General features: G+C 40.1%; 1 long non-coding RNA gene across 1 annotated transcript; it reads left to right on the top strand.

The window, feature by feature from the left end:
- The first annotated feature begins 59737 nt into the window (after window positions 1-59737).
- LOC142064418 (uncharacterized) lies at window positions 59738-142248 on the top strand. Its single transcript, XR_012663098.1, has 4 exons — window positions 59738-59814; window positions 114873-114969; window positions 133200-133370; window positions 142165-142248. It is a non-coding gene; the product is annotated as an uncharacterized LOC142064418 (long non-coding RNA).
- The last annotated feature ends 1931 nt before the right edge of the window (window positions 142249-144179 follow it).

Below are 144179 nucleotides of genomic sequence, written 5' to 3'. Positions count from 1 at the left end.
GGAGCTGAGCGAGAACTGCCTGGCTGTGCAGTGTTGTTGAGCCATTTCATGAGTGAATATTTGGATCTTTTACGTTGTCGCTCTGACTTTCAAGTTATGCTCCTACCCGTGTGCTTGGACCCCTGGCACGAGCATCTTCCTGTAAGCTTTTTCCTCCCTGTCCTGCAGCATTTAATGCATTGAGCAGAACAAAATCTGTCACATGGTGAATAAACTGTTTAAGAATGAGAAGAAAACAAACTCTCCAAGTGCATAACCTTAAAGAAATCTTAATTAATGTCAGCAGGGAAATCTCTGGGGGGTGGGGTGGGAATGGAACTGTAAAATGTTTGTTCTGGTTTCACAAAGTCTTTCTGCCTCTCCCCTCCCCCGCTGGTTTCCTCTACAGATAAAAACCACGGTCTCCAAATGTAGAGAGATTAAATATTGGCAGCTCGCAGGTTTGCTTTTTCATCTCATGCCTGATGGGAAAATGCCAGTCATTTTTCAAGCTTTTTCCAAGTGAGCCTTTAGGGGCTTATTCACCACACTTTGAATTTCTGGTAAACTGTTTCCTGCAGCTTCGGTCGTGAGGCACAAAATCCATTTGTATACCATTTTCAGTTTTTGATTTGCTGCCTAAATTTATCAAGAGTAGTTTCTTAGAGGTGTGGTGGTTTTTTTGTTTGGGTTTGGTTTGGTTTGTTTTAACTCTCCTGAGCTTTACTCGCATTGTTGTAGGCAGCCTTTGAAAGGCATGCCCTCTAACATGGCTTTAGTTACCGACAAACCTTATATTTTTGTTCCCATAACGTTTCCATTAAAATATGCATGAAGGTTTCTAAGATGTTTGCTGATGAGGGGTGACTTTTGCTGTATTTTATGGACAATGCAAAATTACTCCAGTGAATCACCATTGCTGCTGGGCCAAAAAGGTGCATTACTTATCGCTGGTATGACTATAAAAGAGGACAGGTGGAAGGATACTGTACAAACAAACCGGAGAAAGACCCCAAATGTGAAGAAATTTCAGCTGATGTTTGATGTGTTTGTTTATAGCAACAAATTTAGGTAATCTGAGTGGTGTTAGTTTTCCAGAGAGCCACATATGCATACTGTGTCTAAAGTAGGGCCCAGAAGAGAGCTGTTTCCATGGTAGGGACAGTTGAAACATTTAATAAAAAGAAAAATACAACTTAAGGAAATTAAGTTGCATCTGCCTGATTTGACTGCACCACACATACCATATTTAAATGAGTCTGTGGTAAGAACCATGCTGCTTTTTCAACTTATTAACTTTTTTTTTTTCTTTTCCTCAAGGGAAGCCTTTTTCCTTCTATCATATTTATTTAATTTGGGGGTTTTCCATCTATGTAATTCAGTGGGACAAAGTGCAGGCACGCAAATAAGAGGCTGGAGTGAGTTGGTACCTGAGTGTTGGTCACGTATTTGCCCTTAACCCAAGGTAATTGAAGGAATTTGAGTTTAACTCTGCTTTACTACTGATTAATCTAGTGTGGTTGGCTTTACTTTAGCTAAGAGCACTCACACAGACAGTTGCTGTTCACAAGCATATGCATGGAGACTCGGGTAACTTGTCCCCGTCAGAGCTCTGGGTTATATGGGCTGTGTTTTACCAGAGAAGAAAGATAATGGTGATTTTTTAAAATACTGATGTAATTCCAGGTGCTTTAGAGTCTTCCTCATTGATACTTTGTGGTGTTTTCTTTAATTCTAACAACTGTTTTGTAGTCAGATGTGACAAGGGTGTCTTTCTTATTAAATTTTTTCATTGTAATTTAGGTCCCTAGTCCTAGGAAAGAATAAGTCTCTTCATATAAGAATATTAGATAAGAAAGATCTGTTCGTTTTAAGTGGGGATTATTTTTTTCCATTTAAGATTTTGATTATGCATAATATTATTAATGTAGTACTATGAACTACTCCTCTACAGTAACAGAACAAAAATAATAATGAATATTTATGTTCATGTCAGAATGAAGACACTTCGTTAATATAAGCACAGGATTATTAATTGTGTATCACAGTCCTGTGGACTCTTAGAAAGCCGGTGCTGTAAATAGGGCTGATGCTGTGTACTTGATGGGAAACAACTGGATGTGAGCACACAAGACCAGCACACAGTGCTGCAGTCCTGTTTGCTCGTAATTTTCCCTTTTTACTCCTTCCCTTTTTTCCCTTTTTGCTCGTAATTTTCCTCTTGCCCTTTTATTTTAATAGGTGTTTTCAGCAGGTGACAGAGTTGGAGCTAATTCCTAAATGTGTGCAAGAATGTGAAGAGCCATTAATCTAATCCCTCTCTTCTTCGTAGTGTCAGATCATGATTTCCTTGCTCCTGTTAGGCAGAAAAACCCAATGAATGACAGCATCAAGCAGATGCAGGAACAAAACTGCGTCTTTACTTACAAATTACTCTCCTTCAGGGAATAATGTCCTAGTGTGGTGGTACAGGAAGATCCTCCAATGCTGCTTAGATCCTGTTGCCTTATATTAGATTGATCTAAAGCCCTTTATCCAGGCCACTAGCGTGTACTATATGGTACTTCCAATTTAATTCTCATCACAATTTTAATTAAATTTAATTTAAATGACCTAAATTTAATTATTTAAATGCCATAAGTTTAAAATGGCATGGCTGTAGGCCTGCCAGAGGGCTGATTTTGTACTCTGAAATCGAGGGTATATGTCTTATGCCTCAGGGCACGAGGCTGTGAAGTGCCCAAGGCTGAAGGGATGCACGTGGGGGACTGTATAGGTTAGAAAAAAGGGAAATCTGGTGCAATCTGACCCATGCTTTCTGTTGGGAGCAGTTCTGCACTGAATTAGCCTTCAGGGGAACAGGTATTATTCTCCATGAGGTAGTGGGAATTTTTGTGAGCAGGCAGGTATTAGAAGAAATATTATTTCTGAGCTTAGTGACTAAGTGGAAACTTTGCTAGTCCTCACGAAAGGTTCTTTTATCCATTGTTACAAGTCTGTGCTGATATTTAGGATTAAATATTTTGCAGGAACCCGAGTATCTTCACTTCTGCAAATCTGTTTTTGTCGTATTAAAAATGCTGTAGGGATGAGGTGCGTTAGAGAGAACCTTGCAACACTGTACAAGAAGAGAGTGGAGGCACCGGCGTCAGAGCAGTGAATGCTGCACATCATGATTTACAGTTTTGCAGTATGGTTAATACCAACAGGCGTTGATGTGGTGCTACAGAGGTTGGAAAATATATCACTAGGTAGCTATATGATTTCCTAAGACAGATAATACCTTATCACACTTTTTAAGAAACTATCTTTTCTCTTATACCTGTGCTTTTGCCCTTTGATCAGAGGGGATTCGAATTGCTTGAGAACATCGTAATCTTGTTGTCCCGCTAATTTGGCTTGAATACGTGTTTCAGTTTTCTATCTTCTATACATCTCCCAAAGATATCCTCATAAAATGGCTGACTATACTTTAGTGGGGCTGAAAGATAACTGTTTTCATTGGATGGTAACTCCATCTAAGAAGGTGTATTCTTTGAAATAATTTAATGGGAACAATCATGGATTAACAGAACTTAAACTGATAAAGACAACTCAATACCTAATTAGTCTCTTGTCTTTGTTGCACGTTTTGAAGCTTAAGGTTCATCAATGAACCTCAATTACTTTCAATGAAAGTAATTAAGTGAACCAGTATTTTGTCACCAAGAGCGTTCTGAGAGAAAGGGACACGCTGGCAGTGAAAGGACGGGACAAAGGCATGAGTGGATCAATAACATGCAGGTCTGCCTTTTCTAATGACAACTATTGTCCTTCTGATTATAATTGCTTTGATAGCACCCAGGGAATCTAAGTCGAAGTGTGCAGAGATAAGTTTAGATGCAGGGCTTACGCAATAATCTTGTAAAGGTGACCGCTGTACTTTGCCGTTTTTTTTTTTGTTGCTTAGAGAACTTATTAATCAGTCATGTAACTTATTAGAGCTTGTCCAAAGGACAAGACTGAATAGGCTCTGCTTAGCAACTCATAATATAGTTCTGATTTTCTTTTGACAGCCAAGGTTAAGTTGCAAATTTGTACTGCAACTCATTACTGTCTGCAGAGGATTAGCCTTTGTATTGTCATTCTCGCTTCATTATATGAAAGGTCATTTGCCAATTGGCAGCCTTACAAAATGAAGATGATCTACACTTTCCTTAAAAAAAAAAAAAAATTGTTCAACAAAATATGCTGATAAAGACAAAATATTTGCCAAAGGCTAATAGTAAGATATTGTACTGACTTCTGTTGCATTTGCTAGTCAAAACACTTAGTAGGTAGAATTGAAGTAAGCAAAAGTATTTTGATATACGTTACGTTTTGAACATGGAACAGCTATTAGAATTCTAGATTTCATAGACGTGAAAACAAAGGAGGAGTCTCTTGGGCAGATCCATATGATGAGACTCAAACTTAATATTTTGTGCCCACTGCAGCTTGGCTCGTGCAGGAAGACCAGGAAATTTACAGTATATTAGATGAGGAAATACAAAAAGTGTGCTTTAATTTTCCAGGACCTATTACATAGAAACTCAACTCCCAAATAGCACCTGTAACTTATGTCCTAACAGAAGGATGAATGTTCATTGGACGGATGGTGGAAATAAATGAGGCTGCACACTGTTGCCTTACTGTTAATGTATGCATTGAAAGTGGATGACAATTTCTCTTGAAGGTCTGATTGTAAATGTCCACGTAGGAACTGAAGAGCAGGGAACATTTCTGAAAAATTCTGATCCTTGTTTAGATACCCATTAGCATCAAAATGTACTTGGGGAAAGTGGTTGTTTTTAGTCTAACAATCGATGTTTGAAGCTGTGACTTCTCCTCAGATCCATTTAGAGAAGAGAATAGAAGACCAAAAAGAATAAAGACAGTAGTTTCATGGGACAGGAGCTGTGGAGCTCAACTCAGGAGAGAAAATAATGAGAAAAGGGGATACTTTCAGAATCCAGACATAACTGGGATATAATTTGCAAATGGGAGATAAACACTTGAGTCATTCCCAGCAAGCTGGAAACTCCCTGTGGTAGCATGACTCAGAAATCAAGGCATTTGTATTTCCATGGCAATATGCTCCTCCGCAAATTTTATTCGTATCTTGCAGCAGTGCAGAGCGTTCCTCAGAAAGGCAGAGGCTGTGGCAAAGAACAGGTAGCTTTGTCAGCCCTGTTACTAATGTCTGCAATAAGAGAAGCATTGGGTGTGAAAGACCTTTATTTTTTTTCTCCTTTTTTTGGGGGGTACAGGCTCCAGGCTCTTGACTAAGTTGGTAGAAAGCCCTGGGCTTGGAAGCAAGGTGACCTTTCAAATACTAGTTATAATGGCATTTTTTAAAAAGCTGGGGGAAGAGTTAGGAAGGGGATGTAAATAATTGGCAAGTCGAGAAGAGCAAATGATTATCAAGTTCATCTCTCACAGCTGGCATAGACTCCTGCCTGTTTCGGACCATGAATGAGTGGCGTATCGGAGGAAGGCCTAGGATGGAAGGAAAAGAAATAAAACGAGACAAGCTTATGGCAAAAATAAAGATGTTGCAGCAATGTGAGAGTTATAGCTCATAGATCCTTAAACTCTTTTTGACACTCCAGTGGCATATTGATTCAGAAAGTTGTTATGTGGGAAGGAAGATGCATAGACCTACAGAATAGTTGGTAAATTATTGAATAAAATAATTATCGGCGTTCATGGGCTTTTGAGGACTTCCAGCTATGTTGTAAAATGAGATTATTTTATCAGAAAATTCTTGTTAAAAGTTCTAGTTGCTATTGCCAAAACCTCTGGTACGTCACAGCAATTAGAAGCCTGTATAACAGTACTGGTAGCTGATTGTTGAACTGGACCCTTGTTATCCTAGACTTGAAAACACCTGACACGCCTGTGCTATCTGGGAGAAAACAGGACTAAAGCGAAGACGTGCAAAGGGGTTTTGAAACCATTCCAGTAGGTGTACTGTTGTGTGTGCTGTCTCGGCAGCAGAGAATATTCTGAGTCATTCTTACACTAATGATGTAATTGAGAAACTAAATGTGCCTTTCTTTACCTCCCTTTACCAGGCAATTCATCACTAGGTGAAAAAGAGGTGTTTTCTCTTGTTCTGAAAAATTTTGGTGTCTCTGAGAGCAGGGAGGTCTCTGAAGTCTCGTGAGCCATGAAGAATATAAGCGAGGAACAGAAATGCTTGTAGCACATAGACCTCTCTACAGCCTGGGGTTTGCAAAGGAAAGGAAAAAAGGAACCAGCGTAGCTCTGCAGAACCCGGTGTGGGGATGAACGGGGGGTGCTAAGCTCAGGTCTGGCGTGATTCTGTGAAGTTACTCTGACAAATCTAGCCCAGGTTGTCTCAGATGGTCTCTTCAGAAGCCATTCCACAGTTCACACGTGGGACTTTTTAAAACATTCCGGCTGTACCTTACGCCAGAAGCGTGGTTGGGTATATACGGGTGATAGCGAGTGATGGTTTACTGCTTGGGGTGACGCGCTCTGCGCCGGCTGTGAGCTGCCTCCAGAAAGGCTCCTGCAATTCCTGGCTGCACGCTCTCTGTAAGCTGTTTGGGGCTTCAGGGAAAAGGTAAACAGGGAATTCATAGTAATTATAGTGACAAGAAACCCATTCGTGCTAACTGTAGCTACAAATACTAGCGGTTATGGCCAGTGCTTGATCTGGAGGAAGTTAGCCTGCGTTTAGCTAGTGCCACGTGCTTCAGTGGCAGTAAATTGGGTGTTATAGAGGTAAAATATTAGAAATATTAAAACATATTTCTTAGTACACCAGCAGCCAGGTGAAGACTAGATACATGTAAATTATATATACACAGATTATATATCTATATAACACGTGTGCTAAAATTTAACTTAGTTAAATAGTTGACAATATTGTAATTTTAACAATATCATCATAAAAGAAGGTGCATGCAGGCAACCAACAGCGTAAGACAGTTAAACGGATGTAGATTAGAAACGTACAATTTGGATATATTAGGGAAGAGTATGTTGAAATGATAGAGGGAGGAGGGGCAGCTGGTTCTCTAAGACATTTCATGCATGTTAGAAAATTTCATTTGTTTTCTGTTATGTTCTCTTCGGGAATTCCTAATATATTTGACTTCTAAAATTTAAAGTTTTCTTTATATTCTTTCTGACATTTGGCTCCACCTTTGTAGTCCTGCACATATTTAAATGTGCACTTCTTAATCTACCTGCAGCCTGTGAAAGGTTGAAAATCACACATTTAAACCCAGGAATCTTTGGTAGATAGTTGCATGTAGCAACCAAACATCCTTTGCTAAAATATTATAGAATTATTTCTAAGTATGTTATAATTATTTTATTTAATGGCTATGAAAGAGAATATGGATTTGACCTTTTGTAAACACTTTCCCGCCACTCCAAACTAATGAGTACTTGATATGCAAAATCTCTTTATAGAAGGAATTGTGGATAATTTTCTTATAAAATCTTGCTGCATGTTGAGAAAGTCTTAGCCTTTTTCAATTCCCAGGATAGGTTATTTCAGTGCAATAACTTGTTATATTTTGTCTGCCAGTTGAGCCTTTTAATTTAATTGCAATGCAGCAGAATAGTATCAGGGGAAACAAAAATAAAATAAGCAACAGGTTTCTTGGATAAATAAGAACAAATCCACTCCGTTTCTATTTTAGCACCCAATCAACTTCTCTAAATCCGCCGCTGGGGCAGAAAGTGCAGAGGTGCAGTAATCTAATAGCTTGCAAGCTTGCAATGCTCCTTGCCCATAACTTTTTTGTTTAAAAGCTTGTTTAATTTTTGAATAAAAGGAGGAAAAAAGTATGGCTGTGCAGTTACAATGGCAACAATGTGATTCCCCCAGACGATGCCCTGTGTCTCTTAGTTAACCTCACTTTCACTTCTGTTCACCATCTTACAAAATGGTGATAAGTTCTCTTCCATAAAACCTACTGTGAGAATACAGACAGTTTTTAGAAGTCTGAGAAGTTCTCACAAACATTTGCCAAAAGGTGCTTCAGTAGCTTAGATGTAGCTTAACACAGAATAAAATACGGATTCTTGCAAAAAAATTGTAAGTGAAACTGTGAGATTTTGTAATATGATAATAATTAGCTATTGGTAGAGCAATTTAGTCACTGCAAAGGGAAACGGTTTCATATAAGAAATTGAGGTTTGGTGTTTTGTTCTTTGTGTCTGCACTGTCACAGTGCCTGAATAAAATATAGAACTCATAGTAAGAAGAACTGAGTCCCAGATTTATAATATCTTTTTAGTGCACATACATAAGTTTCCTGTGATGACTCAGGAGCTTATTAAACAAAAGAATATATCAACAGTATTAAAAAAAAAAATTAGCAGAATTATTTTCACGGCCACCCCAGATGGTACCTGTATTTTCAAAAGGGAAAATTAGTTTGCATTTGATAATAACTGCTCACCCGAATAGACAGAAACACATTTACTTGAATGTAATTTTTTGTATCAAGAGCTGCAGGTTAGAAAATACAGCTCATCTAAAGGATGCTGAAAAGGAAAAAGGGTCTCACAAGCCCTTTGGCTTCAGGAAGCTTTGGATTAAGCCTGTGGGTAAGTGCAAAGGAAAGGTGTATGCTGAGACAGTCCATGATGAATTAGGTAGCTGAAGACCATCACGCGTCTGGATGACAGACGTGTTACGGTGCTTAGCAAAAGACGACACCTTTTTGAAATGAACTTATGTGACCTGAGAAATTTATTTACGGGTAGAACAAATGAATGTGAAGAATGAGGTAATTCTGATGCTGTCAGGGAAGCTAGAGCAGCCATGAACCTGAAAGTAATGATGGACATAACTCAGAAGGTTTTGTACCGATAAGCATTCAACTGACTAGAAACCAATAAGAGCAGAGGTGCGCTGAAATATAACGGAACCTATTTCAAAGTTCAGAAATGCATTCAGGTTGTGCCAGAGTTGCTAGGGTTCAAGTCTGGTTACTATGAAAGAGTTGTTTCATCCTTCCCTATAAAGATGACATCCAATTCTGAATGCAAAGCCACTCTACAAACTTGGAGGACTTAACTATGTGTTTAGATCTAACAGAAATAAAGCACGTATGCTTAAGTGCTCTGTTGAATACAATATAGTGCAGCAGGAGGGTATCGATGAGCCCCTACAGCTATACTGACCTACCATACTCGTACAAATATCCCTACCCTGTGCAGTTCGCCACAGGGAATTCGCTAATATTTGCCTCTTTTGAGTGTTGCGGTCCAACTTACGGATTCTTTGCTCCCCAGTTTGAACCCCTAACCATGCACCAGCTGATTAAAACTGGACAGGATAAATGCAAGAGTTAATTAGTTGAGGCAATCTTTACACTTAATTAGATCTTGTGCTTTATCTGGAGGAAAGAATAGGCTGGTCACCACGTTCTGTATACTCTAATAAGAGGAATTTGCAGTAAGCATTTGTGCTGTTGTCTTGGTTACTGTCATGCTCTCGCCACAAATCGCAGAGCTAGCATGATCTCATCTGCCCATGTGCATTGTGATCTGAAAAGCTCTGAAGGACCCTTCTTTATTCTTATTATTGCAGTTTTAGATTGTACTGTGAACTTTGCATAGCCAAATTTCAGTGTTAACACTGGAAAGTCGATGCTCTGTCATTTTGTTCTCTCTAGGCAGACTTACGCCCTTTAGTAAATGATTAAATCCATCTTATAGTTCAAAGGGAAATTAATTATTTTTGTATTTAGTTAATATTCTCATTAATAGATCCTGCTATTAGGGAAGGTATTATTTTCTGTTCAGGCAAATGTCTCTGTCTAAGGCAATTATCTGGTATCTGAGCAGCCCGTATCATTACTGCAGTTATCTCCTGCATGCTTATGTTGTTTGCCTTTTCCCTGAGTCACAGAAAAAAGTATCATCTATGGCAGCGGCAGGGTGTTGACTCCAGAGCCCCAGAATGCCAGTGAGTGACTCTAATTAGATCTTTCCCTCTTTAGAAAACTGACAATAAAACACTTGGTCATCCTTGCCCATATCCTTTTCTGAATGGAGCTTGTAGCCAGGGTGGGAGATGAAGTGATTATTTCTAATTAATGTTATTGGTGCACCCTGATGTTTTGGTTTTTTTTCCTATACCCTCTGCTACAGAAGTAAAGGCATTAATTCAGACCTGGAGGAGACCTGCACGAAGGTCCAATGACAGTAACATAACTGAAGGTGCTGAATGAACGGCAAACTCTTTTGTACAAGTGTACTTTTGTCCTCTATACCTTTACTGATGAACTAATCAGATAGGGCAGGCTCCGAATTCCCAGAACAGACAAAGAAACTTTGAAAGGAATGAAGCACTGGCTGTGAGCTCAGAGGAATGCACACCGATTAAATCAGGTTAAGACAAAGGCTTCTGCACAGCCATTTCATCTGTTCCCAATTATGGTAGGTACTTGGAACAAGTGGATCTACCAGAACTTGCAAAGAAAACTTGCTTATAGGTCCTATGCACTTCTTTTTCATCCCCTTCCTCTTGTCTTGTGTTTCCTTGAACAAATAGTTTTTGTTCTGAAGAGTCACTTCATATTTCAATAGAAATCAATAAGAGAGATCAAAGTCCAGTTACTTACTGAGATAACAGAGGTGATAATTGGATGGTTGTGACCTAGGGCCCCATTTATATATGGGGTCGTGAATAGACGTATGACGGTTGTGCTATTAGTTTCACATGCAGAAGTGTTCAGAGTTTCCCGAGAGAGATGATTTCTACTTGGCAGCTGAAAGTACTGAAAATTTCTTGGGGAACCATTCCTATACCTCCAAGCCAATATTGTGAACTCAGGGTTCTGAAGTGTGCTTTAAGTAGTCAAACCAACTCTTACTTTACTAAGTCAGTCCTTTTCCATAATAAAATATTATTATGCTCATTGATCTATTAATTAAAATAAACTTACTTTTTCTAGCAGTGGGGCATTTCTCCCCAGAGAGGTACTAGTTGCTCACTCAAGAAAGCATCCTACACTGTTAAAGATTTGTTCATCATCCTTTCATCTGAAGATTCCTCTTGCTTTTGATTTGCTACATTATAGTCTTTATACAACGAATAGAGGTGAAATAAGCAGTAAAATAAAAAACAACAGTCATGGTCATTTGTCCTTCGCTGTGGCTGTGTCCAAACACATAGAATCACAGTATCACAGAATCATTAAGGTTGGAAAAGACCTCTAGGATCATCAAGTCCAACCCCCAACCCAACACCGCCATGTCTCCTAAACCGTGTCCTGAAGTGCCTCACTTTGGTGTCGTTGCATAGTGAAGAATGTGCATAGTTAACTAATTATGTTAAATGCAGTTACTTTCTATGGATTGCCTGTGTGTTCCATGTCTTTAGAGAGAAAGTGTTGTCTCTTTGTAAGCACATCCTTTTTGATGATATCCATTGAGGGTGTTGAAGATAAAGTTCTGTAATGAAGAAACATTTATTAATCTTAATCTTCAAGGAGATATACTGATAATGAGGATAATATTTTCTCTAGAGCATGCAGAGAAGATATGCCTTGACTTTTGTAAGAACAAAAAAAAAGTTTGGCCAGTATATTGCACTTTTGTCAAGTCTGTGTGCTGCTGTATGGAGTCATCCTCTTCAAAATACTTTACATTTAATTTGGTGGTCATAAAAATGCTTGACTGAAAGTTGTTGATAAGGTATCTTGTGTGCTCCTAGAGCTAAGGGAGGAGTATTAGAGAGGTATTTCCTTTGAATATTCATTTACATTTTTAAATGAGGTTGCTTTGGTAAAGGACGTACCCCTCTGAGGTTTGTTTAGCACAAACGTTTGTGCAATGAAGGATAAATGTTTGTGCTTTTGCTTATAACTTTTTAAAGTGTTCTTATTGGCAATGTTACAGCAAAGTGTTGGAATTCAGTGAGTAAAAGATGAGTGAAAATAAATGCACCTTCATGAATATTCCAGTGCACTACAGTTGGTTATAAGATATCTAAATATTAACTAGACCAACAATGTGTATATGTGGGAATGACCTGTAGTTACTTGTCTCTACAAATGCACGTTCTAGTTTATATTTGTGTCTGTTCCTGTAACTCTCATTAAGTCTATTTTCCTAAAATTATTTATTATTAATATTAGAGTATCTCTACATATTGGAGAACTTTGGGAGTGTGCTATACACTAGCCTCTGGATGCTATCCAACTTTTAATTACCGTGGCATCTGGGCTGACTATGAAGCAGTTTAGACAACATGGTACTTAAGAACATCTGCAAGCATATGGTGTTCTTCATAGCTCAGCATTCCCAATACTGCCCTTTCTGGTGGAGTACCGGGTGAGGTAAGCACTGGTGGGAAATTACAGGGCTTGGCATAGGTTAGGAAGCAATTGGCAGAAAAAAGTGATCAAGGACAGCCTAAAAACCAGATGTGGCTTTGCTTGGGGAAGTATCCAATTTAGGCGAAACTGGGTAAGAAGAAAGAGGTAACCAAACTGCAGTCAAAGCAGGGCGCTGTCTGATCTAAGGCTCTTGACCTGTACTTGTGAAATTGTTCAGCGACTTGGATAACGAGGAGATGCCAATTATTGATTCATTATCTTCTCAAATTACAATTTCCTTGACTATGGCAAGGAAATGTTTTTCTGCTTCTTACTTAATGCTGAGGCAACTTTTTTACCCTAGCTATGTTGGAAGCGAGATAGGGTGAAAGTGCAGTAAGGTACAGTTGCGGGCAGAAGCAGGTAAATTAGGGAACTGAATAAAAGGGTGACTCCTTCGTGGGTTAGCTTTTTGGGATAGCACACGTTGCTGGCAGCATGGCACCTGATTCACTTCGCTGAATTTAATCGTGGCTAGATTCAAGTGCTACTGCAAGTTTTAGAGCCCTGGATTCATGGCAGCCTTTTCCAACATCATAAATAACATCTGTTTGTGCTTTGCAGAACAGTAAATATGCAGGTGTCAAGCCTCGGGTGTGCAAAATCTGTTGTAGGCCCTTTGTTTGGTTTTGGATTGAAAAATATAAATTTACTACTTATCTGTAAATGTATCTTCTTTACGTATTTTTTCCATGTACAATTAACAGTATGCAGATGCATTTTTAATGAAGTGTTATAAGACTGAAACCCCTGAAAAACATAAAGGAAATAATTCCTTGTCAAGTATATCTTGTTGGAACACACTGCCTACGCTGAAATGTAGAGCTCAACATGTACGAACAAGATTTTTTACTTATTTGACAGCTATAAAATAGGAGATCACGCTTCTGTGGAAAGACATTAAAATTGCAGTAATGAGAAGCTGGCAGTGGCCTGGCATCAAATTACTCTTTACTAGTCAATACTGGAACACTTGGAGAAAAGCTGGGCGTAACACCTCTCTGTCAAAGGACTGTTTGTGCATCTTGAGCTGTACATTCTGGTCTTGCCAACGACAGTTTAGTATCTGCACAAAGATGTTGCCTTTATTATTAGGCATTGGCTAAGATAAAACCCTACCTATTAACACACCTGAAATATTCTAGGCTTTACAGACCAGTTCTATCACTAATAAAATAACTTCAAAGAAAAGAAAGTTCAGCCAAGGAATTGGTATTTTTCCTTGTTTAAGTGAAAATAAAAAAGTTTATAGGTGGTGTGTGTGCTCTCCGGGGTCTTCTCTCAGGCTGGACATCTACATTTTCTTTGTCCTTTGTCTATTACGTACAGCTGCTCACAGGGCCACTGGCAAGGAGGAGGATGGCCACAAGATAGTATTATCGTTATTTCTGTTGCATGACCTTGCAAATGAAAAGCTTCTGTACGGTGCAGTCATGCCTGCCATTAGTTGAGTGTAAATTTTTTCCCTCTAATGCTACTTGGGTGGATTTGTTTAATGATGCTGTATCTCTTTATGGTTGTCCACAAGGACAGCGACGGGTGGTATGCAAAGCAGATCTTTAAGCTGTTTTTCCTACTTTTGAACAACTTTATTTTGGCTGGAAAACAACAGCTAAGTATTTTAATGATTTGCAAATAGAGCTGGCTGGATAAAGTCAAAGATTGTTGTAATAAACTATCCAGCAGGCAATAGAAAAAAAAATAATAATTTTGAAACCAATACCTAAGCTTAGTTGTCACATACTATGCCCAGACTTAGGCGAGTTAATGAAACTATATGAAAAATGGAGTATTCTGAGAAGCTAAATTTCTGTCATTGATTAATTTAATAGGCGTTTCTTGCAGACTAGAGGAATGTACCTATATGCTTTTCACCTGGCTTTAGTTCATGAGAGGCTCTTCTGTGGCCAGCCCTCTGAGAAACCACGTGCCTTAATGGGTTTGGTTTCGAAGTCTAAGTAAAGCATTTGATGGAAAACTACCCTGTATTATAATACCAGTCAGCTCCTTATTGGAGATGGGAGCACAGATGTGAGTCATTAGAGAAAGGTATGTGGTTCTGCTAGGCTTTAATGAAAATGGGTATCAGTTGAGAATTTGTTTGTAGAAGTATAGTTTATACTTTTTAATAGGAATTTTTTGTATATTTCCATTTGCATCTTTTTCATTATACTTCTAATAATTCAAGATGATGTCTAGTGCTAGAATGTACACTGGATGATTGAAAACAAAGGAGGAGTAAATGCCACATACTATTTTTAAAGGTAAAATACAGAATTTTTCTATCACTAATGAAAAACTAACACTGGGAGAAAGATTCTGCACAGCAAAAGAAAAACAGTTCTTGGAACACAGATCATATATACAAAATTTCCAAGCAATAGTAGGAAAGAGCCAAGGTGGTGCCACCCACGTGATTGGCATTTTTAAAAAGTAAAGCAGTGGTTTAGACCAAACTGCTGTGATAAGCTGTTAATGTTTGAAACCCAGAACAGATTTCACAGATTTCTAATTCCAACCTTGACTTTGCAACCTTCTGCAGTTAAGTCGCTCATGCTATGCATTCATGTTGGTTTCTTGGCCGCAGAGCTTATATATTCGTGTGTGTGTGAAGGATCCGATCGCTTTGCACAACCGTGCAATATAGGGATGTTTGGTATCAGAAACACGTGTCCTGAGAAGATGTTTTCCGACGTGCTTATTGGACAACAGGGTTATGTGTTCAGAAAACCAGTACTGTTTTTGCCACCAGCCTAATACATCTTCAATGAATGAACGTTTCTTAGACAATTTTGTGTTTGAAAATCTTGTATGCACTGGTAGTATTGCTTTTGGATTGAATGTGAGCGCAAAAGGGAAATGATAGGCTGTTATCCGTATTTCTTTATCTTACGCCGCATACAGCTGAACAATAAAAATGGTGGATGTGACCTCAAAAAATAAAATATTTCTGTACCAGTAGCAGGAGTTTGGCTTCTCTTCTTACAAATAATTTTTTCTACTTGTTCACTAAGGCCAGGATGGAGGGTGCGACAGGTGTTCGAAATGTGGGCAGCCAATTCAATGTCCCTTTCCTTCTCAATTGCCACATCCTGTATCAGTGCATTTCAGGGTCTAGATGTGTTAAATGAAATACCTCTTTTTATTTCATTTTAACCCACTACCTAACAATTTCATCTGATGCACTCTGCTTGTGTTTTCACATAGAGAACAGCACTAGTGACCTTATCCTTCCTGTTGCTCGTGGTTTTATAGACTCCTGTAAAATCATCCCTCGATCATACCATATATCTCTAAGCCAGATGGTGCAGTCTTAGGCTACTTAGTTTTCCTTATATAAGAGATATTCTCTACCTTCTACTGGTTCCAAAAAAATGTTTGGAGAAATATATATATGTATCATTTTCCTTACGAATTTAATGCTTGTAAGACTGCTGTCAAAGCAGAGGTGCTAGTTTGTACGTAAAATAGTGATCCGGGGTTATGTCAATGCCAGTATTCTTGCATTCTGCCCTGCCCTTTTGGTCACTTATGAAGTGCCAGTTCACAAGGTGTGGAAAAACATTAGTGTTATGTATTTTTTCCGTACCATCTCCTAAATCGGTCTCTCTCACACACATACGCACAGAAATTTGGCAGTCCTTTATATAGAAGCCTCAATGCACAAACAAAATAATATTGCTGGCAACAATTTTATTTTATTAAATGGTTTGTTCAGTATTGAGGGGACTAGCTACTTGTCTGTTAGACTTTTGTTTCATTCATCATCAGTTCTTTATCTGCTTGATTGTTATTTAGGTTCCTACTGTAACTTTTGTCTGGGTCCCATTGCACGCCATTACATTTCCAGAAAGGGGAATATTTTTGTCACTTGTGATGATGGATTTTAATTGGATATTATAAATAAACCTTTTGACCTAAATTATTCCTTCCTCTGTATGTTGACCTTCTGTGATTTGTTTTGCTGATAGATTTAGTGCGGAAGGATGGAAAAAATAAATCCGTGCTTTTCAGAAACTAGTCTTTCCTCTTGATTCTTTTGTTGCTAAGATCAAAAGATTTATTACTACGGATCGTACTATAATAAATTATCACTGCATGTTTGAAAAAGGTTCTCTGCAGAATCATACTTATCATTTAAGTACAGCTATTTCATTAGAAGTTAGTGAATCTTTTAATAAGGTCAAGTATGCATTTTTAATGCTATTCAAATAATGCTTATATTTTTATTCTCCTCCTTCTCTCTGTTGTTATGCCATCTTTTATTAGTGCCTTGGTTTTTCCTACTGTGTACTCCCCAGTCGTCTTCACATTTTTTTTTTTGCTCTGCTGCTTCATTCTCAAACAATATCCACACTCTAAATTTCCCCTGTAAACTTCTCTATAGGAGATAACTTTGTATCAACTGGGATTTTAACCTTATTGTGATAATGAAACCATCCTTTCTGATTGTGTGTGGTGTTAGATGTTTTACTGCAGTAGGTGTGCATTAGTGTTTATGCACATCTTTTACATGTTCATGTTGTCCTGGGTCGAGTATATTTACCACTTTCTAGGCTGAAATGATTTACTATGGGCTATCTGTTTTATTTATTATTTATTTTTAGCGAACTGCATGTGAATTGATTCAAATGCATGGTGTAGGTAAGGAGGGTGCAGTGAGCTAGGTTGTGAAGTTGTGTAATGAAGAGTGAGTGAATGAATGGCATGTAGGTAATATCTAACAGCACGTACTTCTAGAGTTGGGGATTTATTTTAGGAAAATACTTATGGAGTCATAAGAGATTTTCAGCTTACCCTTGTTGCTACAGAGAGGCTGATATATATTAGCTGTAGAATTACAAGGGGAAATTTTGAACTGTTCCTTTCATAAACAGGTGTCCAAGAAGTAAACACTTTAGAGCGAGATTTGCCTTTACAAATTCATGATATATTCCTGTTACTTGTTTGCGGTTTTCACAGCTCTCATTGAGTTTGCTTCCTAGTGAGAACTGATACTGTACAAAGAGTTTAGTAGTGGTATTATCTGTGAAACCTTAGGGGCACAGAACCACGTGCAAATACTAATGCAGCAACCTGAGCTAAGCAAAGTTGTATGATAGAATTAGGACGCAGCACAAACGCAGAAGAGGAAAGAATGAGAAATTTTAATGCACGTCTTGACCTCTGGGAATCAAGAAGAGCTAATGTACAAAGATCTTTAAGTCCACCAGCGATAAGTTGTTACGAATGGGGTGTAAAACACAGCATCTGTTTAACATAGCAGAACACTGCCAAACTGTTGAGGACAAATAACTTCCTTTGCTCTAGTCTGGAATATATTGAACAGCTTGAGCCAAAGAACAATCAGCTTATTGGCAGGGGGTGGAAAAATGTACTTGGCTTTCCCCCCGTATAAATAAATAGCTAAGGGGAACACAGTGACATGGATAAAGAAAAACAAACAAAAAAACCCCTGTATTAAAAGATGCATTGATTTATATCCATTTGGATTGAGAGTAGTTTAATCCAACATCTAACACTGTTGAAAAATGAGACAGACCATGAATATGTAAAGAGGAAAAATACTCTTGAAATAGGTTAGTTTAGTTGCAGTTGCTACCCATACTTGGATGCGATGAAGAAATGGGAAATGTACGCATGGCCATCCAGTGAAGATGCTAGGAAGCTGCCAACTCTGACATCAAGTGAGAGGAAGATGGTGATTAACACCACATGTCATACTAAAAGGGTATTTTTGCATTCAGGATGAATCACACGACAATAATGTGCAACTTGCCTTTTACCCACTGAGTTAGAGAGATGAAAGGAGTAAGAGAAAGAGAAGACAAGAGCTGGTGAATATTGCAAGGACAGAGAATAACTACTAAACTTTTGAGGAGTGAAAAGGACAAAGTTTTCTTAGTTTTTACTCCGTGATGGCACAGGGTGAAGGCTTCTATTGTTCATTTAGTTTAGTCTTGCAACTTGTCAATTTTCCCTGAAATAAATAATTTAAATAAACATTGCTTTCTTGAGAAGGAAGTAAAAACGGTCTTGGTAATATATTAATCATAAACGCTCTTCTTTGTAATGAGGTTATTGTGCTGGGGCAATTTTGATGAGAGAGTATTGTCATTTTATTTTTTAATTCACATTTCCTCTCCAAATAGAAACATTTATACATTGCAAAAGCAAAGTTAATGTGTCTCCCTATGCATTAGGTAGACTTACATGTAAAACCCTCCTCTCCCTTTTATACATGCTTTCTTCCTTTTGACTGAATTATTCATTGATCTTTCCTATGCATAGAATGTTTTCCTGTAAATATCTCTGGGTTATTTTTGGCAGATCCCAGGATCATAGGATAACTCGCCTTGGAAGGGACCTCAGAAGGTCTCTAGTTCAATCTCCTGCTCAACACAGGGTCAGCTGTGAGATCAAACCAGGTGGCTCAGAGCTTTGTCTGGTCTAGAAAGCATCCAAGGATAGCGATTGCAAAATGTTTCTGTTCCACTGCTTGGCTGTCTTCATGACAAAAAAACTTTATATCCAGTCTGAACCTTCCCCCCCACCCCAGCTTATACCCATTGTCTCCCCTCAAGTACCCCTGTAAAGAGCCTGGCCTCCATCCTCTTGATAAACTTCTCAAGGAATATTCCTTATCTTGTTTGTTCTCCTCCAGATTAAAAAAAAAAACACACCAGCAATTAGGGCTCTTCTGACCTACCCCTAAGTTAGAGCTGTTACACAGACTCACAGAATGTTAGGGGTTGGCAGGGCCCTCCGGAGCTCACCCCGTCCCACCCCCTGCGTGAGCAGGCACCCCCAGAGCAGGGGCACAGGGCCGCGTCCAGGCGGGGGGTGAATGTCTCCAGGGAAGGGACCCCACAGCCTCCCTGGGCAGCCTGTGCCCCTGCTCTGGCACCCGCACAGGGAAGGGGTTTGTCCTCATGTTCAGGGGGAACTTCCCGTGTTCCAGCTTGTGCCCGTGGCCCCTTGGCCTGGCGTTGGGCACCGCTGAAAAGAGTCCAGTCCCATCCTCTTGACACCTGCCTTTCAGGTATTTATATTTATATTTATACCTCCCTCCTGCGTGGAGTAATTGACTTTTCAACTGTGTGTCACTTTCAGTAAGCATAAGTCTTAACACCCATCAGCTTTACTGACTTATGTTTCCTCCTTTTAATCTTTTGTTGAAGGATCTGGCACTTTACAGTCACCACAAAAAATCCAAAACATTGCAGCCTGAACAAAGGTGTTGCAATAATTTCTAGCCTGCTCTTCTACCTGCGCTGTCTTCCTTTCTGACTGGTGACTGTAGCTGGTAACAATGATGCTTGTTCAGTGGCGCCTGATTTTAGCTTAAAGCTTAAAGAGCCTTTGAATGCATGTCAGGCCTAACCCAGGCATATTTTCAATTGGGCAGTTACTATTATTTACTTTTGTGCTACCTGATGAACCTACCCTAAGCTTGTGAAGAACTTTGTGTAATAGTAGGGCAAACAAGCTCTGGACAAAAAGAGCATTAACTGATAGTGAGGACATTTATGTTTGCTATGTTTCCACACAAATGAGAGGAATAGTCATGGAAATGTCTTGCCCAAGGTCAAGGGAATTGAACCTAGCTCTTCAGACAAGGATGCAAATACTGCAGCCGTCCCATGTTGCCCCTGTACCCTTCCCCACTCCTCCTCCCCCTGGCCCCCAAATTCAGGCTGCTTCTTGCTGTTGAGCATCAGAATGTTAATGTTTTTCAGGGTGTCACCCTCAGCAGAGTTCTGTCTGTGTGCTTGTGTGAGAGAGACAGAGACTGGTGGGGTGGTGTAGTGGCCTCTCCTTTCAACTTCCACTTCTGAATCTTCCCAAATTACTGTGACATTTCGCGGCTTCCTGAAGGGTCTTAGAATCACTGTTTAGAAACCCCGGAAAGGAACCATCAGAGGAATACCTGTCATATGAAATATGAGCTGGTATGACAAAGAATCTAATATTTCTTTTTTCTCTCTGTTGTTGAATTATTGCTGTCCTCTTCAAAAGGTCTCGTATTCTGTGCATGTTGAGATAGCAGGAAGTCATGCAGTATGGGTGGTGATTTCCTTTTTCTTAGCATAGAAATTAAGAATAGTATAAATCAGGCAGTAGCAATATTCAAACGAGGTAACGTTTTTTTAAACATTACCAGCAGCAATCCATAGCAGTAAAGGATAGGGCTATGCATGGCTCAAGAACATGCTGCTTTCCGCATATATATTATGACTGAAATCAAGAAACTATGAAACTGGAAGCCAGGATATCTCTTAGGGGGTGTCTGTTAAAATAATGAAACAAAAGGGTGGCTCAGGAGATTAGTAATGGCATAAAGGATTTTTTTTTTTCTCTGGTTATTATGACAAAAATTTGTTACTATCTGACAGCTGTTTGGCTCTTCGTGTTCCATAAGCTGACGGCTCTGGCTGGTGGCTTGCGGGCAGCCGTCCACACCATGCCGCTGGCACTCCCTGACAGTCATTCAGAAAGGCCACGTTTTGGATGGGTATAGATGTGCAGTGCTACCCTTATGCTTAAATCTGTCCCCTCGTGGCCCTGATTAATGTAATTTGGCTGTCAGAGCGGTGGAGGCAGCTTGCACTGCTACTACCCGTGCTGTACTTGTCTCTGCTTTAATGGAGTGCTTCAATTTCCGTGGCTGTATTAGTCTGGCATCTTTCTCAAGCACAATAAAAATTCCTTGAAGATGCCACGTGTGCACTTTTCCTTAATTATCAGCACAGTATTTCTCAATTTAAAAAAACTATTATATTAACTGACTTCTTGTGTAGAGTGTGATTTGACACAGTGGGCAGGCAATTAGTAATTAGTCACAAAAGTCAAAGGCGCCTTTTTTGTTCGTTGGTGGGTTTTGGGGCTTGGGTTTGGTGTTTTTTGTTGGTTGGTTGGTTTTTTTACCTGAAATCTGCCAAAGCCACCTAGTGCACTAAATATTTGGGTCATAATGTAGTGTTATGCAGAGGTGCCTATACTTGCTTTGCCATTTTGGCAAGGTGCTTCTCAAAAGGATTAATGAACCTGCACGGAGGGGTACGTTACACAGGTCTGTTACTTCAGTGGCTGCCATGCTGGTTTGGGTATGTCTGCAGAGCGCTACGTTATGTGGCACTGGCAGAGCATGATACATCTGAAGAATAAATTTTTGTCAGACCAGACTCTTGGTTGTCTTGGGGTTTGGCTTGCTGAGGGATCCGAGTTGCTCAGTGTATGATAATCTGCGTGACCTTTGGAAATCTGAACGTTTAGGTCTTGCTTGCAACTCTGGCATCAGATTTTCTGCACGTGACCAGCCAAGTATGGAGGACTGGGCAGCTGCAGGAAGCCCTTTTTCTTGCATATGTTGAATGTGTTGCATATGTTCTTGCATGTGTTAAACGCAAGGGCCTCCCTGCCCTTGCAAGCTTTGATTTTGGACATTATTGTTACAATTCCAATATGTCTAGTGTAAATAGAAGGAAAAACCTCCAGCTATACCACCCCAAAATTATCTCAGCCCTTCCCCAAACAAGCCTATGTAGCATCTAGAACTCCTCCTAGGAAACCCTGGGAAAGCTTTTGCATGTGGCGCACGCCACTGTTAAACCTGAACCAAGCAGAAGATAGGCACTGGCAATAAACATCTCTCACTTGTCATCTTATAAAAAGAACTTTCCTGAAAACAGGAATTGTACTTTTAAAAAATAGTTCTTAAACTTTTGAAATAGGGACTTGCCTATCCCACAGAGATACCCTGGGCTAGTAAATGTTGTGGAGCCTTTTCTGTTTTAAAACACAACGTTTATTCTCGACTGGAAAAAAATCTCAACCTTTTCCAATTAAATGTCTTACCAAAACTGACAATTTCTTTAAACAAAGAAAAGAAAATCTTATAGTAATGCTGGTGAAGAATGCTAGCCTGTGAAAGCTACTGTTAATAAGATGTAAAATCAATACTGCATAAGCTAATGGACATTGAAGATCCATTTGATAGTTTTTAAACCCTTGGTGGTTTTGAATCCTAGAGTTGGAATATCACCCCATCCTATGCAGTCATAGCATAGTATATATCTACCTAAATTTTCCCTGAAGTGTTAAGTGAATATATTTTTTCCCTTCACAGCATTCCTGAAAATGTCTATTTGTGATAGTGTTTAGAGCTGTCAAACAGCTGTGCGGTCTGCCTGGGGTAGGTGAAGTGAATCCACTCCCTGGTATATAAGGCTTGTGAGCTATTTTTAAAATGGAAGCTGTTCTATAAATGTTTTAGGCATAATTAGACTGTATTGGGAGAGAACTCCCTACGGAAAGAAGCACGGAGCCTGGCTGGCTGGTGCAGGCTCTCCAAGGTGCTACCTGCCACAGACATAGAAAAAGGTATAAAGAGCTCAGTCAGCTTTAAAGGTAGGTGAAATAAGCACCGGCTTATCGTAGGAAGGTGATATGACTTGCAAAGAAAGGAAGTTTGCCCTGGTGGCGCACTTGGTATTTGCTGGCAATGAATACTTGCTGCTAAAATTGCCAGAAAGTTAAAGCTAATCTTTCTAACCCTTTACAGAGATTTGGGAAGCTGATAGGGAAGGGAAGGACAAAACACTTAGAAATAAGTCTTCCTAGCAGCGCCTGTTTCACCTTGGTTTTGCAGTGTTTGTGGACAAAGGAGAAGAGTGGGCTTAAACAGTTGAATGCAAGTTGATCCATGGCTTGTTAATTTTATCACACCAAGCAGATATGGATGAAAGATGCCAAATGGAAACAGGATTTATTGCCGAGGTAAAATGAAATTGTGGGTAGAGAGAGTAGTGCCTTACCCTCTCCCCAGATAATAGCAGTCCATTTTAGCTAAACAGAAGGCACATTTGTTTGATACAAATAAGGAGAAACAGAAGTTAAAGGATTTAATCTAATTTACCTGCTGTACGAATCTTCTGCACAATCTTATCTCAGGACTTTAGTACCTCCCTCAGGTAGGAATGGACAGTGGAGTGGAAACACCACTGTACGTGGCTTTTGTAACGATCTAAAATGTTGGCTGCCGGCTGTCATGAGAGTGCATTTCTGCTGAGCAGTTTTTGACATGGTGCTAGTTAAGAGTTTGGAAGAAAGCCATTTTTTGAGCTAATATAATACCTGTGTGAAGTGGAAAGCAAATTTAGTGCAGGAGGTAAGTCACTGCTTTGGCAAAGGAGATGAGAGATGAGATGAATTAAAAATTATTCTTCAGCTGGCTGAGTTTGTGGGTTTTGTTTGTGGTTTGGTTTTTTTTTAAGCAAGTGTCTGTACACATCCACTGTGTTTGTATTTAAATAGATCCATACATTCTTTGCTTATTAAATGACATTGTTTGGGAAACTTCATCTGTCTTATTCGATGGATAGAAAGCTGAGTAAACATTTAGGTGTCGAGAATAGTTAATCACCTCTTCACGCTAACCATGATCTATGGCTTATCATACCCCAGACTTTTCCTGTCCCTTTGCAAGGGGATCTTAGTTTCTTTATCTTTAAAATGCGGCCATATTTCAAATTAATAGTTTTCCCTAATATTTGAAGTGCTTTGAAGTATGAAGATGGAAGGGACTAGAAAAGTACAAACTGTTATTGCTATTATACTTCAGCTAAAATTAAATTTTGCTCTCTCTAGAAGGAAAATCTGCCAAAGTTAATATTTAATTCAGTGGACTGTCAGTAATTTATTCAAGAAATACATATGAACCACAAAAACCATGAAATGGAAATGTTCAGGTGTTGAAGTCTGCGTAATTTAGCCTTTATAAATCTGTAAAGATTTTAAAGGAACCAACAGATTCATCATTAATTTTTGGATGATGCACAGAACATCCTCTCCCCCTTTCCATCTGTCTCAGAAGATTATCTTTTTCCTTGCCTTTTTTTCCCCCCATTCAGAGCAAAAATGCTAAGTAATCCTGAAGACAGGAACTGTATTTATAGTTCCCCAGTTAGCTCATGGAGAAAAGCATTAAGGCAAATCAGTTTATGCCTTTCAAAGAATGCTGCAATCATGTGATGCCTTCCTCAGATACCAACGATAATGTACATCAAATTTAGAGGCTCTTGATATAGGTATATCCTCTTAAACAAAAACCTTTGCTGTTATGAAATGGCAAGTATGCAATAAGGAAAAGCAAAAGTGATGGATTTATGTTAGCTAATAAGCATGCATTTTAGGGAGGGAGAAAAAAGCTCATAAAAACCAGTTAGTCTATCCCCAAGTCCTGATAATCACATCATTCGTGTAAAGTCTATGCTGCTATTTGTTAATATAGTTGCTATGGCAACTGAAAACCTACATCCATTCAAGGTAAAATCAGAAGTGCGGTGACTGTGAAAATGCAAGAACCGACTTCGCACATACACAAATGCATGTTTTGTCTTTTCACAATAGATAATAACTAAAGCTTTTATCTTCATTTTCTTTTCCGTTCTGGCACCTGGGAGGGTAATTGTGAGTACTGAGTGGTAAAATGTGAAACCCACTGGGGGACTGAGAGACTAATACCTGCTGGACTGCCAGGATTTCTTGAACAGATGGTATCAGGTCTCAAAAGAGTCTAATTGGCTTATCACAGCCAATGCATGTGTTACAAGTGCTTAGATAAAGCCAGCAAATACACATTAGCTTGATGACTTGATTCTGTAGCTGTACTTTTAAAGAAAAATATAGGCATGACAGAACGACCCCATTTGAAAGCACTGGATTTGACCCTCTCTAAGCCTGCGATCCTTTACAGCAGTCCTAGTACAACTTAGTAAAAAAAAAAACAACAAACCCTATGGTCAGTCTTACAGGCCGACCCAACCTTTGCATTGGAAACTCTGTGCCGTCCCTCCTGCGCGCGTTAGGCTGCTGCGTCACTGGTAAACTGCTGAAGTCCAGGTGACTTCACAGGAGTGGTGTCAAAAGATCCCTCTGAGCTAAATAGATCTTTTATGGGTATTTCTAAAGAGCACCCATTTGAAGACCTTGGTGTATGTAACGTTTAAGTACAGCTCCTCTGGTTCTCTGACTGGCATGTGCACAAGGGAAGACTAGACTGCTGAGCTGGCTAAGGAGGTGGCAGGTGAAAAGCAGCTTCTAGCAAGGTCTGGACTGGGGAATCGATGGGATCAGCTTCCTCTAGTTCTGCAGGGAATTTAGCTCCATGTATCAGAATTTAAAAAAAAAATCTGATTGAAAATATAGGATTTGTTTTGCTCCTATCCAGTTGTTTCCCGTTTCAAAAGATGTTCTGAAGTTAAGCATCTGTGAGGACTCTCAGGGGTTGTTCTGAGGGTCAAAGGACCTCAGAATTCCAAAGGACAGACTGTGGCTGATCTGAAGCTGGTTTTGGCCAGGGCATTTTGCAGATGTACCAAGGATGTAAGAGATGAAGCCATCCTACAGTTCCAGTCCACTGTACCAACAGGCACAGCCAAATTATTCATTGCACATAAGGACTTTTGGTGTTTATTTTTATTGCCTTTAAAAAAATATATTGGCTACTGTGCCATCATGAAGCTTCCTGAGGTCCACAGTGTTGCCTTCAAGAATAAGAACAGAGCTATTGGATCCTCAGGCTGATACGTGCTAGATGCTGCCTTTGTTATCGGTCTGAGCGAGGTCACTAAGGAGATGCTGGTAGATGGCCCATCGGTGTGAACACAAAATGGGACCTATATAAGGAAGGCTGGCATGTCACGTTGCTTCATCATCCTTCCTCACCAGATAAACATATGAAATAGGCTAGTTAATATTCAGTCACTTGGACTTTTTTTTTTAAATAAATTCAAACATTGTCTCGTGGAAGTTGCCAGGGAAGATCAGCTAATGTTTCTAAAACATTGTCATGATCTGTAAAGCATTAATGATTCATATACATACATATGAAGTATTACTTCCTTACGGAAAGTCATAGAATTTGGGAAATTGTAATTTTGTGGGAGGCCGTATAGCCTCATTAACGAGCTATATCTGTCAGTTTTAATGAGCACGAGGACTTTTCCCTGTTTCTTTCTACAGGACTCATCAACGAAATAAGTCTGTTGCTGTTGGTAGGGTTTTCTGAGTTTTTCAGTTTTATTGCAAGGCTGCTATTGAATATCCAGTGTTAAGGAAAATAACTAAAACTGTCTGTGGTTAAAGTGTGGTTTTACCTTTTTCCTTTTTGTTTGTTTTGTCCGTTTTCTCATGGTTCTCTAGATAGCAGAGGTGGTTCTCGACGTGCTAGATGAAGCCGTTCAGTGTCTGTGAAACAGCACTGACTTCGCAGCTTCTCAGTGCTTGTCAGTACTCCTTTTGGACCTTCCACCCACTATGACTTGCCAGAAGGTGATTCTGGCAAATTTGTCATGCAGCTGCTTAGTTAAGCTGGTTAGCAAAGCCTGCCTTAGCCATAAAAATAAGCGTTGGTTTGTGTTGTGTAGTCTCCACGCTTTCAAAAATCTTCAATGTCCTGGATTGAAACTGCTTTTTTCTACTTCAGAAGCTCCAGAATGTGTGTGTCCTCAGTGGGCAGCCTAACTTAAAAACACTAACAAAAACAAACACACACACCCGCCCCCTCGGAGAAGCTAACTGCCTCTGTCTTTGATGTATAACATGCCGTCCGGGAAAAAGTAGCAAACATTAAAACACAAACAAGCCCCAGCCCCAGCTTGTCAGTTTTTTACAGATTTGTAAATGCAAGAGGATAAAACCCTGAATTTAAAAGAATCTATGGGCTTGTCATGTGCAGACCATATAGGGAGAATAATTCTGAATTTAAAAACAGAATTAAAATAACTTTTTCCCAGTGCAGTTACTGCAAGATTTGGAGGCCAGACACCTTCAGACGAGCCTGGGCACAGAAATGCTGCATCAGATGGCAAAAGGAAATTATCCTGTGGAGAATGTCTTGCAGAGATTCACGGGATTCACGTAGTTACTGTTAGCATACTGCGAACAAAGGCACAGAAGCTGCTTTTGTTGACTTTCACAATGAGATTACAGAAGAACGGAGATTACAGAAAGGGAGCAGACCCAGGAACCCACAGAGTGTTCTTTGTTGAACATGATACTGAAACAGAGCCACCTACAAATCCTTATTCAGTTCCACGGTTCCTTGGAGGGTTTAGGCACAGATTCGTGTCTCCTTTGTGACATGTGCCGACCGCTTGCGGGACAGGATTGTTTGTGACTCTCCAGGACCTGGTCAGCAGTCCATGTGACGAGTAATAGCTGATTTTTGCCATGCTTGGATTTTGTGTTATGTTTCAGTTTGCAAGTTGTTTTCAATTTGAACTTTGTTTTTCCAGCTGCTATCATGTTAGAAAGTTACAAAAATATGAGTAAATGTCAATTAGCTCCACCATTCTTAAATTATGTCTTGTATGAAACCATGAGGCTTGCGGTTAAAAACATGTGTAGGTCCAATCTTCTGGAATGAAACAGGTATGCCAGAAGGTTTCTCTGAACTATTTATGTATAGGGAGAGCAAGCAATCTACGGAAACCAATAAAGCGGCACCCTGTGTCTCCAAATTAGCAAGCAACTAGTGTTTGATTAAAATTGGTATTGGATTCAGCTAGTCAGGGGGTTCTTACCTAGCACAATCTATAAAATTAATCAGCCACAAAACACCACATGCAGATTGGCAAGCCCTTCATCCAAGAAGTTTTAGAAAATAAGCACAACTGGCACTTCAGATCCCCAGCATGTATGGGAACAATATGCTTCGCAGCAGTTTGTCACCAGACAGCATGCATATTAGCAATTCATCACTCATTAAGACTGCCACATGTGCAATAAATGTATGTACATATGATGCTCTTCCTGGGAGTGCTGCTTCATTGTATGGATCGGTTATGGTGTCCCTTGTCACTTGGAGTCCCTTTCCTCTATAAGTAAATGCTTGGTTTTGGTTTTACAGACGCTATCTGGAGCACAGCAGGGTAGAAGCCTGCACACGAAGGTTGTTGCGGTAGCTCAAAGGCATCAGCATTGCAAGTGCCTATTGTACCGCCACTGGAGAGCCCTAAGGAAATGTGATTATTCATTTGGCTTTTAAGTTGTATGGTAAAACATCAAAAGCTATGGCAGGACAGGCTGGACGAGTTCCTCCATAACTCTGCATCCCGGCAGAGACCTGGCTGGGAACAAAGTTCCTAGCCAGTGATCGTATGAAAGAAGGTGCGTGTTTCTCTAGTTGCAAAAAGCCAGACCTCTTCAAAGCGCAGTTCTTAGGTATCGCATTAGTGCCTCCCACACGGGTGATCATAAACCTTCTTCTGATGTGCTGCACAAGCTCCGCAGAGTGAAGGAGTAGGACTCTCTGCAATTTTCAGTTCCAGCTAAACAGTCCTCACAATAGTATTAAAAATCTCCATCCCACGATGCTCCAGGCCAGTGGCTGCTTATTTCCCAACCTCTCCTTTATTAACCATGAACCTGTATCAATGTTAGATGGCCTGGGGGAGATGATTTATAGACTTTTATTCTGGATAGGGCTTTCTGTTGCCACACCGTGAGGCTGAAGGAACGGGACAATATTTTTGTCCAGGTCTGTGGTAGGTTCAGGCTGGATTATTTTATGCTGAGCTTCTGGCATAACTATGTCTGCAAACCAACGAAGTCCTAGGTTGCACTAATTAGCCTACTCCCCAGGTACACAGGGAAACTCTGTCCCAGAGTTGTCCAAATCTGTTCTATAAAGTTCTTGGCAGTTCCCAGCATCCTTACACATTGCTGCAATCCCCAAAAGGGCTTTCCTGTGCTGTTTGTGCAGTCGATGCTTCTCGGGACGTCTTTTTGCGTGGCTGCCTATGCTGGCTGCGGTCAGCAGGGTCTCCCTCCGTCAGTCCACACACCCAGCTCTCTGGAGAGGGATCCACAGGGGAGGTGACCACTGTAGGGTCGATAGCTATACAGTTTACCTCAATTTAGAATGATACTTACTGTTGTTCAAACAAGTTTATAAGAAAATATTTCAAAATAGTCCCAAAAAACTGAGAAGGTAGTAATGAGAGTTGGTTTTTGTGGAGCCTGCTTTCTCACTGCTCGGCCTAGTCCTTTTGCTCAGATGATTCTCTAAGTAAAGGTCAGTTCATTCATTACTAGAAAGCACCATTTCCTTCTCCCCAGAGTGTGGTTTCTAAGCCTCGGAGATACTGCATTGACCATAGACGGTCAGAATTGATTTTAGAAAACTATTGTTCAAGATCATTGTTTAGTATGTTCCCAGGTTGCTACATCATACTTTTTTTTATAATTGCAGTCTCCACCAATGTAATTTGAATGTTTAGATGGTTTGAATTGTGAAGTAGGTTTTGGGTTTGTGTGTTGTTTTTTTTCCTTTTCTTTTTCCTCCCCACAACCAAAAATTTCATCTAGCAATTTAATCAAGAAATTAATTATAGTAGATAACTAAGTCTTATACTGAATGCCCTTTAAGTATAAAGTGTAATCATTTGTCTAAATAGTGCTGCATGTTTTGAATTCCAACAATTTGGCTCTCATAGTTAATTTACAAGTTCTCATTTGTGCTCTGGCTTCCAATGAGTGTTAGTAGATGTTGGCAAGAGGAAGGAGCTAACCACTGTGCGAGTCTGTGTCCCGTACTTGGAGACTTCCAGCAAGATGTATCATTACCCTCAAAAATTCTTGATTAAAAATCATTCCTCCTCTTTTCGGTTCGGTCAGCAGAACACTGAATCTAATTTTATACCAGTGCTGACCTAATTTTAGGAAACTAAGCTCCTGTGGGGCCTGTATTACTCCCTAGCCTATTTTCTGTGAGCCCCCTCTTACAAGGGAATATCTGAGGCTTGCCTTGGTGTCTAAAAACCAACTCTTACAGCTATTTTCATGTAGGCTTCTCTTACTTGCATGAGGTGTATCCTGCTGTATCCTTTCCTTTAAGGTTTTGTTTAGGCAGCGGTTATCATGGTTTATTGCTGCTTGTGGTCACAGCAAGGGATGGAGCACACGGGGAAATCAAAATATCTGAATTCCTTTCAATCAAATACATTTCCCAATCATGCCTATTTTGAATGCTAGTATTCACGCCCGCTTGAGTATCTCTCGTTACAATGTGAAAGTTTAGGCCTAAAAATAAGAAGTTAAATACATCTTAACGAACTAAATAGTTTCTGGGAAAGGCAAGCGACTTCATTCACTTGCATCCTTATTTATTGCCCAAACATTTATACAAGAAGGGGGCGGGGGAGGGATTTATCTTCAACCATTTTTCTTGGATCACAGACAACCCCTTCTTTTTTTAAAACAATGATGATTCTCGCAGCAACAGCTGGAGAAGAGAGTGAGCTGAAAGAAAGCGAGTGCTCCTTTCAGGGGAGCTAAGCACAACACCATGCCTGCTTCCCTTTGACGCAGCGAAAGGCCATTGTTTGCCTCTTGCCTACACACTTTTCCTGTTCTAATATACCCGAGTTGTCGCTGTTGAATAGTAGCCATTGTGCATCATAGGCTGTGAATGGGGGATGATGAAGTGGTGGCTTCCTGGAAAGGAGCAGAATTAATCTTCAGAAGTCCCCATCCCTTATAAAAGACCTTATAAAAGGTTTCTGACAATCCGAAAACTGACAAGTGTGAGCATTGTTAAAATTCATGTGGCTCAGAAAAAAAGCCCCGTTGGATTGTCTATTTAAGCACATAGTTTTGGCTGGAAGCTTTTACTAGTAGTTACAGGTATATTGATTTTTTTAAAAAAGAAATTATTGACCTTTAAAACCCTGGAGTCAGCTGCTGCCTGGCTTATTGGAGATGTTTGGTTATTTATATTCAGAGAGGCCTAGGAAAGAGCTGGTTGTTTTCAGAGTCAGACCCTAAACAATGATCAGAAGCAAGGGGTGGGTGATGAAAACACTGTATTTACATGAAATATAATTAGACAGGACTGAGTGCAGAAGGCTGAGATTCCACTTGCAGGACATCAGTCTGCATACCAGAGCAGGGAACCTTAAACTTTGTTTCCTCACTTTTTTCACCCCTTCTCTGGGACAATTCTCACACCATCTGCAATTTGAAAAAGTTGGTTTATTATTCCCTTCCCTTCTATGCCTGTCCCCTGTGTGCTGCCTTAACAGTTAGTAATAACTTTTAAAAGCAACATTAGGCCCTATCCTCTAAGCAGTTTAATACTCAGAAATTTGTGTGACTGTGGGTTTCCGGAAGAAGGCTGAATCTATGTACCCCTAATAGTCGTATTTACCAGAGGAGGACTGGGCTATTTCTGCTGTGTCTTTTTATATTTACATTTTCACCTCAGAAAATAAATTCTTTCCTAAGTTCAGGCAAAGGAACAATTTTCTGGCTGTCAAAACATATCAAGAAGCGGGATATGAATGAGATATTAGTTGCTGTGAGTTAACACTACAGATGTGAAGGTAAAAACAATGCTGTTATTTAACAACTATAGATTGATGATAGGTTAAATAATACATATTGGGCTGTTTTTCTATTGACTTCTCTTGTGGTTTTCCTTACTTGAAATGCTCGGTTAGTATCACAGAATATCCCATCCCCAGCAGGTTAACTGGTGTAGAAGGCTTGGCTCTTGCACATTTAAGATGTTCAGGGAAAAGAGGTGGTCATGATTTAGCATGGCTCTGAGTCACAACAGGTGAAAATCAAATCCCTATTTAGTTCTACAGGTTTCAACTTTTATACTAGAGATATATTAGGACCCACGTTTCTTCCCTTCATTATTAAGATGTTCGCACCATGTTCTTTGTATTTCAGTGGTTGTTCCTGGGTCCGTCCTTTCTTTTGTGCATCACAAAACCCACTGTCCCATGCCTCCACAATCTATAAAACTCTGCTCCTTCTGGAAGCCCACCCTCGTGTCTTGGCAGCGGGAGGCAAAAGGCAGCATGGATTCAGCTGACTTGACAACTTTATGGATATTGAAGGGCCCATGAGAAGGTTCAGAAATCATGTTCCTTATCCCACTGCCGCAGAGAAAATCCATTTGCCCTGCAGTGCCTTCAGAACGATGACTGACAAGACTAAGAAAGATGCTGAATTGATTTTGTAATGTACTATAAACTACTGTCATCATGACAGCCCTCTTCTGCTGTGGTATCTGCTCCCTAACACCAGCAAGCCCCGTGCCCGCACCCCCGCCCCAGCAGCCATTGCACAAGGGCTGTGAGCTGAGGGTGCGGGTGTCTTGCTGGAAGGTTTGGATCTCTGAAGACATTTGTTCTATTTCCCGCCCACAGCATGGACTGTAGGACAGCCCTGGGTTTAGGGGAGATGACATCTGTAACACCACCTATATATTCTATTTGCCACTTTATTTAACTCCATTTGTATTTGTTTTCTTTTTCTTTTCTATCCGTTTGTGTCTTAATCCTGGTTTCTTTGCTGATACTTCTCTAAATGCACTATAATGGTGGGAAATGTTGAGAGTAAAGGAGGGGAGCAAATACTTTTCTTTTCCGCTTTCCTTCCCTCTCATTCCTTTCCTTCATTTTCCAGCACACTCTCTCTCCCCCTTTCTCCTTCAGCTGTGTTCATTTCAGTCGTTAGCAGAAGCAATGCTGCAAACAGGTTTTCCTGTCGGCAGTAAGGAGCGCAGAGAATGGCTGAGGGAACTGTCAGTAACTCCTACCATAACGCTGCACCAGGGGTATTAGTCTCTCCTGGTCCTGTTTTCTCCTACTGCCTAAAAGCAGTCCTTTCATTTTTTGAATCCTTTATGGTATGTATGCATTTGGCGCCAGAGAACTCTATACACTCCCATTGCAAGGAAGTGCACAATGAGAGTTAACACTTACGTTTAACTTCTGAGGTGCAGCACTGATAAACTGTTGATTAATGTTAAACTAAGCATATTTTCCTCTTTTCTCATTGTGGTATCTAGGAACAGTATGCTGAAGAAAAAGTGAATTATTCAGGCAGGGGAAAAAAATTAATAGTGTGGTGATGTGGTAATTCTCTTGAGACTTCTGGAATTATTAATAACTTTTTTTTAATAGCAAGTGGTAGAAGTGCCTGTCATCTGCACTGATTCCAAGCTCATGTTCTCTAATCACCTTCCCCTTCCTTTTTAAGTTTCTCTTAGCTTTCTGCGAGCGATGCATTTTGAGATTAAATTGCCTTGCCTAGACAGGGTGAATGTGTTGCAAGGCGGGGGCTTTAGGGTAGCTGTTTTGAGCTTTGTGCAGGGGGCAGAAGGGAACGATTCCACTCTGCTGTGATCAGCAGCTGTAAGGTCCTGGACTTGCAGCCTGTATTACCATTTTCAAGATCTGAATGTATTTTTATAACAATGAACTTACCTATACAAGGTGCTAGGCTTGACACAGGTAAAATAGGATGAAATTACAGGGTTACTGAGAGATGCTGGAAGTCAGACTCAATTATTCAGTGGTCCCATCTGGCTTTAATATTTATTGAATTTTCTTTTAGTTTTTTCTTTTTTCATCAAATATCAAACTACGTTGCAAGCACAAATAACGAACTTAATTATTTTCAACTCCTGAGGTTTTAAACCCATTAAACAGCAGAGAGGCTCAGTAATTGTTTTATTACTAATACTGGAAGTGTAATAATACTAGTGGCAACAGAGGACAGTGAGTAAAGCAATGAGAAAAAAATGTAAAGGCATAAATAGCATCGTTAAAGCTGTTTCACAAAAAATAAACAGGACTGTCGGGTTAATATTTCAGACCTCAGATAACAGTTTTAATTAACTCTTTCCTCCATGTCCCTGGTGAAGAAACTAGCTGTAGAATTATCTGGCTTTCTTAGAAGTGCATGGCTTTCTGTACTGTTTCCTTTCAAATCAGTTACCAGCTATAGTGAAGTTAACTACTATAATGTAGTAGATGCTTCCTGCAGTTCCTGGTAACTAGAGGTTGCCTTTTGGTTTTTTGCCTAGTACGTTTGTCAGTTCCCAGTTCTGTTCTGTCCCGGCCTCCAAGGGCAGTAGGTGGGGTATGCTCGGTCCCTGGTGCCTCCCAGCGGGATCTGGCATCGCTGTGCTGCAGGCCACAGCAGTGGTGTCCCCGGGAAGTAAACCTGAACTGTGCCCTGGCAAGGCGGGGTCTTATGTGCTTTATGACCCTAACTGTGTCCTGGAGTTTTATGGGATAATCTCTAGTTAACTGTACGCTCAGTATAGTCGACATGATATAGCAGTGGTGGTAAAGTTGTGAGGACGTGCTTGTAAGCAAGGCAGAGTTTGTAGGTGCTTTAGGAGCTGAAGAAAGGCTAGTCTGCTCAAAGCTTCCATGTTCTTTTTTATTTATGTGAGGATGTCTACTTAAATTTATTTTTTCTGCCTACAATCTTGCTTCAAAGATGATCAGATGCTTATTTGTGAAGCTGCAGTTTTATTTCTGGTTTGGGAGTGGTTTTTTTTCTTCTTTAGCATCTGGAACAATTATGGTGTCATACATGCACATGTATGTACACAGCACACAGGTTCATATGATTTTTGAGGGGTTTATCTTTTTAAATTTCATTATAGGACTTTTAATGTTTAGGAACTAGAAAAAACTTGAGTCTTTTCATTGTAAAAGGTAGAAAGAAGTCTGTAACAGAGGTATGTATCTCATTTGGTGTTTCCACCATGCACTTTGTGCCTTTGTATGTCTTGATGCACTGGTCTTGTCCTGTAAAATTCCAGTGTCTCTGCAGCATGCCAATTCACCCTTTGCTATATGGTTTCAAGTAGTGTGTGGCTACAAGCTTCCTTATAAATCAACAATCTTGGTAATTGTATTAGTAAAACCTGCTCCTGGATGGCTTTTGCTCTGGTTGCTTCACCCTGTGGTCATTGGTGTTGTCCTCTGTGTAACCTATGAATCACTTGGATGACACACACCTCATTAAACTTCAGCCAATGTTGCTGGAGCCCTCAGGAATAAGAACATTTTTCTCAAACACACACCATTAACATGACAAGGTTGGGAAAGGCGCAAGGAGATAGAGGAAGGAAAAGCTGCATGGAGCTTATTGAGTATAGCCAAAAATTCAGATTATGTCTAAGATCAATTTCAGATGTGTCAGCCACTGCAACTCCTCTAGGGAACGTACTCTCTGCTCTCAGAAATGTTCCCCTCTGAACTGTTGGTTGGTAGTTTACTCTTTAACGCAGCATTCCTGAACTAGCCAATATCTCGCCTCAAAAACTAAGAATACATGCCTAGCGTACATAATTTCCTCATGGCTTTGGAAATTTGAATTACAATCAAAGGAAAACAAACAAGCAAGATGATATTGAGTAAAAAGGCTTTTCACGTGTTAATGAAATGAATGAGGAGTAATTTTTCTGTTGTTTCATTAGTTGAAAGACATCAGTTTTCACAAGTCCAAATTATATGACAAAACTCAAAAGTATGGGAGAAGCTACACTGTAGTGAACACAATATTGTTTTTATTTTGCTTGAGCGAGAAAGAACTAAAATGGTGCCTTGGAAACTGCACCATCTGTGTTTTATCTGGGAGAAAATACGGAACACTGTTTGGAATAAATAAATAACTAATAGTTATTTTAAAGGAAAAGGAATTAGTCCTAACAAAATAATTAAGTAGAAACTGCAAGTTGCTGGATTTATTTTAAAGAAGAGTCTGTTAAAACTCGGTTGTGATTGAAACGGATGTGTTACCTTGTAGTTATACTAGGTTCTGACACTACTTTCACACCTGTGTCCTAAGATACACCACACATTGCTTATGTAATCCTTTATGGTTCAGTTGGTTGCACTCTTCACTGTTGTAGGTGGTCAAAGGTTCAAATTCTATTGGACTGAAAATGCTAAGAAAGCGTGGCCAAATTTGTTGAGCAATAAAAAAAGTGAAGGCAAAGAAAGCAATAGTACCTCTCCAACAGATGGGTTCATCCCTAATCTACAGGGTGTCTGAAACCAAGCTTTCTTTACTCTGAGGAAAGAAAAATGGTCTCATCAAAAGGTAATGTCTGATCCTAAGGGCTGGATGCCCATTTTGCATAACGTGCATGCCTTACTTCCGTCCCTATGAACATCCTCGGTCTTAGACTAAGATTAGATTTGATCTTAGCTGGTGAGACTATGTTACAAGAAATTCCTGGAAAGCAATATATCAAGGGTGCAAAACGTCCCCTGCTCTAAAACTAGTGCCCGTGTACAGTTCAACTTAAAATACCATTTTAATGATGATTAATATAACTGTTCAAAATCTTACCTGTGGGTACTGTTTGTTTACCTTGTAACAAAGTACTGTGCAATGAGGAGGTGGTTATCTGGACTCTCTTCAGTGTGCAATGAATAGAGCTACAGCTGCCTGAGCTACAGTGAAGTTAATAGTGAACCGTGGAAGTGGCTTAGTGTGCTTGTTCCGATGGGGAACGAAATTTTACCCATCTTTGCATGCCTAGGTGGAGGGCACTATGGCTTATCGAGTAGTTGGGAAGCATTTGATACCTTTCTAGAGGGTCTTATCAAGAGCTGGTATGTTCTTGATGTGTTAAACCTTGTTGATTTGATTAGAGCTCTTCGTCTTTGGATGGGGTTTTACTTTCAAATTAAATCTACAGAAATAAGTGAGAACTGAAGTGAAAAAATTTCTGTTTAAGCTGATTTTTTGAGCTGAAGGACTTGGCTGGACCTTCATCTTTTCTGAATGAAATCAGTTATAAGACTAAATCCACTTAACTAATCACAGCAAAACTTCTGCCTCTCCTGACTTCAGTTTGTGGAGGTGAACTGCCAAGAGGGACGTGAAATCAGAGCTGAGGGAATCCCCGGCCACACGTCAAAGCAGCTGCCTGACTCCAGTTAGCTGGTTTGTGGCTGGTTTAATCTTTTTAGACTCAATCAGAGCTCTAGAGGTGAGCATCTCTGTTTTCTTAGGGATGTTTCCTACTGCTTCCTGCGTGGCAGCTATGCGTTGTCTTATGCCCCTTGAGCATGTAGTTACATTGACAGTGGATTCTCTGTTTGGACTAAGATAGGTAGGACAGTAGCTAGAACTGTGCTAGCTGCTCTCTAGCAGCGAGGCTAATTTACCTCCTGCTGTCTTCCCAGCTCACCAGTAAAGGAATGAATGACCCAAGAGCCTGATCATAGCCGAATAGCATCGGAACTGCTTGTTTATTTTAGTGAAAATATTAGACCAGAAATGAAGCTTCACAGAAAGGCCAGTGATAACCTCATACAAACCCATACAAGTCTGATCACCTGGACCGTAGCCAGACCATTTTTTTCGATGGTGATACTAAATGCCGTACTTTTCCTTAATAATCCATGTTGCAACAAAGAAGCTTCACATTAAAGCATGTGTTTCTGCGTTACAAACAGCTCCTTGCACATGTGCTGACTTTGCAGCTGCTTACTGCAGTATTTGACTTCTGTATTTAGGACAGCCGGAGAGCCCAGCTAATGATATTAAACTCACTGGTCCACAAGTCTAGAATGTAATTTATCTCAAAGGTGTAATTTGCTGAGTATGGGGAAGCACAATACATGGTTTGCATGTGTGATGGATGTAACTCGACTTTTTTTTAGCTCTTGTTGCCAAGTTACAACAAACTTATCACAGTAGATCGTCTGCATTTAAATGGATGAAGATTCCGTCTGAAAAGAGCCATACTGATGAAAACTGATAATATACTGATGTTTCCGAAGAGAGGAAAACAAAACAGAAAAACTCAACTTGTGAACAGGATAATTTTGTATTCTAGACGTTAGCCAGACAGGCTGAAAAATAGCTGTTCAGACCCCAGAGACTGTGACACATGCTACAGTAGCAAGTGACTAAGAGCTTGCTTACAATAAATAGCTAGTAATTTAAAAATAAGTAGCACGAATATTATCAAGTGCTTAAAGACAGAATCACAATGAGCTGTTGTCTGAATTGCACTTTAGAGTTAGTTTCCCTGGAAATAATCTGATAACCTTGCAGTCAGGTATCATATCTAAATGCTAAGAAAAAAGGTAAATCAGAAAAAAAATGTACCAATTTCTTTGCAGTTTTCCAAATGATTAGGAATAATCTTAAAGCATAATGCTGGTAAATGCTTTCCTTGTTTATCAAATGGAAAAATGTAGCATATTGCAATGGACAATGAGGTAGAATCGTGCTGACATGTCAAGCCGTTGTCCTACCTCTGCCTGAAGTTCCGTACCAAAGCCCTTTAGGTCCTCTGAAATAAGAATGTTTTCCCCTAATCTATTTAAAAGATTGCATGGAGGGACAGTAACTAAGGGGAGTGTCTGTTACTGCTATCTTTGAGTTAATTCCAAAAATGTTCATGCTAGGTCAACAGACTGGGTCTAGGGGACTAGCTGGAAGCCGAATGGTGCTCGGTGTTAACTGCTGATACCTGTTTGGTCATCTCCGTCGATGAGATCCGTGTGGGGACCTGTCGTGGTCTTTGAATATAGCAATAATGTCAGGGCAGTGCTTTGTGTGTTTAGAAGTCAACTCTTAAAAAACTGATTGCCAGTACACAGGAGGTCTGAACATAAGGAATGTGTAAGATATTGCAGAATACTGTATAACGTATAAGAAACATAGGCACATCCAGTTAAAATTTCAACACTTTTCCCAGTACAGAGAACACGTAAACCAAACCAAATGTCTTCGCTGCGGTTAGACCATTAAAGATCCACAGGTGCGGTTGTGCAGTTCTGCAGTGAGCACGAGCTAGTCTGATACTCTGGTTACAGATTCATAAAAGCAGGATGCCGGGTTAATTTTAAAGGTGTCACCCTCTGAAGTAAGCCATTTGGTAAAAAGCATCGGATTGACAGAAATGAAGCTGTAGACGTTCAGTGAAATCTTTTCATTAAAATCACAACTAAAAACTGTCAATCAGCCCCAGCAGAAACCTGCTTGGATAACTCTCCTTGAAATACTGTACCTCCTCAGAAAATGGAAGAAGGGAGTTCTGCCAGGATTTCAGAATTGGGAGAAGCCCCTTCTCCCTTTACTTGACATTTCTGTGCTAGAGACACATACTGCCTTTGCAAAAACCCTCATGCGGCGCTGAATTTTTGGTTCACAGCAGAAAAAGCACAGAGAGGAATGGAGACAGAATGTGTAGTGCAGCGCTGTCTGTGCTTCAGCAGACTTGTCCTGGTGGTTTCAGTGAGCACTACTTTAGAAAAGCCTGAAAATGGATCACATCTATATGATGCTGCGAGAATCCCTCAGAGGGAGGGGAAATGACAGGGAAGCGTTTCTGTGGACTGTGGAATTTCAACTCATTAAAGTGATGAAACAACTGCCGTGGGAATGAATCCGCACAGAGCCCGTGACGGACGCCTGACACGCTATATTCCCAGGGGCAGAACAAAAAAGCGTGCCTGATCATTTAGCAATATTGAGAGGCTTCTTGTATTCCCAGGAGCAGGTGGTAGTGCTGCCCTAAAAGTTGCATTAAGGGGAGAAAATGCAGTCACTAGGCTATATTTTGACCTGCCGTCTCTCCCCCCGGGGCGTAGCTGGGTGGCACGCACGGGGTTAACAGCAGATAGGCACACTGGTGGCATGTAATGCCAGGTGTTCAGACACCCACCGAATTAGTTCCAGTGCCAGCTTTTGTACACAGCTTGGCACCATCAAAGCGTCGGGTGGCTTTAGGGTAAAAGAAAAAAAAAAAAAAAGACTTGTAAATCTCTTACCTTGCTCTAGTCCAGTGTAGCTTTTTGGTTGTTCTCCGTCCACTACCAGAAAAAGAGAAATTAATGCCAGATTCCAGTGAGTCATCCTAAATGACAGAGTAGGCTCACTCTTTGCACCGGCTGCTGGCTGCCTCCGCTGTGTGACAGCTGCCGGCTGGCTGGGGAACAAGCGTGTCCCATTCTGCAGCCTGCGGCAGGGGGAGAGGGGAAGGCAGCGCTGGGAGAGGAGGTGGGAGAGAAAGCCGGAGAGAGGGACCAAAGGAGAGAGGAGAGAGGCAGAGGCAGGAATATACCATGTGGCTGCGTGCTCCCCTTCTCTGCCTGGTGCTCAGCCTCGCAACGCGCTGCCGAAAAGTTACTTTTTAATATGTGATGCGCTCTCTGATTTCAGAGCCTCCCTGCTCCTGCCCGCTTTCCGGTTTATGCCCAGAGCAACTTCGCAGCATTTCGGCGATTACATTATCACCTCTCTGGTTTGGAGGCTGGCGTGGATGCTGTGCACAGAATATGTTGAGCAAAGGAAGTCTGTCTGTCTGGCTTGTGTGAAAAGCAGCACTTTTGGTTTCTTGCAGCAATTTTATAGGCTGTTTATCTGAGAGTGGGAAACCAAGGGCAGGGCGATAATTCTGGCATCAGAGGAGAAAAAAAAATAGAAAGAAGATGCTGGGGAGCACATAATCATATACAAGGTTGTTGGGGAGGAAAACATTTCTTGGTCCCTACTAACAGAAGGGGAGGTTGGGATAATTTCTGAGCCTCTGGTTTATCATCCTTGGATGTGTCTCTGCAGATCAGAAACTGGTGCCAGAGACAGGACCCTTCTTGGGGTTTCCTGAAATAATTCTCAAGAGGAAGAAGCAAAAAGCAAGCTGTTGTAGGTAACATTACCCTAAATGGCAGAAATTTCTCTGGGAAAACATGGCTAGTTTCTAATCACCCAGAGTCTCCAAAGCACAGTTTAATCATTTCATTACACTCACACCCCTGGTAGGCCTATGTTTGTTTATACACATATTGTTTTAGCAAACTGGTACAGGTCAGCTTCCAAAAGTTGGTGATTGCTGTAAATACTTCAGTGTCACTGGGAAAGAGGAAGAACTGGTTAGGTTCCCACTGTTTGCTAACTAGTTCTTAGTCTCTATCAAAGGGTGAGTCAGGAAGGCTTTTGTGGGCTTTTGAAGGCTTTTATTAAAATATTGATAGCAAGATCTTAAGAAAATTGAAAGTGCTACTGTCTCTGTGTCAAGCTATGTTCAGATGCTCTGAATATTTGTCAAGTCATCTGAGTCTAAAAAGGGTGGTGTTTCATATTTTATGTTCCTGCAGTATGAATGTGAGTGGATGGTCTTAATCCTGGTTAATTGGCACAAAATTCCCAAAGAAAACTAGGGAAAGAAATAAGAAATAACAGCATTAAGGTGGAAAAGCTAAAATATTTATGCATTCTTGATTAGAAAACTGAATGTGTGATAGTTTCACATCTATTCCAAATGATTGTGCCGGTTAAATATCCATTAGGCGTTCTGCCTGTTTCCCTGTGCAGAGTGTGGAATGATGTTTTCTTCTTTTCTGGTGTTATTGGCTAGGGATGGCCCTGTGAGAATGTGATATGAGCGCTTCAGATCTTTTTTTAACGTTTCATTTAATTATATATATAATTCTGACTTTGCTAAAGGTACTAGGGATTTACCAGACGTGTAATTCATAAAGAAGCAGAACAGCAGCTCATATTTAAGAGCTTATGAAACGTTTCCTTAGGCAGATTGGAGGCAAAAATCATACTTTGTGTTTGGTTGCGCCCCCCGCCCCCCAAAATTTGAACCATTACAGAAGCTTTTTTTTTTACCCTTAAATTTCCACATCTGACATGGTGTAGTGTCATGAATGGCACATACATGTGAGCCATGGGCTGCTGTAGAGCATAAGGAGCTTTCTCCTTCAGCCTATGAATGAACAGCATGAAGAATATCTACAGAAGTGTTTAATTTGAACTCCCTGTGGACGTGTGGTAGCAACCATGGAGAAGTGCATCATCAGGGGAAATCATCTGTGGGGAAGATGTCTCTCCAGAGTTCCTCCAGGTCTCTTAGAAGTCAACCAGAATTGTACATGCATTCAGGATTAGCTGTGTAGTAGACCTTGACTGAATGAAAAATGGTTGGGTAGGAGAAGAAAAGGACTCTGCCATGGAGTGCATCTGCTGTAACATGGACTCTGCTTCAGACACCCTATATGGTACTGGAGTTGCCTCTTAAGATTCTGTACTGGTGGGAAGAGTTAGTGTGGAGAGGTAAGGTAGGGACAGGTCTCAACGACAGAGGGTGTCATGAAATAAATATGCTTGTCTGAAGTGATAGACAGCAGTGGATGAAGCTGGAGATGTCCAAAGGTGTCTGAAGCCAGGTCTGAAGGTGTGCTGGGAGCCTGGGATGTTGACACCTAACTGCAAACGGGCTGAGGAACAGCAGTGTGGTAGAACGATGCTTGTCCTTGGATACAAGACTAAAGTTGGGTTAATTAGCTGCTGTTATAGGCTACTATTTTGTAAGAGTATCCTCCTAAACTTTAATAATTCCTTTAGCAAAATCGGTCTAATTTCTTCCACGCTGGTTGTTTCCCTTCTGTCTACCTGGGATTGTGTAGAGGATGCTGGGTAACCACGTGAACCCTGTCTGCAGGTGTGACCCTGAGCCGTGTGTTTTGAAGAGACCTTTAGTTAATTGAACTAATTTGTTGTTGATGCCAGAATCACCTGGCAGAACGATACCAAATACATATATGTTTCTGCCCACATAACTGATGCTTCTGTAGTCAGAAGTTGGCTGCTTACCCAGACCGTTACTGATGGAGAAGAAATGAAGCAGGTGGGTATAATCAATTGTTGCCTTTTTCAGAGCAATTAAAGTGACAGTAATTGACATTCACGCACGTCCAGAGAGCCACAGACTCAGTAGATTATTCTGTAGTACAGTTCATTTTACCTTTCACGTTGCTAGAAAAGTCACTATATTGCCAACTCATGTTCCTATCAACAAGGCATGAATATTGATGTCAAAATGAACATGAAAAATGTTTTAAAAGTAGGAAGGACCCACTTAAAATCTTTCTTTCTTTCTATAGCCTTGTCCTTTAAATTCCTGAGGTGATTAGGTCTTTGCAAATTCTTTTCTCTGCCGAAATTTGACCCAATGTGAGATCTAAAGGAAGAACAGACTCAGTTTGTCCCCAGCTCAGCGGGGGAGGATGGCTGCGATTGCTTTGGCAGTGAGCGTTTGTATCAGAGTAGCAATGTGGAGTAAGTTCTCATTCCGGTTGCGCTTGTACAGCTTGGTATTGCAAGAGCTGCATGAGTAAGACTCTTTCTCAGACATCTCTTTTGTAGAACTACTAGCTGATGACAGGAATGTTATTTTCTGGAGAGGTTGGTTGACATCCATCTTGGGAGCTGATAGTTAGGGTTTGGATATGCCAGAATAGTCCTTAGGAAACCAATTGCCAAAGTAATTGGAAGTCTTTGCTCCACAGATAACGAGCAGGTCAAAAATTAAATTACATTGTAAGCCAGAATTTAGTAAGGTTGCGTACAAAATAGCGCGAGCGCATTTGTCTGTAGCTGCCACAGAGCCCAGGCTGCCCGGGGAAGCGGTGACACCTGTATCATTGCAGTATTCAAAACCAGTTCACGCAAACGCAAGAACACAAGAGGGCATCCAGAAAAGAGAACCTACTTCTACTCTGAGTGTGGCTGCTGTGATTTCCTTTCTTTCCCATGTGCAAAACAGTCACTGAATGTGTGACTGGAATGAGGTCAGAGCCAGTACTTTTCCTTGACTTATCATTGAATGCAACAAAATCACTTAATTGTAGAGTCACGTTTTGGACTGTTTAGTTTTAGCTTTGAAGTAGCTGGGCACCTTCCAAGAAATTACCGAAATCTCTGGAAACCACTTTTTTCCTGAGTTCTTCTGAAGTTATGTATGCCATGTACTTACTTCTTACTCTTCCTCATCCAAGTTATTATTGCTTCTCAGTTCCATCCCTTCACACCTCTTTGTCTTCACCTGCAGAGAAAGAGAGAACAAAGCGTTCTTGTTTTTTTTTTTTTTACTTTGCCTTTTTCTTCCACAGGCATACACTTTTGTGTTCGGTTGCAGTTAAGACTCCAGCTGAAGTTACACTTAAGTAAAAATTTTGCACTTCAATGTGGATGGTGAAAAAAATTGTTATTTTAAACTCCAGTAACAAATTCCAAGCATTGGTCCTGCTATATCTCCTCTCACAAGATTTACTTTGAGGTTGAAGTAATGGGGTTTGAGTTCTGGAAAGTAATATAGACTCAAGAGAAACTTTAATCTTGACCGTTAAGGGCAAAACTACTCCAGTGATGATCTGCTGGATACAGAAATCGTTGATTTACTAAGTACAATTCCAGAGTGCAAAACCACTAAAAAAGTTGCTTTTGATCTTTTTTGGTTTTTCTTTTTTTTTCTTTTCTTTTTTTTTTTTTTTTTGGTCAATACTGAATTTGCAGCCTGTAGTATTACATTTGATGTTAGAAATGTATTTATATTCAAGAATCTGAACTTACTCTAACACTGGTGTATTGTTTTTGAATTGCAGCTATTATGTCCATAAAGTCATTCATATGAAAAACGATGATATTAAAACAAGTGAAATAAATGGTAGGAAGGAATGCTTCACCTGAAAAGGTGCCTGTGCACAGCTGCCATTGGCTGTAGGTAGAGCTCTCTTTCTGCTTACTTTAAATATGAGGAATGACACTGAGGGAGAATGCAAGTGGGCCATGTAAAAAAGAGAAGGGATGTTTTTTCTGCAGATAAATAATCTGTGACATTAACTGGTGAGAATATCTCATGATTGCTGGAGCTGACTGAAAACCTGAAATTTTTATTTCTTAGGAAACTGGTAAGATAAAAAAAAATCTCCATGTTGTGAAAAGATGGAAATTCTTTAAAATCACAACTTAGAAAAAAGGCACTGCGTCGGACCTATTTCGTTCCTATACCACAATGCCACTAAACCGATGCCGTTTTTGGTTTTGGCTGCACTGGCTCTGACTACTCCAATGGCATGGCGTTCTCAGTTGCCCTGGCAACCTATTCCAGTAATTCATTATTTTTGTTGTTAGAAAAATTGGGGTTTTTTCCCCCCAATATATCACCACAATACATTGACCGTCGCTTTTTTGTCCTAATCATGAAGAAGGGGAGATGACTAGTCCCTTCCTTTCTCTGCAACAGCTTTTTAAGCAATTGTGTCTGCCCACATCTCATGTTCATGAGGTGAGCAACCCATCTCTGAAAACATTTGCCTCTCACTATATTGTCATATGAGAGGATACTTTAGAAAATGGATGGATGGTCTTCCCGCGGAGTATTCAAGTGAACTCAGTTCTGCAGGGCTGTACCAGCGAATCAATATCCCTGAGCATCAAGGAGATGATCTCAGGTTTCTAAAGCAATAACCTTGATATATAATATGCGCTACATGATTTTACATGGATGCTGAGCCCTTGAAAGCAGATTTTGTGACATAGTTGTAATAGTGTAGCTTAGTTGCAGTTTCCATTGAGAAACAGTATTTTGGTGTCCGAAAAATTCCTGAAAAAAAAAAGAAATCCCCATGGTGCAGTTGTTTTTTAAGGACTTGAGCCCGAATTTTTTGGTTTAGGTTTGTTTTGGGTTTTTTCCTCTCCTAAATTGTGACAAAAAAATTTTAGTCATTGTTGCTTTTAGAAGGCTTTTGCAGTCTAATTCATATATGGTTATAGAACCAAAACTCTCAGCTTTTACCTGTAACCAAGAAAGCTCAAAGGCTGAAAAATTTGTAACAAAACATTTTTTACACTGAAAAATGAACGCTCCATTCAAATGCTAGGCTAGCAGGACTTTTCCCCACTTCTTTCCTCTTCCTTTCCCAATGGAAACATGTCTGTTCTGGTAAAATTTCTGGAAGAGTTCATCCAGATGAATGAAAATTCACCTCAGATGTACAACAGTTTCAGATCCATCCAGTATTTGTGGTTAAGACTCTTCTCAGAAACCAGGTTCAAATTTGTGCCTTAAGCTGGGTGATGAAGAGACTCTCCCTGACCCAGGGACTTGGGAAGGCTGCCATATCAAGTGTTATTCCAGATTACTAAACTGACTTGATTACAAAACTGTTGGACTAGATGATTCCTGAGGTCCCTTCCAACCTGTGACTCTGTGATTGATTTTCGATCACCATAGAACCCAAATAAATTTGAAGTTTTTTTTAAAAAAAAACCCAAACCCCAGGAAGTTTGTAGCTGCCAAGGGAACAGATAGTTCAATAAAAGGGTATTTATGTGGGTTCAGAGAGAAATTGGATGCCTTTCCTCAACAGCACACATCAGCTTTTATTAGAGACTGGCATGAGCGGATGTCTACTTTTTATTCAAAAGCATTAAAAGTACCCCGTGGCAAGTGCACTCACACTGAGGGTACGCTCAGACTGGTATTTGGGTAGTGCTAACTGTTCCAGGAACCTGGGGTAGCTCAGATTGGGTGCTCAAAACTGGAAAACATACATCTCATTTCCTTTTTATATAACATTGATACAAACCCCCACACCAAGACCTTTCTCTAAAATCTTAGTGCTCTCCCTGAAACATTGTGGAAGCAATTCTCTCAACCCCAGGCTAGCAAGACTGACTTTGAATCTTTTTCAATTGATGCAGTGTGGGGAATGATTCAGGAGGAATAGAAGTTGCAAATTTTTTGTTTAGTTAATGAAATTAGTTTGTTTCAATGAGAGAAATATATTTTAGAATGCATTGTTCAGAACCTTGAAAGTCCAAATAATTGTATCTGCTGTTAACAAAATGCTTATGTACTTGTACCCCAGAAAAAACTCGTTAATCATCTGTCATTTGCTTATCTCCCCAGTGGGTAAAGCTTAGAAAATGCAGCTTGCTCCACCGAGCTGGCTTTTGTTGCTGGTGGAATTGGTACTTGGTGCCACGCCAGTTCACTTCTGTAGGGGAAGGGGGTAACATGGCCTTGCCTGGCAATGGAGCTATTTTGGGCTCGAGAGGTAATGAGAGGTTAACAAGTGTGAAGAAACGTTCCGGTTACCTGGTTTTGATAGCCCACGCATCCCGGAAATTTAATTACATATTAATGGCTGTTTTCTGTGCTACTACTGTTGTGAAACGGCCTGTGAGGGAGGTGGTCTCAATTAGCCCTTGCATTAACATTTTGTCATTAATGTGTGCCAGTATTGATGCTTTTAATTGCACGAGACTTGAGGAGAGCTCTGAGTAATCACACAGGGATGCCCGGTTTGACTGAAGTCTAGCCTCTGAGGTCACAGCAATAAAGAACAATTTGGTTTGGTTTTTAAAAAAAATGCAGAAATAGGGCAATCAGTGGAGATATTCTATTTTTACAACACTAGAAGTGTTTTAGAGTCAGCTATTATTTCTAAGTCAACCTTTCCTCTTTAATGGTAGAGAAACTGTCTGTGACTTATTTTTGAAATCTTGGGAAACTTCAACTTGGTTTCCTTGTCTGCCCTTCATTTCTTTTCTGTTGACTCTCTCTCTTCCAGTGGCTCAGCCTTTTAAATATTTCCTGCCTTCCTGTCGGACACCCGCTCTGCTATTCAGCACAGTGACAGCATAGCCTAGTCACCATGACATCATGCTCAAGGGTCAATATTTTTAATTCAGGTAAAATTAAAGGGAAAATTTTTAGTGCCAAGTGATTTTTATCTGCTTAAAACCTCCTGATTTAGGAAGCACAGGACTGTGAAAAGGATATGCTTGGTGTATGGGAGAGGAGGAGGCTGAGGGGGAGACCTTGTCACTCTCTACAGCTGCCTGAAAGGGGCTGTAGTGAGGTGGGGGTCGGTCTCTTCTCCCAGGTCACTAGCGATAGAATGAGAGGAAACGGCCTCAGGCTGCGTCAGGGGAGGTTTAGAATGGATATTAGGAACAATTTCTTCACTGCAAGAGCGGTCAGGCATTGGCACAGGCTGCCCAGAGAGGTGGGGGAGTCACCATCCCTTTAGGGGTTCAATAAATGTGTAGATGTGGCACTTCAGGGCATGGCTTAGGGAGACATGGGGTGTTGGGTTGGCAGTTGCACTTGATGACCCTAGAGGTCTTTTCCAACCTTAATGACAATTTAAATAAAAAAATTAATATAAAGATGTGATTTTTTTTCTTTCAACCATACTGAATAGATCTATTGAAGTCACAGCAATACAAGGTTTTTGTTTTTAGGGGAAAGTATTAGTCTGGAATGTTTCACCCTATGGAATTATGTCTCATTTACCTCTAAACCTACCTGTTTTCCCTTGAAGTTTACATATTACTGACGCTAGAATATGTAGTTTGCAGTTCCTTAACATGTTCTTTATATAATAGGGTTTATGAAGTTTTCTCTTCTCTAGCCAGGTCGTGCATCATCTGACCAGGTCGCAGATCATTTCACATAATCAGAAAACCTGGTTAATGCATTTACAATGTCACAAAATGAGTTCCTTTGCAATCTGAGCTGGAGCTCATCCAGTCTCCACTTACCCTGATGCTGCTTTTCCGAGTTTTACTTCCACATCAATGTGGATGTTTCCATTTCAGTACACAGATGCTTCAAGTTCTGTTTTATCAGTCTTGTATGGAAAAAAAGTCAAAGGATTTATTTAACTTTTCCTGGTCATCTTCCAAACGTGTGACCACTGCTATTTGTTTCAGTATAATTCAATATAATTTCCAAATTTTAACTGGCACGACTTTCAACACTTTTTACCTCTATTAGAGCAATTTTTCAAATATGTTTTAGTCATCCCTACTTCTTTTGACATACAAAGTGTACCATTTTTCCTTTTTGTCTGAGGTAACTTGCTCTTGCTCCACCCAAGAATATTTTCCAGTCTAAGACTGTTCTTCGCTAAAGCCAGTCTAACAAAAAAGGCAAAGAAATTTGTTGGCTACAACGTCGATAAATATCTGGATCATCACTGTTAACTACGTCCCCCCACACACTGGAAAATTAGTCTTCCAGAATAGCACAAATCCTCGTTCTTTCTGTCTCTCTAGTAACAATGCAATGTGCTTATATTTAATCCTGATGATATGCAATACTGTCTCAACTTTCTTCCAGAACCACCTCTCTATAATCATTCCCTAAAGGGATATTATATAACTTGACTCTGTTTTAGCCATGCTGTGGCTTTACCAGCAGAAATGCTGCCTCACTCTCAACGTACAGATCTGTTATACTCACTTAATCTTTCCTTGCACGCAGCACACGTTTGTTAACTGTATATGTGTTTGGTCCTTCAGAGGCTGACCTCAATCCTCTGCTTTTGCCTTGTTCCCTGCTCTCGCACGTGGTATTTCAGCGCGCCTTAGTCCCCTTCAGTAGCGAGCACTGATTTCTCACCTGCGTTGGTTCGGTCTCAGTTGCCACGCAGGACGTGGCTAGGCGTACGTGTCAGTGTGCCTAACGGGCCTAGGGTTGCACATTAACCCCTGAGCTCTCCAGTGCCACGTTTTAAACCATACGTCTATGAGATCTTGCTGCTCTTGTATGCGTATGTATTTCAGGAGTAGTGTTAAAAAGTAGGTATGCAGCATCACAGTTTAAGTGGGCTGAAATACATTTTGGGTTGGCCTGGATGATGTGAAATAATGCTGCAAAAAATTTTAGAAATATTAATTAAAGGTAACTCTCAAATAAAGATGAAATGCCTGTTTTAACAAATAATTCATTTAATAAATGTTAGGAATATCAACAGCAGTTTAGACAGGCCATTTATCAAGGACAGCCACTCCCCCTTGACATAGAAAGGATATGGGTGTGGAAAAAAGTTCATTTATTGATTTTTAAACCCAGAGAGTGAGAGAGACAGTAGTGAAAAATTCCAGCAGTCTTTTTTTGGTGTTTGCTTGGTGGTTTTTTGTTTGTTGGTTTTGGTGGATTTTCTTATTTTGGGGAGATGAGGGGGTGTTTTGTTTTTGTTTTTTTTAAACAAAGATGACTTTCACCAAACTTCCAAGAAGTTCCTGTTATTAAAAAAAGTTACCGCTTAGTTGAGAAAAGTTTCACAGTAGCTGCATGGATGTTTGCTGTAGGTATTCTTGTATATATATATAAATCTTGAGGCAGCGGTTGTCTGTCTTCTTCCTCAGCTGAAACATTAGAGCTGAATAAAAGGCTGATTTTTTTTTTCCTACTGTTTGCATGAATTTAATTTTATTTGTATTATTTTATATTCATTTATTTTTCTGTATTAATATTTATGTCAAAATCATTTCATACCTTTATTCATTGTAAATTGACCGGTTGTTTCTAAGCTTGAATAAACTTGGATGTTAGGAGAGAACTTCTTTGTAAGTGCTCCTAAAATATCTTTTAAGAATAATCCACATCCTTCTAGTTTTGATTTATACGGTAGTAAATCTTACCTGAAACTAGCAACTGGAAGAAAACTTTGTTCTTCTGCACCATGAGAGCTTTATTACATGAAGAAGAATATTCTTGTCGTGGTGTGTGTATGTAGTGTCACTTCGATTTTAAGTCCTCAGTGACTTCGAAATTGGTGGTGGCAAATGAAGTGCTTTTATTTATCAGCCCCTAATGCAGTCAGGCTTCTGCAGTGTGTATCATATTTTTGCAAATGTCACTGGCCTAAGGCCCCACCACTTCCTGCCACATCCTCAATTCCATGTAATAACTTACCGTTCGGGTTTGACTATAGAAGTCATCGTTGGTTTTCCTTTCATTTCTCAGCTTATTTACTGCTGTCATGTTTAGTCTTTCTTCGTACCATGCAGAAACCTACAGAAAATGGACTGGTGAATATCAAAGGTAAAAAGCACTGGAAACACAGGAAGATGGTTGCCGTGGTTTAAGCCTAGTCGGCATCTAAGCACCACACAGCCACTCGCTTGCTCCCCCTCCGCCCTGTTGGGATGGAAAATTGGGAATCGGAAAATAAAAAAGCAAAACCTGTGGCTTGAGGTAAAGACAGTTTAATAGGACAGCAAAGGCAGAGAAAATAATAATAATGATAAAAGAATATACAGAACAAGTGATGAACAATGTAATTACTCCCCACTCACCGACCAATGCCCAGCCCGTCCCCGAGCAGCGATGGCTGCCCCCCGGCCAGCTCCCCCCCGCTATACACTGAGCATGACGCCATATGGTAGGGACTAGCCCTTTGGCCGGTTGGGGTCACTGTCCCGGCTGTGCCCCTCCCAGCTCCTTGTGCCCCCGGCAGAGCACAGGAAGCTGAGAAGTCCTGGACTTAGTATAAGCACTGCTTAGCAACAACTAAAACATCACCATACTATCAACACTATTAACCTCCCTGGGCTGCAGGTCCCAGCCTGCCTCACCATGGTCTTCCCCAGGGGCTGCCGGGGAATCTCTGCTCCAGTGCCTGGAGCACCTTCTTCCCTCCTTCACTGACCGGGGTGTCTGCAGGGCTGTTCCTCTCACACATTCTCACGCCTCTCTCTCCAGCTGCAGTTGTGCAGGGGTATTTTTCCCCCTTCTTGAATACGTCACCCCAGAGGTGCTCCCACCGTCGCTGATGGGCTCGGCCTTGGCCAGCGGCGGGTCCATCTTGGAGCCGGCTGGCGCTGGCTGTATCGGACGTGGGGCAGCTTCTAGCAGCTTCTCACAGAAGCCACCCCTGCAGCCCCCCTGCTACCAAAACTCTGCCATGCAAACCCAATACAGAATTAAAATATTAAGTTTTATAAAGAAAAAATGTATTTCCCTTGGTTTTTTTTTTTTCATGTGAACATGCATGAACACACACAAATCTAATTCTTTATCAGAAAGATGCTCAGCACCTGGTTAGAATTTAGCAAAGTGGAGAAAGAGTCTTAAAATGGGGGAGTTTGGAAGAAAGCCTTTTTTTGGTCTCACTAATATTTTTTCCTCTTAAATATGCTATAGTAATCAATGACTATTATAAATATGAATAACAGCCAAAATGAATAATACATTATGCAATTAACTGTCTAAACCAAATGCAATGCTGCTATTTTTACTGTAATTTAGGGAATCTTGTGTAAAGGATTCATGCTAGGCTGTTACACATACTAGTCAGAAATGGTTTGGACTATCATGGATATAATAATGTATAATGGCAAAATGGAGAGAGGTGTAAAGAGAGTGTCAGTTTGATTAATAATGACAATTCTGAGTGTGCTGTTTCCCAGCCTTGCCCAATTATGACATTTGGACGTCATTTTTAATTTTCACAAGTTTGAGCTAGTAGAAACAGTAGTGTTAGTCTTTCGAAATTCACAAAGACCAGACCTCTACACCTGTTAGACAAACCATGGCTGTTTCTTTTGGTTACCTTTCTAATTGAATGGTGGGTGAGATTTAAGTGCAACTGTATTCCTGTCATGCACGCTCGAGCGCTGGATAGAAATATTTTCTCCTCATTGCTGAGTAGGTTTGCATCTATTTTTTCACTGCAGAAGCTACAATCTGTATTTTAATATGTATGGTAAGATTTTAAAATTTGAAAAGAAATAATCTGGGTAATTTCACTAACAGGAGAAACTTGGAGAGTTTCTCTGATCATGTGGTATCTTTGATGTCAGCAGAACTTGAACTCTGGACATCTATGCATAGGATGTTCTTGATATAATTTTAAAAATACATGCTTTTGTTGGTATTGAGATAGCTGCTGCAGATAAAGCAGAGCAAACAAAAAGAATTAACTTTCTCAGGTGTGGCACCTGCCAGTTCTGGTTCTTTCTGTTCTTGTCCTTCCTACACTGAGGCGATCGTGCAAATGAAGATCAGAAAAATAATCTGGGCATTGTGTGTAGGGCCAAAAGCTGATAATTAACATAAGCCTAGGTAACTTAGAAGTTCAAGACAAACATCTGACTCATCTGCTATTTCTGCAACAGCCTTGTATTTTTTTTTCCAGAATAGTTTACTTCAGCCATGGTTCAAGTGTTAGAAAAAGAACTATAATGTTCCTGTTGTGAGGAGCTGTTCTTACATCCAAGGCTCGCAGTGGAGGCATATGATTCCCATTTCCTCTTACTGCTCCAGTCAGGAGGAAACAATACCTAAAACTGAGTAGTTTTGGTCCTTCTGTCCAGCACTGGGGGCTGCTTGAGGAGTCCTGGCTGGCCAACGTGGAGCTTCTTCCAGATGCTTGACTCTCCTCTGGATTGAATTCTGTTCTTGCCTTGCAAGAAGGTAATTCTTGCAGAATTTACCACCTCTTCCCTACATCCATCCCACAACCTGAGTTTGTCCCGTAACTGCAGCAGTGTCCAAAATACCAGGCACATGGAGGAGTATAGCTTGTTCTTAACGGTGGTAATTAATGTTAGATTTGTAATATTTTTAATTTCACACAGAATTCAGAATAGTTACTAATTTGACTGGTCTCCAGGTGAAAATGTATTGCGTTTCAAGGGGATGAGATCGGTTCTCAGCAGGTCTTTTAGCTGCAGGGAATGGACAGCAGATACTTGGGGGAGCTGGTGTATATAAAGAGCTACACCCAGGAAACCGTTTGCACCACACCAACTTTTATTAGCCAGAGACAAAACGTGTAACTACTAAGAAGCCTTTATTAGCACCACTTTTAATACCGCTACCAAAAATACCTACACGCAGAGCCACCGAAAACATCCCAATTTGTAAGACTGGCTTGTAGCAGGCTTAATGAATTTTGGGTGCGTTGCTCTCCAGGGGCAGACAGGAGGGGCCACGGCACCAGCCGCCACCGCGGCAGGCGGCAACCGACTGCTGTTCTGCGCCAGCTCCGCGCCACAGCACTCACCGTGCCTGTGGGAATAAGGCACAAGGTAGCTGTGACCAGTTTACTTTATTATGTGAATTTACTTTAATAAAAGAAGTTAATTAAACATCTTGCATGGGTAATCTCTTTCAGTGTAGGCTTTTGGAGAATTTATTGCTTTTCCTTTTCATTGCTTTTCTTTAATTGATACTTTTGTTTCCTTGAATTCCAGAATCAGTCTGTCTGCATTACAAATTATTTCAGTTTCTGAACAGAAAATCTGTATCAGGAGAGGGAGATGTTCTGAAGTTAGGAAGTATAAATCAGGAGATGTTCTGAAGTTTCTCATGAGTTAAGGATTCATTTCTTTGTCTCAAGGAAGTGAGCCAAAAATATCCTTTCCAAAGAATGCTTGAGGTTGGATTTTATTTTGGTTTGGGTTTTTCCTCAGAAAGACCAAACAAACTGGGTCTGGGGATTTTTAAAAATTTCCCAACAAGCTGATATTTCTCCAGGGGACAATATAAATTTTATTTTGTTTATTTACATGAAAATTTGTTTTGTAAATGAAACATCATATTAGTGCTACACTATCGGTATTTGAGACTTCAAAGATACAGTCTTTCTAAAGAAAAGCAGGGAATATGGGCATATTTTCCAGTGCAATAAATACTGCTTTCTGTTTTTTTCAAAATAGGACCTGTACAAGTTAAAAATACATGAAACTTTAAAACTCATTGATAAAAAGTTTACCAATCTGAGTCTTCATTTCCCCCACCTTGGCATGTTAATTTGTGGAGCCAACTCCTCCATGTTTCAAAACATCCAGGAAACCTGTTAGGCCTCAAATCTGTGTTCTACTCCCTGGCTTTGCATGTATCTATGCAATTATCTCAAATTTTTCATCTTGTTCACCAGGTTTTGTGCCACTTCTCAGTTAAATGGGATTTAATTTCTTCTGCAAATGTTGTTTGATTAGCGGGAGTAATTTGTTTCCTATGTGAGTATTTCTCAATTAACTGATGAGCAAATTTGGCTGGGAGGTTTTTGTCCTTTCTTTCTGCTTCTGTATTTTTTCCCTGTTTGAACCAGAGGTTTCAAGAATCCCCATTACGCTATTGCTCTCTTGTTGTTTACTTCCTAACAAAAACCTGCCTTTGCAATTTATTTTCAATAATGTCAGCAGATAAAGACAGTTTTGGTTTGCTCATTTATCAAATAGATTTTGTTCTAAAATCTGTCTTAGGTAAGGAAGAGCCTTTACTAAAAGATCTTAAGGGTCAGCTGCCACCTTCTTCTTCTGTTTTCCAACCATGTATATCTTCCACTTCATCAGCAAAACAGCATAAAACATCTGAATATGGTTGGCAATTATTTATTTTTAAGAATTGGCCAAAATATCTGAAGAAAATTTGAAATTTTCCCACATGATTAAAAATATAGAATGTTCTTGACCTACTTTTCTTGAAAATCTTTACTCTCTTTTATATATTGCCAGGGATTGCTATTTACAATAGATATTGCTGCTGTTCTTCTTGTTGCACATTTCCAACTACACAAAGATATTTACCCAAAAGAGTTCCCCCGATGTGGCATGTGTCTTGGGGGTAACTGCATTAATTTCTCCCTTTATTTGGGTATTTGTTCTTCTAAAAATTTTGCTGCAGCTGCAGCCACTTTGTGAATTATGAAAAATATTGAGGCCAATAATTAACATCTAAATCCTTTCTTCAAACTGAAAGGGCAATTTAGGTTTAAAGAAAATTATATTCGGTGTTTAGAAGATTAAACCTTCTCCAGGCTAGAATATTAGTTCTCCCAGTCATGCAGTTCAATAACTGACCCTTATTAGCTATCTCTGTTAGATCAGTTTAACCATGAAAGGTGAAAACCTACTTTTATTAAACCTGTTGGCAAAGCTCCCAGTGACCTCAGCAGAGCCAGGATTTAGATGTAGAAAGGGCCTCTCAGAATTATGGTTGGGTTAGGAGAAAGAAAAACTTCACTCTTATTTCCACAAGGAAAGAAAACCTGGAAATTTAGTGGATGAATGTTTTTATCACAAAATTCTGCTGGTCTCTTTTTTTCCTGTGTATGTTTCAGCTGGATGACATTTTTGAGTCTTTACTTGTAGTGTTAGTACTGAGTATGTAGGTCTTCACAAAACAAAATCTGAAACCCAATTAGCTTTATCCTGTGAAAAAGCTTCCACTGCTCAGTAACAAGCCGGAAACTGCAATAAAAAAACCCAACAGATTTTTGGATTCTAATTTGAAAACACTTTTTCATTGATCCTGTGGAAGAAAAGAACAACACAGAATTTTAAAATCTGTACTGCAGCTCTCGCTATAAACTCTAGCAGGGTTGCTTTACTATCTGAGATGCATGTTGGAGTGTATATAATTGCATAGATTAAACCCAGAGGCTATCAGTTTCCCTGTGTCTAATAAACATGATCTGTGCAGAACTGATTTTTCTTGGCCAGTTTCAAGATGAAAACACACTTTTATCTGTTTTTTCTGAAGTGTTTGTTGAGGTCATTTCACATACTGCAGCAGGAGAGGTGAATATTCAGTGTTTTCATGAGATAGACAAGAGGAAAGATGATAAAATGCCACTCAAATGAGTTGGCCTGCACCAAATGAATCCAATCTTAATGAAGAAATGAGACTGGAAAAAAACATATGGGCAAGAAAGGCAAAGCACAAGCACAAAGCCTAATTTTTTTCATAAGCCCCATGTAGCACTTCGTCTTTCATCTTCCCCTTTGGACATTATTCTGGAATGCGCGCCACGCTCCCATCAGACGTTGAAATGTTGGGGTGGAGGCAACTCGGATCCTTTTATCTTTTATTTATTTATTTATTTTCTCCCTTTTTAATACTCCTCTGAGTCCCTCTGTATTGTTCCTTGCCCTTCAGCTGCACAGAGATGAAATGCAGATGAAGAAGCCAAACAGGGTGATTCTGTACAGGCTACCTGAGCGATGGGCTAGGTGGTAGGCTCTTCCGCTGGTCGTCTAGGGCATGCGTCCTACAGAACCTCCAGTGAAATCGGTCTTATCAGTCAATTGGGTTTGTTCCTCCTTCTGACTAATTGCCCCAGCCAGCAGAAAAGACACTACAATAACGGGGGATCTTGAACAATATAACCCTATTGTTACTTAACGATGTATTGTAAAGGCTGTAAAGAGTGTCTAACATTGATCCAGAGCATGGATTTACACAAACTTTCAACTTTCAACATGTTTTTTGCAATGCTTTTTGCCCTACCATTTATTTGAAGGTATCAAACGTTTTCTATTCCCTTAATAAATATCTGAAATACAGAATTTGGCAAACTTGGTGAGACATTTGCTGCATCCACACTGACCCATTTTCCAGCTAGTCTCTGACTGAAACACTAGAAAGAATCCAAAAAAGCAAAAGGAAAGTTTCTCTCTGCTGTGGACTGACATTTCTAAGAGCTGCTAGAAGGAAGCCTTGCCTCTGATAGTTCACGTAGCTTTTCTTTTTATGTCAGAAATTCAGATGTAGACATTCCATAGAAAAAAACCTACGCTATTAACATGTTGAGTTGTTAAATTAACGTTCATTCCAAATCCCATTTTTAATATGAGGAATTGTCTCCAGTGAGAAAGACACTTCATTTGAAACTTTATTAATACATTCTGCCTTTTTACTTCATTGTGAGCTTAAGTGAGGCTGTGTTTGTTACTTGATTTTGAACCTATTGCTTAATCTGTTTTTTTAAAAGTGCTTGGACTACATTAGCATCTCAGCTACCTAAATAATTATTTTAATTTTGTGTCCATATGGGAGAAAGGGAGCGTTAGCGCATGTTTTCGATATCTATAGTTATTGATATATGTAAATCTGTAAGGAGGGGAGGGAAACCAGTTATTTAAAGTGACCTAGGGCACCTTTTTCAGATAAGTCTGTGCTGACAGACTGGAGCGAAAAGAATCATTCTAGGCAATTTTCAGCAATGTATAAAGAGCTGAAGATTTTAACAGCTCTGTTATAAATACATAATTGACTTTTCTTTAGATGATTTTCTGGATGAATACTGTAGAAAAATGAGGAAGCACATCAAGATAAGTTTTAATGATGAAGATTTTCCGCTTGTTCACACACACTAAATAAGCTTTAAGCATTGAGGATGTAAATACAAGCGTTCGTTGTGGCATCGTACAGATCAAAATAACTGCACTTATATCTTTGTGATAATATAGCGTGCATAATATCTTCTTCCTCAGATGACCATGTGTTAGCTTAATCTATTTACCACTGTTTGATTACACAGCATATAGTACCAGTAGTAATTTTGCCCAAGCAGGGATAAGTTAAGATTATTATAATGGAATTTTCAGATTTTTCAGCTCTTGAGTACTTGGTTTCTCTATTAACCGGGTTTTTATTAGGGCAGCTACGGATAGATATGATGACCTAGGAGAGCATCAGGATTTCTATTTACCTGTGAATTCATCTTGCTTCCCTATCTACTAACAGAAGCTACTAGGAAAAAAATAATTGTTCACTATCAGCTAGTTAATTGGAAATATAATACAGGTAGATACAGAATAGAGATGTTTAAAAGTTGCATACATACATTTTAATAAAAATATATTTAAACTTACTTTTAAGCCCAATACTTTTTAATTGATATTGTATAAATTTAATAACAATATTTTTATAGCACAGAAACCTTAAGCGTAACTTTCTTATCAGTAAGCAGCAAATGTGGTGAGCTGGCCGTGACTCTTTGATTGTTTTAATTCAAAAAAACTAAAAAAATCATCTCATTTGTAAATATTACTGAAGAGGTTCCTAAAACATGGCAGTAAATTTTCCTCTTTGCTCTTACAGCTTGAGCCATCAGTAGGGTTAAAAAGAGAAGTGGTTGTCTAGCAACACTGACATCTTTATTCCTTGTTTTGATAGTACCAACCTAACAGCATCTGCAACTAATGGGAACACAGAGGTTGGAGTTCTTTCTATGGCTCCATATATGAAGCAAAATGCAATTTTAGTTGTAGGCAGGAACCTAAATATGACCTTTTTTTCAAAAAGATAGTGTTGTCATTTTTAAAACCACTTAGTAATGCACATTTACAGTAATTTTTAAGAGTGATTTTAAAAAATTATATTCCTCAGAACTGATTCCTTGCTGTAGATTGAATAATTCAAATTCATAAATTACAGTAGATAACCTTTGGATTCATTTATCTATCACTAAAAAACATACGATATTTTCAGCTCTTTTTTGTTTGTTTTTTTTTAATCAACTTACAACTAGATTTATATGATGATGTTTTCTGCTGAATTAATTATTTTGCACTTCCTATCCTCAGTAGTCTGAGGTGTCTAGTGACAAAATTTCTTTAAAGCAGAGGAAGAGTAGGCTGACAGCATAAGGGAGGAGATGGCTGAGCTTGGGAAACGGATGATTTCAAGATATTCAGCGTAAACAAAAGACATTCTTAAATGTGGAGAGGGTTCAGAGAATAAGACAAGACTGCAGAAAGATGGTGCATCAAAGGAGAACCTGGCAGATGCAGTCAAAAATCTAAGAGGAAGCAAAAAGAGGTAGAGAAGGTCTGGAAACAGGAATGTAGTTCTGAATTGGATTCAGATGTGAATTCAGGTGTGGAAGATGTAGTTAATGAGGTCCTCTGTGACTAAGTTAATAGCTTGTTGCTGTTAGGCTTGCAAAGGCAGGACGTCAGTGAAATGCTACTAGTAATGCTGCTCCCAGGAAGGCTGAATGCAGTGGTTTTGTTTGTTAATGGGTAGTTTTGTGTTTGTACAGAAAAGGACTGTAACTCGCAGGATAGAGGTGAATTTTTTCAGAGGTAGTGGAGCGGTAGTGGAGTTTTCTTTAAACCAAGTATTTCTAAATCAATATATTTAATTTTGAATTATAGAATTTTGAAAACAAACAAACCAAAACCACCCAAACACACAAGAACTAGGATATTGGATTTGATTTAAAGTTCTCCTGGCTCAGCATCCTGCTCGTGACAGCAACCCGTGAAGGTAAGAAACATTATACGTATAGAAAAACTTGCCTTCGGTACATCTTTCTCACTCTGGGAAGTAGTTTTAGAATGTCTCAAATCAGAGGCTGGATGTGAATCATTGTTTTCATGGGTACTGTTGGATACGTTTTCCATTAATTCCTCTCTCCATTTTGGATCAATTTATACCTTGGGTCATGGTGCTATCTGAACAGGGAGCTGCAAAATAGTCTTGTTTTGTACTTTTTTTGTGCTTGTTTCAGCCAGCTGCCTCATAACAACACTGATTGCCTACATATCTTGTATGATGAGAAATAGTAAATATTAATTTCCCACTCACTTTCTCTGTTTTATTAATGATTTTATAGCTTTCTGTGATAGTTCTTCTCAGTCATTAACTCCTTGAGAAATGCCTCTCTTGGGAGGCAAGCCCAGTGCCATGAAGCCAAGGATAGCTGCCTGCCTCAGCCCAGCAGGTAGGGCATGGTGCAGGCATCCATTTACACTGGGTCCAGGGAACAGATGGCCAAGGAATGTGTCTGTGGGGAACCTTTAAAAAATGGAAATTAGAACCTGGGACATGATTTATCCCAGGAATGGTGAGCAAGACAATCAGAAGTACTTTATACCTCATTAAGAGGACTTGTTACCCGCAATTGCTAACATTATGAGAAGTCTTGGAGTAGTGCAAGGTTTTTAATAACTCTCTTATAAGAAAAAGAAATCTCTCCTCTTTCTGAAGATAACATTGGCGCTCATTGATTTTCTCAGATATTCCATTTAAGTCTCCCAGAAATTTTTGTAAATCTTAGGCAAATATTATCGGCCCTGGATAGATTTTTTTTTTTCAGTGATCTGAATTCTTTTAGAATATTCTTTCCAAGATATATGTGTTAATACAGTGGATTCTCATCCGAAGCTGAGAGAGTCAATGTCATATCTCTTATACTTTGAGAATGTACATGTGATTATCACAGAAAACCACTAAGTGTGAGCATGACCGAAAAGTTGAAATATTGGAGTGTAATATCAGAAATGTATAAGTTGAGCAGCCTTGGTACATTTAATTATGCGTCTGATTAAAGTTTCACGGAACAGTTATCTCTCCTATTTTTGCTGTCCTTTTATTAAAGATTTAACAGAGGAGATGCAAATACGTAGTTGTACCATATTTGCACTCTTTGCTGGAGTCCATAGCTATATGGACAGCACTAAGTAATCTGTTGTAAGTGGTCTCCTGGTCCCAGGGGTTTCAGATGACACTGTGTACACAGCTGCTTTCTCTCATCTGCGGGTGGGCTAATCAGACACTCCGAGCTGGTGTTTCATCTTTTGGAGACAGGAAAATGTTGAGGTCCTACTTGCACATGGTTATGGAGAAACGTAGCACATTTAGGCATGACTGAAGTTCCCTTGCAGAAATTTTCTCTGCAGTTTCAACAGGATCAGATTTGAGCAAGAAGGGGCTAACCCTCCACCCCACCCCAGACCATAGCGATGGGTCAGGCTTTAGGAACTTGGAAGCAAATGGGATGAGGGAGAGTAAAATAACGCAGGGCAGGACTGACGATGTAAGATGATGTTTAAGGAATGAGATGGGACCCAAAACGGTAGGAGTTCGAGGAAGGGGGTCTTCCTTTGTTTCCCTTCCTGGAGATCTGCTCGCTGGCCCCATCACTTGGGTGGGTCATTGTCCTGAGAGTAACAGGACCTGGCTCACCCCGCCGCCAGAGCAGCCCATATACTCTTTGGGCCTGTCTGTGGCTTTACTACTACTTGTAAATAATGAATAACAGCAGTACTTCCCTACCGACTCCTTATATGAATAGGTCAATTTTAAGCGCCAAAATGTGCCAAAATGAGTGTGATTAGGCTGATACAAACCTTGCAATGGAACGGGACAAGAAATTTAGTGAGATTTCACAAGTGGTTGAATGGTGGTGGTCCCAACACCTGGTCTTAAGAGCAAAAATTTTTTACTTACGTAGCTATAATAGGTGTAGCACCATGTTTTTTACACAATTTTGAATTGAAGAAGTACATTACAAGGAAATACAGTCAGCATCAACAAAGCAAGCATAGGTGCTCACTGCAGGGTGAAATAAAACAAGAAAAAAGTCTGAAATCCTGAAATATTTTCTCTAGAGATCAATGGATCTTTTCCTTCCCTTCTATCACCTTGCCATCTCACAGTCATTTTTCCCTTGCTCTTAGTTGTTTAAGCTTGTGCTGGTTAGAACTAGGACTTCATTCGTCGCTGTAGGAATTGTGGCTCTTCGAACGAAAGCTTGCTTTTCAGTTTCTGCTAATGCATTTACTTTTCACACATTCAGATCATTGGGTTATTCTGTTGTATAGAGCCCATTGCAAGGGTTTTTCTTCATGTTTCAGAATAATATTGCCAGCTTATACCTTAAGGAAGTTAGAGTTTGGAGGGCTGTAGGTTAGAGCAAGGGTTTAACTGGTGTCATTTCAGCAATGTTTATTATACTCATCTTTGAGCAAGCAAATTGATTTATTCTTCTGAGTACTTCTTTGACTCTGGAATCGTCACTGCGTATTAAGGCTACTGTGACCGGTCATATTTAAGCGAACGCCTGTCCCATATGACCTCTAGAACCATATTGTAACACAATAATTGGCATATCAGAGCACGGTCTCCACAGCTCACTACAAATTAGCAAAGGTCTGCTAAATGTGTCAGTGCCACTGTAGGATGCCTTGTTGCCTGAATTTTCTCCAGACTAGTTTTAAACTTCCCATACACTGAGAATTATGTTGTTCTTCCTGTAAGATCATTCATTTCACGGTGGTGTTCTTATTGCCCCGCTGGGTAACAGTCTTGGGCTCAGTATTTAAAACTTTTACTAAACCTGTATCCCACACATCAGCGTATTGCAGACATAGGCGAGTGTAATCCATCTTCTGGCTTCATTGTTAATACGCTTTCAGGTGTCTGCAGACTGTTATGTCTTCCCATCCTGTCTCCATTTGCAGCTAGCCAGCTTAATAAATATTTAATTATATAAATTTCCCATCATAAATCAGTTCTTCCATGCTCTGAGCTGTTCTGCTGGTCTTTTCTTAACTCACTGCAATTTGTCAGTATTACAGCTAACATTATGTCCTGCACTGAATTCATTCTTTATCGTGTGCTCACACTAAAAACTGTCTAAAGGTCGGGCAATTATCATTTCTGCACTCAGTGATGCGTTGTCTTCATGGATTTTAGTCTGAAGCTGGACTAAGCCTGTGCTGGTTTTTGGTATTGCTGCAACATGGGAGTGTCAATCTCCCACGTTTCTCTTTTGTTGTTAGTGTTTCCCAGATTTCTTCCACTCAGTGAATAGCCAGCCACATGTGGATTTCTGTCTCCCTAGGTGTTTTTTATGTGCATTTTTCTAAACTGAAATTCATGCTGTCATTTTCTGCCCACTAATGCCTCTGGCTCTGCCACTAACGTTTCTAGCTCTAACTGATGTTCACAACTCTTTCTGATTTAGTATTGTCTGCAAATTGCACCAGAGCATTATAAAGATATTAAAAGAAAGGCAGAGCTCATTAAAGGATTCTAGAAGACATCTTCCCCAAAACTGAAAGTGTTCTCATCAACCATCTTGTCTGCTGTCTCCAGAGGTTATCATACTTTGCCATATCAGAAATCAAAGCTCATGCTTAAAAAGAATAATAATCTTCTCTTTCTGATTGGTGTCTTATTTCTTTTTTTTTTTAAGTATTCTTCCCTGCTCTTTAAAATACAAAATTGAATAAATTTGTGGTGTGTATAAGAAAGCCTGATAAGAGATTTGTCTCATTGCAAAACTAAGGCTAGAAGTCAGCTTATTTAAAGGGATCTGCTTATTAAAATGGAAATGGGAGAATTCTTCAACAGGAAGAGAAAAAATGAAGCCTCTTAAGTCCTTCACGCTCAGAAAACTATAATGTGTTGTCCTAAGACATGTTTTGGAGAACTGCACTACTCCTCAGTGCTATTCCTGTACAGTTCTAGTAATTTGGCTAGATTTCCCTGGCTGTCCTCCCAGGTGTCATAGGAAAAGAAAATAGAGAATGAGAGATTGCGAGACTTCTCAGCTTGGTGCTTTGAGTGAGAGTACAGCACGTGGCGGGTGAAAGTCAGCTGACTTGATCAGGCTTTGTGCTCCCAAGTCGAGCAGGTTGGCCCTGTCTGCCGTGGTGATCTGTAATTTACTGCAAAGACACTCTGGATGTACCGGGCCCCCCCGCTGACGAGACCCTCTAGCCGTGACAAATGGAAGCTGGTTACTGCCTCTTTGGATGGGGCACTGAATGCTGTTATCTGGAGAGGATTATGGTAATAATGCCAAGGAATAATAGCAAGGAACAAAAGGAGCAGTGGGCAGCCTTGCCACCCCACTTGAAATATATCTGCCTGTTCCAAGTCAGTACATTTCTATTCCCTGAGGGCAACTGCACACGCTTTTGTTAGGAAAGCGAGGTACGTCAAAGAGCACCTGGCACCGTAAGATTCTCCCAAAGCTAAATCTCTTGCCTACATGCCAGTTTGCCACATGGCTCAAATGATAACTGGAAAAGGTGAGAGAGAAGCCACAGGCTTGCGGAGTGGCTGCTCTAACACAGACACATGGTAACACAGTGAGGAAGCTGGCGTAATCAGATGAATTACCACGGCCTCCCGCAAGGAATCTGAGATGATGGAAGGGATCCAGACTTGGGGACAGAGGCAGCTGTGAACAAATGCTTCCAATTTTCAGTGCGTCACTGAAGACACAAACTGCATCCAACAGTAAAAGGATCAGTCTTAAAGGAAATTTCTTTATAACAACAAAAGGCAGCCTAAGTCCTCTGTTCCTGCTTACAGCCATGCTTTACTGCCAGGCTAAGCGAGAGGTACATGGATTCACAAAAAATACCCAGTGTCTTTTAATATACAGTACATGTCGCATAAAACTCCAAATGTATTATCCACCATTAGAAGAAATCACAAATTAAGACTCTGCTGTTCTGATGTGGAATTTTGTACCCTACAGTAAGCTGAAACAAGATCAGATATAGTGGGAAACAGAACAAACAGAGACACCCTTCCATGACCCTTCAGGATGCCCTCTGCTAGAACATGGTCTGCTCTTTAATTGTTTACTTACTATTTTTTATTTCTTTGGGTTCTCCTGCTGCCTCCTCTACCTTTGCAAGGTCATTTCTAACAAAGGGCAAGCACGGAGCCAATGGAACAGCTTGCGCAGTTATTGCTACCGAGGCGTTTTAATTCTTGGACTTTCCCCCTTTCCTGGGGCAGCCATTTAAGAGACAGGTCTCCCACCAGGTGCACAAAATGCTCTTCCAAAGAAATGGGAGCTAATTGCTCTCATTTTGCTTCTGAACCTCAGGGCCTGGGAGCCAACCGTGGTCTGTAAGACCAATAACTTGAAAAACCACAGTACGGTGGGCAGTTTGTTTTGATATGTGCAGGAATTAGGAACAAGCTTAATGAAAGAAGTGTTCATGAGGTCTAATTTCTCTAGTTTTAGTTTAAATATTGTTTAAGCTGCTGCCACGAAGGAAGTAGGAAGCTGCTCATTAAGGAAGCAGATGTAAGAAAATATTCCTGTAGTTTGAAATCGGTCCCCTGTGGTTTAAGACAGTGGCTCTGCTTTTCATAAATACGCTCCTAGGTCTTAATGCAATGTTTGCTCTAAGTGGAAGAGAAGTGATGTTCTCGTTGGTTTCTGAGTATGGTCTCAACTTCTTAACTTTCTGGAGTTCCTTCACTGTCACAGCTTTTTGCCAAAATAGGATGATACCTTTGTTAGGCCACTGTCATACTCCTTTGGGAAAGAATGGCTGTAGCCTTAAACAGACCTAGCACCAAGAGCTCGTCTTGTATTTGGAATCTCGGAAGCATTGTGGATTTTTGTAGGATTGTTATTTCTTAGTTATTGTTAAACAGCCTGAGAGTATATACATTAAGGATGAAGCTGCAATGGCCATTCTGAAAGAAATAACAGAAATATAACATGAAATTCTCTGTTTGTACTTTGGAATAAAAAGGTAGAGTGAGAAGTTTTACTAGAACTTTTATGATTAAATCTAACAAGATTAGTTCAGACTCCTTTTGAAGTTTGCTTTGTCTTCAGTGTTGCAGTAGGCTGGATGTGATGTACAGGTAAACATGAACATCTTTCAGTATAGTTTTACAATGCTAAACTTATCCCCCCAAAGTCTGTGCTACTCTAAACCTCTGGTGCATTATTGCTGACCTTTGTTTAGAATTAAATAAACCAGCTTGTACTATAAAGCACAACGTTGGCTTTTAACTTGGATGTCCAGTGAAATGTAACACAACTCTTCAGAGAGGGGAGGTGACCTGCTATGAGATATTTATTGACTGGCACGAACAAATTCTGCTTCCCTCCCATTCTGCTTGGAGGAGTTCTGTCTGTTGATGTATGCAGGAAAGCAAGCAAGAAAGACTACACTGTGTAAGTTTATTCACTAAGTAAGTATCCAGTTCTATGGAGTTGGCAGAAACATCAGACTAGCAAGTCATCTTTCCGCGTCCTTTTCTAACACCACTTTCAGTGTTACCTTGTGTGTTCACACAGTCCTTATAGGAAATAAAGCCATGAAAACTAAACAGCCCTTGTCGTCTCCTCAGCAGCCTTGGGAGTTCTTTGCCATTTCATAGCACAGTCCTGATGCTCTCCTGAGCTCTGCAGAGAGGTTTACATAAGATGTAAAAACGTATAAAGGGGAAAAAGTTATCATTCCTTTCCTTCTCCCTCCCCCCATTTTCTTTTGTTCTGTTAGCAGTTTCCCCTAAATCTCACCCTTTTAAAGAAGCTAATTACTGCTCTTCCCTGGCATGCATTAGCATTATGCTGTTGTCAGTCTGTCAGGTGCACTTAGTCAGGGTTTAATAGGCTTGCAGTGAGCTGCAATTAAACTCTGGAATTAACATTTAAAGAGTGTTTACATGACTTCCTCTTTCCTTCCTCCCCCGCAGCAGTTTGCTTAAAGATGCAAGCAGTTTTCTGTTTTGTTTTAATTGTTATGTAAGGAAAATACTGAAGAAATCCATGAAGTTGACTTTCATTTAAAAATTTTTATATTTTTTTGGAGCTCTTGGTAAACATTACAGTGCTATTTTTCAAAAGAAAAATCATAGCAATTTAAAACCATGTGGTCTAATGCAACCCTTGTAACCATACTAATAAATATCACCAGTGGAAAAGGAGAGGCACTGTTGCTCGCACTGAAGCGGTTTTGTTTTCCCCTACGTCCTCAGCAGAGTGAGAGACTCCCTGGCCTGTTCTTCAGGCCCAGAGGCAGAGGAGACTTGCATGTGCATGAATTACTGCTTTCTTTGTAGCCCCATGATCATCTTCTTTGCTGCCTGCAGGTCTCAGCACTTCCCTTGGACGCTCAGAAACTGGGAAGGAATAAGATGGACACATGGACTCTCAAAAAGTTCGGAGACACATTGATTGTTTGTATGGCTTTAGAAACACTTTGTGCAGATGAGGATGTGCTTCCTCCCCAGTCAGGAGGGATCCCTTGTGCCGGATCAGTCCAGGCAGGGTCCTTTTGGCTTTCACTTAGGCCGGCTCTCCTTCCTCAGCTGGCCGACAGCCCTTCCAAAAGGCCTCTAGACTCGGGAAAGCCCCGCACGCTCCTACCTGTTGTGCCGAAGTCACCTGCGGGCTGAAAGGGCCGTTGGAACTAAGCGATAGATGCACGTTTGGCGCTGCGAATCTGCATAGAGCGCTGGTGGGAAGCCTCGTAGTAATGGCTACCGAGGGCTGAGTTTTGAGGAGTCAAAATCCTCAATGGGGAAAAATTAAAATCATGTTAGACCTGTGTCAGTGCCCTGCCAGCTATATTATTTTACTACAGCTGAGGATAAGCACTAGAGCGTGGGGGTTGTTTTTTCAGCTTAGGCAGTGGATGCAAAAGAAGAATCCGTTTCCTTTCTTGTATAAGATGACTTTCCAATTTAGCTCTGAAGTGTTTCTCAGATATTCCTGCTTTTCAAACAAAGCACCCAAGTTTGAGCTCCCACATTTGGCGAGTTTACTGCTGAATTGCACGTTGTCATTTATTCGTTAATGATTATTATCTATGTCGCCTTTATGTAATCCTGTTGTGACTCCCTAATTTTGCTTGTGAAAAGTGAGGGCAGCAGTACCTCGGCTTGAGAATTTTCAGGCAAGTTTTGTACCACAAAGCCGTGCGGATTTATGGTCCTCAGGTGACACAGGTCCCAACGGTTCCCCTTATTTCCATGTGCAGAGATTATATCTGCTCCAACCTAAATTCCCTTTTAATTAAGAAGCCATTAATCTCTTTATTTTATTACTTGCAAAACTATAGGTTGGTAGTTGAGCAAATTGTGAAGGTTTTAATTCAAGAGAGCTGGTATTTTTTTGTCCTTCAATATAAAATTAAATTTTCTTCTAGGTAGGCATGCAGGAACTTTATGGAACAAAACCTTGAACTCCACATAATTCACAGATCAACACTAATGCAGCCGCATTACTGCTAATTGTTGCCTAAACCCATCAGCCACAAGCGATGAGACTAAACTAATGTTCACCTTCAGTTCCCCTTCCTCTGTTTATCCGTAACTTCAAAACTTGTCCTATTTCTCTCTCAGCACAGCTCTTATCAGAAGAGTTTATAATGGTATCTGATGATGAATTCTATTGAACTGGTGGGAAACTACTAGCTTTGAAAGCCATTCTAATGGTGCGGCAGAACCAGTGTTTGGACAGATGAAACGAATCCTAAATTGAAACAGAGGATTTTAAAATAATGTGACTGGGGCGGGTTTTTTCTCACCATAGGATGGGGTCAAAACACAAACATTTGTAGGTGTCAAAGTCCTTCGTGCTCCACCATTAGTGTTAATAACAGTAGCTGATCCATGAAAGTTTTTGCTGTCCAGCTGGTGATCGGTCTCCGTTGGCTAGTTTTTGCCTAGGCTGTGTAAATTATGCCATTTATATCAGTATTTGACATTACACAGATCTTTCAATTCAGTTTTTTAATGGCTTAATCTCTCCAATCATTTCTGTTTCCTACACTATAGTGGAGTCTGAAGGAGACGACTTGTTTTGCAATATCAAAAGCTGACACTTGGAGCAGGAAATGCTCAGAATAAAATAATCTGCGTAAGGGTTATTTAGCCAGTGTCGCCCCACCCTGAAGACAGTGTTCTTGTAACACAGGGACATTTTCATTTCTAATCTACTATGTGGGGGGGGGAGGGGGAGGGGGAAGACATTTTCTTCATATATAGGGCTCTTTGGGCCCTTGACTCGTGTGTTACTGGTGTGTAACAGCAGAGGAGAGTTCCCTTTCCTGTCCTTAGCACGGTCTCATCCAAGGCATCGCAGCTATATAGCTGTCTTAGCAGCAACAGTAAAACACAGACTGCAAGTGCTGTGTACATGAGTCACGCTAATGCCAGACACTGTACAATTTGGCTGGAAAAAATGACCGAAGAATGCTTTATTTTAGGTGAAATACTCTGTCTTACTCCTTAACTTGAGGACACAATATCAGGTTACAGGGCAAATATGCTTTAGGATGGGTGGTGTTCCAAGAAGAAATTGAGAACTTTGAAGACACGGTGCCGTAGGCCAGATGCCTTTAAAAAATAAAAACAACCCACCACACAAATCACTCAGGAGAAAATGATCCTATCATGATATTATGCTAATCTTTGAGTAATTCCACTTTGCTGAGACAGGAGAGATGCATCTTTTTATTTGTTTTCTACCTCATAAAAGATGTAAGGTTTATGGTATTGGAAATCTAATGGTACCTCTCTATTCAAGAGCAATATGTAATAGCAATGACAGCAGGTCTACACTGCCCTATTTATGTTGTTAAGCTTTGAGATGGAAGCTAGCGATCTAGCAGGACTGAGCTTTGCAGTTTTCAGTATGGTACTCTGCATATCTTTGGGAAGTCCCATGAATATTGCCATGTACAGTCCTGCCAAAAGACAATTGCTTTCAGTAGACATGGGACCAAATTAGCTGCTGAAGTCTTGGCAGAGGACACCCCTCCGTGTGAGCAAAGTTGCTAACCCAGCTGTACCCAGGCTGGAGGATGAACAAGTGCAGATTAGCACTTTCTGGCTTAGAAGTCCTTTTGCAGAGTACTCTTACTAAGCCTGAGCTCTGATTAAGACCAGTAGGGAAAAGTTCAGTAGAACTAATTGGCAAAGGTACCAGCTTCACCACTATGCTGAAGGCTCACCAGGCCCTAAACCATTCCTTGCACTACCAGGAGTTTGGATTGGGACTGAGGAAGAATTTTCGTGGTACTGAGTCGTTATAGATCCAAGGGCAAGAACTTCAAAGGTGTTTGGTGAACAGGTTTGCTTTCATCTCGTGTGTCCAGTAAAGGAGCGTTTCAAAGGAACGAACAAAGTTTTATGAAATTGCTGCATGTTCTTTGCTCCTTGCAGAGACTCAGACTGGTTTCTCAGAATAGATGTGTCAGTTATCTTTTTACACTAAATGAGCTCCCCGTTGAAAGGGAGGGAAGCTGGGCTGAAATTAGAGTGGTAGGCTGAGATCGAGTCTCTTCAGCAGCTAATGTTTTACACCTATAGCTATAGAAGTCATACTGTGAAGGGTCTTTTGATGTTAGTGATAATCTGTGTTCATTTTAAAAAAAGTCTGCCTTTGTGCAGTTAACATTTCAAAATGAAAGATTGTCAGAAGTGTTGCAAGCTAGTTTTGCTGTGAGCATTTTTCTTCCAACACTAGACAGAAAAGGCATAAACCTGTTGCGGAGTTTGTTTAACTAATACTCCAGGATGCCGTGGATTTGTTACTCAGATGATCTGAAATATTAAAATATTCCAGTTTCTCACTGATCTAATAAGAGGAGACTACAGCCCTTTGGAGGGTGTTTAGACACATTTGTAGCGGTAAGAAAGGTACCTGGGATGATCGGAAATGCTAGCTGCCTGCAGCCGGTCTCACTGCACTACTGGGCTACCAGTCTGAGAATGGGTAAGGCATGAAAATGTGAGATGATTAACAGCGTGAAGGATTTGTGTTGGTATATTGGACTTAAATCATCTTACATCTTGGCACACTTTTACTAAGTGAAATATCGGTGTTTGTCCCTAAAGAGTTACATCAATGTAAAGAATAGCCTGCATATTACGGAGAAGTCATTAACCGTGCAGGTTTCTCTGTTCACTGCATTATCTCTTCAGCAATGCAAATCTTAACCTACGCTAATGCGATAATGGAGAAATTGAGCCCAAGGATGTAGGCAAAAGCAAGTAATTATGCAGTAAACCCCCTTCTTATCAGCAAACCAGGACTGTGATCTCTTAGGAAGAAGAAAGGAGTTGGACTAATGAAGTCAGACATGGAATAATAGTGGTTTCCTTTTGGATTTTGCAAGGAAGTAATGCATCATCTTGTGGACGGTTTCTCCCCTCCCCCCTTCTCTCTTTTGAAATACCACAAATTTTTAAAGGAACTTTATGAAAAAACATTTAGAGATGAGTTTGTTGATGACTGAAACACGTTGAAACAGAACAACCGTGTATGTTGATATGATGTAAAAGAAGATTCTGTTTTTTCACCAGTATAAACTCTTTTCTTTACGTGCAGCTCTCTGATAAATTTTTTAGCAGGTGAATTGCATTAATTATATTTCAGAAATGAAAATTAGATTTATAGTATTGACACACTTTCACTTTTAATAAAACCTCTATATTGATGTACTAGCAATAACTCTTGGAGCTATGAGATATATAGGAGTTAATAAAAAGCCTATCAATTTTAATTCAAAATGACAGAATAGCTCCTGATTTATTATGGTGTAAAACCACGATGTTCTCTGATGTGATATTCCCACCCTGAAGAATGTCCTAATTTAATCATAATTCCTTTATATTTCTAGTGATTAAATAACATCCCTTTACTTACAGATAGAACATTTTATGTACCAGATTTTCATTGCTTTCTGTCTCCTTCTGAGCAGTTGCAAACAGTTACAGTGCAATAGGGTGAGGCCTGGTGGTTCACTGAAGCTGGAATATTTTAACAAGAAGCAAAGGTTTTTTCAAGAATACAATGTTTTAAAAGAGTATATGGTGTATACCATAAATCAAAGTACTTGCATTAGGTAGAGGAAGATGCTTTTCTGTTATGTTTGAAGAACCTGTGAGTTCTTAATTCGAAAAACTGGAATTCTACCCCAAAGACAATAAAATTCTTACTATTAGCATTGAAAAGGGACCATGATAACAGGCCTCAGAACTTGTGACACTGTCGGAATGCAAACATTAACATTTTTGTAGGTTTTTATCATTTCCTCTGAGCGCATACCATTCAACTCAGAGGAGTATAGCACCTCTATCTACAAGAGGAAGACCAAAAGAAATATTCCAGTGCCTTTTTTAAAAAAACTTTTAAATCGTTGTGAATTTCTTTCTGCAAAATGTGTAGTACCAACTGAACGCTGGTCATCCACATGGAGCATTATAAAGATTTTACTAGTGCTTCTCTGAGGGCACCTGAGCAACTCACCTTGGCCTTCATCGCTCTTGAATAATGCAACCGTGTTGAGCACATACCAATGAAGTCTCTGTGCTATATGTTTCTGTAGTCTGTGCGTGGAAGAGATTAAGCACAGGCCAATTGTAGGACAAGTGCAACGTTGTTTCTGTATCCTTTTAAGCCAAATGTGGAAAAAAAATATTTTCAATGATTATTTCCTCCACGAAATGGAGAAATGAATGTATTTATGGGTAAGGATCCAGGAAAATGCTATAGAATTAAGCAAAGAGGACAAAAAAAATCCAAAAATCTTTTAGGGATTTAGGCTCCTCTCTGTGTAAGTGACACCTTATGCTTTGAGACTTACTGTAGAAGAAAGATGGGAAAAGGTGTGATGATTTCAATTTCTGATACTATTGAAAATTGTTTGGGTCATATGGCACTTAAAGGAAAACAAAAAGGCCGGAGGAGTGTGGAGCAGCAGCGATGAGCAGGTATCTCAGCAGCTGTGTAACTGCAGAAGCTTTACTCTTAAAAAGAGAATGGGATTTTTATGGTTTGCCATAAATCCATCTCAGAAGGCTTTTTCTATGGCCTGATGGAAGATTTTTGTTATCATTAGGTGCAAACATCGTGGTGGAAAAGATGCACCTTGGAAAGAGGACAATCGTTCGGAATACCTGTGAAGTCAGCTAGTGCGGTTGTCCTCTCAGTCTGTTGTTATACACCCTAATGGTCATGAAAAATAAATACATGACTGTTAGCTCTGCATAAATAGACCCTAAGCAGAGTAAACTGGAGTGGCCCTGGTGATCGCGATTTACCAGTTAAGCCTGTAATAACGTTTCAGTGCGAAGTCTGCTTGATAGAACTGTAATGGCTTCAAATTATATGCTTAGTAATGCCGTGGCAGTTTACTGCCAGCAAAATCGAAGGCCGTGGGAACAGCAAGGTACGTGCTAAGGGCAGCTCTGTTGGAGAGCTAAAACTTAGAACAATAATTTGTTTTTCAGAAGCTTTACACTTGCTGTTGGTACTGAAGGAAATGAGGATCCAGTTTGGCTTTCTGCTCTAATATTGAGCTGGTATTTGCAGAAAGAATAATATACATGTATGCATGCATGTGTCTCTGTCTTCTATACTGGGGAGTTTAGAAACAGAATAAATATAAAACTGCATGAAGCTAAGGGTGGTTTTATTTTTGGAGCTCTAACAGCATTTTAAACTATATTAAATTCCATTCACTAATTCATAGTTATCTGATTAAGCTAAAATATGCCGTCGTCTGTTCCTCTGTAGGTGATGCGATTCTGAAAGAAATACTCTGTTCTATGTTGGACCATTCCTTCAGGGCATACGGTTAGATCCTCCCTCCCATGATAAGATCAGTTGCCCTTGGGACTTCTGGGGTGAGAACAATTGAGGCATCGTCTGTTTTGATTGTTAGATCTTGCAGTCTTTCTAAATAGTGCAATATTCCTGAAATTTAATCAGTAGCTGATGCTGAAATCAAGATATTATCGTGGCTTCCAACTGGTATTTGAATATTTTAAGTTTAAATAATCATCGGTGGATCGGTGTGATTTAATGGAGCAGAGAACATATTCTATTCTTGTCTAATCCATTCGTCCTCACTTGCCAACTTCTTAAGCCTGTCCAAGTCTCCATTTTATCTTTCTTCCCTTCTTCACTGTACAGGGAAGTGATTTGGTGACTTTGCGCTAACTTGCGTGACATTACTGCCAGAGGAGATGGAGCGGGCTGTTTTGCCCAAGACGCTTTGAAGTGAACCCCTATGCCAGACACTGTTTCAGTACTGCCTGTGCTCCCTTGGGGAGGGTGACTCACCCATTTTGCACATGGGGTCCTTCTTATATTTTTCCATGATTGGTTTGTTTCTATTTATATTTGCAGGTTTTTGCTGGAAGTGAGTTCCACCACTAAATCTCCTTCTCTCAACCTAGTCCGTTTCTCTAGATGCTCGTATGTCCTTCCGTGCCTGTCTAGTTTGCACTTCTTTCTTGTTGCCTAATTTATTGCTTAAGCTAAAAAAGTGAGGTTTGGGAAGCTACTGCTATTTTAATAGACGACAACTTAAGTGTGTGCTATTTATGTCAGTGGAAGATTTGCCAGCATTGCAACATCTCAGGGTTGGTTTGGTTTTGCCTTTTTTCCCCTCCCTCTCTCCGCTCTCCAAGAGTTTTTTTTCTTTTACCTAGGAATAAAGTGGATGATCAGCCTTAAAAAGATTTTCTGATCAGAGAGTATATGCTGAAAAAAGTCTCACACAGTGACAATAGCCTGAAAATGAGTTAAAATTAGGGTTTTCTTGTAATTCCTTCTTAGCACCTTTTGGCTTTGCTCTGGGCACTATCTCTAGTTTTTCTCTGCAATACACTTCTCCTTGCCCCCACCCCCGCTTTTAAATGAAGCTGAGGTTGCCTTGCCTTTTATCTGGGATGTACAACTTTAAAGCAGCACATATCAGAAAATATTAAAAGTATGAGAGTGAAGAGTAGTACTGAAGTTAGTCTGCATCCCATCAGCTGGCATTTCCAGAGCAGGAACAGCAACCTGGTATTAGTTGCACTGGGTTGCTACTAGTAATTGAACTGGAGTAAAGAGGTAATAGTGATGTTTAGTATACCATATTAGAGGGTGTGTATGATGGAAAAGCCCATCTGGTGTGATCTTATTTTATTGATAACCATCATCCTGCACTGTTGCAGAAGTCTGTTACTGATTATCCATAAACTGAAAAGATTGCTCTTTTCAGGTTAGGTGATTTGCAACTCATAGTTGTGCCGTCTTTGCCATACAGCCACGTTCTCTGTCAGTGGAACTAAAGACGACTTACGCGGTGTGCATGTAGAAGACCAGAGACCTTATTACTGAATTCAAAGATCAGTCTGTTCTAACCTGCCTTTATTTGACTCTTTCTGTCCCATTACCAGGATATATTAGAACACAGCACATCGCCTCCAAGTATACATTCAATCACTAGGCTGGCAATGTGCTGCAATTTGGTGATGCATTCTGTGCTTGCTGGATTTATAGGGAAATCAGCTGGTGCATACTGATGAGCCTCACTTGGAGACAGAGGTGTTTGTAGTGTGTTTGTATGAAGACAGCCAATACTTGGGATAGATATGGAGGGAAAGCAGACTTGTTTTTATTGTGCTAAATGTTGCAGTAAAGATGGTGTCCATTTTTTTCCCCTGCCATCCTGCTGTGCATCTTTTTAAGCACTTCATCGTTCCAGTCAATCACGTTGCAGCAAATTGGATTTTATTTAAAAATTTTAGGAAAAGTCCTTTATCTGGTAAATGTTCAAAAATTTAGGAATGTTAAAATCTAATTTTTTTTTTGCAAACTGCTTAACGGGTGAAAATGTAAATTTTGCCCATTGAAGATTATAACCCCTTTTTCAATTCTGTTTGAATAAATGGAATTTCTTCAAGTGAGTGACTATAATGCAGTCATTTCTGTACATTTTACTTTCTGTCTATTATTACATTAATAACATTTCCAGCTTTGCTGAATATACAGATGGATTAAGTTTTGTTGCTCTGATTTCTCATTTGAGATCCATGATGAGTTGATCTGAAGGATGGGGAATTTTATTAACCAGTGCAACCCAATGATGTGACGAATTAAAGTGCAATCAATTAATTGCTGACAAAATAGCCTCTTGTAAGTAAATAGGTACGTATTATGATAAAAGAGCGGAGATTGTGTCGTGCGTTAACATTGCAGGAATACAGGCCTTATGAATTTAAAGTTCTTGCTTATGTAATGAAATAATTATCTCAGTGACTCTCTTGAAGAAAAGTACAAAAGAAAACATGCTGTATATGAAAAGAACAATGCATATTCTAATAGTTACATTAATACTAAAGGGGACCCTGAGGGATTGTCCCCTTGGTGGGTAACTGACAGTAATACAGATTTTAGTTTCTGTCTTGCCATTCCTTTCTCCTGTTTCAAAACTGAGCTTGCTGTCCCTTTTTTCTTCAGGTTTCTTTACATCCTGTAGACAAACTGATAATTCTCTGACCGAAAGGCCACAACTATGTCTGCTTTTGGTCATGTTTTCCTCCTCTGCATAAACCTGCACGTGTAGCAGGGTCCCTGCACGCTCTGCTTCTGCAGCCCCATGTGGATTAGCCCCCGTTTTCTCACTGTTTTTGCGACAAGCTGCTGCGGCGCTGCCTGGCTACTCACTGGCTTTGGCCACGACGTAAGATAGCTGAGCCACAGTATCTGGTTTGGATGGGAGTGAATTCATGCCGTGAACTGACAAGGTCTAGAGGCTTTTAAACCTCTGTGGTTAGAGCTCCTTTCTAGATCATTTTTCTTTATGGGGAGCGTGGAAAGACATGATTCTGTAGAACACAGCAAAGCAGTCTCAGGACTTGCCTCTAAGAGCTGAACAAGCCCAGAAGTAAGCTTGATCCTCCTAGAAAAGCATATGTTTGCTACTCACAGGCAGGAGATAATATATATGGTCTCTTGTACAGGTGCGTGTACACATGCACGCTGTCGTGGGTCTAGTGAGGAAAGTGTCTTCTCCTGAGGAAGCTGCTTTCTTCTATAGGTTTCATAGTTTTGCCAGCCACTGTGGTAATTCACAGGTATGTGCTAGGTAAAACATTAATAGCAGATTCCAGGAAAACCAGGTTGTCACAATTTGCCATTAAAGTGTCAGATGCCGGAGCTGTTTAGGATGTCTTAAAAACAAAGTCATGTACCACGCAAGTTGGTGGGGTTTTTTTTGTTTCTTAGTTGGTTTTGAGAGCAGGGGGGTGGGGAGAGCACGTGGGTGTCTTCTCTGTCACTTGGGCTGCTAACGTTCTTGATCACATTAGGAAGCTAACTCTGGGAATCTTGCATTCTATGTAGCACCAAAACAAAGCCACGTATGTGGAGTGGAAAGCAAAGGAAACCAGAGGGTGTGTGTTGCAGCTGAAAAAAAAAATTCAAATGGCTCTTTATCCCATAAAAGCCCTTCCCATGAGAATTAGTAATGAGTTAAGCCTGGACTTTGTTCCCTGATCCAAGATTCCCTTTAAAAATCTTGCAGTCCAACAGTACTTTTTATGCCAATACAAAAATACAGAACTTTCAATAAATGGTGTTGACCCTCCCCAGATCAGAAAGGATCTTTGGGGTCTGGCTTTGCAAATCCATTTTAGTACTGAGCAAAATAAATTGCATCCTTTTGGGCAGAGTCATTAAGCAAGCTCGTTGGTAGATATTTAATTTCTGGATGCAGTATCTTATAAATTTTTCAACAACACTCTTCGTGGTTATAGCTATTTTGGTGGTGTTCTTGATTTCTCAGTGTTGTGAAATATGAAACAAACTTTCAGAATTGTTCCTAAAGATTTGGTTTGCAACTCCTCCATAACACTTGTATTAAACACGCCAGATCTTGAGGAGCTTATGTGTTTTGTTCAGTTCAATATAATTTCACATAAGGGATTTTAAGGCCAATGAGGACTTCGGTATTTCTGATCCTAGGCTGTGATTCACCTTACTGAACCAATAGGTTCCAGGCTAGAAATAAAACTATTCAAATGGTATGAAAGCTCACATAAAGTAAATGATTTCTCAAAATATTCTGAGGTATCATAAGTGGAACAACAGTTCACAGTCAAAAGATTATTTTGTATTTCCAGATGCCTTCAGAGCATGAAATAAATCTGCTACTTTCCCAGAGTAAAACCTACAAGTTTCTTAGCGAAGTCTAGGAGTTCCAGCTAGAGAAACAGTCGGAACATGAAAGCAGTTCAGCAAACCGCAGTGCAAGCTCCCAGGAGCTGGGGCCGGAGAAGTTCCTCCCATGAACATTCTGGTTTTGTCCAAATCCATGATTTCTCATAAAAAGTTTAAGATTTCGACAAACTGACACATTCTGATTAAAAAAAAAAAAAAAATTCAGCTGAAAACCTCCCAGTTAGCTCTTATGTCGGTGTGTTTTTCATGTTTCTGGAATACGCAGATGTCATGTTCTGGCTTCTTACTTATCTTTCAGTTGCTGAGGGAATTGGAAGGCAATGAAGTGACTTGATTGGATATGAACTCCAAGCTTTCTTTTTAATTTTCAGGACTTTTTGACAGATTTATTTCACTGGAAATAATTACACTTCTAGGACAAGCCTTAGGCCAAGGAAGCTGCCTGTGAGAGCAAAGCTGTGTGAGTTGACAGAGCGCCCTGATGTATTCCACACGCCCCGCACAGCCGGGTTTGTAAGGGCTTGTCCAGAACGTGGTGACAGAGGCTCGGTGAATTCAGCTCAAGACCAGTTTAGTTGCAGAGGCGCAACAGTTCAGACGTGTCGTTGCGATAAAACCCACTTGAGGAACTGAACAAACTTCAGAAAAGGACTAGGAGCTTCATGCTCTGGTGGGTACAGAAGATGAATAGGATCACGTGGGTACATCCGTGTAAGCGCAGTGCTGCAGCAAAGCATTACTTGAAAATACTTGCATGAAGAAAGTATCTTCCTCCCCCATGCTCAGCTGGCATTGGCATGGTTCTCTCCCCGTCACCACCCCTAGATGTTCTCCAGCAAGCATTCTCAGCTGGTCCCAGGACAGCCTTGCTCTGTCTTCACCTGCATTCATCCGTCTCTTCAAATACCTGCTGAAAGAAAACACTTTTTCCTCCTATAGCTGGTTTTCCTTTCATTTCTCTCTCCTGAAATTCTGATACATGATTAGGATGCTTGGAAACATCTTGGAAAGCTACCAAAAAATACAGTAATGTTGAAGGAGAAAGTTAAATTGCTGTAAATGAGTCTGTGGAACTCTTCTGCAAATCAAAACAAATATATTAAAAATGCCAAAGACAGGAAAAAAGCGGGGGGGGGGGAAGGGGAAGGGGGACAGCAGTGCAAGGGGAGGATCTGTAGGGGGTGGTAAGAAGGGGAGAGGAGCCAGTGGTACGTTTGACCTGGATTCCAGAATTTCATGCCTGGAATCTAAATTTTGTGTTTGGTTGGTTTATTTTGACTTCTAATCCCATCTGCAGTGCAGCTCTGGTGATTTGTAGCATACAATATTTCCTTGAAATCATATCTCATGCACATACGTTGCTTAGTCATTATGAAGAGGGTTTTGCTTGTCCTCTACACGATTGTATATTTATGCAAAGCATTATCACTTCAGTGAAATCCAGATGTTTTCTTTACGACCGTATCTGATAGGAAGTGGTCTGAGAGGCTCAGAAGCCTGCCACAGGGAAACATCCCTGGGGTGGCACAGCATCAACAGAAAACAGCTTTAAGAAGTCTCTCCACACAACCGGTCATGGTTTCTTAGGCCACCTTTTCCAAACGTGGCGAGCCTCGGCTCAGCCTCAAGCTGCTGAACTTGTTCATTTTCCAGTTTGTTCCTTAAAAATCTCCGAAAGTTAATAAAACCCTCAGAGTCCCATTTTTCCCTCTTTGTTTTTGACTTTTTTTGATGGAAAATCTCTGCTGGCTCTCGTGTAGCTGCCATCTATAGCTTTTCCACCCTTAGTAAGATTAAGATATCTTGGTATAGCTTTTTTATTCTTGGTAATGATCACAGGTTTGCTTGGGGCTGGTGTTGTGTGGAATACAGATCTGGCAATGCGATGGGATTTCTCTTATGGGTAAGGTTGTTCTTTAGCCTCAAGTTTTTGTTTGATAAAGAAACTTGTCGCAAGATGAGAGGAATTCCTCCTTTCTACAGACGCCTGGCTTGGCCTTGCTACTGCACGCTGAAATTACAGAAACAATAAGGGCTTATACTTGTTGCATGACTGACGCTTCTTTATTCTTGTTTCCCAAGAAGCGCAGGTGTAATGTTTGTTTTTTTTTCCAGAGGTATTTTTCAGAGTGAGGAGGAAAATGAAAGTATTTTCACTTATGCAATCTTTTTTCTTTTTCTACATCTTTTGCAATAAATCCTGTGAAAAATTGCAACACTCCTCTGTTGCAAGAGAGCTGCATATAAATTTTTCCTTTATGGAAAGTAAAGTCTGAAAAAGTGAGATTGGAAAATGGAACAGCTTTTCTGTGGCAAAACTTTTGGAAGGATATTTTCTGTGTGCACTGTGCATCCAACTCTGGTGTCAAAGCTTAATGCTCTGTGAAGATCTCTCATTACTGTCCATGTCACAAGATCACAATGTGTATCAGTGCCTAAAATTAAAATGAAACAGAAATGCCTATGTATAGGGATTGACTTGATAGGAAAAGATGCATTTGAAGACTGAGAAGAAATGAAGTTTATTAGCAGAGTGCATGTATCTCCTGATCTTTGAAAAATATCTTTCACTCTTACCTGCTTTGTTTATGCATTCTCAAGAACCTTGATAAGTCAACAGAAGTAGTTTCAACAACTAAAGCTAAAACCTCACGAGGTAAGCCCACGAAGCTAGCTGTTAGAAAACTAATCTAAACTTAATTTCCATTTTGCATTTTGGGTTTTGAAACAGGAAGTTTTCAAATTTTCAGGATTTTGTCCATAGTGTTAAAATTTTTGGCTGATGAAAGTTAAGATTCTTACACGAACAAATTTATTCTTGTTATTTTAAAGAAAAAACCACTAATACAACCTCAAGTTTTGATAACTAATAACTTGAAATACTCTGTGATTCTGAACGGTAAGTTGTGCGTTTGATGTTTTTGTTGCCATTGGTAAAGGTAAAGAAGTCATTGAAAGAAAATTTACTTTGACCTTTTTTTTTCAAATATTCCTTGGAGGGTAATTATGAAGATTGTTGTTTCTCCTTGTCATCTGTCTTTGTATTTAAAAAGAATATATAAATGCTGGGCCAATGCGTTATTGTTGAAATTGCTCCGTTATATTCAGTAACGGTAATAAATGGATTCTTCTGTGAGGCAGAATGGCTCTGATACTTCAAGTACTGTAGAAAAATGTCATTTAATAATGCTTTTTAAAAAATTTTTGTTTTCATGGAGTGACTGTGGGCTGAGTAACCTTGTATAAACCATTTATATGAAAGTAACACTACAAGTGGCCTAAGACATTCCTGCTTCTGTGTTGCTGGTATGAAAGGCTGCAAGAGGTAAAGAACAAAATTTAAGCTTTCAGTAATGCTAACGGAGGTTAGTAAAAGAATCTGGCGCTCAGTAACTGGCTGTACTCTCTATAGCAAAGGTACTTTAGGAAGTCCTGTCCCTGATTCCTGGGACAGATGGCAAAGAAAGAAGAAATAAATTTGCATCTGTGTATACCAACAGTAAGGACTTTCTGAAACACACTCGATGTAGTCAAGGTGCGCAGTGTCTTGCAGGGATGGTCTTGCCAGGACTTACGAGGGGTATGGATGAAAAATATAGTGCCATTCACATTTATTTTTATGTGGCTTGTCAGGGATTGATGCTTGCTGGCACCTTTTCAAGGCAGGATGACTTTCTGTTGTAAGAGCTGGGTAGTAGTACAGGACAGTAGTGCTTTCTGGTTTATTTTCAGCTGTATTAAATCTCAAGCAATAACCCAAAAGGATGAATTTATGGAAATGGTTTTGCTTCCAAAGTTTCTTACTCTTCTTTCCTGCTCCCCCTTCTCTCTCCTCCCCCCAAACGCTTGATATCAGCATTTTTAGAGCCCAGTTAATGAGTGTGAATGTAGCCAGAGTTCATGTTGCACAATTTTACATGAAGAATTTCCGTGAGATATTTTCCTCATCTGCTATTGCCAATATACAAAATAGTCCTAAACGTGGCATTCCTTTTGCTCTCCTCTCCAAATTGTTCCACGTAGCATATGTGGAGCCAGTTTCTTTCATTGTTTTCTAGGTGGATAATCAGCACTTCTAAGCTTAGTTCTCACATCAAAAGCAGGTAAGGCGCTAGAGCATGTGAAAATCATTTCAAGGAAGGATGCCATTCTGTTCAGTGGTTTGTCTAAATTATAGATGAAATTCTCCCTGAGAGAGAGAGGGGTATGTCTCAAATTTTAGGCTATAATTTTTTTTATTTTTTTTCCTCCAACAGTAATGATTTTGTATTGATAATTTTCTGCCTGAGGTAAACAGACACTTTGCTGAAATATGAAAAGTGTGTTTTGGTCTTGGCAAGCACTGTGATTTTAGCAGGATAAAAAGTCATCATATTTATTAATCCACTAGTATTCAAGGACAGGGAGTACTTGTGCGGCAAAGGGCACTTTGCATGGATTCAAACTCTGCTTTCTGGGTTATCACGTCCCCTGCAATAAAAGCAAGAGTCCCACAATAGGAAAAATACCTAAAACCAAAAGGGAAGCAAACAGCGCCAGTCAAATGGCACCATGAGCCAGCACCGGGCCCTTGTGGCTGAGAAGGCCAAGGATCTCTTGGGGCGCATTAAAAGGAGTGCGGCCAGCAGGGTGAGGGAGGTTCTCCTCCCCCTCTGCTCTGCCCCAGTGAGCCCACATTTGGAGAGCTGTGTCTAGTTCTGGGCCCCCCAGTTTAAGAAGGACGAGGAACAGTTTGGGCAAGCCCAGTGCAGAGCTGCCAAGGTGATCAGGGACTGGAGCATCTCCCGTGTGAGGAAAGGCTGAGAGACCTGGGTTTGTTCAGGCTGGAGAAGAGAAGGCTGAGGGGGGATCTCATCAATGCCTATAAATATCTAAAGGGAGGGTGTCAGGACGGTGGGGCCGGACTCTTTTCAGCGGTGCCCAACGCCAGGCCAAGGGGCCACGGGCACAAGCTGGAACACGGGAAGTTCCACCTGAACATGAGGACAAACCCCTTCCCTGTGCGGGTGCCAGAGCAGGGGCACAGGCTGCCCGGAGAGGCTGTGGGGTCCCTTCCCTGGAAACATTCACCCCCCCCGGACGCGGCCCTGTGCCCCTGCTCTGGGGGTGCCTGCTCACGCAGGGGGTGGGATGGGATGAGCTCCAGAGGGCCCTTCCAGCCCCACCAGTCTGGGGTTCTATGAAATGGACACTGCTACATAGATGCTATGCTCTCCCTAAGTAACACCAGTGATAATATAATAGCAAGTAGTATATGTTAAGCAACATCAAGGGGTTTTTTAATTTTCCTACATCCTTTTTGAAAGGGTGTTGGTGTTGTGTTGCCACATTGGAAGTAAAGCAGCTAGGTTAAATACCTGAACAGGGAGCAACCCCTTTGACTTGACTGCAACAATGAAAAGAAGCACCTCTGGGTGGTGAGGAAAGGTGGTGAGGATACGGTTTTTGCGTCCTTCCCCTTCATGCTAGGTACCTGTTAGAAAAAATAGAGCAGAAAAAGAAAAACTTTTTCTTTACTGAAAAAGACCCCTGTGACACAAGTTTGTATCACTGAAAAACCTTATGCTTCACTTCGTATAATGTTCTGCGTTCCCAGCAGAAGTCTATATGACAGAAAAACGGCTTCATTTTAGTTAACAATTGCATTCCCAGCAGAGCAGCACTTCCCTATCAGTATGTGAATGCATAGTGGGACAAAAGAATGGGTTTTTAAACCAAAACCTTTACTAATTTTTTATAACGGAGTAAATTGGCTATTCTGTCTGTGTTTTTAACATTACACAAGTACCTCATGTCTCACCATGCAAACCAGGGATGTGGATGCATAAACATCGACTGCTGCACTGCCTGTAGTTGTAGAAAAAAATCCGCTTTCTAGCTGCAGCAGCTTTTTCCCTTGTCCTCTCGTGTGTCATGAGTAGTTAATACGAATTGTAATGGGGAGCGCTCTGCATAGGAGGGGGATGCTGCGTATCCACGCTGCTTCCACAGCACTGGTGTGACTAGGACATAAGAATCTGCTATGTGAAAATTGAGTAGGTTTTCTGTGTCCCCCCGTATGTCCCATGGTAGATCTGTCCCAGTACAAGGCATCTAAAGGGGACTGTAAGCAGTGCCCCATGCCTGTAGTTCACAAAAAGTAGTGTCTACTTCTGCCCTCCAATTAGTCATGATATAATTAAGCCTTAATTTATCAGAAGTTCTCACAACAGTGAGATAGCAGAGAGCGCCTCATAAAGAACAGACAGCATCTCAGGAGTTAGAAATCTCAATTTATGATTGTTTCCTCTCTGTAAAGCATCGGTGTATGTGTAAATGACCGATAATACCCACCTGACTGGGAACAGGCAGAGCTTCTATGATGACGATGGTGGGAGAGTGTAACAAATAAACCCCACACCTGTGAATACATCATTCCTGCTCCAGGCCCGTGGAGGGCTGAGGCGCAGAATGACAGGCAGCGTGTCCTGAATCACGTCGTAGCATTGCGAACTACTACTTAGGAATGAAGATTTCTTAGCAACTCTGTTATAGTAAACACCACAAGCGAAGATGAGCTGAGTTGTTTTACAAGGAAATCGCATGAAATTCTGGCCTAACCAGCACAGAAATTGTTCATGAAAGCATACTAAGCGCTGAGGAGTGTAAATCTGTGTCAAAACCAAAATTGCTTGCATTACGGAGAGAGAAGCATGACACAATTGTTAATAGTGTGGAGAGGCAAGAAAATTGGAAAACTAGGACGCTCTGCTCAAGGTGTGAAAATGACATAAGTATAAATGCCATCCACTGCTTGTAAAGTGAATGTAACTGCTTTCTTGTCACTTTGCTAATTGCTTTAGAGGAGCCTTGATGTTGCAGCTGTGGCAGAAAGTAAATACATGCTTGTTAGTACCTTAGAATGAAGCTTAATTCTTTTAACAAGAAAGAAAATTAAGCTGGCTGTGCTTGCTGTTTCATTTTATGTGGTGAATTATATCTTGTTATCAACAAGTTACTGTTCTCAGGCTATATATTTATCAAGATGTTTGTGGTTAAGTCCATGAAGGTACAGTCAGAAGCTGAAATAGCCTTGTGTTTTACCTACTTGTGCATTTCCATCCCTTTGTCCCATCGCAGATACAATTAATTCATAGCAGGCTACACCGGCTGAGAAAGTGCAATCTTGCCTCTTTAGATAGATTTATATTTTTTTTTTTGAGGCATGGTTTTTCTTATTGGAGCCCAAAAGTGTTAAATTCACTGCGGGGGGAGAAAATAAGCTGTATTTTCAATGTTGGTCCCCTGTACTAGTTTACATCTAAAACGTTATAGTGTTACTGAGAAACTGTAACTTCTGCTAATGCCAGTGGGTATTTACAGAAATATATTGCAGCAATGCCATGGGTATGTTTATGCAACAGTTACGTACATTGCATAAATTAATAGTTGTCACTTAGCATTAACAGTTTTAATTGTCGTCATGATTTGGCTGGTTTCTTCCATCATTGCTGGTATCATACAGTGGCATCCACTGCGACTTCCCTATCGTATTCCATCTTTCTTGATTGAAAAGAAATATCTTTCTCATTTCTCTGTCTGAAATATTTCTCCTTCTTTCTGTATCTCCTACTACCTCACAGCCTTACCCATACTTCCCTAACCAGTTAGCAATTAACTAATGCTTATATTGTTAGGGCTTTTTTAAATTACTATCTACTTTTTTGCTTATTATTACTACCTACTAATGTGTGTTAAGAGCCAGCTGAGGCTGAGAGCAAGCAGAGCTTGTTTTCACATACAAGAAAATGATTTTCCTCTGGACCGTACTAATTTCACATTGAAAATCCTCACGGCAAAAGACTAAGGAACTAATTTCAGACAAAGCTACGTGACTTACTCTCACACTTCTAAATGTATGATGCCTTTTTGGTATCTCCTTGGCAATTAACAGCTGTGAAAGTCAGCTCGTGGTAGGCAGGAGCTGATGCACTGGATTAGCCTATTAAAAAATTCTGGTCTCAGCAGGCAGGGCCAGGAGCAGAGCAGCCCAGCTGCCTTTTTGGCAAGAGGACTTGCATCCTCCTGGGCCACAGGTAAGAACTGCAGGTCCTCGGGCCCCAGGAGCGGATTAGTTGAGTACAAGTGACACTAAACATTTGTGTTGTGATGACCTTTTTAACAAGGATTGTCCAGGTACGAAAAGAAAAGATAAATGGAATTAACAAACAAGGCAGAATTCTCTGGCAGATGCGATCTGGGGATAGTTGTATGGCTCCATACCTGTCTGTAAATAAGGCCTTGTTTCCCCTTAATCTGGCACATGCTCTCGGGTGTTAAATCTTATTGCGGCAAATGATTTTGTGGCTGGTTTGTTTGTTTGGGTTTTTTTTTTTTTCCTCTCCTAGTCATACTGATTAAACTCTGCACCTGAACTATTACTTAGTTAAACCTTCAGTAAAAGGCCTTTTAAGGGATTATCATACAATATTTGTCGTACCAAGTTTAAAGTAAAATTTGAATTTGGGATTTTTTTAAAAGCCAGTTTAACAAAGAATGATTACTGAAATTATTTTTAAAAAAGTGAAAGGCAGATTTTCAGTTTCCCTTGCAAGGCACTGGCAGTCTGTTTCTGCAGGTCGCTCAAGCCCTAATACTGGAGAGCGCTTTGCTTCAGACACGAAGTACGTAAACCTCCGTGAGTTTATGCGACGCCACTTTATCTCCCCTGCACCCCCGTGGAATGCGAGTATTTGCCATAAGGGTAAGAACATACTGAGCGCTTTCCTGGAGCCTCAATATTTTGAAAGTGAATGGGACGGCCACGCTGTCTGTCTGCCTGCTCACCTTGTAGTCCCGCACGCTTTCTGTCAACTTGTCTGTTCATACTGAATTATATCTGCTTTCACATGAAGATTGACTTAAGCTGAAGAGATTCAGTCATCTGGAAGTGATGGCTGAGTTTGATTATGCTGTTTCTGACAAAATTATTCCTTTAAAGATGCCAAATTTGTACCGTAAGGTTCAAGTGAATTATGGCTGCCTTTGTTTAATTGCAGTTGTTAGCCTGCTTGCTATTCCGGCTGCTGTTTATGAAATGCTTCTGTTGTGAGACTGGAGTCTTGCAGGCAGAAGTGGATTGCTCTTCTAAGAATTTAGAGGATATCCAACAGAGCATTACATGTCCAGAATTATGAAGAATATATAGCACTTTGAGAACTTAGAGTGCCCTATGTGACCCATAGATGTGATAGTAAAGTAGCAGCCAAAGTTCATCTGGCAGATTTAGTAAGCAAATATCCCCACTAGGGAAATAGGATCATTTCTCATACCACACTTCTTTCCCCTTTGGGGCCTACTCAGACCTCATGCTGTCTCTAAATTATTAAATTAGGTCTTCCTTGATCACGCAAAGGTCACGGTGCCTAATGTGTGTTAATGTGATGGAAGTGTCAGACACAATTAGTTTCAGCAGTAAAACATGGGTTTATAACCCTAAATGCAATAAATTAAAGCATGCTGTGGTCAGGGAAATTTCTGCACCATTAAGGTTTGATGAGGAAGTTCATGTCCTCTTTAGGTAGGAACGAGGAGCACTGGTAGAAGGTGGTATGATATGCTTCACCTCTACGATTACTATTACTCCTCATTTGAGATGTTATATATCAAATGAACATGTAACCTCAAAATTCCACTTTCCCTCAGAGAAAGCCAGGCAGTAGACTGCTATACTGCTTGCATATTCTCTTTGCTGGTATCCTTACACTGAGAAGATTCTAAGGCAAGTTTTAGTCATCAAAACATCTTTAAGTCTCGACGCCAGGAAGGGTGCATGCTCTCAGAAACAGATCTGTTTCTATACAGCTTGCTACCGAAACTTCAAACCTCTGCCATGAAAAATTCAGCTATAAATAGCTGTGGATGATGGAAGTGGGTGACCCAGGAGGGAGTAATAAATCTGACTAAATCAGTGTGTTCTGTAATCTGTCTAATGGAGCAAGGTTTTACAATTAACTGTGACTGTATCCGCTTCCTGTCTGTAAACAGGAGGGGAAAAAACCAGCAACCAGAGAGCAGCAGATAAGCAGGAGAGAGATGGATCAATTTTAACTGAAACTTCTGGTAGCTTTGCTGTTGAAAGACAAAAGGCAATGCTTAGTTGTGGTAAATATCATTGATGAACCAAGAACTGACCTGTAGGAGCCCGTTTACATTTAGAGTGTATCCAGAATTGTTGCAAACTTAGACAACGTATAGAAACAATGTCTTTCAAGGAAGTAAACTGTCTTCCCCTATGAAAAGTGATCCTCCTGGGGAAAGTATTGCCCTCTTAAGTGGTAATTCAATGTTCTTAATAGTCCTGTATTATTGATGTGGAATAGTCTCTCATGAATTGTGGTTTCAGAATGGAAAAAGAGGCTTCCCCTTCTCCAAGTAGAAGGAAGAGACTCTGCAAATTGGTTTGCACCTAAGAGAAGTTGGCCAAGTCTGGATGTCTGGCTTCCTCTGATGGAGGAATCCTCTTTGACTGGTTGAGTGCAAAGATTTAAACCTTGGATTAAAGTCTTCAAATCTGGCAGAGTTAGTGAGGAGAAGCAAGCAAAGCTCTCGCTGCTGCTCAATGGTTCTTATCTCAGTGTCATGCGGTTTTCAAGGGAAATCTGCTGAAATATACTGATGGCAGAAATAACGAGAGGCATCTTTAATTCTGAGGAAAAGACATCTAGAAAAAACAGAGAGCAGTAGACAAATCAGAAGAGTGAGACTGAAACAAGGTAAATGTCATCGTGGTCTCTTTGGGAGGAGGTAATCAAATGGATATACATAAGCTCAGAGAATGTTGATTAGGAGTTGGAAGTGAAGAAGTGACGGAAGGGAAAATATAATTTGAGAGTGAGCATCAAATTGAATTTGACTATAATGCAATAGTACCATGAACCGCAGTGCTCTGGTGTATAAACAGAAGAACTTGGTGTAGGAGAGCTGTCCCACCGTGGTTAAAGTACACCTGGAAAACATCTGCTTCGGTTTCTGCACTTATAAAACCACAGCATGTGACTGCTGCAGCAAGATGGAAAATCAAACCTGAAAGAAATAATCAAAATAACAAAAGCCCTTTTCCTCTCACTTGTGCGAAGAGTGCCTGGCAGCTAGTGCCGCTCTATAAAGCTAGAAAACAAGACATGTAACTTCAACCAGTAGTCTGAGTTCATGATCTTTTAAAACAAGACGTTGTTTCCTTTTTCCTCTGAAAAGGAATGAAGCTCCAGAAACTGTGGAGAAACCCAGTGCTTCCCTTGAAGCTTTTAGAATACTCAGTTCTAACTTTAACTTTTAGTTACAGTAGAAAGGCAATCTGAACATAGAACAGAGGAAAATGTCCTGCTACACTGACAACAAAGACATTAACCAAGCCTTTCAAGAGTGATGGGTAATAGCAGATGTTGGTGGCAAATCCCACGTGATTTCAACAATGATCCATTTTTTAACAAAACCAGAATTTGCAAAAATTGAGTTTCTTTTCAAGGCATCTCAGACTATTTGTTTATAGATGGAATATTTTCTGTGGAAAACCTTGACCCCTTATATTGACTGAGAAATACAGAATATGCTAGTCCTGGTAGGATATTTATCTCCAAACCACGTGGTAGACCTTGCTAGGTTTCTTCTGGTTTGTGGACTATTTTTTTCATGTGAAGGGGGATTTTAAGCACAAATGCTATGTATGGAGTGATGCTTTTTTTATTTAAGTTTATTTTACACTGATACTAAATGTGTTTTTAAAAAACAAAAATGAAGAGGCCTGTGCAAATCACAATAAAGCCCTTAATCTACCAAACTGCTTCAGCAAGATCTCATTGGCTTTAATATGATAATTCTGGGATTTAAAATTAAATATATGCACAAGTGATTTGCAAAATCAAGACTGTTAGAGATGTCATCTGAACTGATTTGCTGTTAGAGTGATTTCATTTCTGTGCTGTTGGTGATTTGTTTTTATTTTTCCATAATGTGTTTTAAGGTTTTTCATTTAAAACTGTGAAATACCTAGTAAAGAAAGGATTGCCAGCTATGGAATAGAAAATATATTATGATTGTGATCCCCCTTTGCTAATGACAAGAGGAGTTACAGGCAGTCCTTCCTGCACAGTTCAGTGGATTTGAGTTTGCTTTTCTACTGAGTCAGCACATGCTCTCACCGTCCCTGCTTTTCTAGGCAGAGGAATCGAGGCACAGAGTGTGTAAACAACTCATCCACACCGTGTGCAATGACACACGTGAGCCCGGGAATGCAGGCCGCTCTCTGAATCTGACCTGCACACAACCAGCCCTGCAGCATCTCCGAAGTCTCAGTTGAAGTATCGTGGCTAAGCCTGGATTTATCTATTATATATTGATAGGTACCAATATATAAATCAATTACAATGCTGCTATCTGCAGTTCCAGGAGTGGTGGTGGTTCTGCTGGGACTTGAAGATTGAGATCGTTACCTAGTAGGGGCAAGCTTTGATGGTTTGAGAGATTGCCCCAGCTCCAAACAGGTAGATGTGTAGTCCCTGAGATCAGAGACCTCGCGTTCAGAAATGCTCAGTGTCATAAATCGACATCTTTTTAAGCTCGCTATTATGTCAGTCTTTCCTCCCAAATAGTTTCCCACATAAAAAGTGTATTGATTCAAAAACATGAACATCTGACAGCATTCTAATATGACTATGGAAAAAATCCCCTGAGAAAGGAATTATGTCCTATATGTTAATGATACTATGCTTAGGAATCATTAATGCCATTAATGCCACCCTTTTAGAGGATTGGCACCCATCTGTAAAGCTCTTTACTCATTAGAGTTTTGCCTAATTCTCGATGTACAACGCAGAATCTCTGCCCTGTTGAGGCACAGTTTTGCTTTGAGCTGCTTTGTTACCTTCTCAGGAGACAAGAGTTTGTAAAATTTGCTTGTGGCATTTTTAATCTTAACTTGCAGTTTCCTTCCAGATCCATAGACCATTTCTAAGAGGCCAATGAAAAGGAAAGGAAAAAGTAAAGCCTACTCTCTGTAGGCTGGAAGGTTATCATGCAGGAGTCCAGCATAACCGGAGCATGGTTAGGAATCTATAAATCAAAAGAAGTTGACACCTGTTTGCCTAAAACCCTGACCTCGCTCTTGGAGCTTCTTGCAAAATGGATTCCTTCAGCTCTTTCAATTTAATGTGAACTGCACCAAAAGAAAAATCAGTCTGATGGTGCTTTTCCTTACTCGGAGGAACCTTCCCTAGTACAAGGTTACATCATTCTATAAGTACTGTGTGTTTGCACTCCCAGGCTGCAGGCTGGCCCCAGGGTGCTCAAAACTTGGCTGAGGTCTCTTCCAAATTTCAGAAAAAGCTTTCTAGGAAATTTGCCCAGATTTCCTGAAAGATGCTCCTGTGTCCATGTTACTATCTCGACTTTCATCTTTTTGTGATGCCTGTCGAATTCAAATAGCCTTGCTGATCTGGAGTCCATTAGGTAAGGTTTCTTGCTTTGCCTTCTCTGTGATGAAATATAGGGTATTATTTTTTGGTACTAGGTTTTTTTAAACCTCACCAGCTGTTCATATGGCACAGCAGAATGAGCGCTCTCTTTGTAGCCTTCCCATTCTCCTCACCCCAGTGCGTGCTGCACGGCAACAATACTATTCTTACTTCTGGTAAGAAATCAGATTTGCAAAGGGGAACTTAAAACTGCAAGAGAAAAGTGAACTGGAGGTTTGAATGAGGCCCAGCAAGGATTTCTAATTCTGCTCCTCTTAGGGCTGTGTTTTGGCACTCTGACTCTTGGCCAGCATATGTCCCTGTGCAGCAGAAGGAATCATTCCAGCAATCTGTGCTGAGACTTGTCAAAGTCTAAAGTAAAATGCAGGTATCTTATCCTGGTTTTGTCCTGGGCTTTTACAGCATTGTATCCCGCTAGTAAACTAGAGAAGGGGAGGGGAGGGGAAAAAAGGTAATTATTTTGATGATAATTAAGATTATTGATTACATATCTTAGACCTTTTGCATCTTTTCTTAGGAAATGGATGTTTTATACCATTTGTGTCTCAAGAGAAAAAGAAGCTGGTGATGACGTCCACAAAAGAAGAGTCCCTTTAGCATAATTGTCTTTAGAGACTATATAAGCTTACTTCTCTTTTTAATTAGTTGCATTTATGATCATGATTGGTGTGTGTCTTGTCATCCACAGAACATCCACAGAAAGGTAGCAGACTTGTGTGTCCTATGGCTCCTAGCTGCACTGCATTTCATTACAATCACCTTCATTATAAAAAAACCTCTTAATTATGCTCAAAATGCTTTGAAGTTGAGAACAGTGCTGTAACGAGTCAAAATGTATATATGGTATTTTCCAAATGGCACAGAAAAAATGGTGTACGTGGTGGTGCAGGAACATATAGTGCTACGTAACTCCGGGAGCAGAACCATTGACTAGAATTCAGATCTCATAAATTAAACTCCCTGTGCTGCACCTGAGTAGCCAAGTGACCCTAGGGAATACCCTTACTCTTTTTGTTACATTTTCCCCTCTGATAAAATAAGAATAATGTGACTGCAGAGGGGCACAGTGAGGCTTAAATCATATTTTCACAAAGTGCTTGGGGATCCTTTAAGGCAGGGCGTGTATAACTGTGATTATTATTTCATCATTTTAATCTTTTGAAGTGCATAAGTGTTGCCAGATTCTGTCAGCTTAGATGCATATAGGTGTAGTGATGTCACAGATACATTTTCTAAATAGCAACAATATTGATGATGTGAATCTGCAATGCCAAGAGTTGGGCAAAATTTTGGGTTGCAGGTGTAGTAATAGCCATCATAGAAATGTGAGTCTCAAATATTGTCCCTGAGGAGAGATTTGCAGAGTCTTCCAAGAGCTTTAGGAAGGGATGTAGCAAGCTGGTCTGCTTTGTCCACCCAGTTTTTTTGTTTGTTTGTTGGGGGTTTTTTTGATCTTTGAATATACAAGGATTAGTATTTTAAATACACTTTGATTATATTTTGGTTTTTGGCTCGAAAAGTAATTATTTGAAATACAGCTTGTGTTTTTGTTGGGGAGGGGCACGGATCAGAGGGGGAAACTGAGTGCTAAGAAATGTTCTCAGGAAAAACTTGTGAGCTGTTACAAAGCTGACAGTTACAAAAATCCTCATGTAAGCTTAGCGAGAAGTGCTCCCTGTTGTTCAGAGCACTGCAACTTTTTAAAAGCACTCTGGCCTCAGAAAGCAACCGTAATAGCCAATTCTGACAGATGGTATTAAGCACACGGGCAGGGAACCAACGCGGTTTTGATACTTTACTCCCATTGCAAGCTCTCTCAGCGCATGCCTCGTGGGTTAATAACTTGAGCTCTCTCAGAAGGAATCCTGGCTTCTGGTGCAGCAGCTTGTCGCAAGACGTGGTAAGAAATCGCACACGATTTTGAGCTTGTAGCCTGTGAATGTGTGTCACCCTGGTAACCGTTTGCACCTGCAAGCATGAGTCGTAAGAGCTGAGGAATTGTAGGGTGATTTTAGGTAGTCTTCTGAGCATTGGAAATTCTTCATAGACAAAGCCACGTAGAATAAAATAGAGCTTTATTTTGACATTCCAGCTGCTTGGTGGGCAGGACCAGGGCACCTACTCGAGTCATCTGTCCCGCTGCAGCACCCGTGTATGCTGGCTAAGGGTCTGGCTCCTTTATTTAACTAGAGCTGTTTTAGATGGTGGTCATTATATGCCTGGTATATAGGAAGACAAGACAGAGTTTGTCAGTAACTACAGCATTTCATATTTAGGGTTGTCAGACGCTTGTTAAAAAACCATAAAGACTGACCTTTTTCATAGTTTAAGAAAGGCGCTTGTCAGAATTAAAGCGTGTCTTAAAATTCAGAGTCAGTACAGGGACCATGCTGATAAGCTGGTGTTTTATTCTGCAGATATCTTTCTAATAATAATGGTATTTGTCCTCTTACAAAACCCACCTGATCTGAGGAGCAGGAGCTTATAAATTGGATAGCTTCACTGACTTTAGAGGGGAACTGACAATGAACACCAGCTGAGGATCTGTTCTTGAAAGTTTTACCAATGAGATATTGCTGTTTCGTAGCACCTTTCGTCCCTGTGTCTCACAGTGATTTGCAAACATTAATTAAGTCTCATAGCACCTCTCTGATGTATGTAAGTGTTGTTAGTCTTAGAGATGTGTGAAATATTCATGACAAAATTGGAGGTGTTCAAAGTTTACGTTCCTCACAAGCTCAAGGATATTAAGGAAATGAAATGTTATTTGAGATTATCTGCATCAGCGAATTGGTCTGTCTTTTCCTCTTTCATATACCTGTTCACAGCCAGAACGTCTATAGGGTTTGTGAATAGACGCCTTGTTATTGTTCCAATTTTCAACAGGAATGACTGGCGTTCTTTCACATACTTGTATTTTTAATTCCTTGTACTTCCTAATTAGCCAACTCTAAATAGCTGTCCACTATACGAAAGGAGATTGGGCGAGTGACTCCCTGTCTACTCAAGAAAAGTGCAACTTTTGGTAGAATTTACCTGGGCAAAGATTTATTATGAAACTGCAATGGGAGAAGGAAGCTGTAAAGCAGGGGAACTGGCTATTGTTTGGTTCCACCATAACTATAAAGGAATGTTTTCCTCTTCATATAGCTGTGGGTGTGTCTACATTAGTAGTTCAGAATAGTATTGGGCTTTTGAAGTGAACTTCCACTCCCCACTCCACTCCATTCGTATCACAGACAGGCCTTGTAGCTCATGAACTGTAGTTCTTTGGGATAAAACTGAACTAAAAGGTGTGCCCCAGCCACAAGTGGGCCAGCCGTTCATGGCCAGATTAGACTTCTCTGAGACCTAGCAGCAGCTGTTTTGTTTCCCAGATCCCATTCCTCTTGCTCCCCCCTAATGGGGACCTATCCCATGAGTCCCAAATACACCCTTCTTTAACAAACTTTCTAAGTCTCAGCTCCCTGATATTTATGAGGATGACCAGAGTTAAACAAGAATTACAGCTCTTGTTTTGGGTCTTCTTCACCCCATGCGGTAGGGAAGGCATGTCAGAGAGACTTCAGTGACCCCATTTATTTTCTGCACGATGCTTTTGTGCTAAAGTATGCTTCAGCTTATGTAGAAGTCTGTTTTGTTTACCCTGTGCCCTTTAAGCTTTGGTTGGTTTGTTTGTTTTTAGTAAATAATTAAGATTGGTTTTCTTAAAACTGCTTTGCATGATGTTGTGCTGGCTCTAAAATAGTTTGGGTTTAGCTGGTCTAGCTTTGCTGTGATTAAGTTGCACATATTTTCCAAATGGTTAATGGCCTCTGATTTGATATAGTTTTTCAGCATAATTGAGCAAGCTTTAGGGAAGGAGAAGCTGTGGCTATTGAAAAAAGTTTTTATTGGAATATTAGAACTGTCCACATGATCCACTGGACTGGGATCTCGCGAGTATGTAGCAAAGAGGACTACAGTGAAACTAACATACAAGATACTGAATGATTCTTTGCTTCCTATGTCTAATATAATCTATATAATTTATCACAACTTGCTTTGTGAACTTTGTTCACTGTATTAGAGTCAGAAAACCATAAACTTCCCATTTCAGAAAGCAGGTGAAGTGGTGTGTTCAAGTACTTTGGGGACTTTTCTTTAGGAACAGTTGGCTTTATTAATGAAAATTGTTTAAGAAAAAAGAAGCTGTGACCATTCCTATTTTTCAGGTCAATTTGCACTACGTAAGCATTTTAAGCTAGGGAATATCCCTTTAATATAGAAATCAAATCATAAAATAGAATTATAGAACCTTCTAGGTTAGAAAAGACTTCTAAGAGTGAGTCCAACTGTTAACCCAGCACTGCCAAGTACACCACTAAACATGTCCCTGAGCTCCACATCTACACATCTTTCAAATACCTCCATGGATGATGACGCAACCCTCCCCTGGGAAGCTTCATTCAATGCTTTACAACACTGAAGAAATATTTCCTAATATCCAATCTAAACCTCCCCTGATGCAGCTTCAGGCCATTTCCTCTCGTCCGATCGCTTGTTACTCTGGAGCAGAGACCAGCCCCCCCCCTCACTCCAGCCCCTCTCAGGCAGCTGCAGAGAGCGGGAAGGGCTCCCCTCAGCCCCCTCTTCTCCAGGCTAAACCCCCCCAGCCCCCTCAGCCGCCCCCCAGCACACTTGTGCTCCAGACCCTGCCCCAGCCCCGCTGCCCTTCTCTGGACACGCTCCAGCCCCTCAAGGGCCTTCTTGTCCCAAGGGGCCCAAACCTGAGCCCAGCATTCGAGGTGGGGCCTCCCCAGGGCCGAGCACAGGGGCCCCATCCCTGCCCGGCTCCTGCTGGCCACACCAGTGCTGACACAAGCCCGGGGGCTGGCGGCCTCCTTGGCCACCCGGGCACTGCTGGCTCATGCTCAGCCGGCTGTCAGCCAGCACCCCCAGGGCCTTCTCCGCCGGGCACTTCCCAGCCCCTCTGCCCCAGGCCTGGGGCGTTGTCTGGGGTTGGTGTGACCCAAGGGCAGGACCCAACACTTGGCCTTGGTAAACCTCACACGCTTGGCCTCAGCCCATGGATCCAGCCTGTCCCGGTCCCTCTGCAGACCCTTCCTGCCCTCCAGCAGATCCACACTCCTGCCCAACTTGGTGTCATCTGCAAACTGACTGAGGGTGCACTCGATCCCCTCGTCCAGATCATTGATAAAGATATTAAACAGGACTGGCACCAGCACTGAGCCCTGGTGAACCCCGCTTGTGACCGGCTGCCAACTGGATTTAGCTCCATTGACCACAACTCTCTGGGCTCAGCCATCCAGCCAGTTTTTTACCCAGCGAAGAGCATGCCCGTCCAAGCCATGAGCATATGCTCTCTTATTCAATTGGTTTGATAAAGCTCTAAAGGTGGGAGGCCGAAGGAGTGTGCAGAATGCTGAAACAAAACTCCAAAAGACCAGAAGAAAGTATGCTGGCTTTAATAGTCTATCCCCCTGTGTAGCTCTGTGTTAAAATGAATCCTCCTGCCCACACATGCATATCACAAAGTAAATTGATTGTTATTTTGATTTGCTTTGGTCAATGGTTTGTGATAATGAAATTTCATATCATCAGGCAGATTTACCAAAGCTGTAGATGGCGGGGGAGGAAAGGAAGCTCTGTAGCCGTGTGGACATATGCGAGTGTGCTACATTTGAACCCTTTGTGAAGAGGTGTAGTCGATGGAATTTTTGATGGGTTAGCAGAATCTGGGAGATGTTTCTCTATGATAACTTACCAGTAATATTTTCCTGTAATATCAATACTCTGTATATGCCAAGAAAATTCAGTGCTTTGAGTAATCATGTAGTGGTCTATAGTGGTAAAAATAATAATAATACTAAAAAAACCCACACAAAACAAACAAAAACAAAAAACCCCCAAACAAATCAGTGTTATTCCTTTCGCCTTATTCATAGAATGATAGTGGTACCGACCCACTGCTCCTGAAAGACTACAGAAAGCCTGCTGGAAATCAACTGCAAATTTCCTCAATCAGAAAATTATACACCAGCAGAGGCTTATTTGAATGGTGAATGGTTACAAGCTGCAGTGTCTAGTTCTAGAGATGAGCTCGGATTGCTGTCCACCAGGTATTTGGGGATTCTGGCTTGGACCTGTCTATCTCTGTAAGAGACACTGTAATGACGAACGAGTGCTGTTTTCCCATCTTGGAACTGTCAGCTGAGAAGGATATATTGGAAATGACATCAGAGTTCATATTCTAGACCTCGGGATATGCTGCAGAAATGTTCTGCTGAGTCACCCTGGTAACCACCCAAGTGCGAATCATAGTTCTTCAGAGGAAAACAAAAGGCAGGGCAGAAGGGCTGGTGGTTCTCTAATGAGAAGGAAAACCAAGCTATCAAGCCCAGCAGGCTACAGTGGCACCTCGAGTGCAGCTTTGTGTAGGAGAGAGGGAGGAGCAAAATGGGATGTTTTGCCCCTGAATTTTTCAAAGTGGAAGACCTGAAATAAGCTTGAAGCACTGCAACCTTTCAGCTACCAAGTATATTGAAGAGGCTGTCACATAAGGAAATATTAGGCAAAGAAGAGCAAATCAAACACATTTTGTGGCTATTGACTTTAAATAGCAAAAAGATGGAAAATTTGAATTTCTAGTCAGGTACACATGATCGGCGTAATGTTGTGTTGTGCCATAATCATTAATTTGAAAAAGAAGAGTGTTGTGTTTGGATCTAATCTAGTTAGGATCAGTTCTCTTTTTAGTTACTACTGTATTTTAAGAAGGCAATTTTTCAACTCTCTGCTAATGTAATTTATCACCTACATTCAAGGCTCTGACAAGATACCGGCTCTTGTGTTATGCATAGTAATTGCTGCTGCCCTCTTTGGATTTACTCTCTGTATTTTTTCTGTAGCTGGAGTACTTCTGCTCCCAGTTCTGCTTTTCTGGCAAGGATATTATAACGAAGCAAAAGTGTCATAATTTCTCATCACATGTAATATATATAGACTGTGATTTTCCTTTTTATAAAATGAGCCGTAGAGAGGCTTGGTATGAAGTGCGTTACATTCTCAAAATGAAAAAGGTAAATTCGGTGCATTAACTGGCTAGAGGAACGACTTGTAACTACAATTCATTAGGGATCAGGTACGAAACAGTTGGCAATCAGGACTCTGATTAAAAGCTATGTACCTACCAGTGACTGCTCGATGCATAATTAAGGCAGAATCTTTACAGACTTCAGTTTATGCTGAATGATTGTAAATACTCAGTATTTGAGCTGTTCGTTGGCATGACCCTTCATTATAGGCTTCTTTAGCCCTTTCATGATCTAAAGGATACAAAAAGCATAGCGCTAATTTAGCCACAGTTAGAGTTCTAAGCTCAATTTTTCAACCCGAGACTCTCAGTCTAATGAGTTATCCAAATTTCAATATTTACCAATTATAATTTCTAGTTACAATTAACTTTGAGAGGTCTGAAAATTAAAACAAAGCTCAGTTCTGATATTTAGTAACCTCAAAGCAATCAGCTAGAGTAAATGTAGGATGTCAGCTATCCTTTTGGCTCTAGGATTTACCATTACTATACTTTCAGAGCAGCTTTGTCTCATTGCCACCCAGGCAAGTTCCATGTTGCAGAAATTTAATTGGAAACCAATAATACTCGTGCAAAATATTACATATAAGGAGTTGTATATAGGAAAGTTCATCTGAATATTAATTATAAAAGCCCTGAGAAATCATGTGCAGATTCTTACATCACATCTTTTAGAAGTGAATCTGTGGATCCTATGGATGATGGATAATTAAAATCCTTTTGGATTCTTACTTTCTCAGATGCTCACGCAGAGAGAATTTACAATCTCTCTGCTCATTGCTGAAAGTGGAGTTCTCATGTTAGTACAACAGCGATCCAGAAATAATTGCAGTCTCATAATGAATATGAACATCCAGCTGGGACTTCAATCCCAGCAATGGAGGCAAAAGGGAATGCATTAAAGCTGAATTCGTGTTAGTGAATTGAACCCCCATGTTGTGGTAGAACAATATGTCTATGCCAGTTAGAAATTAAAGGAGAAAGAGAAGGAGGAAATGAGCAAAACTTCAGAGAAGGTGGCCTGGAAAATTATTAATGTGTTTGTTCAGGAAGATATTTTTAATGAAGTGCCTAATATCCTTGTCACACCAAATTATTTTCCTGCAGCTTGGTTGATCAAGGTTAGAACTACTCTAATCTCATCTCCTCCTCTTGAATTTGGTGGCATAGATACAGATGTTGGCCTGTTCCATAGCACCTTTTTAGTCTTCTGACATTTTCAGCTCTGTGCTGCAACATAAACAGAATTGTGACAGGTTTTTCATAACAACATTTTGTCTGAACAGGCATTCAGTTCAAATTTCTTCTACCAGATGAGTCTACAGAGTTGTGGCCACAAATGTCTTAAATAAAATGTTGCAAAAATCAGTACATTTCCATGAAGTAGGTGTACATCAACCTACACTGTATATTGCGAATGGGGAAGGTTTTGAAGACCACCTTCTTTACCGGTGCATTCACTTCATCCGTCTGTGTTGTCAGCTAGGACCGCTGACTTCTGTGAACCTGGTTCAAAGTAATTGCTTTCTCGATAATTACAGCCATTCCTCATCGTCTGACAAGGGAGTCAAAACTGACAGCTCGGCCATCTAAAGGAGGAAGAAGCAAAGAAGAGAAGTGGCAGATTCTGGGAAGTCTGTCCTGTGTGCAGATCAGCTCAGGAAATATGTAGTTCAAAAGGGAGTAAAAAAAGTCGTTGGTCCTCAGAGCATTAGTTTAATATGAGAAACATTTGAGTATTCACAGGTAGAAAGAACATTCAATCCAAATAACTAGTTTTAGGAAAACTTTACATTTGATACAATTCTGCTCTAGTAAGGTTCGTTTTCTGGTTTTTAAGCGACAAAACCCCCTCACTAATAACAGGATAATGATAAAACTGCTACTACTTCATCTCTCGGTACTTATGAATTTCATTGAGAACGTACGTTTTCGCCAGCCCTTGCTCTTGCATGCTTGTTGCATTTCATTTTTTGATTTACTTGTGTTAACTTCTGCAACCTCGATTTCTGCAGAGTCAAACTCATCAGGAGTTCACATGAAGACATTTGACTCTTAAGATCTTCTATTCAGCTCCTTCTGACCCTAGATCAAGTATCATTTAAAATTAATGATATTTAAAATACTTAAGCCACAAGTTGAGGGAAGAAATGACCTTGTGGAGGTTATTATATGAATTCTGCTGTATTATCTTTGGCAGTAACTGTGAATGCAAATGATCTCCTAGCATATATAGAGAATATGTTTAATTTTTTAAGTCAGTAGCTACTAATCCAAATGAGGGTGGTTTACTACCTTGATATCTCCACTGGGAAAAAGAAGGAATCCAAACAACTGTACTTGAAATAGCAAATCTATAGAAATGGTGGAAGCAAATTACTAATAAAATTCAACTCTCTTCGTCTTTGAAGGCCTCTGTTATGGTGCTCTGTAATAAGCTAAGGAGATTCTGTTATAAGGTTGACTTTCTACGCGTGGAGACAGTGGAGTTTTTAAGGATTTTTGCTAATGTTAAGTAAAATTTGTATCAGCTTTAATTTCCTTACAACTAGGACTGTGAAGTAGCATTTGGATTCCCATCTTTCCTACAGAAAGGAAGGTGGCTAATTCAGATGGATGTACTTTTTTGTTCAATGAATAATCAATTAGTGTTCCATAAACCAGGTTACGACCCCTTGTACCTTTGTCTTTCATATGAAGCGTCAAACCAAGAAACCAACGGGTTACTGAGGATTGCATAGCACGCTTTGCAAAAGTCATCTTAAATTGATAATGGTGGCACTTTTATTTTCAGTGTCTTGTAAAATTACCATTGAAGTTATAATTGATGCTGTGTAGTGTTGTTGAAAGCTGTTAATAATTAATTTTTACAATACTATTTACCTCATATATTGCACCTCATTCTGGTGCATCAGAAAATTTTTAGGAAGGGGAAGAGAGTATCATCTTAATTTGGGTGCCAGTTTGGTTATATAGCTAAGAATAGTACGGGGCTTTATGGCTACGCCTGCTGTTGTCTTTGGCAGATCACACCACGGGGGAAAGAAGTCAGTATGTTTTGATGGGGGACTTGTACCTCTGAAAAAGGTTTTGATTGTGAGCAAGGTGGCACAAAATCAGTTAAATGGAGTTGCCCTGGATTTCATCAGCGTGAATGAGATAAAATCTGTCCCGGAGCCTGACAAATGTCCCCGGACTGCTTGTTTCCTATCAGATGTGATAGTGTTTTCACTATGTTTTTGATGAATGTGTTCTGCAGTGAACTTCTTCCTTCAGAGACATCTTTTTCTGAGCTCTCCTGTATGAAGTGCAAAGGCGCTCTGCCTGCCCTGTTATCTAGGTTCCATTCACAGCACATAAAATTATGACATTTTATTCTTTATATAAATGTATTATAGGGAAGCAAAGCAAATAAAAAGTAATGAGAAGATGAGCTTTGATGGTACTGTAGAAGGAATGCAGTATTTCAGTGAAACAAGTGACAGCCAATAATGCTGCCCTGTTTTATCTTTTTGAACACCTTTAACATTTCATTCTAGTGCTCTGCATTAATTCACATAATACTCCTGTTGATAACAGGTTTATTTAAAACTCATTAAAAGTTAAGAAAAATGAGATTTGCATAGAAAAAAGTGTCTTTGGAACTTTCTGCATTTCCCCCTTCCTCATTTCTGCAACCCTCAACATACTCAGCAAAAGGCTATTACGGCAGATGTCAATCAAACTTCTGTTGGCATTACTTGTTGGTATTTCTCACGTAAAGGAAGCAGGCATATGATCCAGGCCTGCCAAACGCGTGAAGGCTGTGAGCCTAAGGCAGTTTTAGCTGCCATTACTGGGAATTGGGAACCACTTAAAAGCACTCCAGCAAGGTAGAGAAGCCTTGTGGTCCGGTGATTCTTGTTTCTGAGCATGTGAGACCTTGGTGTGTGTTTGGAGGTGCCAGGCTGAGAGCCCTGGAGGGAGCGGCTGTCAGCTGGTGTGCTGACAAATGCCCTCCTGCATCTGTGGATCCCCTACAGCAATAGAAATGCAGATTATTTTTTTTTTTATTATTTCTTTCTCCTGCTTATTTAGTTCTTGGCTGTATTCCTAATTCTGCCCACGAGGAGGCATATGACTAGCAATTCTTAAAAATCTGGGGATGTGTGATCCCTGCCTATTTGAAACTGGGGGCAAAAAGCCCTTATAAACCATGAAGTACATTAGTCATGCCTAAGTATCTAATAGCCTTTTCCTTGTAGCTGCCCTACAGTAAATCTTGCATTATCCGTTGTGTTATTTACACTCTAGTATATGTATTTATGCTATAGTATGAAGCTGTTTTGTAGGTGACATCTAAGCATATATCACTCTAACCTCTGTAACGCTGAATGTGCTGTAACCTGTTTAACCCGTTTGCCTTATCCTATCTGTCACACTTATTTATGGGTTTTCTGTGACACAATATGAAGTAACGGTTGCCACAGGAACTGCTGCAGTTGCGAACAAGCAGCCACATAGCTATCGCTATACCATGCAAGGGCAGAGGGACAGCACGGGCAGCTCCACGAGGGACGAGAGCCATGCTGTCCCTGCAGCTGAGACATCCGCTTTGTAGCTACACCCTTCTAGCCACACCGTGCGTTTGGGGTAATCTTTGCGCATGCTTTCTGGAGGTCAAAACGTTAGATGCCATCACCTGGCTGCAAGGAATAAGTAGTTTTTGCTTTTGAAAGGACTAGATGGAAAGTTGTTAGCTCTTGACTGGCAGCAGAGGTGTTTTGAGTACGTTGACTGCAGACTGATCGGCACAGCACTCTGGGACCTTCCAGGAGCTCAGCTGTAAAAAGCCAGGCTTATTAAGGAGCACAGAGAAGTACATTTCTCTCACACTTGGAATCCAGCTACTGACATCAGTGTTTCATTGAATCATGAAGCAAGCTAGTCCCAGGCTGTTGGCATTTAGGTAAAACATCTTCCATGGGCTGAAGGAGGGGAGGTCAGCGTGAGGCAGCCACGTCTCGTGAACGTTCCCTCGTCTTCCTAAGAAACAGGTTTCTGTATTACCTGTGGCATTCTCTTCCCTTTCTTCTCCACTTCCATAATTTGGGGTGATAACAGCTCTCTCAGTGCTTCTGCCTCTACCATTTGTTGTTACCTGCTAAAGGAGCTGGGAGAGCAGGGGCTGTGCTGCAATAGCATAGGCTGCAAGTACAGGCAGGGACTCCGCTTCCTAAGTCCACCTGTGACATCTCCTTGACTTGCTGCCAGAAAGAAATGATTCCTCACTGTTTTGAAGAGGGGGTCCCCTTTTTAGCTTCATTTTCCTCAGTAGCCCACTGATCTTAATGAAGAAATAAAGCACTTTGCTCCCCTCTAGCAGTCCACGGTGGCCAGAGTGAAGGAGGAAAAACTATTTTAGGAGAGAACAAAGCTGGGAAGGATAAGAATGAGTTGGAGGAGGGGGGAAAGAAGGCAGAAATCTTTTTCTGTTAGTAGTGAGTGAACTCATGTAAGGGTTCCAAGGATGCCAGATGCCACCCAGGCACCCTGTTGCTCCTCTCCTCAGCAGGATGAGGGGTGGGAGAAAATGAGATGGAAAACAAAACCCACTCGTGAGTCAAGATAAAGGCAGCTTAATAAAAGCAAAGGCTGCATGCAGAAGCAAAAGGAAAACAAAGCTTTTATTCCGTACTTCCCACCAGCAGGCGATGTCCAGCCCCTTCCCGGGAAGCAGGGCTTCAGTACACGTAGCAGTTGCTCTGGAAGGCAAGTGTCATAAATAACAAATGCTCTCCTTTCCTCCTCCTTTTTCCTAGCTTTTATTACTGAGCAGACATTGTATGGTATGTAATATCCATTTGGATATTGCGTATTCCCTCACCCCCAGCCTAGTGGGTGAGGGGGGAATTTTGGAGAGGCGGCCTTGATGCTGTGCCAGCGCTGCTCAGCAGCAGCCAAAGCAGTGGTGTGTTATCAACACCTTTCTAGCTACCAATATAAAGCACAGCCCTGTGAGGGCTGCTGTGGGGAAAATTACCTCCCTCTTAGCCAGACCCAACACACTGCTTTACTTGATATGTTGCAGTTTTTATCAGGATTTCTCCGCTTTTGTATTTTTTTAACAATTTTGGTACAACCAGTTATAACAGCTACATCTTTTCATTGTTTGGCTTGAGATGGAGAAACTGTCAAATTAAAACAAATTCTTCATTGTTAATTGTTTTAAAAAAAAAAATATTTTTAGAAAAAGAAAAAGTGTTAATTCGCAAGTCTAATAAAAAAGGCAAGCCAGTGGTTGGCGGGGAGGCATTACACAGGTAGGACTGTGTACATCCGCCGCAGTACAAACTGAATTTATCAGTCTCAGAAAGTAGGGGTAGTGAACCAAAGCTAATGAAAGGTCAGGACTGGTGGTACTTTATAGAACTCCTTCAGTGTGATAATGCTTAAGAATAAGAATTGAACCTCTAAAGAAAGGACTAAGATAGCTTAATAAATTAAAGTATATTCTTGGATAAAAGAAGCTAGCTGAAGGACTGGGTGAATCTCAGTCGGCTAGTTGTTCCTATGCCATTGCTTTGGTGTATTTCCATCCTACTTGTGGCTTTATAATGTGTTAGGATGTAACAATGGTGATTTATCTTTTGTTGTGCAAGCTGACTGCCAGTTTTATTGCATGAAGCTGTTTTAATTATCTGCCCAGAAGAATACAAGACAAATTAAAAATCATAAGGGAGCAGCAGGTATTTTTGAAATTAGATTGCTTTCACTTCTACAATCCCTGACCCACTGTCTGTCTTGTGAGGTGAAGCAATTGGGTAGATGTTAATGTAAAAGTGAGGGAATGGAAAAGAGTGATATCATACATATCTATTAAATTATTGAAGATTTGGAATTACTTTCTTGATGGAATTTTTCTCGTGTTAATAGTATGCTTCAGCTCCTGAGCTCAACAGTGTGCAGTAAGTCTTGTACAAGTACCAGCATTTATAAATTAATATATTACACTTAGAGAATGCGTATGATCTTTTTAATACATCATAAGATACCTCTTCTTTTTGGTGCTGTCCACTACTAACTTTCTTTCTTTTGTTAAATTACGCATTCAGCTTTCAGCTCTGAAGAACACCGTTATAAGTGAATTAGCACATAGTACAGCTGCCATTCATATTTCTACTGTACGTCATGTTTCTCCTTTCTCATCATTCAGGTTGTATGGCTTGCAGAAAATTACTCTACAGGTGCATATGCAAAGATTGACTCAGCAAAGAGCCCAAGAGCCCTTCAAGCTAAGAGAAAGGAATGAAGAGGAACAGTATGTCAAGGAGCGGCTGTACAAGATGGCTGAGAAAAGAAACTGAGGAAGGGGGGGCTGCTGAGGTTTGGTAAGAAGCCCAGGAGCCAGCCTTGGGAACCAGTGATAATACAGGACATGAGTTGGTGTGTGTGAAAGTGATGAGGATGTGGAGAGGGAGAGGAATGTTTCAAAGAACTTTCTGTCCTAGGACATACGTGAAATTGGTTTCTTTTTTCCAAATAAATATGGAAGGCTGAGATGGTTGGGTCTGGGACAGGGATCCCAGAAGAACTGTAGTCTTGGTGTCTGTTCTTCCGAAGGAAAAGATGGAAAGGAACCCGAAAGTAATGCCATCACACGAAATTTACAGGAAGACGTAGCTTGTCAGGCTCGTTCTGTGAATGACCAAGTACACCCAGAAAATATCCACTAAATAACCCAAACCTGTCAGTCCTAAAATCAGTGTTTCTTACAATTCTTCAGAGTAATTAGGTAGCTCATACGCATGCCCCAGGCAGCCCTGCAAAGCCGTAAGTGCGGGGTAGAGGTGATGTATTTTTTATGAGAGTTAAAATATTTATAGGTAGCAGCTGAGGTAGCTGGAGACAGAGGACTGCTCTCAGCTCGAAAAACCTACTAGATAGGCAGGTTAAAAGTCCAGACCACTGTGTTGTGTCAGCATGTGTGCCGTTTACAGATGCTAGCGTCGTCCACGTGCATGCAGGCGGCTGCAGCCAAGCTTCTAATTCGCTGACGGACCTTTCTGTCTGATATCAGAGTCCTCCCGCTGTTTTCTGTGCTGAATTGATTTATAACTTCTTGACATCAAGCCTAGGAGCATGTGATGGGCTTTCAGTGAACGTGCCAGCAAATTTGGTAGCTGCATTTGAGTCGAACTTGTTGTTCTTGGTGTAGTGCTGTCATGAGGAGGAAGTAAATTTTGGATGGTGGCATATGGCAAGGAATCTTTTGTTTCATTTCAATTTTAAGCAAGATAAATATTTTTTGTTTTCAAACCAACTATTCAGGATTTTTTCTCTTTTGTACATGTCATTTGCTGTAAAAGTTTTCATTGCTTTGAAAGTAATTCGGTTTCCGAGCTTGAAAATGTGTCCCATTTTGGTGTGGGTTTTCATGTCATTGTATTATCTTGCTAACCAACATTTTAACTCAAGTGCTTATTCTAAATATGAAGTCATTTTTCTGAGCATCTATTTCTGATGGATGCTTATATTGCCATTGGTTAATTGGATAGCATTAGAAGGAACCTGGGACAGAAATGGATCTCAATGACGCCGGTATTTTAGGATTTTAGGAAGAAAACACAGATGTAAACCTAGTTCCCTGCTGTGGCATAGATTTGAACAGCAGGTTTTGTCTGTTCTTTGGGAGTACAAATAAGGAGAAATTCAGGAAGAAGCACCTGTGCGTTTCAGGGGATTAATTCCTCCTGGTATGATGCTACATAAATAAATCAATGTCTACTACCGGTTAACATTTTTATTCTTTTCTTGCCATGCTCTGACAAAGATGGAGCTCCCTAGATGCTGGTGGCAGTTTTTCTGGGAGTTGACTTGGTTGGTTGTTGGGTTTTTTAAAGTGGATTTTTAAAAAAAATTGTAGAACTCTCAAAAAGTCTGATTTTATAGGTTGGTGGATAAGAGATGAAGTATTTTTGTTACTTTTCCTTTAAAAAAGGCCAAGACTTTTCTCAGTGTCCCACAGTATGAAGGAACTGAAACATGCTCTCTAGTTCAGTTTCATGGGGTAAAACACTTTTCTGTCACTGGGCAGCAGCCAGTCCTTTCCTATGTCCCTGTTTGCCTGGAAGCCTTTCTGTATACCTGTGTGCCTGTATTCAGGGACACTCCTGAATGACCTGTAAGCAGACTAATGGCATTTACATAAGCAGAGAGCTGTACTGAAAATATTGCCCTGTATTTATGGGGTAAAGTGCTGCTGAACGAAACCACGCGAGGAGCATTTAAAGTTCTCATTTGCCATAATTTTAATTAATTGGGTTGCTCTCAGTGTTGTAATATTGTCTCCAGAATAAATGGTATTAAGCTAATGTAAATAAGATAATTACTGAGAGGGGGTTGTAATTGAATAGACAATTCGTGTATAATTAAACCCCAACTTTCTGCTACATTTATTCATTGGACATTAGTTTTAAATTATTTTATTCATTTATTTTTGCTTTAATTAGTACGACCTAATTTACATTTGTGTATAGCTTCAAACATTTAGGGACATATTGGAAAAGTTTAAAAAGCAGGTATGAGTAATTTCAGTCTTTGTGTTCTTGAGCTCCAAATGAAATGGATGTTTAAATAAGTAAAGTAGTAGAAGAGAGAAGGTGCTTCAGGAAATTTCAGCATAGAAACATGCAAGTTTTACCAAACAGCAGTTGGTTTGAATGGTTTTAGTGTTTAGAATAACCAATGTCTTCTGAAATAAAAGCGAAAGTATCAGTTTTGCGTCGATAGCAATTATGAACATCCACTGTTTCACTTTTTTTTTAAAGCCTAAACTTGTAGCATGGCTTTATCATATCACAACAGAAAGGTGGACTTACCTGTGATTGACTGAAATACTATGGGTGGATAGCCCTGTATCAAACAAATTGTCAGCTGCTTTAAGGCCAGGTATTTTTCAAGGGAGTAGTTTCTGGTTACTCTGTTGAATACGTATTGCAAAAAAAAAAACCAAAAAAACCACACTGCAGCCTACAGATACTTATCTCCATTTTCAAAGCACGTACTCAGTGTTCAGGACAGCCACTGGAATAGCAGCCCTATAGGCTTTGTTGCAAAACCTGGTTTAAAACAGGAACTACCCTTTCAAGTTTTTCCTCTTTGCTCTGCCTTTGTAAATAAAGTCGAAGGAAAGGCACAAAGATGAGAATAGCTGTTTCACCTTCTTCTCCAGTTATTGGCCTTTCTGCCAACTGCAAACGCATTGACCAGTTGTGGGTACAGATAGGTGCAGCATGCAGGTGTGTATGCATGCATGTAACTGACCCGACAAACAACTTCATTAAAGTCCTGGTCACCAAATTTCCATTAGTCACTGTCATCTAGATTTGTACTGATGGTTCAGGTGGAAAACATTCCAATCCCTCTAGTTTCTGGAAGAAAATCTTGCTTAAAACCCTTGCAAGTACTTCCCGCTCAAAAGCACGCCCTTTGGAGATGTTTTACTCAGTGACAGACATAAGGTTAGTGTGGAAAATGTAGGAAGCTGCAGCAGAGCAAACGTTAAGCCCATGGTGCAGAATAAGATACAATGAATTGTATAAATATCTCTTTTAAGGCCTGTTTCTGATGTATCTCTGGTACCTGCAAAGCTGCTGTTGCAATTACATGTCTTAAGGACATTTAAGAACAGTACTTTCTTTGAGACAGCTGTGTAACCACGCTGATTTGGTCTGGTTTGTTCACCAAGGGCGATTCACTGATGTGCACCCATCATTTAAGTTTAGCTAGCAATGATCAGCCTAAAAGCCACTGCTGTAGAGTAAGAGGCATCTTGTACTTGCAGCACCGGGTTTTTTTTTTTTAAAGAGTAGGAGGCTTTCTTGGAGACTACCTTCGTTTTCCATAATTTCTGCCTTGCTCTATGGTAACGTTCCTGTGGCTGAGCTGTTCATTGAGAGAAAGGTCACACACATCACACGTGCCTGTTCATGGGGCAGCTGCCATGTTCTCTGTTTCTCTTTGACCTTCCGTAGCGTTTAGTGTGTGTAGACTGATGGCAAGTGCTATTTCTGGAAGAAATCATAGTCAAATTATGTAATACTCTGATGTGTAGTGGTCTTTAAAAAGAATATGTGGATTTTAGCTTCAACACAAGAAAGAAATGCAAATGCTTAACCCTTCCACCCATGTGCACGTGCAGAGAGATGCATGCTGTGTTTCTCATGAAGGTGAAAAGATGGTATTCAAAGGAAAAGAAGAAGGAGAGGCCATTTAAATAATTCAAGGAGAGGAATAAATATCTTCATCATCTTTTTTCTCCAGATTGCTACTTTGATTCACTTCTCTTTGGTGGTGGCGTTCATGCCACTGCACACCTGCTGTTGCTGCTGTCCTGATCAGTCCTATTGTGTCTTAGTTTTTCTTAAGGATTTCTTTCTGGATGTATAAATGGAAACCTTTCAAAGCCCAAAATAGTTAGTGTTTAGTCGGTGGTTTAAATGACAGCGAAGGAGAGGTGATCCAGAAGAGCTACGGACGTCACTGTAAGAGACTCTATTTATTTGTATCTTTGCCTGTGGGTCACCATTTTAAGTGTATGTGTATTTATGTATACTTTAGAGAAAGGCAAGTAGCACACTTCAGTGTATCAACACATATCAGTGTATATTTCCTAGAAATACATAAGTTTATGCTAGAGGAGGGGACCTCCTCATTAGTATCAAAATATGCACTAATCAGCTTGTTAGCCACCAAACTTCTACCTCTAGTAGTTGAAGCAAGTATGGGGTCAAAGATTTTCCCGTGGGATTCACGATCTTTCTCTCCTGGCAATTAGCTTATAAATACTGGCTTTTTGATGTAATCAGTCCATTAAAAACCAAACAATAAGGTGTTCAGATATCCTTTTATATCCCTGGGGCTTACAAGTGCTTTGCACTGAAAAGATTCAAGGGTGTCCAAAGGAAATTGATTCAGCCTAAGACAAGAAGATCATCCGTTCTTCCCTCAGTCTGACGGATACATTTTCATAAGGGGTCTCTGGGAGCTCCTTTACATCGCCCTCCAACATATCAATTGCTTTAAGTAACTGATCTTGCTTAATGTAGTGCTGTAGGTGCTTTTTCATTTGATCTGTCACGAGTAAGTTCACAGCTGCTAAGGATATCTCTTGCAAGATCAGGCTTTCTCCTAGTGCTAGATGAGTCATGGAAATCAGAAAAAAATTCATTTACTACTTAGGCAACTTCTACCTGCAATGGACTGGAGGCTGTCCCTCTAATTTTTACAGGACTCAGAAGCACAGTTGTGCCTAATACTTGTCTCAGAAGTCCCATTTATGAGTAATGCCTTTTTTTCGATCAGGCAGTCTGGTGTGTACAAGCACTTTGTGTCTATCCGCCCACGCTTTGTCCTTTCTGTCTTCATCTGAAATACTCCACTCTGGGGCTCAGTAATACAAAATTGATGAACAAATAATATGCTACAAGTGGGAAAATGTACTGCTGGGTAAATGGGTTGGTTGTTGCTGCTTTTCAAATGCCTGAGCTTTAGCTAGAACAACTCATAAAACCAGAGCCTTTCAGTATTGTTTTAATATTTCCCAGCTCTTTACATTAAACTATATGTACTCTCATTCAAGATAAATCATTGGTGTAGTAAAATAGTTTTATTCTATTGAAGGAGAAAAATGCAAAGCTGTTACCAGTATATTATTAAAAATAAAACGCGTACCTGGCTCTTTCTCTGTTTTCACCGTGTACACAGTATTCTTAATCATAAAACATATTTGTACATTATTGAAGGTTTAAAATATACTATTTTCCTGGCAATGACAAAAGATTGAAAGATCCCATGGCGTTAGATAAATTCTGAATACAAACTGAGATTTATCTCTGCCTAGGGTATCAAGCAGTAAAAATGTGGTCGTTACTGTTTAGAGTGGTTATTACAGCATGGTTATGCTGCCTAGCTTGGGTGTACAAAGTTATCTTTTGCTGTCATGAGTGACATTAAAACCACATTTTTATCCCATGATCTTTATTCAGCCAGTTTCATGGTGCCGTAGGTACAGAAGCTTGTGTTTTTACTGCAGAACGTCGTCCTTTTTGTTCAGTTCGGCATAGGCTTTGTGATGGGTTAGGTTCACATGGTGAAAGCCATGGCCTTTTTTTGCTTACCTGGAGCCTCTAGTGCGATTAGAAATGGAAACGGGAGGTAGAAGGGGAGGTCAGGGCCCTGAGGTGACTAAGGGAGGTATGTTTTGGTGCAATGAAAAAGTGAAAATAAGACTATTCCAAGACTAAGAAAGAAGGAGATGAGTGTTAAGGAAGTCAGTGAGGAGCAGGTTACTTCAACAAAAATGGAAAACAGGCCTGGATGAGCGGGAATGTCAGAGAGAGACATGAGATAATTTATAATCTGGGTGATACAGAGCATTCTGCATATTGCATTATCAAAAACAGCTTCCCAAATGACTCTGGAGAGTTCCTGCCCTCCCATCCCCTTCCTCTGCCTACTCATTATCGTTTCTCAGGTACCGCTGCTTGCGTAGCTGTTTCCTTAAACCTCTTTCTTTCAGAATATTCCAGCATCCCCTGACTTTGTTAGTGCCTTTTTAAAGAACACTCTTATGCAAATACCCCACAGCACTTGGACCAGTTGTCCTACAACACTGTGAAGACCCAGTAAGAAAAGCTTGATTTCTTGTTTGTAGAATACTTCTTCCTGGAGTATAAAGGAGGCCAAAAGAAATTCTCCACAGGAGGTTCAAGTTCTGCTTACAGTTTATCTGTACAGTCCTGGTGATTGCAGCTGCTTTTCAAATGGTGCCCTGAAAGGAAAATTTGTCCCTGTAATTCTGAAGCTGAGAAAAGAGTAGAATTAAGACTTTGCCTAATTAGTGCTACCTTTCAAAGGTCTATTTTAAGCTGTCTTCCTTCAGCCTGAACCATTTGATAGTTTCCAAAAATGTAATTTAATCATATCTGATTGCTTGCTGGAATCTGCAATTAACCTGGGTGCAAGGGAATTGACAGTATTTGCATGGTGCTGCATAATTTACCGGGAGTTGCTTGTGCCACATATATGTAAAGCATGTTGGCTGTTTAAATTTATTGGCCAGAAAGTTTTAAGCTTATGATTGACTAATTTTTATTGCTCCCTTTAATTTGTGTCCCCAGGATGATTCAGATATGAAACACCATGTAATTATATTCTCTGTAGTACCAAACTTTCCTTTGCAATTATGCCACATTTGTAGTTGTTATTTTGAAAGATTAAAAACTACCTACCTAGAAAGTTATTTTTGGGGTGCAATTGGTTGCTAGGTTGAAGCTAGATTTTCAAGTAATTCTAGACATATTGTTGAAGAAAAATCTTAAATTAATTCATTGAAAAAGTAGTTCTCATCTCACAAGACCTCTGAAAAAAGATGCGTTAAAAAGGATGGAAGTAGTTTTAGAAAATATTGTGTTAAGACTAATATTATTGTCCTATGGGGGGGTTGGTTCTTGCATCATTTGCATAATGAAAAATAGCAAGAAAATGGAAAAATTGGCCAGCTCCCTGCAGGTAAAGTTTGGGACTGTTTGGAGTGCCTTTCTGAGATCTAGGTTTGTACCCTAGTCCTACTCTCAAGCCTTCTTGCATTATAGATTTCTGAATACTGGCCAGTGCCAGGAGACTTTCACGTAGTCTTTGTACTTCATTTTCACTACGGTTTCATGAGTCTTGGTTCAGGAATGACAATTGTTACAAGTTTTCATACCTCACAATCTGACAGAAAGGCTTCTACCTTCTGACATCTCCCTTCTCTGTCAAACTTGGAAATTCAAACAGTCATTCACTGGAAAATTATTGTGAAAATAGATTGAGAAGCCAAATATTTTAACTGGAATACTTGCCTAATCTAAACATCAACAGCAACTCTGAAATTTAAAAAGGTCATAGGTACTCCGTGGTGGCCAGGAGGTTATCAGAAACTATGGCTTTAGGCTCCCATTTAGGTGCAAGATATTGCAATAAACCCGGGCACAAATGAGAAAATGACTTTTGCCTCGTAATTTTGTCAGCCAGACACACAAGGTTATGCAACTTTCATTTCCCAAGTACAAAGCAGTAAGTGTATGCCGAGAGCGTAACACGTGGGGATCAGCAGTCAGTTCTGCGTGTCTCGTATTACGTGTTATTTACATTGAAACCGGGAAGCAAATTGCTTGGTTTCATGCATCTGAATCCATTTACAGCCTTTTTTTAGTGTTCATAAAACTGGTGAATACTCCCTTTTGTTGAAAAGATTGTGCAGATCTTAAATTTCCTGAGGAATAATACGTTCCCATAAAGCTGTCACAGACTCCAAAAAGCAAAAGATAAGGGGAAAACAGCACAAACCCAACCGACTTGACAGTTTATCATTGTGTGAGCCAATTGCAATTGATGTAACCGTATCAGAGACTTGCAGGTGTTTAGATTTTAAGATGACATTTGAGACTGTAGAAGTAATATTTGCAGCAACAGCCTTGATAAATATAATCCTGTCTGAAGCTTCATGTGCACGCTGTACAACTGGTACTTCAGAAGAGGAGAAAAGGTTCATTTATAATCGCTTGCAGAGAAGTTAACAAAAGTTACTAAAAGCTTTTTTGAGACTGTGAACTGCCAAACCCTGCCAACTCCTCTAGCCAAAATAGACTGCCAAGTGATTTGCACAAAGTGTCTGTGGAGATCCAGAAAGGCCAATCTAGGGATTCAGATTTAAGTATTTTGGGTTGGTTTGTTGGTTTTGTGGTTTTTTTTTTTTCCTGGTAGAGTCTACACACTTCAAGGAGTGGGTAGTGCCCCCTTCAGTTTGCAGCCTTTCTGGAAGAGCCTGAGCATGACTTCTGAAGTGACCCCGAAGACTGGGGAAGAGAATACTGTACCGCAAATAAACATCTCTCTGTGTATCTAGATTTAGGTTCTTGATGTTCTCTGCTGATGGAGAAGCAAGAGGAGGAGTCGTTCCCACATTTGCCCCTGGGCTTTCTTCCCTTTCTGCCACCTTCTACCCGGTTTTGCCTTCCCACCTGATCTTTTTCTGTTCTCTCCTATTTCCTTCCTTCAGATCTTTATATCATTGCGTGTTGTTTTCTTTCTTCTTTTTCATTTCATCACTTTGTAGATTTCTAATTATTACTCCTAAGTCACTAAAATGGGATTCTTTCCTGTCTTGCAGAGTCAGCCTGTTTGGAGACGTCGCCCGTGATGAGTGATTTCCAGAAACACCAACTCAGTGAAGTCATGGAACAACAGTGAAGGTTAACTGTCCAGAGGTAATTAGAAATCTCTCTACTATTTTATTACCATGAAAGCCTCGTTCCTGCCAAGGATGGTCTTGTTAAGAAGATGCCAAGTCTCAAGGAGACAATTCAGCAATCCAACAAGTCGTGCATTAGTAGACTCATAAGAGGAATGTAACGGATCACAAAACCAACAACACCTAATGCCCTTCTTGAAATAGAATTGGAAGGCGGTGATCCTTCGTTGCATGTAAAATATTAGATACACAATCTTGCCACGATGATTCAATAAATCTGAAGTTAAACCTCTTTTTAGATTTGAGGATCCCAAATTGACGTTTATACAAATATAGAAAAAAACTGACTTGAGGCAAAAATGTGGTAAAGTTTGCAAAACCCCTGTGAGCCAGTAAAAAAACAAAAAGACGGTTGAGTTACCAGGAGAAGTGAATACCACTCAGTATATCACCCCAAAAAATTATTTCCTATGCACAGTGAAAACCTAGGAAGTTTGGGGGTTTTTTAATGCTTTTATTAAGAATTATAATTCATGTGGATTTGCAGAAGTGTTGATGCAGAACTCTGCCTGACATTTTGCTTAGTCAGTGAGACAAAGGATGAGAGCTGGCCTTGTTAGAACGCTGCAGGTGGTTGAATATACCGGGAAAGATACACTTCACTGGGAACTTTAAATTCAAGTTTTCCTGTGAATTGTCACAAATATGCTTCGAGTACCTTTGTGTGCTGATGCAGGTTTTCCAGCGTGTTTCAGAAAACGTGTTGCCATTTATTGCTTCAGCTGGGTATGAGGGGACTTATCACCGTTCTTTAATCTCTTTGTAGGCTTTAAAAAAACCTTTTAATATATTGCTTTGTGTTAAAAGTTGTCAGCGCCGCTGGCAAGCACAAACGATGAACACGAAGGAGTTGTACTCTTCTGGATGTGATTCATTTTGGCACCGTGCTTGTTCCCATGGCTAAGCCCTGTGTGCAGTGCTGTTCTTGTCAGGTTCGTTATGTGTGTTTTCTCTTTCCAAGGTATTATGTCTTCACTGTGAAACATTCATCCAGACTCAGATTTGGCAAAGACAGCCTAAATCTAGCAGCATGCTGGTTTCCAGTAAAAAATAATTTGTTCCCTTGGAGGAAGGGAAGGGATTTGGATTTTAAAATGCTTCATTGTATTTTTTTAACACAAAACTTGCTTTACGTTTCCGTATGTAACATTTCACAAGCGGTTGCTTAGAAGTGACCTTGAGGATCATTGAGTAAAGTATAACACGTTATGGGAAATTTCAAGTTCTGTTTTTAAATGTTAAATTCTTAGAGAGTAATAATAGCTTCAGAAGTTCGACAGTCTTAATGTGCCTGTTGACAATATGCTTTCCTTTCCAGCCAAGAGCAGTATATAATAAATTAAATTTTTAAGCATGTTTTCCCCTCTAGGAAATTAGCCTTGAAATTATAACATGGCTAAGGAAACTGGGGAAAGACACAGGTATTGTACATGATGTCCCAAGCTGGCTGTGAGAGACTTGAGAGGAAACAGAAATGGTTTCAAGCTTTTCTAAGCTAGATTGTGTTTATACAGACAGAAATTCCTACACGGGATTAAACTGAAGGTTCATCTAGTTCACTCTTCTAACAGAGGCTACATAGGAAAATAAGAGACTCTCATACTAAACAGGGGTAGGATTTAATTGCCTCCATATTTATTTTATATCTCATCCCAATTGCTAATAAAGCTTAGAGCTTATGATGGATATGACACAAATATGAAGAGGTATTAGTATTTAATACTGTGCTAACAGTCAGTCTCCAGCCAGATCTTCTCACAGTACATAGAGTGAACAACGTATATAACATGTAAATATCAATGGAATTTTATTGCTGGGGAAAAAAATATATAATCCTAAAAAAATTTGCATGATCAGCACTAACACTTGAGGGAAGTGGTTTTATTTGCATTACAATATAAGCTATTAATTTATTGCTGGTTGCCTTTCAACTTCTGTAATACTTTAAGGTAAATGGATGTTTATCTGCACTGCAAAAGCAAAATCCTTCATGGCCAGCACAGATTTGTGGTGAAATGGGACCAGTTCTGTAGTGACTTTGGAGGCTATAGGGATGTGTTTTCCAGGAATGGCTACCCATGGCTTCAGTATACCAGTCCACACTTCTCCTTTTCATCTTGGGTGTAATTTTGTTTTGCTTTACATAATACAGTTATTCGATGAAACGGTGCCTTTTAATGATAATAACGAATAGTTGGTTGTGGTTTTGTGGAAGTTTAAGGAACAAAAAATACGTCCTCAAAAATATTTATTTAACAGACTTTATATTTTGTTGACTCCAGCAAACTTTTGATTTAACACCAATGAAGAATACCGAGTACACAGTCCAGGAGTCTGAAATTCTGCTTATGCCCAGATTAGTTCAGGAAGAGGTTGCAGCGGTGATGCCTTCCCAGTGTCATTCTCGTCATAAGCATTAGGACTTGGGAGCAGCTGTCTATTTTTGTCCACAATATTTGCTGCTCTGAAGCTGCCAGCTTAGACGCCTGTTGCAGGGTGAATGTGTGTCACTATCTGTTAGGCCTGAGGTGAAAGCAGTTTCACAGAAAATAGGAAGCTGAATGTATTTTTATAATAGAATAATTTTGAAATGAAAGTACTGTTTCCTGAACTATTATTTCATCTTCTGACAAATAAGGAATTGCATATTTCAGGAGTTCTTATTTCAGTCAAATCTGCATAAGTTATGGTACAGACTTTCAGGCCAACAGGATTTGTGTTTTAACAGGTCAGAGTCATTATTACATGATTATATTAATCAGTGTGATGAGTTTCTGGGCTTTGTTATTCCACTTAAATAGTCACTTCTAAAAGTTAAGGGTTTGAGTATGTGTTGCTCAGTTATTAGAAGCCATTGGGATGCATCTTTCAGCCAATATATTTCTAATGCAGTTATCAGTTTTAAAAAAATACAGTTGTGCGTTTTAATCTGTTATACTACCAATAGTGAAGGAAGTCTCCCTCATCTTTTTTGCTCAGTGAGGTAACTTGGCTGATAACCTTTATACAGTCCAGGGACTTACTTCATTGCTTTCTAATAGAGTTTCTGGAGAGTATAGCTTTAGATTACAATGTCGAATGGCCATAGTGCCTCAGGGAAATATGTTCTCATTAATGGACTTGTTAATGATTATCACTGAAGAGACTCTAATAGTATCAGATGTAAATGTTGTCACAGCCCTCTGTCTTTATCATGCAGATATGGAGATGCATCATTAATTCACACAGACTCGGGGCTGTGCAAATTGATGCAGTATGATAATGCCTGAAGGAAATTAAAGGCTGTGCATTATCAATTTAATATTTCAGATTTCTATTTCCAATTAATACAGTCTAAGAGATAAGAGGAATTGAACCACAACAGCAGTATGGGTCATTACGGGTCATTCAAAAGAGATCAAATTTGGACTATGTCTCTTTCAGTTCCAGCTTCACTATGCTCCTTTGCGTCCTCGAGAGGGATGTGACAAATACAAACCTGTATCAGTGAAGTCTCTCAGCTGCAAAGTTAAAAACATATGCTATACAAGCACAAAAAACCTCTGGCAATATGAAATAGTTTACAGAATCTAGAAAAGATTTTAAGCAATTTCCTTATCAGGAATTACTTACCTTTGTTCAAGTATAGCAGTATCTTATTCCTTGATCGTGACTCTGGGTTTATTCATAATGCATTGAGTGCAATATATCAGAACCTGTCTCAAATTTGTAGCTTTAGATACTACATATTAATAGTATATTTGTTGATTATTTGCTCAAATGGTGTAAGAATTTGATTATGAATATTTGGGTTGGGTTTTTGGTGGGGATTTTTTTGGTAGGAAACACCCTGGATTATTTCTTTGTTGTAACCATCTGAAATATCAGTATTTTCAGAACAAAAGAGAAATGTAATTGGCTTTATATGCAAACATGAAGGCAAGCTTTTAGAAGTCATAGTGCACTTATAACTATGTTGTCACTTGTGTTGGAAACAGTAGAGTAAATACGTGGGTGCTAGGAGAGAATCAAAAAGTTGCTTTTCAATGACCTGTTTTGCTATTAGACTGTTCTATTGGGTGGGCCTCCCTAAATGAGGCGGGGGGGAGAGAGGGAAGTGAGAGACCAAATTTTATAAATGGTGGTGGTGTTAAGTTGTCCTAAAAGGAGGACAAAAGACGAGTGGCTAAAAGTGTTCCTTGTGCTGAATTGTAACTGGTTGGGAAGGCATGAATGAGAGAATTCAACTCCAAACTCACCAAGGGCAAATGTATGGGGTGTAAAAGAATTTGCCTTTGAAAAAGCAAATGGGATATCCCTAATGAAAACTAAACAAAGTTAACCAAGTATGGAGCTATTATTTTAGATCAGTGAAGAATCAACAAAACCCTGAACCAAGCACGCACATCAAACTAGGGAGTCATTTATCTCATGCAGGAGAAAAACCACAGGAGCATGTGGAATAACGAAAAGATGAAAAGCATGCTACTAGAATGCTATGTGGAATTGGGAGATACATAGCTTCTCTCGAGTCTACTCAATTATATTCCTATTTGGAAGAAAATGCTGTAAGAACATATTTTGTGTCTGTCTCTGAAGCATAAAGTAGCTACAGCATTAATCTGTTACAAACTGTGAAACCTTGAGAGAATATTAGTGAAAACTGTTTGAGGAATAGATGAAAGGAGTCAGTGATGGTCCAAGTCAGGAGGAATGCTATCTCAATCCATATGCCCCATGCTTTTATGGGTACAGACGAATGATTACGGCAAGTAAGGTCTTGCAGAGCTGTAAAAGGTGTAAAGATGGGTATTGACAATGGGAGTTTGCACCAGAGACTCTTCTTTTGTGCAGGGCAGCAGTAAGGGAAGTCACCTGTGAAATCAGATCTTGACACAGCTGTGGCACAAAATTAATGCTTGGTGCTATGCTACCAGCCATCAATGCTGAGCCACCGCTAGCTGTGTGTTTTCTCCTGGACGGAATCAGTCACGAGATGTGTAAGGTGCCACAGTTACGCTACACAGTGAGTGAGCAGAAGCTAAAACACAAACTTCTGAAGTAAAGCTTCAGTACTTTTAGCTGCACAAGAGGAAGATATCCTGAAGAAAAGCTTTATTTCTTGTATTTCCTGCCCACGGTGACATACACTTGAGTCTCACGTTGCTTTTCAGTTCTTGATAAATCTATGAAATGAAGTATTCTAATTACTTATCTCTAATGAAAACATCTGAGATTGGTCCGGTGGTGCTATAAAATGTCACTTTATTACATTTCTTCTATGAGGCAAGAGAGGAATCAGTGCTCCTTTTTCTGAAATCTTACCTATTCCTCTGGCATTATTCTTGCTGCAATACACTGTGCTCTTTTCAGAATTCCCAAGACTGAGGAATAACCCTCGCTTGTTTCCTCTCAGTTGTTTGGACATTGTCTTTTGTAGGGGGCTGCCAAGCCTTGCAGATTTTTGACAATGCAAAGAGTGTATTGTATGACCTGGAATGATTACCTGGTGCTGTGAAAATCTGGAGAAGTGAAGCATTAGCATCTTTTGTTGCCATGTTAACTCTACTTTTCACAAAGGTAGTTCTCTCTTTCTCTCTCATCCATCCTGATATGATGCAGTATTTATGTTGCAGTCTGTGCAAAGTATAAAATTTGCCACCTATTCATCTCAGCCTCTCGGTCACACTTCTCACCTGCTTTTAATTTTCCCTTAGGAAGTCATTTTCTATCCCCATTGCAAGGTTCTAATTTTAATAATCCCAGTCCATCCAGAGCTGTTTCCCCAAAGGAATATTGCACTTCACACACTACTTAGTGTGTTGATATTTCTTGTTAGTATGCAGCGTCAGGTAAGCACCTCTAGATAACCTTGATAAATTAAAAATTGCCTTATCAATATTCAATCAACCTAGCTCATTTATCCAAATGTCTGACTTCCTTGCTGTCAGAGCTGAGCTAAAAAGGCACTACAAAAGTAAATGGAATAAAAATTCTATATTTTCCTTTTAAACAGAAATTAAATCAGTCTGCTGCTAATGTGTCGCCTTAAACACTGTGGTTTAGCAACAGTGAAATAATATACGGGGGCAGATATGATATCACAATATTTTAGTTGTCATTAGACTGTTATTTGTTGAATACTGTGACCATCTAATCAGCACTTTATTAGGAAAATTTGGGAAAGGTGGGTTTGGTCCGCCCAGTTCTTTGTAATACCATTGAGTCTTGCAATTCTTCTATGTCATTTTTTTGATTTATAAAATTTTGTCTCCCAGAGGGCGGGAGGGCAGGTGGGGTGAGCACCTCCTGAACTCCTCTTCTTTTAGCATACCAACAGCTCCATAATTTTCCAAATCAGATCTCCCTTTGTCTTGTGCTTCGTTGCCTTTGCAACTTAGAAATCCTCAAACATCCTGTTGTGTTTGCACAGCAATCATTATACGGTAGTTTTCTGTAACCACTCAGTTAATCAACTGCTTTTAGTGCCTTGGACCAGTCTTCGTGACTGTTCCCCATCACCTTGGTTTTGCAATCACGGTGTAAGTTATTCACGGGAAATGGCGGTGGTTTTTTAACATTAGAACAAAAATCTAACAGCACATCATGTGAAAGGTCAGGCTCGGAGAAATCACCAGGACAAGGTTTTCAAAAACCGTGGTGATTTTGGGTCCTGTACTGTGATGCCATAAATAGGTCTGATCGTCACTAGGCAGAGGGGCAGCAGCATTGTCACTGAAGAGGCTTCTCTCCCTGCTTGAGAACCGCTTTCTTTGATGTTCCGGGTGTTAGGCAGGGACTCTGAAGCTCCAGCATGTTCTGTGATATGTTCCTAAAAATGTTCATGTGCTCATTTCTCAATAGCTTTCTGTTGATGAAAACTGTCTGCATGGTCAGTCAACAGAAGGCAAAAAGAGGCCAATCTTTTATCACAATTCCTAGACCTCATTAGTTTAGATGTAACATGAACCCTGAAGGCCCTAGCTCATAAAGTCAAAGCTTCCTGGGAGTTCATTTTGTACTGTAACAGCTGTCCTGGAAACAGAAGACTTCAGCAATTCCCTGATTCACTTCTGCTTTCAGTGACCTCTAATTTTGTGGCGAAAATTAATTCCTTATGAAGCTCCAAAACTACTGGGGTTTGTGTTTTCTGTTGTTCCTGTTGCCAGCTCAGAAACGCACTTTGCTGGGCACTCCTTATTCTACTAAAGTTATTCTACATAGGTTTTTGCATTAAGATAGTAAAAATTATTTCAGCCCTACCAAATTAAAAAACATAAGGTCAAGCAATTTCCCTTTGAATTAATTTAAGCAAAACATTTAAACAAAATTTTGTGCATTTAAAACATTACATTTAAACATAAAATATTACTTTATAAGGAAAAATAAAAAATAACTAAAAATTACAGAAATGTTTAATATGTTTGTTTTACAGGGAATTTTATTCTCTAAGTCTTGCATCCCTGTGAAAAATGAATAATTTGCACCGTTCTAACAGCTTGATAAACTGATTAAAATATTCAAGAACATTTTGTATCCCTAGACTGCTTCCACGACACTCTCCTTATCCAAACTTGACATAGCCTTATAACAGAAGCCCAATAAAACTACGAGGACAGAATCAATGAGAAGTAATTTTAGAAAGTCCCTCCCAAGATTTGAAAGTTTTCCTGGAAAATATGCAAAAAGATCAACATTTTATTCTTGAAAACATTCTAGTAATTTAAAAAGGTGCACCTAGTAAATTAACTTCTGAATTTTGCAGCTGCCCAAGGATAGCAATATTTGAAAATTTTAAGGCTATTTTCTTAACTTCATTCTTACATTAGAACTTGCAAATTGGAGTTTGGTAACTCCTCAGAGAGTCTTTATAATCCCCCAGTTTGAGTTTGCTTAATGCTCTAGGCCGCTCGTTGATTCTTCAGCTATTCTCGCCTTCCCCCACCCCCACCCCAAGGGCAGTTATTTTAAAATTAAATAAGTGTAAGAGGGGTTTAATAAAATCCTGTCGAGTGTCAAAGGTTTGTTTCACTTTAAAAGCTCAGTACAATTGTTGCTGATTTTAAAGGAACCAAAGAAAATGCTTCAGACAGTGTGTATGCACGGTGGAGAAAAACACAAGGGAGGGGAGGGGGAGTGCAGGCAAAGAACTGCTGTTCAAAATTTTTTTATCTCAGCAAGTTGTTGCACTTTTATATTAGATAAATATTTGTGTGTGTTTCCTAGTGGGATAAACAGTGCATTTTAAAAAAGTGAGCAATTGCAAAGCATACGCAATATTGAAGATGCCATTTGATATCATCAAAATCTTGCTCTACTAGTTTCGCTGTAATCTAGGTAGAAATGTAACATAGGAATGACCTTATTGTACGGTTTTGCGTCAATAACTACTTTGTAGTTTGGTCCAACCACACATTTACCCTGGATTAAAGCTGCCAATTTGAATTCTATAAAACAAGGGCCTGCTTTATTACTGAAGCAGTGCAGAGAAGCAGCGCTGTCCTGCTGCTGATATTACTGCTCACCAAACAGCTTTCCAGAAGCAGGAAGAATAAATGTGCCCATTTCAGAGTTGATTATCTGTGCTTAGGATGTGCGGTCCTTCTTTAAATCACTAGCCCTACAAAGTAGGTTTTGTACGGTTAATCTGTACCTCCTCAGTATATCAGGCTGCTCTGGTATATAGCTCCTGCAGGGTAGGCAGACGCCCTTGGGGATGCGTGGCTGGAAGGCGCTCGATGTCCTCTGCTTGGTAACTCATTTCCTTACGCTCCAAGAACCATTTTTTTTCCTGTGGGGTCTGGAATTATGGACTAGGACGGAGTAAATGAAAGTACCTGAAATGAACAGCAGGCGAGGAGGGGCTGCATTCTGGGACACTGGCCAGAGGATGGAAGTCAAAGACTGTTCTAAAGGTACAAAATACTTCTGTGTTTGAATAACAGCAAAGAGGAAAGAAAACACAATTACCGGTAACAGAAGCTTGATATATCCAGACTGGAACACGATTCAGTGGGTAGGAAACTTTGGTAACCACAGTAACAGTAGGCTGTTTCACCCTTCAAGTTATTCATCCTTGCAGCAGGAATTTAATAGAACAGTGGTGGAATTTGTGCTTGTCCCTTGGAAAAGATAACACAGACCTTGAGGTTGATAATGTGGAGGAGAAAGCTCTTTCTGAGTTTGAATTTTAATAGAAAACCTGAAGTTTCCACACAGCTTACTGTCTTGTGTGTAATAACTGGTCGAAAGTCTGTCCAAGGACGAACTAAGAGAAGAACCTCTTTGTTTTCATTTTGCAGTTTCATGTTAGCTTAGTTCTGTGTGATGGAGATTTTCATGATACTGTACTGGAAGCTGTACTTACTTGGCTACCTGTGTGCTATGTATTTCCTTTTAAACAATGTTTAAATTTCATAGTAATTCACATTTTGAAGTTAACCTTAAAATCTGCAGTTACTAACTGCTCTTGCTGCTTAAACAGTATTAGCAACAGATCTGAGTAGATCTCTGCCTGTGTTGCAGGCAATATAAAATTTCGGAGTACAGGTTTTGTCTCTAATAATGGAATGAAGGGATCAGATCTTTTAACGGGAAAGTGGAGGTGGAAAACCAGTATGCTTAGTGTCTTTTGTAAGATCATGTGTGCTGTAAAGTTAACATAAACATTCAAATACAGAGCATCCGTAGCCGTGTTGGAGGGGGTGAACACAGTGGCTGGACAGACTTTTTTCCAAAACAATTTCATAGGAAGTCTACACTAGTGCGTACGTCTGTGGGAGATGATGGTGGCAGATGCATGTCAGCCTAACCTCAGGCAAGGAAAAACAAGCCAGGGTTTGATAGGAAGATGAATCACGTTATTTTGTTGATTTCTTTAAGTGTCCCACTAAATTCAACAGAGAGCAATTTGGCCCAGATGTTAGCCCCAAACCATTTACTTTTAACTGTGCTTTCCATGAGATACTGCTGATCAAAGAAATGAACTCACACAATAGATGCAAATTAAGCTTTTTCTTAATCTCTGATTGTTAATGACTTAGTTCTATATTGACTGCTGTACGCCTTTGCAGGACCGCACAGAGCAATATTTACTGCTGTTGGAGAAGGAGGTTTCAATTTCTCCAATAGCTGGCTGGCTTGGCAAGGCCATGTTGAGATGTGTGTTCCGTGGTGGACTTACACAGGATTTTCAGAATCTCTTTTAAGCCTTCAAAGATGCTGAGCAAATTGTAAGTTGGGAATGTCCTTGGTGTATTGTGAGACTCAAATATGTTCATGCTAGAGAAATAATTGGAGTGTTTGGATATTATTAGCAGTATAGACTTGGAAAAAAAAAGTATTTAAGAATTTACAATCTCCTGCTGCAATTAGTGCATATTTTTTAAAAATAATTCTTAAAATAGTCTTTTATTCTCTATAAATTTTCTTCCATGAAGTAGAGCTCCTTCAAGATAAGTGATGATAATGGTGCCCTATTTTCATCTTAACCTATTACAGGTCTAATATGTGAATCATCACATATTCTATGTATAATTGCCATTTCTGTCCTATACTTCATGTTTAGATGAAATAAATTGCTCTTGTTTTTTCTCTTTGATCTGACCTAATTGGAGAAGCAGAGGAAGAGCAAAATCATTTACTTCATTTTAACAACTGGTAAAAATTCTTGGCTTTATTTCAGCTCGGGTAAAACAAAAAGATTTCAGTGTAGCTTCTGAAGAAAAGAAAATGGCTTGAACTGAAGAGGTATTGATTTCTACTGTATTTTCAGCTTCCTCTGTCATTTATGGAAGCTGATAATTCTTAGAATTAATGTCTGAAAAGGGAATTACTAACACAAGGATAAAAAGTGCCTTGTATCCCCTCTCATGGACAAATATACACTCACCGTCAGGTAGGTATATACGTGCCCCTTACCTTGACAGGCACGTTAGGTATGTAAGTTACGTCCTGGCTTACTTATGTTTGTAAGTCGCCAAACGTTTGGTCATCTTCGTGCTTTGTGAAGGGTCTTTGGCTTTTTGACTTGTGAGAAGCAAAACACTTAACAGCCAACCATTTTGGTGGGTGGCCACATCTGCAAATGATATTAATTAATGAAGTTTCCTTGCCTTCTGCAAGGAAAGCCTAGTTTACAGTTGCATTAAGATTCTAACCCTCACTGAAAAAAGTACTATCTAGTGGCATAATTGGCACAGACTTCCTTCTCTAGGGAATATTAAAAAAGAAACCACAAGATAAAGCTTTTTAATTTTTTTCTAGTGTAACTAAATTCATACCTAAATGGATGCATTTCTGCTGAAAGGTATGCAAGTAAGGACACTCTATACACTGGGCTTCGCTCCTGAAACTTAATTAGGCCACAGTATTAGCTTGACTGTCAGGCTTGAGCATGAGAAGGCCTACAGATGAATATGAAGTCAAGCATGACTTTGGAATAAACTAAGAAAAAAGTGAGTTTTGTTCTAACGCCTCCTCGTAAGTTTTCTTTTATGATCACAAAGATATTCAGTCATGAAAAAAAAATTTCTGTCTAATGATCTGAAGTGCAGTCCCAGGCATACATGGGAAGACACTAAGACTGCTGGGGAATGACCCGGTCACCTCCAGAGCGGGACGGCAGCAGTCCTCCTGCCTTTTCCTTCCTCTCAGATCTCACGCTGCGTCTCCTCTTGCAAAGCACCCCGCTCCCCCCCAGCAGAGGCCCGCCCAGCAGGAGCGTATTGCTTTGCGGGTTCAGCCAGGGGGTCTCATCAGACCTGCCGGCTGGGCTGGGTGCTGGTGTGCTGAGGTTGGAGAGCCCCGGTGTGTATCTTGGGTCCCCTGAGCTCCCTGGGGCATCCTCTAGCCTGCCTCTGAGTGTAGAGTGCAAGTAAACCCTCAACAATTTAAACTTTTTTAAATACTCATGGGTAAGTAATTAAGTAATGCTTTTTAACCAACTAAAATGCTTAGGCCTTCACTAAGCAGCTGATGGCAGCCAACCAGTGCTGGCAAAGATTACTGGTGACTTTTATTTTAAAATGGGAAATCTAATAAGTGAGACTTTTTGCTAGGACAAGAAAAACATTTCTTTGCCTTAATGTTGTATTGTACATATTTTTCCACTTTAATGATAAGGCTAGCCAAAAAGCATGGAAAAAAATCTATAATTAGCTCCAGCTCTGTAAGTATAAATCCATATGCTAGTTAGCCTTCAGAAGAAGAGCCATTTGTGTTAAATTCATTAAGACTTTCCTATTAAAAACTGAGCACCCATGAATTAGTTTGACAGAGAAAACCTGCTGGAGCGTTTGCTTGGATTTGGCTTGGTATGCTCCCAGCCTCTGCCTTCACTGCAAGCGTTGCTGCCAGTTATTTCACCCAGCCTGGCCACAGCCTTGGAGCCCAGAGTGGTGTGATGGACAGATCTTGAATTATGCTAACTTCAGCTGTGGCTTGTGCTTGAAGTCCCACTGCATTATTACTTTGATTCTCAGCAGATTTTGAATATTATGCCGTGGGCCCTATTAGGCTGGCTCGTTCAGATTTGAAGCATTTCTTAAAATTGCTGGAGGTATCGGTGATTCGATGGGAGTTCATTTATAAAAAACACACAGGTGTGTAGCTTTTGCCAATGCTGCAGTGAAAGAAGGCTGAATAAAGATATGAGTAAGTGTCTCCAATGTAAGCAGCTCATCGGAAATGTTCACAAAGTTGACAACAAATTCAGCTTGTGAGGCCAAAACGTTTTCATTGTGAGGTGTCTGGGTAATCTCGAAACAAGCTGCTGGTTTGGTTTGGGTTTTTTTTCCTGTTTACATTACAAAAATCTCCCCAAAAATCCACAAGTGTTTTTTCCTCTCAAGGCACAGACACTGAAAGGAGAGGTGTGGGTGATGAAGGAGGATGCTAAAATAGGAACAGAATTTATAACAGCCCCTGTTCTGTTGAAGCGAGTTCTCTGTATTATCATGAATTTCTAACCCCCTTCAGAAGCTGCAATACTGAACCAAATTTGTTGTTAGCTTTGTTGTGAATTGGTTTAGACCATGACTTAAATGATTTGATTAACAGAGTTACCTGCATGTTGAGTCCTCCACAGTTCAGGTAGGGAACTGTCTACTACATTTATCCATCTTCAGGAGATATGCCATTCTTCTGCCTTTTTTTTTTTTTAAAAAAGGTAAGTGTGCAAAGGATTTTTTAAAAAAAAAAAAGTTGTAATACTGAAGAACTACTTAAAATTGTGTTTTAGCAGTAGTTTCCCTCAGCTTCTTGACTGATACTCCGTGCATCTTTCTCATGGTTAGTTTTTCTTAGCATAGGCTGGTACACATTATTCTGCACTCTTTCCTCTAAAATTTAAATACATTGACTGAGAGCTTGTGATTACTCCCCTGTTTATTATCACCCAGGCTCAGCTTGATTGAGTCACAAGAGATGGAGAGGGAAGGTTAGAAAAGAAGAAATACACAAAAAAAAGAGATGATGGTATTGCCATAAATACCTTAAAAACGCTTGTTGGAACACATAGAAATGAATGATGTTACAAAGAATATTGTGCTTCCCAACCCATGGATACTGCAATTAAGCTCCTACTTTGTTTCCAAATCTATTTATAGTTCCTAGATTATGTGAAGCCCTTATGAAACTGTTTAGTACCCATGGTTACCAAACACTTCTCATAAACTAACACACTTCTAGTGCTGTGATATATCAGCAGTTTTTTGTCTTTTCCTAGCAGTAGTTTTCTGGTAGAAGTCCTCACAGGTATAGATAATAAAATCCAAAAATATCCTCTGGGTTTGCAGTAAGCTGTATGTAACGTTACTTGTTCCTGCACGGCTTTGCTGTCAGCATGGTATTGTGGCGCTTTGGAAACACAGTCTTGGCCTGCATTGTATTCCAGCGAAAGCTGTCAGTCTTCAGGACATACCGTTTCTAAATAGATGAGAAAGAGCTGAAAAGCTTTCGTGCCTAAATCTAAAATGGAAACTGCACCTAAGCCACACAAAACTCCCTTTTTGTTGTCCTTTTCTATTGAAAATGTAAGCAGACAGCAGCAACTGTTGCAGCTGTAATAACTGTAGCGTTAGAGGTCCTGTGATATTTTCTTATCGTGGTAGGATTCACACTTTTTTTAATGTTTTGTTCTTTTTATCTGATGATTCAGGAAATGTGTGAAATTGAGGCAGTGATGCTGTGTCTTATGGATTCTCTGTGATATAGAGATAGGAGTATTCACCAAAGACTTTTACAGCTATGAACGATTCCCTGTGAAGGGAAGAAAACTGACATAATTGGCATAATACAGGGAAATTAATGCTATTATTTCTTGATCCTGCTGTTTGTTTTTTCTCCTTTTCAATGCATTAAGCCATTCTTTGTTTTTCCTTTTGTCCCTCTCCTCTTTTGACAACTCTGATAAGTGTATCTCTCACACACACACAAAAATTGTGTGATGCCAATGGGAGTTATAACAGGAAAAAAAAATGACGTTTACAAACCCGGTTAGTTTTATCTACTCCTTTCCTTTTCTCCTCTAACAATCCCTTCATACGTGCTATGTATATATCTAATTAAATCAAGTAGCAAAAGCCAACGTGGCGCCTATTCGTACGAGGAATTCGCAGGTACAGTCTGATTGCCATCAGAAGCGGGTAATGTTTCGGCACTAATGGACCATTACAACGAGCGGGCATTATAGCCTCAGCACTTCTTTTGTGTAATAATGTTGTCCTGTGCGTTTTCTGCTTTTCTTGCTGACAACAGCCTGAAGTAAAATCTCAGCTCAACCAGGTAATCCGCCTGATCCAAACTGCTCGCTAAGGAAAAACAGTTGGGTAAGGAAGTATTTGGAGTAACGTTAATATTTCAGAAGTGTGTTTAAATCATCTAGGACTTGTATTGTTTCCCACTCTGATCATGCTACTTGTTTTTAAACAAAAGCTTAGAGGAATCCGTTCAATTCACAGGAGAGCTACAAAAGTGTAATGCTTCCATTAACTCCTGTGAACTGTTTATTATATTATTGTAATTCATCTCCCCCTTCATGTATGTGTATTATACGGTAAACACAACAGTTAGAAACATATCTAGAAAGCTTATTGCTCAAAACAGATTTCTGGAAGGGGGGGAAGGTAAATAGTGCATGCGGAGCTTTATTTGTGGAACATAGATTCTTGTTTCATTTTATTGTTGTCTCCTAAGCAGCACACAGGGACTGGTATGTGCAGTGTTATTATTTATCAATGGATAAAAAAGAACTTTCTGCTCACTTCTCTCGGCGTTTATGCTGTCATCAGGGACTGAGGTGAGCAGAGAGGGGTTTGTGGCCTGACAGGAGGCGGTGGCTGCTTCTGCCCCTGGCTCGGCCACTTTCCCAGCCCGCCGCGTGCTGAGCCTCACCAGCAGCAGCTTCTCCTCCTCCTCGCAGCGCGGGGCTGGGCCCGTGCGAGGTATTCTGCAAGGGCTTGTGCAGAGAGGCTTCCCGTCAGGAACGACTAAACAAACACCCACTATGTGTGTACAGGGTTGTTTAGGAAAGGAGAGACTATTTGACCATGTGCTGCAAACCACATTATACCTGGGGAAAAAAAAGAGACTTTTCCCTTCTTTTTTTTAGCCTGGCTATAACGCTTAACAAACTTGGCATAGCTAGAGCATGGAGAGTCTATCTGTAGGAGGAACGGATCGGGTGTCTTGAGGCAAAAGGTGCCTCCAAATGCCTATGTGATTGCACTGCGCTCCTCACCCAGCCACGGAGGAGCTCTAATGTGGGAAATGTGTGGCCGTTGGGTGAATTAGCACCCGCTAAGCCCGTCAAAGAGGCTGTGGGAGGGGTGCCCTGTGCTGGCTGGGGCAGGAAGGACTTGGCTGCCTCCTCTGCTTCCCCAGGTGCAACTGCACGATGCCTTCAGCCCATGTCAGTGCAGCTGGGTGCCCAAATCACCGCTGACCCTGCCCCTGAGCCGGCCCAGCCTGCTTAACGCAGTCTGTTTAGGAAACTGCTCTTCGCTGCCTCTTGTTGAAAGGCTTGTTTCTTCACGAACTCCAGATTATCCCAAGCTGGAACGTGTTTGTGCAAGTGCTTAGGTTATGTACATCCAGGACCATACTAAGGTGACAGTATTTGTGATCTGAGCGCCTGTTGACAGCCTGATCTCGGCATCTGTTGTGTGAGATAATTGGTGTGTCTTGGCTTTGTGTCTAGCATTAGGCTGAGCAGAAAGATGAACACACTGTGCAGATTAAGGTTAAGCCAAGAAAAACATTTCCACAAATGTCGCTGGAAGTAAGTTTGTCCACAGCGTGATCTTGCAAATGTGATGTGTTTCCCCATGAATCGTTTACTCTTTCTTCCAGATACTCATAAGTTTTGTGTGGTTTTGTTTCTTTGTGATTTATGTGAACAAATATCTGTCATCACGTTGTTCACGGTCTCTGGACACTGTTATTATTTAACGCCACTGTCATCTGGGCCACGTGCGATCACTCCCATTATAGATTTAGATGACTGAACTTTTTTAACATATAATATTTGATCTGTCTATCTAAAATGTGGCGGAATTCTAACTACGAGTGTGAATAAAGCTCTACTTAAAATATCACGGAGCAGCAGAAGAAAAGCAGGAAAAACAGGTATTAGAGAAAACATAATCGATTGGAAGAAGAGTGAACGATGCCCACTTCAACTATAAGATTTTTGGATTGATAGTGATTTGTGGTTTAAAATCCATGTGCAAGCAAAAAAACTAGTTAGTGTTATTAAAAACCTATCTGTCGACTTTGTTTAAGGCATGCTATGAGAAACAACGGGCGCATCTCTGTTTATGTGCAAAAGTGATCACAGAGAACTTTTTTTATAACTGTAAGTTTTAATTTTAAGGGTCTTACTAATATGCCACTTGCTGTTTTGTGAAGTGTTGCTGTCCATGTCCAGATACTCACGAAGGCCAGTCCACTTTCAAAATAAAGAATAACTGAGAGGATTTACCAAAATTGTGAAAGTGAACATATTGGAGTCTCAGTTAACGTCCTCCTTCTGCCTTGTCACAAGCAGTGACATAATGGGCATCGATATCTGTGACTTGAACGGAACATTTTAGCTTCAGATTTCAGCATTTTACAAAAGGAAGAATACCTGCCTTGTTGTGATCCTCACAATTTTTAGTCATTCTTGAGACACTTGCGCTCAGATGCAACCTCTGCAGTGGTACCTGAGGTTTTGTGAATTACTTGCAAACCTGTCTAAAGCTCTTGAATATTTTTTTTTTTTCTGTAGTGATTTTTTCTCCCTCCCTCCTTCTCTCCCCCCTTCCCCAGTCCTCCAAAGGTAAGATCATTTTAAAGTCAAGTTTTCCCCAGTACATGTTGGGGAGGACAAGCCCTAAAACACTAGTTTAAACCCCCTCTCCACAAAGCCCAGATACAGCAAAGACGACTCTGCATCAGGCTAAGTGTATTGTACTTTTTGGCAAAATGCTGTTTCTCCCTCCTCCTTTTTTCTCACTCTTTGTTGTTCACTTATTTTATTTCTTTTCAATTTTTTTTTTAAGTCTGAATGCTCCTTGCTTCACTTTTTCCCCCATATTTTTGTCCTCCTGAGTGGGATTTGATCCTAGTAGAGCTGGGGTTCAAGGTGATCTTTTAGAAGCAGAATTTGACTGGGTTACACATTAACTACAGTAAGTACATTCATCTCTTATTGAATATTCCCATATTTAAAGTGAAAATCTTAATTTCACCTTAGAAGATGTTACTAACACTTCTGTAACATCATTGTTTAATAAGAAAAAAGAAAAAGATCTAGAAACTTGCTTTTTAATTATATCAATCTAAGCAGTTTCATACTGTAAATCATACTGCATAATACTATAATTTCACACTATAGATGTCTAAATCACAGATTATAAATGTAGCCTGTAGCTGCATGACTGCGTGCAGTGATCACGTTTTCCTAGGTTTTTTCTCTGATAATTTAAGTCATCTTTTAGGGCGTCTCATATCGGTGCTACAGACTGTCTTGGCGATGGTTTGGTAAAAGGCACTCTTCTGTCCGGTTTGAAACAATGTGGTGCCACAGTTCAGTGGTCAAAAGCAGAGCTGTGCAAGCGGGCTGTGCTAACAGAGGGTCTGTATCATGGTCTGTGGGCGATGATAATGGCTTGATCCGCTGCCCTTGCAGGGTTCGCTTAGTTGTTTTTTTTCTGTCTTTTGCAGGACTTGCGGTTAAAGGATTATGTATGCTGTTCTGCTGGAAATGTTAGTGTGTTGATCAAGTCAACACTCTTGCAACCTCTATGTGTAGCACAGCATGATCTTGGATATCATCAGCAAAGAATGTGAGCTCCTCCCAGAAAAGAATTTGCCTTCCAGCCATGAAAATGCAAGGTTGGTGGTGGAAGAGGGGAACTATGAAAAATCACCAAGAACGCAGGTGCATTACAATAAAACCCCAGCAAACAGACGGGATTTTATTTCAGTTCTGATTCTGATGGCACTGCTTATTTCTCTTCATCTGGCAGAATGTACTCAGGACACATCTTTTTAGTTCTGTTACTAATTTTTAACCGCTTTTAATTAAGGTTAGATTGGATCATCACTGATGTAAATAAATCTTTAAGCTCGCTGTCCAGTGAACGCAGTGAAGATGCCAAAACTTCTATGGGCTAGAATTAATACTGTGGGGAGTTGTGCAAATAAATGGTAATGGATTAGGACTAAGAATAATTAAACAGTAATGAATTTTCCTATTTAATTATGTGTGTATTTTATGAAATCACTAGGTGGAATTAAGCTTTGAAATCAGGAGGAAGTTTGCTTTTGACTTTAATGGCATTATATTCTACAGCTTTTGTAATCAAAAGGAAAAACAAAGAACACAAACCTGTTCTTATTTTTTATCACAACTGTCCCTCAGAAACTGCTGTCCAGCATGATATTCCTGCACATATCTCTTGGAAGGATGGTGGATGTATCTGCAGATGCACGTGCACTGCAGGTTTGTGCATCGGTTTTTAGTGCTCTCTGCGAATAGTGGTTTCGTTTTCTTTTTGTCTGGGGTCTGGACATGTCATTTATTAGACAATCATGATCCTTATCTCCTCCTGGCAGAAGACATCATATTTCTATTGCTCATGTAAGACTCTAACTAACAACCTCTCCAGCATGCTTCTGAGACCATGTCCTCCGTTTACAGTTTTTAAATGAGCTGACTTGAACGCTTTTTAAAATCTATTGCTGTGTTGTCAGCAGGTTAATTCTGCCTGTCTCATTGTAGTCCATGCCACTGCAGTCATTTATTTGAAACAGTTGAGGTCATTCTGCTATTTACGCAAAGCTTCTGAAGAAATCATGTTGCAGTGTAAGCAGGGTTTCAGAAGCATTTAATCCTTCCTTCTGCAATGGTTTCATCTATCTTTTTAATTTTATAGTTCACATAATCACTTTTGCAGGAGGTTAGTTGCTCTTCTAACAGAGTATTTTATTGCACTGTCTTGTCATCGTAAGTCTTCATGCTGTCAGATGCTAATCCTGCGGTCCTGAAAGATTCCCACCATATGAGATATTAACTGCATGTTTTATGGTTGTTATCTTTATGTTAACTATACTATATGTATTGTTAAAGATCTGGGCAGGTGTTTGTCTGGTGTCTCTTGAGCCTGCAGGGAGAAATATGCCAAAGGGGAAAGTATTTCAGTGAGAATGGGTACAGATTTCTCCTTAAATCAATTTGTCCATTAGCTGTCTCAGCACGTGCAAAACCTTTTCGTACCAGGAAGTCTCCCTAACGAAGGCTTCCTCACTTTGTTGCAGCCTCAACGCTTGGTCAACACTGGCTGTGTCTTCTATATTACGCTGCCAAAACTTTTGATAGCAGAAAGGATTTTATGTCGATGTTTTATCTATTTTTGGCGAATAGCATTCTTTAAGCGGTATCACCTTGCTATTACAGGAGGCAGGTGTTTCCCCCGTTACTCTCCATGCGAGGTAATACCGGTTGCACTCAGAATTACCTGGGATAGAAGCACAGAGTGATGCTGGGGGAGGGTTTGCCTATCAGACATAGGATGCACACCTGGCCAGTGGTGGTTTCATAGCTCCAGTCTCAGAAGACTGAGCAGTGGGTCTCCTGAACCGAGACAGATCATTACAGCAACTTTTATAAAACCAGTCTTTTTGGATCCTAGAATTCAGTTGTTAGTTTTTGTCCTTCTAATTTCCTGACGAGTGACGATGAAGTTTGCAACACTTATGTTTGTCCCTTAGTCAAGAGACGCCCTCCTACATAAATAAAATTATATTGGGAAATTTTGTAAATAATCAAATTTCAACCTACTGTGTTGGTTTTTGTGGTGTGTGTGTTTTTTGGTTTTTTTTTTAATTTGGCATGCCACATGCTTTTACAAATGGCAGGGCTGTTTCTTAAGCAGAGACTGAAAGGAATTTAATCTCACTTTAAGTGGCAGCTCCACACGATTTAAAAGTCAATAGCAGTTCCTCATATTCCTCTCCCCAGCCAGGGTTTAATCAGTATTTCATTCTAAAATGAAACTGAAAATAAATCTGATATATGATTTGGGATACAGTTTATAGGAGTGTATGTATGCGTGCACATGCGTGTGTATATGTGTGTGTACATATATTTCATATATATGTATAAAATAATGCTTGGTAGAATGGTCCTCTTTTGTTTGTTTGGAAAGAATTTTTTTCCTTTTACACAAAATCATTTTCTTCCGTACTCATCTTTTGGTTCTCGGAATTTTACTACCATAAACACTTCACACAGTTTTTCACACAGGGCTTTTACTCTTACACTCGACATCTGGTGTCACACAGGATTGGATCCTTTTTCCTCTTATTTTGTTCTACAGAACAATTCTAAACCTCTGATTTTGTACCATGGCGATCGATTCCAAAGGAAGAGAGTAATGTTGCAAATACAGAGTTACAACTTCACGCCTGGCTTAGCAGCAGAAGAAACTGGATTCAGGGGGTCTGTGTGTTTTCATACATATACAAATATCTAACATGGAACAAACAGAAAAAGTGGAGGAGAGGACTGTCCAAGTTCATTTCTTTTTCTGTAAATGTCCTCTCTTCTTTTTGCAGCTTGTGCAGTGAGAAGGCTCCACCTTAATTATAGTGAGCTATAATATAGTTTCTAACCAATCTGAAAGGCATAAAACATCCCAGGCACACAGGCTGCCTGCAGGAAGCCAAGCAAGTGTCAAACTGAGGTTCTTTTTTAAGAGTTAGGGAGTTTATATGCTGCTGTAGGAGCCCACTGTGCAATTACTTCACTTTCATAGTCACAGATTGCCACGGAAATCCTTCTATCTGATAGTATTTGATGAAGCATTTAACATTTTGAACCACAGTGGACTTAATAGAGTTCAGAATGAATCTTGAATATTTTACTTGGATGAAAAGCATCTGAGAATTTTTTTGTCTCAATACACGACGTTTTTTTACTTTAGGAGAATCTCAGCCACTTTAAAACTATAGTATTGAAAATTCTGTGTGCTGCTGGAGATGCTATAGAATAATTTTTATAAAACACCAAAAAACTTCCCTTGGTTGCTTTGGCTGTTCTTTTCTCATCATGAAGTATGTATTAGCTCTTTGAGGTAGTTGAGCAGTCCCATTGTCCTGGGCACTGAAAAGCATAAAATTACTGGCAATCACTTTGCCATTGTGTTCAGAGATTAGAGGACAGGACCTAACAAATGAGGCAGACCTTGAGTCAGAAGATGAGGAAGCATCAGAAAATGTGGCTAAACAGTATGTCTAGCACAGATTAGCTGTGAAAGAATTCTCGGCCGGTCATCCCTTTGCCAATCTGTTTGCCAAGGTAAGGTCTTGATTTATCTTTCAGGCAGTATTGATTTTTTACTTTTAATCTTGAATTATATTTTGTATTCTGTTTTAATTAATATTTGCTATGGCCTTGTATGCTTCCAGGAATGTGTAAAGAGTATACTGTGCCTTAGCAAACTCTACTTAGACGCCTACTTCTGTGGTGGTTTTCTTCACTCCCGTCCTGACACCTGAATGACCCGATCCTGGCAGCACACATTTTTATCAATTTATCAGTTTTCTAATGTAAAAAGCAGCATACAAGGATTTACGTGAAGATCTTTGAGATGACTCAACTCTTGGCTTGCATCTCTGCAGCAGAAGGCTGTGGTTTCCATTTCCACCTCATGTACTAGGCTCATACCCAGTGCTTGGCACTGTATTTCAGTGACAGGGGGTGTTTCATTGTGGAAGATGTCATCCTGAAGATGACATGATGCACTCAGCTCTATTGTTTCTCCATCTGGAAATGAAAACTCCAAGGAATACTTCAGAAAGAGCAGGAGTGTAGCTTAGGGCTCCGCCAAACGTTCCTAAAACCATTGCCGCGGCAATGCGTGCGTGAGATGTTCAGTACATGACAACCGTGTTTCTGCCTGAAGAGTTTTTGCAGCATCACTGTCTACATCGTTTTCATCAGCGCACACTGCATCTGTCGTGCCATTTGTAAAACACTCAGATCTCTATTAGCAGAGCAGAAAATTTTCTTTGTGCAAGTGACAGCGACTGCAACAGGTCAGCTTTGCCGCTGCCTCCTCTTCCTACCTCTGGAGAGGCGTATTCTTCCTGTTGCTGCAGCTACAGGGTGAAAGGCAGTTGTACCAGTCAGTGTGTGGCACCGCTGGAGCACTTAAATGCATCTGCCGAGGGAAATGCTCTAGCCGGTTGCTTATTTTTCAGTGATATGGAGACAGAAATTCTTTAATTATGGTGCATGATGGAGGCAGTCACAAGGGGCAAGTATTGACAGTTTATAAATGTCTTTAGTAAAGGAGCTGGATGTATCCAGGGGAAACAGAAGATTTTTAGTTCATTAGGATATCCTGCTTGTAATCTGCCCTGAAAAAATAATTCTTGATCTTCCTGAAGTCTACATAGCGGTTGCCATCTCTGTCTGTCTGTCTGTCTATCTTGTTACCCCAGCTTTTCTGTACTTCTCTGTAAGCTTGTTAGAGCTTTCTGCTCCTGTTTCTTTCCTCCTCTCTTAAGAAGAAATAAAGAAAGAAATAAGAAATCTTTCAAGTCCTTCCTCCCTGTTTGCTCTTTTGCCTTTGGCTTGAGAAACATGGAAAATGCTTGATCCTACCTATGAAAACCGTGATAGCCAAGGACCAGACTTCAGCCTTTTGTTTTCAAGCTCTTCAACAGGGAACATACTGGTGAATCTGCTCAGATCTAGTCATAGCCTGTTAATGAGCTCCTTCTCACTCAGTGAGCTGATAGTACGTTTCAGATGGGTTTGGGCTTAGCTGCACACAAAGAAAATGCTTCTGTTCTTTCTGTTCTCTGTAGGCTGGGCCATTGATATTGTACTGTACAATATTTACTGCAGTAGGTTTTCATGCACTGAGGTCAGAATCTACTCTGCTTACTCCTGAAATTATTATGTGATCATTCCAAGAAAATCTTTGGCCAATGGCTTTCTATCTATCTACTTTGCTGAGCCTAAATGCTATTAGGAGACCTTTTTGCAAACTTTGCCCCTAAATGGCTGTAGGACCTACAAACCCATCAAGTTTGCACTTTCTTGCAAGTTGGGAAAGAGCAAACCCATTTATGATTTGATTGGTTTGGGGGTTTTGTTGATGTTTTTTGTTTGTTTGTTTAAGTTTCCTTTAGAAGTCTGCTTAGGAACTCTAGAAAAACAAAGCTGTAATTATGTGTCAAGTCTTGCATCATGCACCAACATGACGTGATTGGACAATATTCAGAGTGCAATTTGGATGCTGGTGTTAAAAAAAAAAAGAAAGAAAAAAATAAACCCAAACAACCAAAACCAAAGAAAACACCCAGAGAAACAAACAAAAAAACCAAGTCACCAAAGGATTCTTCCTCTCGGTTTAAGTAATTTAAGGTAGCGTGGCTTCTCTTCAAAAGTGATTTAAGCACTTGGTATATAAGGTCTTCTTTAAGTCCAAATCTCTTTTCTAAGACACAACTGAGCACATTGCCTAAAAGCAATAGGGCCCAGTATCATTTTTCCATTGGTGCTTCCTGAGGCTGCTTTTATCCTGTAAGTGTTCTTACTAGACTGTTTCTCCTTTTAATTTCTATCTAATAGATAACAATGAACACCTGTCTGTGAACGCGCCCAGGTTTTATGTGAACAGTTCTAAAGTTTGCATCAGTGGGTTCCTATAAACTAGTCTTTCTTATAAGATTTTTAAAATATCTTGGCCTTCAGTGGCCATGGAAATAATTAGCAAGCAACTGTTTTTGTAGTGGTATGACAAATTCTTCCACTTACCCCTTGAGGTATATGGGCACAGACAGCAGAGAAAATAGTAAGAGGAAAATGAGATGTCAGGAAGCTCTCAAATTAAAACACTGGTTGTCACCTGGTGTACCAGGTGTAACGAGTACCTAGAGTTTAACCCCAAAGTATGTTGTTTTCTGTTACATATATCCATGTATATTTTAAAAACCAGTGTTTTCTCTATTTCTGACTGTTTAGTGTTATAAGGTCAGAATTATTACAGGCAGCAGAAATTATTAATAAATGGACAGTTAGCCTTATTCCAGCGTGTTTAGAAATGTAGAATAACCAGAAATTATACTGGGACAAGCTTGAGTTTAAATAGCTTAAACAGCTTTGCTAGCAAGCAGAACCCCAGGTCTGTTCTGGGTTTATGATCCCATTGGACTGAGGCATTGGAGAATGCGCTCTGACCCTTCTTGCAACTACAGTTTTGCTGCTCCTGCAAATTAAATATGACCATTGCTCCTGTTCAGAAATAGAGTTAGAGATCACATTAGCATGAAATGAAAATAGTTTTGAGTGCAAGTGTCAGGCTGCTGGATACTGTCATGGATTTGTATTCTCAGCAAAGTATGGCATACTTCAAGGAGCTACCTATAAAAAACCACAGAGGTTTAATGCTTTCCTGGGACTTCTCTCAACCCACAGCTGACCAGTGTGCCAAACATCTTCAGTTACTCTCTAGGTTTCATTAAAACTTAATTAAAAATTATTTTCTTGGTAAATTACATATTAGGCAAAGTTACAGGCAGTAGTGACACCTCACTGTACTACAAATATTCAGCGAATGGGTTGGTTCGGCTTGCTGGGCCCTGGTACCTTTTCATATTACAGTGAGTGATGCCGGTGACCAGGACTGGGGCGGCACGCTGTGAAGTACCAGCCTTGCTGATATCAGTAGAAAACTTGTCTGCTCCTCCCTTCACCACAAACCTTAAAACGCACTTTAAAGGTGTATCGGGATGAGCTATTATCCCTGGGCAGGGGATATACCAGGATCATACCAAGAATGCCATCATGTTCTAAACCCCTAGTATTTACAGCCTCTTGGAAGTCACTTTGAAGAGCTGAATCTTTACCCTGAGCTCAGAAATAACTCCTAATGGAAGTTTGTGGAAAATAATTCTGAAAAGTATTGACAAGTGAGAAAAAATATGTTGTTTACTATCATGAAGAACATCTTGCATCGTTGCAGGTAGTATAAATGTTCAAGTAATACCATTTTTGTCCTTGCAATTCTCATGACACAAAACTTCATAACCCTAAATTAAATTTGTCTTACCGTCCACAGAAATCGGAGAGCAGGCATCTTCAAGAGAGTCTCGCGTGTGAGCGACGTTGCATTCAAAAGATGCTGCCGTTAGGGATTTTAAGTAGTTTTCTTCTTTAAGAAAAATATGGCAGTTAGATGCTCTGCCAAAAGTTTAGTGGGTTGTAATACAAAGATCTCTACAGAGATCTGGAAAGATGCCCCTTTGGAACGTGAGTTTTATCAGCAGGGATTAGAAGGGAAGATCAAAACAAATTTGAAGTTTTAATAAACAAACAAGTTTCCATCTTCATTGCTTATGTTACTGCTTCCCCTCTGTTACGTTTTGCAGGTATTACGAGATTGCAGGTAGCAGATGGGATTCCTGTTCTTCATTAGACTTTAATATCACTTCATATATATTTCAAATTTATAACAGGTCTCATGAATTCAAATGAGATGTTACCGTCCGCAGATACAACCGCGATAGCAGTTATACAGCTTTTAGAAAATGGCCAACCCCAGGTGTTGACTCATGAATATTTATACACATCAGTCATCATGGAAGCAAAATACAATTTGGACCTGATCCTATTCCCAGTAAAATGGATAAAAACTACCTAGTACTAGAAATGATTCTTTAAAAGACCTCTGAGAAAAAAATAATTCTTCCCCATCCTCATGTGTTTCCACAAAGAATGGAATGGGGGGGAGAGATCGGAAAATGAAAACACGACACGGTATATTTTTTTTATTATTGAAAAGGTACATATTTTTCCTAAATTTGGAATATATTCTTATTTTAAAACATTTAAATAAACTTTTTTACACAGAAAATTTAAGTTCTGTCACAATGTTTAAACTTAAGCAAATACTTCTCATGCTAAATTGCATGAATTTAAATATTTTTAATGATGCCTGTTTAAGTAAAAGCATACATATTTTCTTTTTATCTTTTAGTCAGTAAAGATTTTATTTTAGTTTTATGTAACTGGAATGCAGCCAAATAGATTTTTCTCACTTAAAAAAAAAAAAAAACTTACTCAAACCTGGAAAGTTTCAATTCCAACATACAATTTTTTTGAATGTTCTAGGAAAAAAAAAGTCTGTAATTGAAATGAGATAAAAATAGATACCTCCAAAAGTATGAGCTGTAGGCCAGATTGTGATTTTATTTACACCCTTGTAGAAATTAAGGTGTTTCCGTAAAGGAACATTGTTAGGGGTCGTCTCGTGGCACTGCCATCAGTCTCATGCACACGGTTGTCTGACAGAGCAGAGGTGAGATGTAGGAATTCTTATCACTTGAGAAGGCCGGGTGGTTTGGCAGATGAGGAAAATAGGACCAAAGCCAGACTTTATATGGAATTTGTGTTTTGACTCTTTCCTCATTTCTACATTTTCCTGCTGTAAAAAAAACTCCACGAACCAAGGAGGCAGTAAAAAGGGCAGGAGAAAATGCTTGTGGCAATAATAATGCATGAAACTACATGCAAAAAGTACCCCATTTATTTTTATCAATTTAGAATGTAAATAAAAGCTTGTGAAACATGATTAATTGTTCAGAAAGACCCAAATCTGTCCTTTTTTCCTAGTGACCACGGATGGTGAGAGAAGTCATGCAGAACTGGTGGCTATGTTCTACTCCTTTTCCCAGCAGTCCATCATTTTCCTGCATTGGCAGGTAAGGTATTAAAGTATTGAAGACCTAATGATCAGCTCAGTCTGGGAAGGCGTCTCTCTCTCTCTTCAGAGCTAAAGAACTGAACTGAGTTACAAAAGATTATATACAAGTGCAGTAGCCAGAAAAATCAGAAAGGAGTAACTTCTCCTCTGTTTACTTCAAAGCGACAGTTCTCTAGCTATGGAGAAGAAAAAAGTTGATTTCATGAGGTGGTATTGCTATTACTTAAAGGACCAGAGCTACGCTTGAAGAACTGCATGTGTTCAGTTGTCCTTCTAACTTGTCAACTTCAAAAACTAACTGCAGTTTCAGGATCACTATTACTTGAGTAAAACACACAAATGGAGGGAAATTATTGCAAATATAGCAAAAGTGATAGCTCGGTTCACTGTGACTGGTCCTTGAGCATTTATTATATGAGCGTTTTTGAATAGCTGTTATGTATTTGTGATAGAGACTTTGAATCCCAAAAGATTTACAGAAAGCACTTAAGGATGCTATTACGTTATTCCATTTAAAACATTTCACACTTAATTAGGTAACAAAAACAATATCTGACTTTGGTCTTTAAATTTTAAGATGGGCATAGTCAGAGTAAAAAGCTAATACTTTGATGGAAAAAAAATTAGCTTGGGAATTATTTGTAATGTGCAGTAGAGCCAGGATATAATTGTTAAAGAAGTTCTGCTTTAAAGGAAATACTAGAGGACATAAATGAAAATTCTTTCCTATGCACGATCAGAGAAGAACATTAAGTAGACCGCCCATATCCATCATGTAGGCAATTTTGCATTTTCTCTCATTTATTTTTGTTAAAAAATTTTTAAATAAAATATGCAGATATATTTGAGGAGCACAGTTCTGCATAGGTCGAGGGCAATGTCACAGACTCACGGAATGGCGGGGGTTGGCAGGGCCCTCTGGAGCTCACCCCGTCCCACCCCCTGCGTGAGCAGGCACCCCCAGAGCAGGGGCACAGGGCCGCGTCCAGGCGGGGGGTGAATGTCTCCAGGGAAGGGACCCCGCAGCCTCTCTGGGCAGCCTGTGCCCCTGCTCTGGCACCCGCACAGGGAAGGGGTTTGTCCTCATGTTCAGGTGGAACTTCCCATGTTCCAGCTTGTGCCCGTTGCCCCTTGGCCTGGCGTTGGGCACCACTGGAAAGAGTCCGGCCCCACCGTCCTGACACCCTCCCTTTAGATATTTATAGGTATTGATGAGATCCCCCCATAGTCTTCCCTTCTCCAGGCTGAACAAGCCCAGGTCTCTCAGCCTTTCCTCACAAGGGAGATGCTCCAGTCCCCTGATCCCCTTGGCAGCTCTGCGCTGGACTTGCTCCAGCAGTTCCCTGCCCTTCTTGAACTGGGGGGCCCAGAACTGGACACAATGTCCAGGCAACCCGTGGCATTGTCATTGTTCTGTTCAGTGCAACTCTGTAAGGAAGGGCAACCAGTTTTCCTCACGCAGTCTCGAGACTGATAATCACGTACAGGCAGATGGGATTGGTACCACGTCTAAGAAGGGATTCATATCAGAGGGAATAAGTGGCCTAGAGGAGTTAGATGGCTGTTTGCAACTTAAATCATGACAAAGCCTCAACTCTCTTGGGATATCAGGGTAAAAGCAGTCAGTGGCAAACACCATGGGGTGTCTTTGCACCACCGGGGAATGTATTCTGTATTTGCTTAGTAACTGTAACCACTAACAGAAGCCTGCCATATCTAGAGAAACAGCTTAGTACTTATTAAGTTCTTGGAATTGCCCAAAACAAAGCAGAAAGTACATCAGTTTTCTATGGACTCAAACAATTAAGGCAAATTTGAATATGTTAAAAACATCTATCTGTACTTATGCAGAAAAGGGATTAGGACTTAGATATAACAGCATAACCTTGTTCAGCTCTGTGTGAGGCGAAGTTTGGAGCTCTGT

The sequence above is a fragment of the Phalacrocorax aristotelis genome, chromosome 14 (genome assembly GCF_949628215.1).
Source record: "Phalacrocorax aristotelis chromosome 14, bGulAri2.1, whole genome shotgun sequence".
In the NCBI taxonomy this organism is placed as follows: Eukaryota; Metazoa; Chordata; class Aves; order Suliformes; family Phalacrocoracidae; genus Phalacrocorax; species Phalacrocorax aristotelis.
This window is presented reverse-complemented; position numbering and strand designations above follow the sequence as displayed.